The sequence below is a fragment of the Aedes aegypti genome, chromosome 3, assembly GCF_002204515.2.
Source record: "Aedes aegypti strain LVP_AGWG chromosome 3, AaegL5.0 Primary Assembly, whole genome shotgun sequence".
NCBI classification, from domain to species: Eukaryota; Metazoa; Arthropoda; class Insecta; order Diptera; family Culicidae; genus Aedes; species Aedes aegypti.
In genome coordinates this window covers 388,107,274-388,251,452 of record NC_035109.1, presented here as the reverse complement: position 1 = coordinate 388,251,452, position 144,179 = coordinate 388,107,274, and the positions used below count along the sequence as shown (strand labels likewise).

The following is a 144,179-nucleotide window of genomic DNA, read 5'->3' as shown; positions in this document are numbered from 1 at the left end:
CACTGTTTGTGCTCAACTAGTTCGAACATAACAAAATGTGTGTTGGTCCAATCCGGACTTTTTGATATGGTTCAATATAGATCTCTTGATTTTCAACGTGTACTCAGTCTATTCTAAGAGCTCCACCCCGTGAAAGTCTTCCCAACTTGGTAGAAAATCACAGCAGTTGTTATATTGATGAATGGTGTTTGTTTCTGTTGCGGTCATGAAAATGACTGCGATAAAAATCTAAGAAATACGGTAGATCACCAAAAACTAAAGGAATCAATAAACCAGCTACTTGAAAACCATCTCCATCAATACCATAACCAAGCAGTATCCAAAATAGTTTGGCAATACGATATAAACAACGTTTACAAGTGCTAAGAACAATAAAGTCTACTTTGCCTTACCTGATATGCTGTGTTTCTGTTCACAAGCTTGATAGAATGCGCAGTCCCTTCAATATAGTGTACTTTGACCTCTATATCTAAGTCCATACTTCTCCAACTTGATGTCCTGAGACTCCATGGTGTCTGTTTCAGTGCCCTATACAAGTTGACCTGTCTTACCCGATTAATGCAAAGTTTCAATGTGTTGTATTTTTACTACATTCAACGTTAAAATGACCTTTTCGATTGAATTTGTCAATATAACAAAATGCTCCAAAGTGTAAAAATATGTGTTCTTTATCTCAATATCTCCCATACACTATTGTCCGTTCATAATCGAGTTAGGGAGAGTTAACTGTACCTAGTTTTGAACCAGCTTCACCAGCGGATTGCACTTATGTTCTTTATTAATTCAAATTCAAACTTGAGCTAGTTCTGACTCGTATTAAAATGTAATTCGTCACGCATTGAGTTTATTTTTTATGTTTGCGCTTACAGAAGAAGTTCAATAAGCTTTGATACCAAACAATTCAGAGTTATATTTGAATACTTCCATAGCAAAAAACGATAATATAAAGAGTGGTCCCAATTAGAACATGGGGGGTCCGAATTGGAACAGGGTTGGTCCAATTCGGACCCTCTGGAGTCTTTTTTTCAAACATGTCTGGGTAGGAGATATCACAAAACTCTATAAGCAAAAAATGTGCGCGCTGAATCAGGCTTTCACGAAACCATAATACTTTTCATGTAGTTCATGTAGTTCATCTTAATTTGACCTAATTCTATATCAATCAGGTGCATGATAACGCCCTGTAGGATATCAATTGATAATTTTAAGCTGTGTCAACGCCCTGGAGTAATTTTACGTTTTACTTTGTACATATATTTGTTGCATCTTAACGCCCTGTAGGACATAAATTGAGAATTACAAGCTGTATCAATGCCTTGACATGATTTGACCTTGTCTCATGTAAATTAGGTACAACTTAGCGCCCCGTGGGGCATCAAAATAGATACGAAAGATTTACAAACGCCCTACACTAATTTGACAGTATCGTATATAGATCAAGTGCCCCTCAATGCCCCGTATCGATTAAAAATTTCAAGCTGTATGGACGCCCTGGAGCAACTTGACCTTGTCTCACTTTGGCAATGAAAACTCTCAGCTAATAACTGTGGAAGTGCTCATAACAACACTCAGCTGAGAAGCAGGCTCTGTCCCAGTGAGGACGTTAATGCCAAGAAGAAGAAGAATCAGGTGTATCTTAATGCCCTGTAAGACATCCATAAAAATCCAAGCTATATCAACGCCCTGGAGTAATATGACCTAATCCAAAGTCGATCATGGGCATATTCCCGTCCAGTAGGACATCAGTTGTAAATTCCAAGCTGTTTCAACACCCTGAAGGAAATGGACCTCATTTTATGTAGATCAGATACATCTCAACGTCATGTAGGACATCAATCAAAATTTCCAAGCCAATTAAGCAACGCTCTGGAGTGATTTGGCCTTATTTTACGTAGTTCAAAGATACCTTAACTTTTTTCATATCTTAAATCGATCAAACTTTTTTTAACTTTCTGAAGTAATTTGACTTTTTCCCACATTGATCATTATGAGATTTTTAGCGTATTTACGTTCTTAATCGAAATTTCCTAGCTGTATTAACGTCCTGCAGTAAATAAACTTTATCCTATTTAATCAAGTTATCTTAAGGCTTTGTACGACATCAACAGCAATTATCAAGATGCTTTAATATCCTGGAGTAATGTGACATCACCTCACGTAGATCAGCTGCATCTTAACGTCCTATTCGTCATCAATGAAATATTCCCAGCTGTATCTACGCCCTGGAGCATATTGACCTTATGTAGATTATGTGCATCTTGATGCCCTGTATGATATCAATCGAAATTGTCAAGATGTATTGACGTCATGGAGTAATTTCACCTTGTCTACGTAGAGCAGGTGTATCTTAGCACCATGGGTATCAATTGGTAATTCGAAGCTTTAACAACCCCTTGGATTAATTTGACCTTATCCTATGTCGATCAGGAGCAGCTCAACGCCCTGTAGGGTATGAATCGAAAATTCCAATTAATGGAGTAATTTCATGTCATTCTACATTGATCAGGCAAAATCTTAACGCCCTGTATGACATCAATCGTAAATGTCAAGCTGTATAAACGCCCTGAAGTATTTGATCTCATGTTGATCATCTTAACGCCTCGTAGAACATAAATTGCACATTCGGAGTAATATCAACGCCCTGTAGTAATTTGATCTTATCCCATGTATATCAAGTACATCTCAACACCATGTTAATTAAAAATTCCAAGCTTTATCAACACCCTACCGTAATTTAACCTTAGGCTACATAAATGAAGTAGATCTTAACGCCCTGTAAAAATCATTGAAAAGTAATTTAATAATGGAGTAATTTAACCGTGCTTCGCGTAGATTAAGTACATATTAACTGTAGAAAACCAATTTGTTTTTACGTTATGACATTACCCAATGTAATTGAAATGATGAGTGGTGTTTGGTCCTTTAATTTTGTCGTCTACTCTTGCGGGAATGAGCGATGCAATCTTGATCAATTGTGATTAGCATATTATTTATTCCAATCAATATATTTATTATAATGGTGAATAAGTTCCGTTTGAAGTGTATCGGATGAATTCGTTTTTGAGCATAACAGACTGATAGTCATAATCTAGAATATTTATGGTAGAATTTATATCATTTTAGACCATTTTTCTAGCCATGTTTCTCCTGGATCGGCACGTTTTGGCAGCCATACTTAGTATACTTTGTTTTTTAAAGACATCGACACGTTAATGCTTCCAGTTGACGATTTGTCCTTTGAAAGATGCACCACATTAGCATGCAACGCCCAGTGACACAGTTGAAATACACTTCTGACGAAAAGCTTTCCGGAATAAAGCGGAAATTGAACCCACACTTCTTGACTCGATGCGGCTAAATGCTTGTTAACACAAACCGCACGGCCACGGAGCTTATTGCTTCATTATATCAGCTAAAGCTTCATGGCAATAGAATAATTGGGTCTCACAGGGCACACAAATTCAATCATTTTTTGACAAGCTTGATATTTTGACCCTAAATGGTTTGTTGACATTTTGTATGCTAATAGTGCAATCAATAAACCTGTTGTTCTACTATTTCTCAAATCCTAAAACTAAATAACTATGAGAAAGTATTACATATTGCATAGGATAACATAGTGGTTTTGGGTTTTTTTTTCAATTAGAGAGTATATATATATATATACTCTCTAATTGAAAAAAAACCCAAAACCCCAATATATATATATATATATATATATATATATATATATATATATATATATATATATATATATATATATATATATATATATATATATATATATATATATATATATATATATATATATATATATATATATATATATATATATATATATTATATATATATATATATATATATATATATATATATATATATATATATATATATATATATATATATATATATATATATATATATATATATATATATATATATATATATATATATATATATATATATATATATATATATATATATATATATATATATATATATATATATATATATATATATATATATATATATATATATATATATATATATATATATATATATATTTTACTCTCTATTATTAATTATTTGTTCTGATATTTTCCACGCATGCATGTTCATGTAAATAACATGGAACCGCTAAAACGTCAACGGAAGAATTGGTTCATTGTGACCGAAGTCAAAGTGTTATAAAGGTGCTGTTGATTTTGACGTTTATATGCGGAATATTCTAAGTTTTTCGATTGTCGAACAAAAGTTTAGTTTCGAAATATCGAACAAAAGTTTAAAAAAAATGTGCCGATAATAATTTAAAACAATAACCCGATCATTTTATTGCATTGCACCAAAAAATAAATACATGATCATGTTTTTGACTTTTCATGAGCTTTATACGGGCACAATATACTTCCATAAATGCATTGTGTTAAAAGCGAAATGACGAACATAAGATACATTTTGTAATTTGAAATATTTAGAGGGTTATGACTACGCGTTAATCAAATAAATTTTGAAATATCTCTGGAACAAGAAGATCAATGTTTAAAATTGACAAATATTCTAAAAATAAAAGAGATTTTTGAGAACTTTCAGAAAGTGGTACAAAAATATCGAAAAAAAATGTTATCACAATTTAAACAACTTATTGTGATAAAAAATTATGCTGCAGATAGGGGATTTATTTTAAATAAGTTTGATTTTAATATAAATCTATAAACAAACCACGGTAAGAAAAAAATCCAGTCGCTCATCATATTTTAATTATGCTTGAAAATGATGAAGTCACAAAACCTTAAATGGTATGATATCGTAATGATATTTGAATTAAAATTTAGAAATGTAAATTAACGCACTGTTTTGGTACCGTAAAATCGGGTGTAATTGATGAGAAGGGTGAAATTGATAATCGTATCACACGATTTTATGTATGCGTAGTGGAGCACAAATATCAATGTAGGCTGCAGTAAATGAACATTGTTTGTCGTAACTATTGTCGAATTGTGTGTTGTGAAGTTTTTTGCGTTGAAGAATGTTTATTACTATGAAAATAATGTAAAATTTCAAAATCATGCACGATACAGTATTGACAAACACCTATAAACTTCTATTTCTAAACAAGGATTTAAACACAGTATAAACCTGAAAGTTTGTGAGGATGCTTGAGATATATCCCCAAACCAGATTTCATCACCAAAACTCGTACCAATAAGCTCAAATGGTTGAAATAATCGAATTTCTGTTAGATATCATTGATTTCCTCAGGAAATTGCATACATTTAGGCATTTTCTGCGTAATTCTTGAAATTTAACTATTCGTTATTTATATAAATACTACATTGTTAAGATTTTGACAAGCATATTCGGATTCAGGGATCTTAAATTTATCATGTAGAGTTGTTTCGAAAACTAACAATAATGGCATTGACAAGTGATCAATTTCACCCCGAAATGAGATCCCCTGATTTTTTTATTTTAGAGATATTTGTTAACACTAAAATGATATTTGTTAGAAAATTTCGGTACATGAGTCGATGAGGCTCACCTTCGTACTTGTTTTCCTGCATTTAGTTGTTTGACATTGTCAACATTATAGAAAATAGACTAGAAAACCCGTGAAAAATGATCAATTTCACCCGAAATTACGGTACCATGTTTTGTTTGTGATTTAGATTTAGATTCATACAAATCGATTCCTGAATTTTAGAGAAAGTATAAAAATAAGAATTATGTTATTATAAGTTCAAGTTATGTATAAGGTGAAGATGAATCGAAGCCAAACCTCAAATTTTCAAGAGCACGAATCTGGAGAACCGAACATCCGTTCAAGCTGAAAACTTAATCGATTGATCACCAATCGAATAAGTTTTCAGCTCAAATAGGTGTTCGATTCTCCAGATCCGTGCTCTTGAAAATTTGATGTTTGGCTTCGATTTATCTTCACCTTAACAAAAGCAGCGACTGCAATATCAGTTAACACCTGTCATGTAGCAGCCTTTTTTTAAAGTTTACAAATTTAAAGCCATGCAATCGATTGAATTTTTGGTTTAAAAAATAGCGTTTTACAATTATTTCTGTGAAATTACAAGATAAAATCTTGACTCTGTCTTTGTCCTTGTAGGAAAGTTACACCAAAAGATAAAATATCGTGCAGGCTTTTTAATTTTGTCTGTGTGATGAATCTAAACAATTGTGAATAAATCCAATCTCAGTAAACATTACAGTATACAGTGAACTACCGAGACGGCAACACGGAACTGCAACGCTTTGTAAACTGAATTTGGGGCAGAACAAGGCCCTTAATTCAGTTTACAAAGCGTTGCAGTTCCATGTTATTTATTGAACCACTTACCTGGGGAACGATTCTATAATTTATACTAAATTCAATTGATTAATAAACTGAAATGAGAATGGGAAATTTACAGACTAAATTCATATTGGTTGTCGTTTGTTTGGAATATACATTAAAGTACTTGTAATATTTGTGTTTTTTATACATTCAAAAATATTTGATATTTATCGTAAGACGACATCATTAACGCATGGGAGTAGAAGCGCCCTCTGGACTATTGCAACGCCCTCCTCTCAAGAAGGGACGACTAAGAAGCTCAAATTTAACGACGACAGGGCTGGCCAAAAAACTGTTACTAGGTCCGCATTGGACCATGTTCCCCTTCTTCTTCTTCTTTCTGGCGTTACGTCCCAACTGGGACAAAGCCTGCTTCTCAGATTAGTGTTCTTATGAGCACTTCCACAGTTATTAACTGAGAGCTTTCTTTGCCGATTGACCATTTTTGCATGTGTATATCGTGTGGCCAGTACGAAGATACTCTATGCCCTGGGAATCGAGACAATTTCCTTTACGAAAAGATCCACGACCAGCGGGATTCGAACCCACGACCCTCAGCATGGTCATGCTGAATAGCTGCGCGTTTACCGCTACGGCTATCTGGGCCCCACCCCCTATACAATTTTATTTTATCTTTTGAATGCCGTCAAAACATATTTTTATGTTTGCCCCAATCAGAGATATTCACAATCAAAGTAGGCATGTTTGTGTGAGAAAAACAACGATTACTTCCAAACGGAAGGAGTTAACGAGTTTCTTCACTCACCAATTTACGAATTTTTCAAAGCTCTAAAAGTGTTTCATAGACTACTTTGATGAGATATTTGAATTGAAAACGCTAGAGCCAGAAAACTTGTTTTGTTCGGACCACCCTATGTCACCGTAGGAAAAAAGCTCTAAATCGATCAATTTAAGAAATACTAATTTTTTTTTGGCAAATTGAGTGGACTACAACTTTGCTGAAACATGTATAATTCTATAAATAAGAAAGTTAGTTACACAATTTCTATAAAAAGGTGATCCACCCTAATTTTCAATAACACCAAATAAAGGGCTTGACTAATACAAACATCTTTGTAGAAGACCGTTTTCGTCCAATGTTTCATTCTAAAGTTCTAAACGCATCTTTCCGCGTGATACTGATTTCTGGATTACTGTGCAATGTTACCCCATATCAGCTAAATAAAAATAAAACACTTAAAACATTTATTTAAACATGCTTTGAACTTTCCCAAAACAAAATACAATATTTAGACCCAAGCTATGGGTTCCAGTACTTCTTTCTAAAATATAAAAAACGCATGTGTATTTTGAAATGAAATTTTTAAGAAATAATCGAAAAAATATCAATGTTACCCCTGATTACGGTATTATTAACCTTCGGGCTGTGCTATTATTTTGCAACAAAGATATCTATCGACACCAAATCAAAATGTATTCCTCAAGAACCTTCTTAAGAACAATACTCATCAGTTTTTATTTACAGTATGGCCCTTTATAATGCGGTAAAATCAACAAATGTGCATGGAAGTCGTATAATAATGAATGCACTATATACGGTTCGAGTAAACCATAGTTTGAAATCGGTATATCTCAAAATCCAGATAATATAGAAACTTGGGGTCTTTAGTAAAGTTGTTCTGGAGGTGAAGCGCTATCTGATGGCACCTCGGAATTTGACCGCTAGGTGACGCTAGTGAGCATGGAAGTTTTACTTTTGTTTTGCAGATATGTCAGGATCTTGACCATTTAGAAGGATGGCGTCTTCGGCAAAGTTGTTTAGTAAGTTAAGGACTATCGTTGTTCGAGCAAGATGATTCAAGATTTTGTCACTAGGCGGCGCTTGTGAGCATGAAACTTTGGTTTGCAGATATCTCAGGAGCCTGACCACTTAGAAAGATAGTGTCTTCGACTAAGTAGTTCAATAGCTCAAGGGCTATCGTTATTTGAGCCACGAAATAGGATATTTTGCCGACAGGTGGCGCTATTGTGCATGAAATTTTTGTTGTGCGGATACTGCAGGATCTTGACTTTTTAGACAGGCCTCTTCGGCAAAGTTGTTCAGAAGCTCAGGGACTATCATTATTTAACAATATCTCGAACTTTAAGGATTAAACAAAGAAAGATTTTGAGCTACTGAACAACACTGCCCAAGACGCCATCTTTCTAAGTGGTCAGGATCCTGAGATATTTGCCCACTAGCGCCGCCTGGTGGCAAAATTTTGAATCAACTACACAGTACGAATGAAACCTGTAAAATTATAGCGAGTCGAATGTCGTCCTGTCACGCTAGTACAGCTTCGACTGTACTCGTTTAGTTACGAAACTACAGGCTGTCAGAGTAAGGATCTCTAAAGGGATTTTTTTCTGGCTGATTTTTGCCAGCTGTTTGAATTTCCGGGTCGAAAACGACCTTTAATCATAATTTGTAACTTTTTATTAGGAACCAAGGAAGATTAAGCGTTGCTAAAACCAATAAGCCGCTGATGAAAATTTTGGTTACCCTTCGGGAACAGTTACAACAGACTTGATGCTCATAACCTGCTGCATGATTCGGGTGTGAGCATTACTTTTGGCCTTGATAAACTTATGCAGTTTGTTGATCCTCCTCTCACGTATTCTCACGGTTATTCGTAGTGCTTACGTAAGCTCAGATGTACTTACATGAGGGTATTCGAAAGTATTTCTAGCTATTTTCTCTCACCTAAGCAAAGATTGCATAATGGTGAACTCATAACATTTTGCCCATTTGAAAATATTAAGGAGTCCTTCAGATTCTGAGGAGACGTCAGATTTGAATACGGTCTTCGGCAAAGTTGTAGTTGGCGAATGTATCTAACAGTACCGATTGAATGAATTGCTCACTTTTCCTATAGTAATTCCCATACAGACTTTGTTGGGCTTGTGCAGTCTCAGTTATCATCCAAATGAGCTCAAATTATGGGAGGACACTCAGAATTTGATCTAGAATCGAATAAGCGGTGTGGAGCAAAAACGATTTTTTTGAACCACCTTAGTAGTCGTGCTCAGAATTGATACCATTTCCAGTACCACATTTGTTCCCTTGATATTACACTCGGTACCCAAGTTTAACAGATCAACAGATGTTGTACTCTTTTCACAACATTCTGGATTTTGATCTATTACCTCATGTGCCATAAAAAATTGGGCAACTGTAAGGAACATAAAGGTTTTTATTTCAACTCAGATCAAACACTAATTTTTGGTACTCCAAACACAGAGAGAAAAATCCATGTTAATTTCAGCGTAAAATCGTGCACATAAAGCAATTACATGAACATCATGTAAATTTATGCCAATTGTCGCGTAATCGATTAGAGTCCATGCTAGATGACACGATATATAGCAGAAACTTACATGATGTTATTGTAATTCTTCACGATGTGATGTGTAAATTTGCAACATTTCTGGCATTCCCTTCATGTGCATGATTTTACGCTGAAATTTACATGGATTTTTCTTTCTGTGAAATTATTATCTTTATAGGTCGGGCTTTCGCCCTTCGCTGTTTCATCACTAAGCTACAGTAAAAGTTATCCATCATGACATCCATTTTGTATGGAGAGTACTGCAAGTGATCATAATTTCACATCAAACCGATTCTTCAACTCTTTATCGGCTAAAAATCACTCCTTATATTAGAAAAGAACATAAAAACATAGAAACATTAAACACATATTAAAGTAAGAAGATTTTAATAAATCTTGGAATTTTCTATTCAACTGAAAAAATATTTGAGAAATAAGTGAAATGTTTCACTAACTAATAAATTACTTTTGTGCAAAACCCTCCACCGAACATTCCGCAGTTAAAGTAGCCAAACCATCGTCGAGCGATTGCAATCCGTTTTGGAGAGGAAACTATGGAAATGACTTTTGCTCATCCTGTTCCATTTATCAGCGCTGTCGACCGCATCGCAGTTCCCTGCCAGGAGTAAGCAGCAGCAACAGCAGGATTAGCAGGACGCTTGGTTTTTCGCTACATCATCTATCCCAGCTGTCCTAGAGATTGGAGCTGGAGAAGGTGATGGAAAGCTCGAAAGAAATTGCGGCTACAAAGTTGAACGGATGGGCACGACCGGCTATCCCACAAAAAGAGGTAGATACAGGAACGGATGAAGACGCCTTGCTCTGGATGGAAGATTGCTTGGTGCAGAAAAGCCATTTCATCAAGCGACGCTGTCGACGACGAAGTGGTAGATGTATCCGACCATGGACGGACAAGCCGAACGTTTCCCCTTATCCAGCAGGATGTAATTAGTTTACTTTAACGCAATCATGAGTCGTGGATTGTGCTTATTCTAGATTTTACCTCCTTCGCAGGTCTAACGCGGAGGCGGGATAAAAGAGGTGTGAACTGAGATGTCTACAGATGATCTCCGGAGCTGATTTCTAGGCTGGATATCCTGTAGCGCACACTGATTCAGAACCTGCAAAACGTGAGATTTTAGTTCTCGACATCTGAACGTGATTTTGAAATGGTGGGTGGGTTAGAGGGTACATAGACTAGGACGGTTCCAAATTCAAAAATGTTCAAAAGTACAATCCATTATCTTCTTGAGTAGTGTCCTGTGAAATTTTTAGCTCTTTTGGTGGTGATTTGAATTTGCCCTAAAGATAATGTAGGAAATTACTATGAAGAAATTTTGAAAAATGTTAATAACACTGATAACACACACATTGTTAATTTTACAATCAAGCCTTCATGCCAAACACTGTTGAATGCTTTTTCTATGTCTAGAAGAACAAGATCAGTAGAATAGCCTTCAAAATTGTTGGAACGAATCAAATTTATTACACGTAAAAGTTGATGCGTGATTGAATGTTAATGTTTGTCATTTTGTTAAAAATTACTTTTCAAAGAGTTTACTGATGAAGGAAAGCAAACTGATAGGACGATAGCTAGAATCTCTTCCAAGAACATTTGTTACATATATCAACCATCAATGATAAGTTTTTCTCTAGTAGTTTCTTAACGAGGATTTAACAAATTCCATCGTGATAATATATCTTCGAGCTGTTTAGTAGAATACCTATAAGTAGATGAAGAAACAGAATTTAGTACTATACCATTTAATTCCACTAGAGTTTGTATCCTTTGACAGATACGCGTATTTCGACCTCAACTGTAAGGCCGTCTTCAGTGTCGAGTCTAGTACACGACACTGAAGACGGCCTTACAGTTGAGGTCGAAATACGCGTATCTGTCAAAGGATTCAAACTCTAGTGGAATTAAATGGTATAGTACTAAATTCGGTTTTTTCATCTACTTAAATTCCATCACTTGGGGCTAAACTTTTTTTTTAAATTTTTGATTATAGTTTACAATAATTCCAAATAAGTCCCACAGGATTTTTATAAAACGTTCTCTTGATTGAGAATGATTTCGAAATCCCGAGTATTTTTTTTTTTTTTTTACCAATTCATTTATTTAAGGCTCTATCGCGTTTAACGCTTTACGGAGCCGAGATTCATTTTTGTACTTTTTTACAATTGTTTAACTTCTTAAGTACCAAGTTTAGTCCGGGTTGGAGCCAGGGTACTCGTGGCAACTCGAGGTTAGTGGTCACAAATATTTTTAGGAAGGGCTAGGTTGGGATTGGGTTACAGGGTTCTTTGCAGCTCATCCGGGAGGTATTTCATGGTTGCTCGTTTGTCGTATCATGGCGTATACCAACTTCATGTGGGTTTTCGATTGCCGGATGGCCAGGAACATCAATCCAACACAAATGGGACATAACACAGAGAGAAAAAAAAAAACTGGGGAAGAGAACACAAGAGAATTAAACTTTTATACAACACAAGCGAAGATAATCGTAAATCGACAACATGTAGACGAGATCGCGGGAGCCCAGCACATCTCTAACTGAAACATAGGGTTGTCTACCTCGGGCCGCAAGGGTATCCATAAGTTGTGCTCTGGAGGCGTCCATATCCGGGCACTGCCAAACTACGTGATCGATGTCATCATAACCGGAACCACACCTATTACATATATTGCTCAGCGCGAGGTTGATCCTGTGCAAATGTGCGTCTAGCGAGTAATGGTTGGACATAAGTCTTGACATCACGCGAATGAAATCTCGACTTACATCCCAACCTTTCCACCACGCTCGCAAGGAAACTCTAGGGATTATGGAATGTAACCACCGTCCCAGTTGGTCATTTAGCCAGTCGCTTTGCCAACCGTGAAGAGAACTTTGACGTACTAAATGAAACAATTCATCGTGTGAAATTCTTCTATCATATATCTCACCTTCCTCAGCGCCCACCTTTGCGAGAGAGTCCGCCTTCTCATTGCCATAAATTAAGCAATGTGAGGGGACCCATACAAAGGTAATCTTATATGATCTTTCGACCAGTGCACACATCTGCTCTCTTATTTTTGTAAGAAAGTAAGATGCATGCTTTACAGGTTTCATCGATCGGAGTGCCTCAATAGAACTGAGACTATCCGAGAAGATGAAGAAGTGGTCTGCGGGCATGTTAGAGATCATCCCCAAAGCGAAGTTGATTGCTGCCAGCTCAGCAACATAAACCGTGCAAGGATCCTGAAGTTTTCGGAAGGCGGAAGAGTTTTCATTGAAGACACCGAAGCCAGTGGATCCATTTATACGGGACCCGTCAGTGAAATATCTCCTGTAGGAATCGACATTCTGGTACTTTGCGTTAAAAATACGTGGGATAGTAATACATCGAAGTTGATCTGGAATTCCATGAATAGCTTGTTTCATGGACAGATCATATTCAACAGAGGAACTGTCATTGGTGAAGCGTACACGTGGAGGGTTATAACATGGAAGGCTAATATCAGATGACATGTAGTAGAGATAAACTCTCATGAATTTTGACTGAGTGTTCAGTTTGAGCAATTCTTCGAAGTTTTCGATGACGAGTGTGTTGCTCACTCCACACTTAATAAGTATTCTTAGCGAGAGCTCCCAGAATCGGTTTTGTAGCGGTAAAACCCCTGCCAGAACCTCTAGGCTCGCATTATGTGTCGAGTGCATACACCCTAAGGCGATACGCAAACAACGATATTGAATTCGTTCCAATTTAATCAAGTGGCAGTTTGCTGCTGAGAGAAAACAGAAAGAGCCATACTCTAGAACAGAGAGAATGGTTGTTTTATAGAGTTTTATGAGGTCTTCCGGGTGAGCACCCCACCATGTTCCGGTAATTGTTCGTAGAAAATTGATCCTTTGTTGGCATTTTTCCGTTAAATACCTAATATGAGTTCGCCAAGTGCCTTTTGAATCAAACCAGACCCCAAGGTATTTTGAAGTCAAAGACTGGTCGATGTCTGTTCCCAAAAGCTTAAGCTTTAGTTGGGCAGGATTCCGCTTCCTTGAAAATACGACCAGTTGAGTTTTTTGCGGAGCAAACTCGATCCCTAAATTTCTAGCCCAAGTGGATAGATTATCAAGGGAATTTTGCAATGGTCTTTGCAAGATTTCCGCTCGTGGGCCCTTCATAGAAACCACAGCATCATCTGCAAGTTGTCTTAGCGTGCATGGTTCTTCCAAACAGTTGTCAATATCTTTAACATAAAAATTATAAAGCAAGGGACTCAGACATGAGCCTTGGGGAAGGCCCATATAGCTAATTCTGGAAGTTGTCAGTTGACCGAGAGTGAAGCTCATGTGTTTTTCTGACAACAGATTGTACAAGAAATTATTCAATATTCCAGGTAATCCACTATTGTGCAGGCTTTCTGACAATATTTCTATGGAAACTGAATCAAAAGCGCCCTTAATATCCAAGAAAACCGAAGCCAATTGCTCCTTGTCCGCAAAGGCTAGTTGAATATCTGATGAAAGCAACGCTAGACAATCGTTTGTTCCTTTGCCCTTGCGAAAGCCAAATTGTGTACTGGAAAGCATGTTGTTTGATTCGACCCAGTGATCAAGTCGGGATAGGATCATTTTTTCTAACAATTTCCTTAAACATGATAACATAGCGATCGGGCGGTACGAATTATGATCAGACGCTGGTTTCCCAGGCTTTTGAATAGCTATTACTTTGACCTGTCTCCATTCAGGTGGAACAATGTTGTGCTTCATGAATAAGTTGAACAGGTCAAGCAACCGTCTTTTAGCGATATCAGGGAGATTTTTAAGAAGATTGAACTTGATCATATCGCGTCCCGGAGAGGAGTTGTTTGATGAAAGAAGCGCCATAGAAAATTCCAGCATAGTGAATGGTCTGTCCAACGCATCGTCTCTCTGGGTTTCCCAGAATGGCGGTTGAGCTGGAACTGAGTCTGGACAGACCTTTTTTGCGAAATTGAATATCCAACGATTGGAGTATTCGTCACTCTCATTTGAGGATGAGCGGTTTCGCATGTTGCGAGCCACTCTCCAAAGCGTCGTCATTGAAGTTTCTCGTGAGAGGCCATCGATGAAACGTCGCCAATAGCTACGCTTCTTCGCTTTAATAAGATTCTTCAGTCTTTTTTCGAGCTTCGAGTACTCTAAATAAAGTTCTGAGGTACCATATCTACGAAAAGCTTTAAAGGCATTGGATTTTTCTCGATACAACTGAGTGCATTCATCATCCCAACCAGGTGTGGCTGGTCGTCTTTTGAAGGATGCACTTGGAACTCGTTGCTTTTGGGATTCTAATGCACTTTTATAAATCAATTCTGTTAGGAATCGATACTCATCCAACGGTGGGAGAGTGTTGAATGATTCGATACCAAAGGTTACCGCTGATGCAAATTTTTGCCAATCGATATTCCTAGTGAGGTCAAAAGGAACCTGAATTGACTGTTCTGACCTTTCAAAATTATTTCTGATAGAAGTTATTATGGGCAAGTGATCACTACCATGGGGGTCATCGATCACCTTCCACATGCAATCGAATGATAGTGAACTTGATCCCAAAGACAGGTCAAGGCGGCTTTCTTTGCCGTCGGATGAAATACGTGTCACTTCACCTGTGTTCAAAATGTTCAAGTTGAAATCGTCGCATAAGTCATAGAAAATAGCCGCTCTATAATCGTCATAAGATTCGCCCCATCCAGTACCATGTGAGTTCATATCACCCAGTATTAAAACTGGAGATGAGAGCATGGAGACTGCATTCCAGAGATGACGGCGGTTTATTGAAACTCTTGGAGGAATATAAACAGAAGCTACGCAAAGGTCTTTACCCTTTACGCTTATTTGGCAAGCAACGATTTCTATGCCTGGATGAGTCGGGATGGGGATTCTGTAGAATGAATGGCACTTTTTGATCCCTAAAAGCACTCCCCCGTAATTATCATCTCGATCCTGGCGTATAATGTTAAAATCGTAGAAGTTAAGATCATCTTCAGAAGAAAGCCATGTTTCACAGAGTGCAAATATATCACAATCGGAGTTGTGAAGCAAAAACTTAAATGTGTCTAATTTAGGTTTTAGACTATGACAGTTCCACTGTAGCACAGTGATCATATCTTGTACCTCACTCGATGAATTATCCATCGAAAGATATGATCGAAGCAAGGAGGGGCCACGAAATAGTCAATTCCCTGAGATACTCTTCTATTGCGGGGAGAAAAAGGTCGAGTATGCCTCTGAATGAGTCTGAAACTCCGAGGGCATTGCATATGCGATCCACAAGGGCCGTAAAAGTTATCAGTCCTCGCTTGGCCCCGGGGGTTTTCGAGGAAGAGCGAGGGACTTCAGTAGCTTTTTTCTTGCTATCTTGTCTAGAGCTTCTTTTTGAAGTATATTTAATCGGTGGAGGCGGGGGCGGCAGATCTTTGCTGCAACACGGAACGGAAGCATCAAAGACCTGTTTCTTCGGCAATTTCAAATTTGCCCCACCTCCTTTTGAATTAGGCAAACTTTTGAGGGAAGATTTCATTACCTTTCGGCGCAGTCCCGGAGAAGATTGAGACTTTCGTTTACCGGGTGCGTGTACCTCCGAAGAATCTCCCCCATCGGTTTCGTCGTCGTTCGCTTCATCGGAAGACAACTCTTGAAAAGAGTTACCAACTGGGATGGCTGATGAAGACTCTTTTGCGGACGGATTTAAAGATTTTACCATTTCCGCGTATGTCTTCTTGGAGCGCTTCACAATTGAGCGACTCTCATTTCGAATGCGTCTTTTATAAGCCGGGCATTTCTGCAGGTCATGAAGTTCCTCGCGACAGTAGCTACATTTTTCGGCTTCCTGTGTGCAAGCATCTTCCAAGTGAGCTTGGTTGCATTTGCCACAACGGGGCTTGTTGTCGCAATAGCTAGCACTGTGGCCAAGCTGCTTGCAGTTGGTACAATTGAATACCTTCGGCACGTAAAGACGCACTGGGTAAAAAGCACTGTCAATACAAACAAATTTCGGGAGGACGGAACCGGGGAAAGTCACTCGAAACGAGGCTGACGGCGAAAACACTTTCTTATTTCCTTCCATGGAAACTGATTGTAATTGTTTACAATCCAGTATAGCCACATCAGGAATGGACCGGTTCTCAAAGACGCCTTTGCCAGTCTTAATGTCTTCGCATGTTAGACTCGCGTCGATAATTTTCCCTTCCACCTCGACTTCTCGTGCCGGCACATAGACGCAATATTCCACAGTAAAAGCCTCATGCTGAGCAATTTCATTCGCTGCTTTGTAACTAGGTGCAGTTACACGCAGCTTGGATTCTTTCACTTGGTGAATAACGGTCCCAGGATATTTACGCGTCAGCTCCCGAGAAATCGAGAGCACGTTCAAAATCTTCTTTTTGCACCGGAAATAGACAACCCAAGGCCCAGCCGAAGACGGTTGATAGAACCGCGTTCGAGCAACGAGATCTCTAGGAGGCGTATCGCCTCCATCCGATTCATCCATGCGGAAAAAAGCTTAACCGCAACCAAATGAAGAAAAAAAAAAATAATAATAAAAAAAAAACAAAAACAGAAAAAATATGTGTAAAAAAAAAAATTATTAATCAGTGGACTATATTGTACACACCTCCCCTAAATGGGTAAATCAAATTCACAAAAAAAAAAAAAAAAAAAAAAATTAACCAATCAGTGGGCTATTTTGTACCCAACTCCCCTATATGGGCAAAATTGCACCGGGAGAGAGACAGAGGAGGAGCGAAAAACAACCTTGAACTCAACACTGTTGTTCGGAGATGCGAAAGCAATTCAATAGATAATGTATACTTATCCGTTCTACAGCAGGAGAACGTCCACGCGCCGTAGGTAGTAGACCGACCGGGTCGGCCTTCTGCCTTGTTGTTGTTCTCGGTGCGGGAGAAAAATCAATCACCGATAATTGATGATGGGCGATGATTTTATTGCGGTGGAACGATACTAGTTTCACTAGTTCGCTTCCTTCGCAAAGCGCAATCGTCTAAGCACTCACTTTGCACAAAACTGAAACTTGTTTAACTCACTAATTAAACCAAAAACCCACGCGGGCGGTGGGGAAAAAGGCCTAAATGAACTCTGCAAAAAGTGCCGTACGATGAGACCGGGATCCTGTCGACCGACTCGTTCAAGCGCTAAGCAAGGAATCAAATCCCGAGTATCTAAGATCTTAAATCGCACGTTTTATCAATTCTGAATCAGTGTGTAGCGCTGGAAAGATCTCCTCGAGGTGGTCAGTGGAAAATTACACCCGCTTAAGCCACCGGATTGAGAAAGTGTCGACAAACGGTAGAAAACATAAATTAATGGCTCTCTAATGAGATTGTCCCCGTGGAAAGAGAGAACGGCCAAACAGGTTGAGTGGAGGTCAATTGGAAGAAAATTGCCGGTTAGAGCACCGGGGGCAAATCACATTAAGTGCACCGAGTTCAATTATGGTGGACTTGCTGGAATTTGATTAATTGAAAGGCTAAACGTCTTCACTGAAAATCATTCGATGAATGAAGCTTAACTCAATTTGAAAATTTTCCCGGGGTGCACAAGGATCAGCATTGGTTAAAACCGCAGTCTCCATTACATTCAATGTAGCTTCCGAAGTAACAACTGCGTCGTAATCAATCCATCTCAATTATCGTCATTTGTGATGACTTACGAATTTCACGACAAAAAAGGGGAAGGAAACCGCTACCACCAACTCTAAAGACAAGTAATTTGCGTTCATCATTAATCAAGATCGGATTTAATTAAATTAGTACAATATTCAAAAGTTCAGCGAATAGTTCCGACAAAAAGTTTCCGGAGAGAGAATAACCCCTTGCTACGCCCATACCCCGACCCTTCATTCCAGCGGGCATTTACATCAGACGACATTCTTTCGTGGTCGATGACAATGGTGATGAATTGGGATGGGTCTATCCTTCCTTTTGCTCCCTTTCTACTTGATAAAACTGTGGCCGAGCTTTCAGTTCTGGTAAGCCTGGTTTACGGTGTATCCATCGATGTTGTATTTTATCGGTGATAAGACAAAGTTTCCGGCTTTTTGTCTCAATTGACTTCCGGATTCAATTCAATTGTTTTGGCTGCTGTCAGCAATGGTTTAGATTGTGGAGGAGGAAGTTATTGGTGGAGTGTAGTTTTGGAATGGATTTGATGATGCTAAATTTGTTGAGCATAAGTTTATCCCAAAGGAATATCCTGAGCTACCCTCTGCATCAACTTGAAAGAATTACTTCATGTTTGTTTTTTGATGACTTAGTGTGTGATCATTGTATCGTTTGTATTTATGAATGATTGACAAAGGCATTACTTACTGGATATCGAAGAATCTTTCAAAAACTTGTTTTTCTAATCTAATCTAATCTAATCTAACCGCTTGCACAGCCAATATTGAAAAGCATCTTGGAAATACTTAAATTTATTCAGATATTTTCTTGTTAGTATTAATATTTGCAGAATATCAGCGATATGATACAAATATTAAAATGACCAGGCCCACTGTGCAGACTTTGGTGTTAAAGACAATTGAAAAAATCATGACGATTAGGTTATTCACGCATGAATAAACTGATAGGCAAAAAATTTTGAATTTTGAGAAAGAAGAAACGGGGACAACCGTACCAACCCTTTCGATTCAGGGTTATAGGTAATATCGTTGGAAGTGGCGTTGCTAAGAAAGTTAATGCACACTCCATTGTTGTTCTCCTGGGTTGGGACATAGGCATTTCTTCCTCATGTCCTGGTTCAAGAGCCTTGGTTTAAGCGCCTTTGCTCGCTCTTTCAAAAACTAGTTTTTCAATGTCAGAAAGTGATTTTTTGAGGCATTGGAGCAGGGAAAACAGGTACCGTTTTGATTCATATTACGGACACTTAAGGCCTCAGTGAAGTATAACCCAGCTTGGAATATACAAAATAAATCATTCTGTATGATTTTTTAGCGTTATCGAGCGTCGGAAGCCCTTAACTTTCGGATGGTGGGTAAAGAATACGCGTCGGCAACTTGAATAATTTTAAATAAATCAAAACGTGTGGCCTTTTCATGATTCTTATTCCGGACGCTCCCTCACTTTTGCCTCATATTCCGGACGCTTTGATTCGAATTACGGACAGCTCATGATAATCATAAATGGAACAGTCGAATCATCAATCGAAATCGTTCAACCACTTAAGAGACGTCTAAGGTAGTTGGGCATTCTAAATTTGCAATGATATTTATGGAAAAAAAACCTAATAAAACGAGCCTCGAAAATGAGAACTTTTGGACGGCGAAAATTGAAACATTTCGTGTGAAATGTTTCCCATACAAACGAGAGTGTCCGGAATTTGAAGCTGTCCGTAATATGAATCAAAACGGTATGTAATGGTATACCGATAGACTCTATTTCCAAAGCTATGAAGGCGACTTTTATTGTGGAGGACGAAATTCTCGTATTTTTCGAAGGCATGTGTTTCGGAGCTGGTTCTCCGGACTTGTGGGGGGCACTCGCGGCGAATTTATCGTTCGGACGTGGGTTTAACACCAGCTAAAACGCGGCACTTCTCGGTGAACAAAAACGTGGTACACTTGACCGTTGGTACTTGAAACTTTATTCGAAGCGATAGAGCGATGCGCACGGTTCGAGATGCTATCTAACAATGACCTATTGTTCAATATAGAGATGGTTCTGCCTGTGCTACTCTTCTCTGCTTTGTACAACAAAGCAGAGAATGAGTATCCTAACATTGGTGAAGATTAGGGTAGATTCGCTAGCTATAGTCGGGCCCTAACATCCCGCCCACCTTTGAAATCCTAATTTCAATCCTAACTACTATCTATCGTGATTCGTTTTAAAATCTACTTAGAATATAACAAATTCAATTTTTTCATCAATTCAACACTTCAGCTTTCGGTAATTCAGTCTCCTGGACGGTTGTCGGGTTGAACTCAGGGTAACTTGACCAACTGGGAAGGGTGATGCAGTTGGGATTGCACATCTCGATCGTAGGGTAGCCGAAGTCCAGGGTTCCTGCCAATACAGTTGACCTTAGGGCGGAGAAGACAAAAAAGAGCAAAGAAAAACAGATACTTAACTTGAGAGGAAACCATAAGGTCCCCTCCAATCCGACATTGCTTGTGTTGCTGGAACCTCGAACGATTAGCCGGAACTATGGAGCTTCTTGGTTCTCTGGATAATTGTCGGGAATAGGAAGGACACAAATGCGCGTGATTGCCCTCTTATAGATACCGTCCTTGGTACGGATGTTGACGACTCGGATGAGTCCGTCGTTTCCAGGAAAAACTTCGGTCACTCGACCGAAACGCCACTTCTGCGGTGGTAGATTATCTTCGCGGACTAATACCATCGTTCCGACGCGAATGTTATCGCGCTCGTGAGTCCATCGGGTACGCTGCTGTAGGCCCGAAAGATATTCGGACGACCATCGCTTCCAAAGGCGACGAAGATACTCCTGGATTACTTGCCATTGCGAAAGATGATTGCACGGCACCTCTTCGTAGGATGGCTCCGGGATGGCTGTGAGTGGTCGATGCACCAAGAAGTGACCTGGCGTAAGGACGTCCAAGTCTTCAGGGGAATTGCTTAGTTGGGTTAGAGGCCGGGAGTTTAGAAGTGCCTCAATTTGCGTGATTAACGTTTGAAATTGCTCGGTTGAAACCAATGCGTTCGCGAGCGTGCGGCGAAGGTGAGTTTTAAGGGATTTCACCGCAGCTTCCCAGATGCCACCGAAGTGCGGTGATCGCGGTGGAATGAAGGAAAATTGAATTCCCTCGGCAGAGCATTGGCGGGTGACATCCAAGCGGTTCTGCTGGGTGCGAAACAGGTGCAAGAATTCGTTCAGTGTTCGCCGAGCTCCAACAAAGTTTGTTGCATTATCGCAGTAGATGGTCTGCGGAACTCCTCTGCGTGCAGCAAACCGTTTTAGAGATGCAATAAACGAATCCGCAGATAAGTTGGATACCAACTCTAGATGTATTGCCTTGGTTGATAGACACACGGATACAGCAACAAACGATTTCAACGGCGCAGCTCTTCGTGTTGGTGGCCGCAGGTAGAATGGTCCACAGAAATCCACTCCGGTGTTCAGAAACGGTAAAGTTGGCGTTACTCTAACAGGAGGCAAATCGGCCATGATCTGTTCAGCGACGCTGGGTCGACTGCGGAAACAGGTGACGCATTCGTGTGTAACCTTTCGCACAATATCGCGCAACCGAAGAGGCCAGTACTTGGCGCGAACGGTTGCCATCAAAAGAGTTGGTCCAGCGTGGAGATTATTATAGTGGTAATATTGAACTACTAGTAGAGTGAACGGATGCTTGTTATCTAGGATAATTGGATGCTTCTGTGCGTATGGGACAGCTGCGTAATTAAGACGTCCTCTCGTACGTAGCACACCATTCACGAGCACTGGAGATAAGGTCTTCAACCTTGATGTCGACTTCACTTGACCAGTGGTGCGGATAGAATGCAGATCTTCCGCAAAAGATTCTTGCTGGGCCAGTTTGACCAAAGCGATTAATGCTTCTTCCAATTCTGCTGTTGACAACGGTGCTGTTTTTCTGGTTTCTTTGTTAGGATCCTTTGCATTGTTGCAGAATCTTCGCATGTAGGCTATCAGTCTGACAAGACTGAAGAGGGACGATTTCACCGTGAAAATTGTGCTTTGGACGACTGTTGGCAGCGAAACCGTGGGTCTATCCTGGAGTTGTGTAGATCTAAAGAGGTCATCGGAAATCCGAACTAAATCGGGCCAAAAGCGGTTAGGTTGCTGCAACCACTGGGGTCCTTGCCACCACAGCATGTGATCGACAAGCTCCATTGCTGACATGCCACGCGATATTACATCTGCTGGATTGTCGATGCCTGGAACGTGTCTCCAACTTCCAGAAGCAGTAAGTTGCTGGATTTCAGCTACTCTGTTTCCAACAATTTTTTTTCCAGCGAGATGGTGAAGCGGACAGCCAATGTACGACAATTGTTGAATCCGTCCAGAAGAACGGACGAACTTGGTTTTGAAGACTGCTTTCCACCTTCTCGAATAGATGGCTCAGTAGTAACGCTCCACAAAGTTCTAAACGTGGTAGTCGAATACTTGGATCAAGTTTTTCGGTTCCTTTCGGTGCAACCTTTGACTTCGCTGTCAGAAGGTTAACCGAGACGATTCCGTTGGGCGAAATCGTGCGGATATAGATGCATGCCCCGTATGCACTTTCGGAAGCGTCGCTAAACCCATGCAGCTCAAGGTTGGCTGCATCTAGGTGCGGTGCCGCCCACTGTGGCACAGTGAAAGTATCGAGAATTTCAAGATCCCTTCGGAAGGACTTCCAGAATTGTTGTTGGTGGTCGTTCAAAGGAATATCCCAGGAAACCTTGGATTTCCATAACTCTTGCATGAAAAGTTTGGAGCGCAACACGACTGGTCCCAACAGACCTAAGGGGTCGAACAAGCGTGCTGCCTCGGACAATACCAATCGTTTGGTTATAGCGGCATCCTCAGTCCACGTAGGTATTTTAAAGCGAAAAACGTCGTCAACTGGCTGCCAAAGCAGTCCCAATGTTTTCACCGGCGATGTCGAAGAATCTAGTTCCAATAGACTCCGATCTTCCCGAAGTTCTGGAGGAATGTTCTGTAGAATTTTCGGACTATTGGATGCCCATTTATGCAACTTGAATCCAGCTGAACTCAAGAGATCGATCAGTTCCCGGCACAGCGTGATTCCTCCTTCTTCTGATGCCACTCCACCAAGCAAATCATCAATGTAGAAGTCCTTGGACAGCGCCTCTGCTGCTTTGGGGTGAGTCGATTCGCCGTCCGAGGCAAGTTGCTGGAGACAGCGGGTTGCAAGGTACGGAGCCGACGCAGTACCATATGTGACTGTCAGCAATTCGTAGGTTTGGAGCGGTTCCGAAGGAGAAGAACGAAACACTATGCGTTGCAAAGGTCGATCGGCGGGAGATACTAGCACTTGCCGGTACATTTTTTCCAAATCGGCGACAATGACAAAACGAGACATTCTAAAGCGGAGGATGATGCTATACAACTCGTCTTGCACAACTGGACCCACTATTAGCGCATCGTTCAACGAGACACCTGTGTCAGAAGCGCAAGAGGCGTCAAAAACGACACGAAGTTTAGTAGTGACATTCTCCGGACGAACGATGCAATGGTGAGGCATGTAATAAGTTTTCTCTCCAGGATTCAAGATTTCTCTACTGGCGTCGATCGGTTCCATATGACCCAGCTTAACATATTCCTGAATGAAAGCAGCATATGCATCCAAAAGCGAAGGATTCGCATGTAGTCGTCGCTCCAGGGACTGAAAACGACGAACAGCTACAGTTCGTGAATCTCCCAACTTATCAAGAACATCAAGATTCTTCGGCAATGTAACAACAAATCTTCCGGAGGAATTCCGGGTTGTGGTGGCAACGAAATGAGTTTCGCATTTCCGTTCTTCCGGTGAGAGGGTCTCTTTCGAATGACACGATGCAATCTCCCAGAAACGAGTTAGCTGTTTATTCAAATCGGCGTTGCTGCACACAAGCGTAAAGGCAGATCTGTTCACATCCATTTGGTTGATGTTTCCGGAAACTATCCACCCAAAAACTGTTTCCTTCAAGTGGGGTAGCTCTGGCCCGAGGTCAATAAAACCTTCCAGTAGTAGACGGTAATACACTTCTGCTCCGATGATGGCATCGATGCGATTGGGTTCGAAAAAGCATGGGTCTGCAAGCTCAACGAAGGGAGGAATATTCCAAGATGCTATCGACAACTGATTGGACGGTAAGATTGGCTTGAACTCCGGCAGAATATGGAATTTGAGATCAACAGCATAATCCGTACAGCGTGAACGGATGTTAGCCATCGTCGATTGCTTCGATACGGCTGCACTAGGTCCCACACCTTGGAGGGAAAGCGGATCGTTCTGCCGACGTAGGTCCAATTTCTGCGCCAAACGTTCACTCAACAGATTTCTTTCGGAGCAACAATCCAAAAGCGCTCTGGCGAACTGGACATTCCCGTTGTAGTCAGCTATCTTCACAACAGCCGTTGAGAGGAGCACCACACTACTATCGGCGGTTGCACTAGCAGGGAGAGCTACTGGCTGGGACGTTGAGGGACCGGCCATGGGCGCGGTGGCGAGAGTTTGCGATTGCGAAGATGCGGAATTGTTCGAAGGTGCGATTGCAGGTTTGCTTTGAGGAATAGTGGGCTTAGTGGGTTGCGATTGCGATGGCTCTTGTCCTTGGCTGGAACTGTTGCTTATTGGGCGCAAGTGCAGCATCGTATGGTGCTTTTGGCCACAAACACGACAAGCTGAGCTAGGGCAGGCCCGTACCAAATGGGAAGAGGAAAGGCAGTTAAGACATAAACCAGCTTTTTTGACTGATTCAAGTCTTTGGGAAGGACTCATGTGGTTGAAGGATTCGCACTTGAAAGGAGAGTGTGAGGATTTTTGACAGTGTGGACAAACTTTTTTGGGAGTCGTGGTTGTTGTGAGCGTGGACCCAATTTTAGATTTGCTCCCATTTTTTCCAGGGTCTTGACGAGATTCCAACCCTCGCAGCTTCGAGAACGACAGAGGTTGCAGCGTTGCAAGGTGGTCCCGCAGAAATTTCACTAGCTCCTCGTACTTTGGGGCTTCACGGGAGTTGTGAGCATGCTCCCAATGCCTTTGAGTTTCGGCATCGAGACGGGAATAGAGAAGATGAGCTAACAGGTGAGACCAACCCTTGGTATCCAATCCAATTTTCCGCAGTTGCATGAGGTTGCGTTCGTAAGTATCGATGAGAGTAACGAGTGCTTCATACGATTCCCGCTTGATGGGTTCAGCATTCAGAAAGCTGTCCATCAGTGTCCGAGCGAGTATCTTTTTGTTCTCGAACCGTTGCTCGAGCATTTGCCACGCAACCTCGAAGTTTGCCGCAGTTAGTTCAATAGACTCCACTAACGTTCTGGCTTCTTTGGTGAGCACAGACAACAGATAATTGAACTTATCGATCGGTGAAAGTGAAGAATCTTTGCCGATCATGCTTTGGAAAGCATCACGAAAACTCAACCAATCTCTCACACTACCGTCAAAAGGAGGAATTTTGAAAACAGGGAGTTGAACTCGGGAAGCGATAGTTTGGTAGGGCGGAGAGGAAGAAGAAGAAGAAGCTGCAGCTATCGGATTGGCTCGGTGTGATGTGAGAAAGTCTTTCACATCAAAGTACCGGTTTTCAAAGTCCAAACGAGTCTGTCTATTGGCAGATTCGACGTCTTTCTTGAGTTGCTCCTCCTTACCCTCAGCATCAGCGGACAGTTTCAAATCCTGTTCCTGTCTCGCCTCAACTTTTGCACGATTATCTCGAAATTCCTTGAACAGACGTTCCAAATGCTCCAAACGGGAAGCAACCTTCGCTTTGTCTCGCTGAGCATTGAAATTTTCAACAAAGGCCTCCACATTAGCCATGGAGTCCAAGTATCCACGCTCGATCTTACACAATTCGCGCAATCACGCCATTTTGTTTATTGCCAGATATTAATTCAAGTCGCAAACCCACTCAAATTCCAAAAGACGTAGCTTAGTCGATTGCCCAATAAATCGTTGAAATCGCAAACAAATTCCTTATTTACTATAGTGAAAGTCGCATGCAAACTATATTTCTTTTTAGAAATAATCGTACCTTGGTTGTAGGTGTACTCACGCTGCCCTCTAGTATGAACTGTCCCAAGTCACACCAGGTTTGCCAGATACAGGAGGAAGGGGTCGGAATGCGCCGTGGAAACGCCAAAAAGCTCCGTGTTTCTGGGATGATCCGTGGCTTGGAAACCGGTTCGTAGAATCACTCCAATACTGCTAACGGATCCGCTAGCACCGATACAGCATACGAAGCCAACGCCACCGACGAAAGGCAGCACAAAAGACACCACGCTAATTGTGGTATTATCACCACACACAATAGATAAATTTCTTCGCCGACCTTGGGCCACTAAACCGCACGAATCCGGCTCCTCGAAGGACCATAAATGTTTCGGAGCTGGTTCTCCGGACTTGTGGGGGGCACTCGCGGCGAATTTATCGTTCGGACGTGGGTTTAACACCAGCTAAAACGCGGCACTTCTCGGTGAACAAAAACGTGGTACACTTGACCGTTGGTACTTGAAACTTTATTCGAAGCGATAGAGCGATGCGCACGGTTCGAGATGCTATCTAACAATGACCTATTGTTCAATATAGAGATGGTTCTGCCTGTGCTACTCTTCTCTGCTTTGTACAACAAAGCAGAGAATGAGTATCCTAACATTGGTGAAGATAAGGGTAGATTCGCTAGCTATAGTCGGGCCCTAACAGCATGCTACACCCGTTTATTTTAAAGGCACTTCTTCTACAGAACTCAGTTATATTATTGAATATATTTGAAAAGCAGAGTGCTCTGCGATCGGTTCAGTAATTTAAACGAGAGCTGGGATGTCCTTTACATATTTAAGGACTTATCAGAAAGTGCCTTGTTATTTTGTAACGAGTAGTACAAGTATTTATTTGCGGTTGTTCTTCTCTCGTCTAAGCATAAACGTAGCAATTTATAACAAAAAGAACTATTCCTATACAATCAATAAGCCTTTTCATATGATAGATCCGTATTTGTATTTGTTCACATCAGGGAAGGATCGATACACTTAGAAAAACTGTCAACAAGCTTCCTAATCAGCTGATTTAAAACGTCTCGTGAATAGACCTCGATCGCTTCGAGTAAGCAGTTAGCACACTACCAAATGTAATAATTCATCACTGTTTTGCTGTACGATGAAACAAATCCAAATGTTATGTTTATTTGTCTAAGGTAATATGACATATTCAAGTTGGAACTAGATATTGCAGTAGGTATTGAATTCAAATTACTTTCACAGATAACGCTGATTTTTTTTCCTTTCGGAATGAACCACTGCAACCATTTTTCTTTGATCTTTTCTGGTATTTCCGTGTCCTTTGTTTCATTTCATTTATTTAGTTAACATCTAGACAGATAACACTGAATCAACAATTTCACGCTACAATACTCGGTTCTGCCCCACGCTCGCCAAATCGCGACGCACTTGATCCGCTCCCTAGCTCGCTGCTCTCCACGCCTTCTTGTACCAACCGGGCGCGAACACTATCTTTGCAGGGTTGCTGTCCGGCATTCTTGCAACATGCCCTGCCCATCGTATCCTTCCAGCTTTGGCCACCTTCTGGATACTGGGTTCCCAAGCAGCACAGTTTGTTTCAACTCAAGAATAAAATTATCTCTTGAATCTAATCAGAGTTGACAATTGTTGAAAAAATGCCTTACAATTGTACCGAATAGGAACTCAAAAAGCGCAAGAGGCGGAGTCTCACAATCACACGACGCGACGCGAGACAGGACACAACACTTATGGTTCTTACAAACGTTAAAAGGACATATAAATTACCTTTTTTAACGACCGGTTTCGGGCTTGATGCTGCCCATCATCAGGACGATGTCCACGTTTCATGCCCGTAGAGGACTACCGGCCTTATGAGCGTTTTCTACATGATACATTTGGTGCGGGTGTGAATCTTTTTTGACCGCAGCTTCTTGTGGAGGGCATGATAGGCCCGACTTCCACTGATGATGCGCCTCCGTATTTCACGGCTAACGTTATTGTCAGCTGTTAGCAAGGATCCAAGGTAGACGAACTCGTCGACCACCTCGAACGTATCCCCGTTTATTGTAACACTGCTACCTAGGCGAGCACTGTCGCGCTCGGCCCTACCAGCTAGCTTGTACATAGTCTTGGACGCATTCACCACCAGTCCAACCTTTGCTGCCTCGCGTTTCAGGCGGGTGCACACTGTGCCACCTTTTCAAATGTCCGGCCGACAATGTCCATATCATCCGCGAAGCAAACAAATTGGCTGGATCTCATAAAAATTGTACCCCGGCTGTTGAGCCCGGCTCTCCGCATAACACCTTCTAGCGCAATATTAAACAACAGGCACGAAAGTCCATCACCTCGTCGTAGTCCCCGGCGGGATCCAAACGAACCGGAATGTTCGCCTAAAACCTTCACACAATTTTGCACACCTTCCATCATCGCTCTTATCAGTCTCGTGAGCTTTCGGAAAAAGCTGTTCTCGTCCATGATTTTCCATAGCTCTACGCGGTCGATACTACCGTATGCCGCCTTGAAATCGATGAAAAGATGATGCGTTGGGACTGAATACCAGGACATTTTTGGAGGATTTGTAGTACAGTAAAGATCTGGTCCGTTGTCGATCGGCCGTTAACGAAGCTGGCTTGATAACTTCCCATGAACTCGCTTACTATAGGTGAAAGACGACGGAAGATGATCTGATATAATTTCTTGTAGATGGAGCATATTACCCCTTCCTTCCACTCCTCCGGTAGCTGTTCTGTTCCCAGATTGTGCCTATCAGCCGGTGCAGACAAGTAGTAAGCCTCTCCGGGCCCATCTTTATAAGTTCAGCTCCGATACCATCCTTGCCAATAGATTTATTGTTCTTGAGCTGGTGAATGGCATCTCTAATCTCCCTCAAAGTTGGAGCTGGTTGATTTCCATCCTCCACAGTACCGACGAAGGCATTTTCTCCGTTGTCCCGATCTTCATTGCCTGTGCTCACACATCTCCGGTCGCGACACGAAGCCGTTGCGGGATGCGTTGAGCTTCTGATAGAACTTGCATGGTGCTTGAGACCGGCACAGCTGTTCCATCTCCTCACACTCCGTCTCCTCCAGGCGGCGTTTTTTCTACCGAAAGAGGCAGGTCTGCTGTTGCCGGTTCCGTCTATAACGCTCCACGTTCTGCCGGGTCCCTTGCAGCAGTGTGACCGCCTGCGCTGCGTTCTTCTCCTCCAGAATCTGCCTACATTCCTCGTCGAACCAATCGTTCCGTCAACTCCGTCCCACGTACCCAACGTTGCTCTCAGCTGCATTGTTGATGGCTGCCTTCACTGTTCTCCAGCAGTCCTCAAGAGGGGCTTCATCCAGCTCACCCTCTTCCGGTAATGCAGCCTCAAGGTGCTGCGCGTATGCCGCTGCGACATCCGGTTGCTTGAACCGCTCTAGGTCATACCGGGGTGGCCGTCGGTACCGTACGTTGTTAACGACGGAGAGTTTTGGGCGCAGTTCAACCATCACCAGATAGTGGTCAGAGTCGATGTTAGTGCCACGATAGGTCCTGACGTCGATAATGTCAGAGAAGAGCCGTCAAAAGTTCAACCAATTGGACGCAGTGGCTTAACCTCCCAAAAAAAACATTTTCGTTCGTCAGCTGGTGGGCGCTGAACTTTCCAATCGTCGGTTTGAACTCCCCCTCCTGGCCAACTTGAGCGTTTAAATCTCCTATGATGATTTTGACGTCATGGCTTGGGCAGCTGTCGTACTCGCGTTCGAGCTGCGCGTAAAAAGCGTCTTTATCATCATCAGTGCTTCCAGATTGAGGGCTGTGCACGTTTATTATGCTGAAGTTGAATTACCGGCATTTGAGCCTCGACTTGCACATTATCTCTTGGGTTTTTTTTATTATCGGACAATTTGGGCCTGAAGTTCTCCGATTTACATGAAATTTTCACCAGAGGCAGAGCTCGTGGATACATGACCAAAAGTGAAATTCAAAAAAATTATAATGGCCTATTTTCCCGGAAAACTCTAGATGAATTGTCACGATTTTTCTATATACCTCAAACTTTGAAAATTCATATCTCCTGAACTATGCATCGTAGAACAAAAGTGTTGTAGTGAAATCGAAAGGACATTTTCTCAGCAATCTATTAAAAATATAAAAAGAAAAATATTTCTCGGGAAATTTTTCACCATGGAGAAAATTGTCGGAAAAAAAATGCGAAAAAACTATCGTTTGTATCATGAACAATTTTCAAAAAAATATTTTTTGTTTCATCAATCCATACTCTAACTTTCGTCCATAGACGCCAAAGTGGTATCTTTTACCGTTTAGGCGACAGAACTGAAAAACCGATGACCACCCGCACGCTTCTCATAGAAAAATGTGTTCTATTGTGGGCCTCATAACCGTGCGCTAACGGCGGCAGTAATTTACACGCATTGTAAGTGTAACGCAGTAAACCATCCTTTCCTTTCCAGTCAGAAGAAACTTTTCACCAATCGGAGCACTCTCCTTTGGTCTGTTGGGTGTTTTGTATGTCCTTTATTCGTAACCTTTACTATTGAGACCAACAGTCTTTAATTGAAAACGATCCTAACATTTAATAATATAGGTAATAGGCAAGCATGGGAAAATTCACTCACTCACCCGAACGCCACCGATGAAAAATAGCAAAAAATCTGCTGCTATCGATCATTCAGTGATAGCTGAACCGTCCTAGGCGGAGTGTAGCATGAAAGCGTCGAAACCGATCGTGTAAAAGCGACAATCGGAAGGAACGCGAAGAGAAGTAAATACCAATACACTTGTATCTGCGAGGCACGAGTTAATGCACTTCCATTCGCCGAATGCATTGAACTGACTGAGAGGATTCCTACTCACTGAATCATTTCGTGGTGTGGACTGCCAGTCAGTGAACGCTCATTAGCTCTCAAACCCGAATGCCATTCGAACGGAATCAGAATGTAAACAATCATTCCAGGACAAACATTTCAAAAGGGCACATCTACATTGGTAAACATTGGCTTTGCAAGCCGCTGTTGAACCCAATCCAACTCGATCACGCTCACCAATACCACTATCAGGAAGAGCTAACACCAATCTTTCTGATAGTGGGGTTAGTTTGCGTGGGCGGCCTAAAAAGGCTCAACAGCAACGTTTCTGAAAAAAAGGCTCAAGACTTCTTGGGCCCTTTTCAAATGTTTGTCCTTTGTCCGAATTTTGGTATTGCATTCGACTGATCAGATGCCGTGTTTTGTTTCGCTTAGTGCTCGCCGAAGAAGCAGAATGGGCACTCGAAATTGAAACGTTCGGCTTGGTTAAGAAAACGGCTTTCTCGCTCCCGACTGTGCGTGGAAGCGAGTGAGGGAAACACAATAACTGAGTGAGTGTTTCCCAAGCTTGACCCTCAGTATCATATAGTTGCCAAGCAAAAAGGATATTTATGCATACATAAAGTGCTATTTGTAATTTTCTTGCTTTTTTCAAATTTTGTTCAATTTATCAAATGATTAGATAATTAACTAAAAACGCGCGAATAAATTTTCAGTTTTATTTTCTATACAAAGTGATATATTTGATATAAATTCTGATTGTTCCTTGGAAGAATATAGTATAGTATTTGCATGTATATAATATCAATCAACTGTATAACACTCAGGAACGCTATCTATTGTTCCATTGATGGCTGCTGTGGAATATTACACTGCCAGTCAGCGTGCAGCCTCTACAGTTGGTGCCAACCCAACAGCGCGCCAAACTGTATTGAGAAGCGTACGCGCGTAATGAATAATTATTGTATGTTTTGTCTGGCCGTATCGTGCTCCTATATAAGGCGCACCCATTGAATTTGTAAGAATGTAGTTTCTTTCGTTTCTTCACCGAGTAGGCACACTGCCTCTCAGTGGTAATAAATCTGTTAAAGTGAAGCCGTTCGCTTGATTTGCCGTCCGTTGTATCGTAAAAGACACAACGTAGGAAAGACGTCCTGGCCGAAACAACATATTAACAATATATTCATAAGTTTTCGAAGAAAGTGGATCTTGAGATTTGATCCTTCAAACGTTACCATAATGATTGATTTAACAAGAACTTCCCGTGCGGCTTTCAAAGAGGCTGTTAGCTTTAATACTAAATAACGTTGCTGATGAAGGGCACACAAAACACCCAACTGCCCAATGAAGAGTGGTCCGATTGACGAAAAGCTTCTTCTGACTGGAAAGGAAAGGATGGTTTACTGTGTTACACTTACAATGCGTGTAAATTACTGCCGCCGTTAGCGCACGGTTATGAGGCCCACAATAGAACACATTTTCCTATGGGAAGCGTGCGGGTGGTTATCGATTTTTCAGTTCTGTCGCCTAAACGGTAAAAGATACCAATTTAGCGTCTATGGACAAAAGTTAGATTGATGAAACAAAAAATTTTTTTTTGAAAATTTTTGATGATACAGACGATAGTTTTTTCGCTATTTTTCCGACAATTTTCTCCATGGTGAAAATTTTTTCGAGAAATGTTTTTCTTTTTATATTTTTAATAGATTGCTGAGAAAATTTCCTTTCAATTTCACTACAACACTTTTGTTCTACGATGCATAGTTCAGGAGATATGAATTTTCAAAGTTTGAGGTATATAGAGAAATCGTGAAAATTCATTTAGAGTTTTCCGGGAAAATAGGCAACTATATATTTTTTGAATTTCACTTTTGGTCATATATCCACGAGCTCTACCTCTGGTGAAAATTTCATGCAAATCGGAGAACCTCCGTCCCAAACCCGTCCGATAATTTAAAAAAATGCCCTTGATCGGCCACCACCCGATCACGCGCTTCTGCATATCACCCATCGCTAGCTGTTCCCAGCTCGTGTGTGTTGCCGCAGCTCTTTCCAACACACTTCCTGCAACGCTACGATGCCGAATCCACGGTCCTTCAGCACGTCGGTGAGTATGCTAGTACTTCATACCATGGAATCAATGAAGGTCGACGTTTACGGACTATTCAGCCGAACTGCGGTACAGTTTTTTTTTTCTTCACACATATATATTGAATATTTTCCAAGTTTCGAAATTATGAAAGAGTCGCAAGCATATTCAGAGTCGTGTACAACAAATTAAGCATGTAGATTTTATGTAGCATACGATCATCATTTCAACGGGATATAGATTTTACACAAAAATGATATTATTCGTTTTTTTAATTTTAAAGAAGATGTTAAGCATTCAATACTATTTAATGAGACTCAACGCTGTACTTATTTGATGGCATTTAGTTTGTTGAAAATGATAATAGGATGAAGTCAGGCATGAAAATCTGTGAAAAATGAATATGCAGAATTTACAGAATTTACAGAAATTGACATTTTCTAGATATAATGCGGGGTATAATTCATCAGTTCTTTTTATGTTTAATAAAAATTTCATTTACAGGGTGTTCGTAAATTATCCGAACAACAAAATATGGAAAAGATGATCTCACATTTAAAACGATAAAAAATCAATGACTGTGTACCTTTTTTATGCATCCATATGTTGACACAAAATAGAATTTCAAATAATTTTGAAATTATTGCATTTTTCTGAGATAGGCAAATTTTAATTTTTCGGAGACGTTATTCCTGAGGGCCACTAGTCATTTTAGAGATGTTTTCTTCCCAAAATCTGAAATAGATTAATCCAAATTTTCTATTACTGTTTGAAGTAACCTACAGGTCTTTGACTTCAAGTTAGGCTGGAAACAGATTAATTTTCAGTTCAAATCCTGTGAGTTCTATGGACTTTTAGCTTCCGTCAAAAAGCTCGAAAAACGGCTCTCTCTAAGACCTTTCAACACTTTTAGCATGGTTTTACAAATATTTGAAATCGAAAATGTGTGAAACTTACTGCTAAAGAATGTATTATATCATGCAAGAGTACTGAAATTATTCCGCTTAATTGCATAGAACCATGCCTTCAAAATTTGTACGGATAATTTGCGGACACCCTGTAATAGGCAAATATTGCAGGTTTCATTTGTTAAAAGAAGTACTGTTTTTCAAAGCTCGTAATTATGTATTGTAGGGTAGGTGTACCAGTTACGGACATAATGGTTCCCTATTTTGCCATACGTGATAATTTGATTATCTTAAACTTTTAATCATTCATGTGTTTAAGTAGTTTGATATCAAATATATCTTGTTGTTAAAACATTCAAAAATATTCAAAATGTGAAAGTTTTCAAGATAACACATATGGCCAAATAGGGAATCACTATAGCCATAACTGGTACACTTTCCCTATTTTGTTTTCTCAAATTGTTTTATTGAATATGCTTTAAGCTAGGCAATTTTTAAAAGGCAACAGAAATTTTGTTGATTATATCATTTGCGTAACTCATCTGAGGCTTAAATCTTCAGTCAGATGATTCATAATCACGTAAAAAATAAGTTTATTTTTCGCACAAACAAACCTAAATTTTTGCAAGAAATAGTATTTTTACATAAAAACATTTTCTTGGGAAGCTCTTTCAATGTCTTATGCAAACGTTTTTTTACAATTAACGAGAAGGTTAATAATGATTAATTTAATCCCATTGGTTTCATTTCACCGTTTCACGGTAGAAGCCATTTCGTTTTGTTATGCGATTCAATCTCAATTTAAGGACAGTTCTTTTCAATAAAAGAAATTCTGCTGCAGCTGAGATTACCGAAGATTGGCGTTTATTTGTACGATGAAGTGCAAAAGCTAAATCGGATGAATTTCACTGAACAAATTATAACAGAATACTCGACGAGCTCCCTCACCTTGATGATGCATTAAAATTCATGCGCTGATATCAACAGAAACAGCTTGGCGATGTTCGATCCGAACGGTTGCCCATTGTTGAACACTGTCATGCTCAGCTCCAGCTCGATATCTTGCGGTCCCTCTATGCTTTTGACCAGATTCAACAGCACTTCGTTGGACAGTTTGTTCAAGCTGTCAAAGGTAAAGGGAAAGAGAAAAAAATGGCAATAAGAATTAAGTGCTTCGCCCACGGGGTGTCTCAACGTTTTTTTTTTATCGAAAAATATGACCATAAATTTGAACCCACCATTCGAGAAACATTCTTCTTTCTGGTGCTACGCCCCTACTGGGATAGAGCCTGCTTCTTAGCTCAGGATCAGGATTTCAGAAACAAATGTCAAACCTAAAAAAGTAGTTTTCTCCTTGCCTGCGTTTCAATTTGTCAATTTTTAAAGAGAAAACTGCTTTTTCTGTTTTGACATTTGCTCCATTTTTCTTGGGCATTAACTGAGAACTTTCTTTGTCAATTGACCATTTTTGCTTATGTATATCCTGTGGTAAGCACGAAGATACTCTATGCCCTGAGAAGTCGAGCCAACCGGAAGGATCCTCGGCCGGTGGGATTCGAACCTACATCCCTCAGCTTTAGCTTGCTGAATAGCTTAGTCATTACTTAAAAGCTCACTACCCCGAGTGCCATTAATCCGAATATCATAACTCGGGGTTCCATAACACCGAGTTACATTAGACCGAGGAAATGTGATTCAATTCGTTTGCTTTCAGAGTAACAACATTCAGTGTTATGGAATTCGGGGTAATGGTATATTCGGGGTCATTGCATTCAGGGTAATGTGGTCGCACTCTAGAAATTCTACCCCATTACCTCGAATTCTGTTACCCTTAATTCCATATTCCCGAAAGATCAATAACCCCGAATTCCATTTTCGCGATGCTATGCCATTCGAAGTAATTGTACATTCAGGGTAACAGCATTCGGGGTCATAGAATTCGGGGATATATGTTACATTTGGGTAGAATCGTTTCAAGTGTACCATCCTTAGAGTAGAATTTATGGCCATTTTTTCGTTAATAACTGTTTTAAATACACCTTGCGCCACTTTCGATCCCGAGGCGCTGTATTCTGGCGATATGATAGGTAATAGTACATACCTGAAAAAGCGTTCATCTGCCGGCTGAACGTTGCCCGGTGCATCGACGTGGATCAGCTTCATATCAAAGTCGATGGACTCGTACCAGGTGGGTCCCCGTAAATTGAACAACGCCCGTCCCGATGGAGGCACCGGCATGTTCGACGTCAAGGTTATGAAGTTGTACGAGTACGAGGATGGCTTCCTCAGACATTCGATGTCGTCCGGTTGGCAGAATCGGGTCGTTCGACGGCAGCGACTGATTAGGAGGACAATTTCGACGAAATCAGCATTATTAAATTAATTTCGCAACCCTCGGCAAAAAGCATGCATTGAAAGTGAAATATTTGGCCAGTTATGAGACAGAGATTTTTCCTTCGTTTAATTTCAATATCAAAAATTTCACCATTCTAGAAATCCTCCATCTATGGCACTTGTACATTACATAGCCAAAATATAAAAAACCCATAACTTACTTGGTCCTATCCGGATCGATTTCATATTCGTAAGGACAATCGATACGAGTGCATCGGAAGCTTCCTCGAATATTGGTACAAATTTCATTCCGAGCATTGCAAACGTCTCTCGTTTCGCACTCATCGATATCTGTAACGAACAGCAGAATAGTCCCTATTATTGCGAAACAAGAATAATTTCCACATTAAACATCAAAAGTTCTATTTTCCATGGATTTAATTGATAACGATGAATGCTTAGAATGTTCCCAAGCTGAACCAATTTCTCACAGCATATTACCTGTTTTTCATCACGCCAATTTGTCATGAAGCGGTCTACTTTCCTGCACTGAAATGTGCAATTCGGTAATAGTCATTACGCAGCTGAAATCAGTTGCGTAATCAATATTACGCAACGCCTTTTCATTACGTAACCGTTTTGAGTTGCGTAATGAATCATTACACAAAAATCTTCAGAAATCGTAAAATAGTAATGAATGCATCTCGATATGATTTCTCCTCAAGTGATCTTCCACGAAATTGCAACAAAATGTTGTACGCAACTCGTTGCAGAACTTGATTTTTACAGCACTCGTCGTAATTATCCAAGTAGCTTGGATAAATTTGTATTACTCGAACAGTGCAATTTTTTGTTTAGTTTTGTTTAACTTGACAGGCATACTGTGTGACTTATTAAAATGAAAGCTAACAAATTAATTCTCAGTATGTGTAGGATTCAAATTTGTTTATGGTGGGCCATATGAACAATTTACGATTTTTTGGGAAAGTTACACAAAATACAGAATTAATAATGGTTCTATCACATTGCAGCTTTTGTATTTCAAACATATATAATACCGCAATAATAGGAACGCATACTCGTCCACAATACGGTGAATACCCTACTACTTCCTAGTCCGTTACATACCGATACAACTCCGCCCGTCGTGTCCCAAACGGTACCCCTGCGGACAACTGCATCCATAGGAGCCGGGGCTGTTTTCGCATATGCCCACGCATAAATTGTTCGATTTGTACTCGACACACTCGTCCACGTCCTCACAGGTGCGGTTGTTGGCCATTAGTTTGTAACCCGGTTCACATCCACATCGATACGACCCGTAATAATTGATACACCGCTGATGGCACAGACCAGGAATCTCACTGCACTCGTCCTGATCCGTACAGACCATGTCCTCGGGGTGGTTCTTCTTGAAACCGGCCTTACAGTCACACCTGTACGAGCCCAGCGTATTGATGCACTCGGAATTGTGAGGACAAACCATGCCTTTGTGCATCTCGCACTCGTTGATGTCCTCGCACCGTTGGTGCTTCCCGATTATGAACCCGGCCGGACAGTGACAAACGTAACTGCCGCGTTTGTTTTTACATATCTGGTCTGGGCCGCATTTTGCCTTGCCGGTGCTGCACTCGTCTACGTCTGGTGGGATGTTGTGGAAAAGAAATTAAAATGATGATTAGAGCTAGTTTGTATTTTCTAGAAAGGGTTTCGCTTAGCATGCTCATGGGAAAATGTATATTAGCAAGGATAACATCATTTGCTGCACTACAGAGGAATTGACTATACCGAACCAGTTAACTAGTCTGAACTAGCTATAGGACCTAAGATTGTATACTAAAAACTAGGAGTGCTACATTTTTCAATGATGACACAAAGCTACAAACAGGAACTCTTTTCACTCAAACTGTAGCAGATTGTAGAGAGAAAATCCAAAGCAATCTAATTTTTGTTTCTAACACGATATGTTCCACTTTAGACAGAGACTAGTTTTCAGCTAGTTTCCATACCTAACTGAGAGCTTTCTTTGACAATAGAACAGCAGTCAAAACTGAATTGGCAACAGTGGCTCTTTTTAAGTGTTTGTAAGTTCGAAAATTTGAAGCAAAGAAAGCTCTACGGAATGTTACCTACCTATGATATAAAATGTTGCCACCTGGCGTCGCTGGTGAGTATGAATCTTTTGCTCTGCGGATATTTCTAGAGCCCGACTACTTAGAAAGATGGCGTCATATGAAACCATATTTACTCGACAAATGATAAGCATCGGAACTTGGAAGCCTTTCTGGTAATTTTTAATGTAGCTAACTTTTTATGATTGAAAAAGACCGATTTTTATACATTAATGAATGTTTGACCTTTACTGGCATATACCAGATTTGCTAGTATGTCTGAAACAAAATTTGGGAACTTGTAATCAGAAGACACAGTGTGTTTGTTTGACCAATTGAGACATGAATTTGGGAAAAAACACGTTCTAGTAAGACTCGAACTTATGACGTTAGGCCGAATGTCGTTAGGCCGAATGTCATTAGGCCGAAAGGGTCGTTAGGCCGAAATGGTCATTAGGCCGAAAATGGCATATAGTCCTAATGGGTCGTTGGGCAGAATGGGTTGTTGGGCCGAATAGGCCATTGGGTCGGAAAGGTGAATGAATTGATAGTACAATTAGGCTTCAAGTCAAGCCAAGTGAATTATCATTGAGTATTTCACTGAGATTGGTTTCACTATGTCTGAGCGGTTTAGAACATTGCTAAAAAAAACGATGCGTGTGCGCTAACCAAGCTACCACATCAACGATGATAATAGTGAATAATTTAGTACATAAAAGCAACTGCTGTTTGTGGCTATGGATACAGATTAGGAGGAAGAGAAAATGAACTTCTCATAGCTGTGGAGATAAGTGATTAAAAAATTTTCGCTTTGTTTTGTTTACGGATAATTTCGCAAGGCAGCTTTCCGTTGAAAATTGTAGTTAGGGAGAATTCAGAACCTTTTGAAGGTTCTTGTCCTCTCAGAATTCTCAACAGAATCATCACGGAATACTGGTTAGAATTCTCTTAGAAATGGAATCAGAAATCTTCCCAGGATTCTCATTAGAATCCTTTCCAAGTTCTTTCCTTCCAGGATTTTATCCGCATCAATGCATAATTCTCATCAGAATCGTTTCAGGAATCTAATCAGAAACGTTCCAGAATTCTCATCTCACCTTTCAAAATCTTTCTTCAAAATACCTCTTCCAGTATACCTTCCTTCAAGATTCTCCAGGATTCTCCACTGAATGCTTACAGGATTCAAAACAGATTCCATTCAAAATTTCGAACAGAATCCTTCCAAGATACTAATCAGAATTCTCTTCAAAATCGTTCAAATATTCGCAGAAGAATCCGCAACAGAATCCTTCGAGGATTCTTATCGACATCTTTCCTGGATTCTAACCCAAATCCTTCCAAAGGTTGTTTACCGAAATCCTTCCAGTGTTTTGTTTAAAATTCTTCCTGGATTTCAATCAGAATTATTTCTGGATTTTCAACAGAATCTTTCTTGCATTTTTATCAAAAATCTTTCCACGATCCTCATCCATACTTCCTAAGATTGTCATCAGAAAGATTGCAAAGATCTTATCTGAAATCAAGATTTTCATCGCAATTCTTCCGGGGTTTTCAAAGAGATTCCTTAAAGGTTTTGATTAGAAAATTTTCAGGATTTTCTTCAGAATACTACCAGGATTTTCACCAGAATCCTTCCAAAATTGCACCAAGCACTATTTTCAATCAGAATCCTTCAGGGAGTTTATCGGAAGCCTTCAAAGGATATCATCAGAATCATTTCAGCGAATTCATCAGAAACCTTATTGGAATAGAAGGCTTCCATTCAGGATTCTCATTAGCTTTTTCAGGATAATCGTAGAGCTCATTAGTACTATACCACCCAAGTAACAAATTCACAGCAATTTGGCATTCGAGTGAATTTATTAATGTTTTAAGACAGTTACGTGAATGCTATGATAGCTAGAGGCGACATTTAACGTTGCTAGAAGATGATATTTTGTAAGTCAGCTCTTGGTTGTTTTCAAAACCTTTTAGAGACAAACTATAAAGTTAAAATTTTGTGGCTACAAAAACAGCTTTATTGCAGAATAGAATTCCTCATTTAAACTGGTAGTGGTGGCTTAGTGACACTTATTTGTGACGGCTATGATAAAAGCTTGATATAATACACCTTGTTGCCATAACAGCTGCTTTTAAACTGATTGACTTGCACTTTAATCTTGATAACTTACCTTATTTATACCTCTCAAATCGATATTTGGGCTCTTCAGATGCATTACGAATGTATTGCAATGCATTGCGAACACTTATTCCCGACGAAATAACGACGAACTAATGCCCGCTTTCATTTTTTTGCGTATATTCTTCATAATAGCGTACGCAAACTGCAAACTTTGTTGAATGCTGCTTGGTTGCCATAAAAAGCGAAAAAAAGCTGAATCATCTTCAATCAGCATTTGTTGAAGCAATTTTACATCTGCAAATGCCGAATCATAACAGTGTGCCCTTATTTGTGTATTTATGATGACAAAACAGCATTTGTTGATGACACTCTATCAATTATGGTTCCGCCATATTAATTTCACTCAGGTTGCCACAATTTCACTTTTTCAAATAATATTATCTCCATGAATTCACTTATCAGATGCTATGGTGTGATGATTAAACTAATTGAATATAATTTAAAGCACAATTACTGCCCAATCAAACCAAGAAACGTTCAATTCTTCACCTAGCGGTTTATTTTACACTCTTAAAAAAATGAAATTTACATGCGACTTAATCCAATCTGCACTGATTTAATTTGTGACGCAAATGCATTTACAACACAATTTAATGTTTCTTATGATTTAAAGTTCAAAACCGTAAAGCAAAATAAGATTTCTAATCTAATCTAATCTAATCTAATCTAATCTAAGCGATTGCACAGCCAATATTGAAGAGCATCCTGGAAATACTGGAATTTATCCTAGTATTTTCTTGTCAGCATTAATATTTGCAGCAAATCGGTGATATGACACAAATATTAAAGCAAAATAAGATTTCCAATAAAACTAGATTGAAAATCACGTTCACTAATTTAACTTTCCAAGCACATGTAATGTTTGCGTCAATTTTCTAATCGCACATGTTGCATGCCGTAGAATATAATTATAAGACTGGAATTTCAGTTTTAAAAACCCTATATTTACATGATCTTTGACTTTGTGCCGGCAGCATACCAGTCATTGAGTTTGTTTTCAACAAACATGGCCGGTGTAATACGTCGCGACTTTTCTCTGGAGTGTTTATGTGCGAATAAATTGAAAATTTATTATTCAGAACTCGATATTTGCAAATATCATTTTGCAGTGAAACTGTTAATAGTTATCTTCAATCGGAAAAGTGTGGTTGTGCGGTAGTTAGTGCATTATTAAGAGTGACGTTCCGCAGGTGTGAAAATTTGGCTCGCAACGGCTGATTGCGACCTATAATTTGTAAGAAGAGATTTACACCGGTTCCAGTAGTGTTCCGTTAAATTATTAAAGCAGTGTAATCTGATGAAAGCATCATTACTTGTTATACGTTGAAAATTTTTCGTCTCATAATAAAGTGCGTGTTTGCTGAAAAAGAAGCAATTAAACCTGCATTCTTATTCTCACTCCCGCGAGAATAGAGGAATCTACGAAAACGTATGCAGCAGACAACGCGTTGCAACGATTGCTCTTCCAAGTTTTTACCAGTCCTATGTGTATTAATAGTTTATAGTAGCAAAAGGTAAGAGTTTTGAAGTTTTTTCAAAATATTTCCGTTTTAGCGCATGAGAATTGGTCATCGTATTCTTGAGGAGACGACAACAAGATAAGCACACAACAAGATAATTACACGTCGTGATGTAAAAGTCAGTTGTTATGGCTTTTACGTCCCGGCGTGTAATTTTTTTTTTGGTTTTTTGTTGTCATGTAATTTTAAGAATAGATGTAAATTTATGTCAAATGGTTCACTTCTTTTATGTGCATCAAAGAAGACGTAAATTTACCTGAATATTTGTAAGAGTGTATCAAATACTAAATAACTAGAAATATGCCACTTTCAGAGGGGGCACAGGCAAATTTACTTCTTTCTCATCACATTTTATAGTAAATCTCACTCGGCACTAAAGATTTGGGCACTATATTCAAATAATCACTTCAAATAATTAGCACTAAGAAATAAACTATCACAGCCATGTTTTCAATCCTATTTTCTTTTGTTTATGTTGGAAAAATAAACCGGCAAGCTCAACGTTATGATAAAATCATTTTCAAGATGAAGCGACATTCATCTAGAACAGGTGAAAAGTGCTAGTTATGTAGGAAACTTCACCGCAAAGAACCTGGATTACATTGAAATACACGAATATTCCAGCCTCTCACTGGGGGTACAGATTGTACTAGCAATCACTAGCAAATTTTAGAAAAATCTCTCAGATTCCAGTTATCAACCAGCAATTCCTTCGAAGATTAGTCAAGGAGTTCTGGAATCTCTGGAAAATTTGATCAGAAATTTCACTAACGACACTTCCAGGCGTCGTTCTGAGCAAATATTCCCTAAGAATCATTTTTCAAATATTGATTCTTAAATTTCCCTGAGGGCTTTGTAATAAAATCCCCAAGAAATCTTAACAGAAACTTTAGGAATTTACAACAGTTGCTACGTGAAATAATCTGGCAATTTCACAATGCTTGATCTTCTGAGCTATTTCTCCAAGTATTATGAATTAATTCTCAACTGAGACGGAAATAAAGTTTCACCTAAACTTGTTGCAATAAATTCTAAAGGAATTAATCCAGAGATTTAAGCGGTTGTGAGCATTGTTTATGGCTACTCCATTAATTGAATCAGGATTTTTCTAGATTTACAGCAGAAATGATGACATCCATTCTCCATATTTAATTCACGTATTACTGTGAAAAATTAGCTAAGACAGCATAAATCATATATTATCTTATTAGAAGATTTCTTGGGCACATCTTCGGAAGAGTTTATGAAAGAATTTCTGGACTGAATCTAAAAAAAAAATGAAGAGTAACACATCGATCATTAGAGCTCCTTGAAAGCATTCTATAGAGAAACTCCAGAGAAACTGAAAGGATTGAGAATTGCAGGGACATGACTGTTCAAAACTCTAATACAGTAAACTCTCCCTTACTCGAAATTGGAGGAACCATTGATTTAGGGTGGCTTCAAGATACTGAACACATTTTTAAAATTTTTAGTTTTTCTATGAAGTTTTTTTTTTCTTTTTTTAATGTAGTCGAATCCTCTGAGCAGAATCTGTTCATCTTTGACAGATACGCGTATTTCGACTATCACTTGCAGTCTTCTTCAGTGTCAGTTACACGTATCCACTGGAAGTTTTTTTATTAGACAAAATACATTCTAAACAATAGTTTTGATGTAAAAATTATGTGAATATTCATCACATTGTCGTACGTAACACTTTTTAGGCATACTCTAAGAAAAAAATCGTTTTTTTACCCAAAAATTAGTTGGCAACCTTCATTTAACTATCTGTTTAATCGTACATTCATTAAATTTAGGTAGGTGAAATATCGAAACAAAGAATATCAAGTAAGGGAGAGTAGATTGTATTATTAATGAGATGAATTCAATAAAAAAAAACAGAACAAAATATTTTTTTGGAAATTAGATTTCTTTTGCAAAAGAAACCTGATTTCACTACAACAAAAATTGACTAAATGCATTCAACAAATATGATCGGTGTTAAGACAGACTGAATGATATTTTGGAATTCTACGTTAAGAACTTCATCAATTCTGATTTTTCGATACCATTTTGATACAGATGTATCATCAAATATATATGTTCCATTAGTACAGCAAATAAGGGAAATATGTTGATATTCCGAATGCTTGAAGTACGTTTTCCTGAAACCATTGAAAACACTTGATCCAGTCTGTTTGATCACCGACCATATATCTTAATGAATTTCATGACAATTCCTCTAAGTAATCCCTCGTCGTACACTGAACTCACCTAAACACTCCGTTGCGTCACTGTTCGCCACAAAACCACTCGGGCACACCAGAAGATCGTAACATCGGTAGGATCCGTTGCTGTTGACACATCTTTGGTTCGATCGACAAGTGTTCCCGTTCAAGCATTCATCGACATCTAATGATTTTAGTGGAATCAACAAAATAAATTAAAAAGTTAAATATGAGAGATGCATTTTCATATTAAGGATTGATAGCTATACGTTATTCCGGGAGGCATATCAGATAAAGAAGATTAGTTTGTTAATAGTTGTAAGTAGTATATAGTTAGAAGGTAAAACAAAATACTCACCGACACAAGCCCCAAGGGCATTCCTCTCAAAGCCAATGCCGCATGACCCCTGGTACCGGTTATACTCGACCTGTTGATTATTTGGTTGGTACACCGGTCGGTACTGTGGGTCATTCCTGGTTGTATGCGTGTAATAGACAGGACGAGCGGTTGTAGTCGTAGTAGTAGTGGATGTACTGGTACTAGTGCTAGTAGAAGTACCAGTAACTCTACTTACGGCCTGAGGAGCATACCTTGACCTCTGCCGACAGCGGAAGGAACCTTTCGTGTTGAAACATTCGTACGGTGGCACGCAATTGTGCCTACCGAGGGCACATTCATCATCATCTGGTTGACCGGTTGAAGAGGAATCGATTAATTTAAACGGTTTTTTTTGTTCACTGCTATTCCGTCCAACAAAAACCAATCACTCACCGTCACAGTTTCCGGTTTCGGCATTCAGGGTGTAGCCCGTTCCGCAACTCTGCAACCGGATGCACGTGTAGGACCCAATCGTGTTATCGCACCGCTGGCTCTCCAGGCACTCGTGGGCATTTATTTGACACTCGTTGATATCTGCAATATTCTCGTTCGGAAGTCAAGCATAAATTGATTCACATGAATTGATTTTCTAATTAGCTTGAATTATAATTAAAAAATGCATAAAAGAACTTCTGAGTGTACTCTGTTTTGTAAGGATTTATCCAATATTGACAGACAAACAGACGCAATACATGTGCGCACAATGCTAAAATCGGTGTGTTGGCTAAACGGTCAGCAGATGGCGGTAGATGCGAGCACTGGGACGATGGATTTATTCATGTGGAAACCGTTCAAAAGGCGCTCGATAGACAACCATGTAAACGTGACGTCTGTTTGTCTGTAGAATACTCTTATCTTCCTGGTTGCTACTCACCCACACACGCGTTAGTGACCTGATCGAGTGTGAAGCCAATTTTGCAGTCGCACCGAAAACCGCCGATTTCGTTCGTACACACCTGGTTGCTATCGCAGGCATACTTATCGACGGCACATTCATCAATATCTGCGAAAACCGGGTGCACACAGATGAACAGAACATAAGGCAATCAATTAGAACGGAATTCGGACCGGAAATCACTTTAAAGGTTGATGAACTATTGATTGGATAAATTTTCATTATTCTGGGATCATACGCTATCACCCGCGGAGCGATTTCGTATATACGGATTCTCCAGGGCATTTTTTTAAATTATCGGACAGGTTTGGGCCGGAGGTTCTCCGATTTGTATAAAATTTTCACCAGAGGTAGAGCTCGTGGATATATGACCAAAAGTGAAATTCAAAAAAATTATAGTGGCCTATTTTCTCGGAAAACTCTAGATGAATTTTCACGATTTCCCTATATACCTCAAACTTTAAAAATTTATATCTCCTAAACTACGCATTGTAGAACAAAAATCTTTTAGTGAAATCGAAAGGAAATTTTCTCAGCAATCCACTAAAAATTTAAAAAGAAAAACATTACCCAGAAAATTTTTCACCATGGAGAAAATTGTCGGAAAAATAGCGAAAAAACTATCGTCTATATCATGAAAAATTTTCAAAAAAATATTTTTTGTTTCATTAATCCATATTCTAACTTTCGTCCATAAACGCCAAAGTGGTATCTTTTACCGTTTAGGCGCCAGAACTGAAAAACCGATGACCACCCGCACGCTTCCCATAGGAAAATGTATTCTATTGTGGGCATCATAACCGTGCGCTGAAGGCGGCAGTAATTTACACGCATTGTAAGTGTAATGCAATAAATCATCCTTCCATTTACAGTCAGAAGAAGCTTTTCGTCAATTGGAGCACTCTCCATTGGTCTGTTGGGTGTTTTATGAATCCTTTATCAACAATGTTATTTGGTATTAAAGCTAATAACCTCTATGGGAACCGCACGGGAAGTTCTTGCAAAAATCAATCATTATGTTAACGTTTGAAGAATCAAATCTCAAGATCCACTTTCTTTGAAAACTTATCAATATTTTTTAAGTATGTTGTTTCGGCCAGGACGTTTTTCCTACGTTCTGTCTTTTACGATTCAACGGACGACAAATCAAACGAACGACTTTCACTTTAACTGATTTACTACCACTAGAGGCAGCATACCTACAAGAGAAACTACATTCTTACAAGTTAAATGGGTGCGTTTTATATAGGCGCACAATACAGACAGACAAAACATACAATAATTATTCATTACGCGCGTTCGCTTCTCAATACAGTTTGGCACGCTGTTGTGCTGGCGCCAACTGTAGAGGATGCACGCTGACTGGCAGTGTATTATTCCACAGCAGCCATCAATGGAACAATAGATATCGTCCCTGAGTGTTATACAGTTGATTGGTATTATTTACATGCAAATACTATACTGTATTCTTCTAAGCTACAATTAAAATTTATATCAGATATGTTTGCTTTGTATAGGAAACAAAACAGAAAATTTATGCTTGCGCTTTTAGTTCATTATCTAATCATTTGATAAATTGACCAAAATTGAAAAAAGCAAGTGAATTACAATTAGCACTTTATGAATGCATAAACATCCTTTTTGCTTGGCAACTACTTGATACTGAGGGTCAGTACCTATTACCAATATTATTTAATATAAGCATTTCTTTCAATTAAAGACCATTAGTCTCAATGGTAAAGGTACGAACAAAGGACAAACAACAAACAAAGGAGAGTGCTCCGATTTACGAAAAGCTTCTTCTGACTGGAAAGGGAAGGATGGGTTACTGCGTTACACTTACAATGTGTGTAAATTACTGCCGTCGTTAGCGCACGGTTATGAGGCCCACATTAGAACACATTTTCCTATGGGAAGCGCGCGGGTGGTCATCGGTTTTTCAGTTCTGGCGCCTAAACGGTAATAGATACCACTTTGGCGTCTATGGACGAAAGTTAGAGTATGGAGAGCTTCAAAAGTTGATTAAACAAAAGTGACTTTCTAAAACCGACCTTGTTTTAATTATTGAGCTTTTTTAGAGCAATAATTTATTTTTTTGAATTTCTTTTTACGTGCTGTGTGAAGTAAACATATTTTCCGATAGAATAAGCTTTTCATCCTATTTTGTTTGATATACATTTTGTTCAGGCCAGTGTTTTGGAAAGCCCAAACAAGACGCTTCATTTTCGGGACGCCGGGTGTTTGGTTTTCTGTTTCGCGTGTTGTGCTGGGCAGTGTTTTGGAAAGTCCAAACAAGACGCTTCGTTTTCGGGATGCCGGGATCTTGGTTTTTGTTTCGCGGGTTTTGCTGGGCAGTGTTTTGGAAAGCCCAAACAAGACGCTTCGTTTTTGGGACGCTGGGATCTTGATTTTTGTTTCGCGGGTTTTGCTGGGCAGTGTTTTGGAAAGCCCAAACAAGACGCTTCGTTTTCGGGACGCCGGGAGTTTGGTTTTCGTTTCGCGGGTTTGGCTGGGCAGTGTTTTGGAAAGCCCAAGCAAGACGCTTCGTTTTCGGGACGCCGGGATCTTAGTTTTCGTTTCGCGGGTTTTGCTGGGCAGTGTTTTGGCAAGCCCAAACAAGACGCTTCATTTTCGGGACGCCGGGAGTTTGGTTTTCTGTTTCGCGTGTTGTGCTGGGCAGTGTTTTGAAAAGCCCAAACAAGACGCTTCGTTTTCGGGACGCCGGGAGTTTGGTTTTCGTTTCGCGGGTTTGGCTGGGCAGTGTTTTGGAAAGCCCAAGCAAGACGCTTCGTTTTCGGGACGCCGGGATCTTAGTTTTCGTTTCGCGGGTTTTGCTGGGCAGTGTTTTGGCAAGCCCAAACAAGACGCTTCATTTTCGGGACGCCGGGAGTTTGGTTTTCTGTTTCGCGTGTTGTGCTGGGCAGTGTTTTGGAAAGCCCAAACAAGACGCTTCGTTTTCGGGATGCCGGGATCTTGGTTTTTGTTTCGCGGGTTTTGCTGGGCAGTGTTTTGGAAAGCCCAAACAAGACGCTTCGTTTTCGGAACGCCGGGAGTTTGGTTTTCTGTTTCGCGTGTTGTTGGGCAGTGTTTTTCAAAGCCCAAACAAGACGCTTCGTTTTCGAGACGTCAGGATCTTGGTTTTTGTTTCGCGGGTTTTGCTGGCCAGTGTTTTGGAAAGCTCAAGCAAGACGCTTCGTTTTCGGGACGCCGGGAGTTTGGTTTTCGTTTCGCGGGTTTTGCTGGGCAGTGTTTTGGAAAGCCCAAGCAAGACGCTTCGTTTTCGGAACGCCGGGAGTTTGGTTTTCTGTTTCGCGTGTTGTTGGGCAGTGTTTTTCAAAGCCCAAACAAGACGCTTCGTTTTCGAGACGTCGGGATCTTGGTTTTTGTTTCGCGGGTTTTGCTGGCCAGTGTTTTGGAAAGCTCAAGCAAGACGCTTCGTTTTCGGGACGCCGGGAGTTTGGTTTTCGTTTCGCGGGTTTTGCTGGCCAGTGTTTTGGAAAGCCCAAGCAAGACGCTTCGTTTTCGGGACGCCGGGAGTTTGGTTTTCGTTTCGCGGGTTTTGCTGGGCAGTGTTTTGGAAAACCCAAACAAGACGCTTCATTTTCGGGACGCCGGGAGTTTGGTTTTCTGTTTCGCGTGTTGTGCTGGGCAGTGTTTTGGAAAGCCCAAACAAGACGCTTCGTTTTCGGGATGCCGGGATCTTGGTTTTTGTTTCGCGGGTGTTGCTGGCCAGTGTTTTGGAAAGCCCAAGCACGACGCTTCGTTTTCGGGACGCCGGGAGTTTGGTTTTTGTTTCGCGGGTTTTGCTGGGCAGTGTTTTGGAGAGCAAGACGCTTCGTTTTCGGGATGCCGGGATCTTGATTTTTGTTTCGCGGGTTTTGCTGGGCAGTGTTTTGGAAAGCCCAAACAAGACGCTTCGTTTTCGGAACGCCGGGAGTTTGGTTTTCTGTTTCGCGTGTTGTTGGGCAGTGTTTTTCAAAGCCCAAACAAGACGCTTCGTTTTCGAGACGTCAGGATCTTGGTTTTTGTTTCGCGGGTTTTGCTGGCCAGTGTTTTGGAAAGCTCAAGCAAGACGCTTCGTTTTCGGGACGCCGGGAGTTTGGTTTTCGTTTCGCGGGTTTTGCTGGCCAGTGTTTTGGAAAGCCCAAGCAAGACGCTTCGTTTTCGGGACGCCGGGAGTTTGGTTTTCGTTTCGCGGGTTTTGCTGGGCAGTGTTTTGGAAAACCCAAGCACGACGCTTCGTTTTCGGGACGCCGGGATCTTAGTTTTCGTTTCGCGGGTTTTGCTGGGCAGTGTTTTGGAAAGCCCAAACAAGACGCTTCATTTTCGGGACGCCGGGAGTTTGGTTTTCTGTTTCGCGTGTTGTGCTGGGCAGTGTTTTGGAAAGCCCAAACAAGACGCTTCGTTTTCGGGATGCCGGGATCTTGGTTTTTGTTTCGCGGGTGTTGCTGGCCAGTGTTTTGGAAAGCCCAAGCACGACGCTTCGTTTTCGGGACGCCGGGAGTTTGGTTTTTGTTTCGCGGGTTTTGCTGGGCAGTGTTTTGGAGAGCAAGACGCTTCGTTTTCGGGATGCCGGGATCTTGATTTTTGTTTCGCGGGTTTTGCTGGGCAGTGTTTTGGAAAGCCCAAACAAGACGCTTCGTTTTCGGAACGCCGGGAGTTTGGTTTTCTGTTTCGCGTGTTGTTGGGCAGTGTTTTTCAAAGCCCAAACAAGACGCTTCGTTTTCGAGACGTCAGGATCTTGGTTTTTGTTTCGCGGGTTTTGCTGGCCAGTGTTTTGGTAAGCTCAAGCAAGACGCTTCGTTTTCGGGACGCCGGGAGTTTGGTTTTCGTTTCGCGGGTTTTGCTGGGCAGTGTTTTGGAAAGCCCAAGCAAGACGCTTCGTTTTCGGAACGCCGGGAGTTTGGTTTTCTGTTTCGCGTGTTGTTGGGCAGTGTTTTTCAAAGCCCAAACAAGACGCTTCGTTTTCGAGACGTCGGGATCTTGGTTTTTGTTTCGCGGGTTTTGCTGGCCAGTGTTTTGGAAAGCTCAAGCAAGACGCTTCGTTTTCGGGACGCCGGGAGTTTGGTTTTCGTTTCGCGGGTTTTGCTGGGCAGTGTTTTGGAAAGCCCAAGCAAGACGCTTCGTTTTCGGAACGCCGGGAGTTTGGTTTTCTGTTTCGCGTGTTGTTGGGCAGTGTTTTTCAAAGCCCAAACAAGACGCTTCGTTTTCGAGACGTCGGGATCTTGGTTTTTGTTTCGCGGGTTTTGCTGGCCAGTGTTTTGGAAAGCCCAAGCAAGACGCTTCGTTTTCGGGACGCCGGGAGTTTGGTTTTCGTTTCGCGGGTTTTGCTGGGCAGTGTTTTGGAAAACCCAAGCAAGACGCTTCGTTTTCGGGACGCCGGGATCTTAGTTTTCGTTTCGCGGGTTTTGCTGGGCAGTGTTTTGGAAAGCCCAAACAAGACGCTTCATTTTCGGGACGCCGGGAGTTTGGTTTTCTGTTTCGCGTGTTGTGCTGGGCAGTGTTTTGGAAAGCCCAAACAAGACGCTTCGTTTTCGGGATGCCGGGATCTTGGTTTTTGTTTCGCGGGTGTTGCTGGCCAGTGTTTTGGAAAGCCCAAGCACGACGCTTCGTTTTCGGGACGCCGGGAGTTTGGTTTTCGTTTCGCGGGTTTTGCTGGGCAGTGTTTTGGAAAGCCCAAGCAAGACGCTTCGTTTTCGGGACGCCGGGATCTTAGTTTTCGTTTCGCGGGTTTTGCTGGGCAGTGTTTTGGAAAGCCCAAACAAGACGCTTCGTTTTCGGAACGCCGGGAGTTTGGTTTTCTGTTTCGCGTGTTGTGCTGGGCAGTGTTTTGGAAAGCCCAAACAAGACGCTTCGTTTTCGAGACGTCGGGATCTTGGTTTTTGTTTCGCGGGTTTTGCTGGCCAGTGTTTTGGAAAGCCCAAGCAAGACGCTTCATTTTCGGGACGCCGGGAGTTTGGTTTTCGTTTCGCGGGTTTTGCTGGGCAGTGTTTTGGAAAGCCCAAGCAAGACGCTTCGTTTTCGGGACGCTGGGAGTTTGGTTTTCGTTTCGCGGGTTTTGCTGGCCAGTGTTTTGGAAAGCCCAAACAAGACGCTTCGTTTTCGGGACGCCGGGAGTTTGGTTTTTTGTTTTGCGTGTTGTGCTGGACAGTGTTTTGGAAAGCCCAAGCAAGACGGTTTGTTTTCGGGCCGCCGAGAAGTTTTGCTGTTCGCGCTGTGTGAGTGCGAAAAGATATTCATGTTCAGTCGAGGATGGATTACCAACTGGTGAGCTCGTTTCATGCTTATGATAACACATTTTTTCATGAAAGCGTTACTTTTTTGTAATATTCAATTAAACTTTGTATGATTCGTCACTACAAGTGTCGGCATTATGCCTGTTTTATACAATTCTAATATACAGTCAACCCTCCATGAGTCGATATTGAAGGGACCATGGAAATATCGAGTCATGGAACAGCAATGCTATGGAAAGGCGTTTGAGGGGGCCATCGTAGTAACCATGAAATTTGATTTTTAGTATGGTTCCATGAGTCGATATCGAGTGAAGGAACATCGACTCATGGAGGTTTAACTGTACATATAAAATTGTTGACATTACTTAAAATATTTTTTGAATTGTTCGACATTATGAATGTCGACGTTTATTTTAAAACTTCTACCAAAGACTTTTATTCTTGAGGCATAAATGTTCAATAATACTTCTATGTAATTTTCAAACAAACTGTGTATGGTTCGTCACTACAAGTGTTGGCATTATTCCTGTTTCATATAATTTAAAATAAACGCATATATTTTTCTCTTTTCGCCATTAATAAAAACTTCTTTTGAATGGTTCGACATTATAGATGTTGACGTTTATTTTAAATCTTCTACCAAAAATTTTTGAGACAAAACTAACAACTAGCTTAAAGTATAAATCGTTTTTTTCCTCCTTATCCATGGATCGCATCACCGACCAAAGGTGACTCCCAGATCTTTTCCTTTTCCACTAATAAACACCCTTCCCGTGGTGATTGTGGAGATGCAGAGGTATTCTCGGTCTCTAGAAGCAACAATCATTACACCCTAACATTCCTTTCCTATCCCAACTGACTGTAAGGACTTGGCCGGCGCCGTTATTGATCAATAATATTAGATCTGCTAAAATTGCACTCCGAGAATAAGCGGAAACTCCCATCCCTTATTCATTTGGATCGCAGTGCAATTATTACCAGTTCCGATCAATCACGGAGTAGCAACCATTGACATGTACAGTCAGTCTATGCTATGCTATGCTATGCTATGGACGAAAGTTAGAGTATGGATTAATGAAACAAAAAATATTTTTTGAAAATTTTTCATGATACAGACGATAGTTTTTTTGCTATTTTTCCGACAATTTTCTGCATGGTGAAAAATTTTCCGGGAAATGTTTTTCTTTTTATATTTTTAATAGATTGCTGAGAAAATTTCCTTTCGATTTCACTAAAAAACTTTTGTTCTACGATGCATAGTTCAGGAGATATGAATTTTTAAAGTTTGAGGTATATAGGAAAATCGTGAAAATTCATCTAGATTTTTCCGGAAAAATAGGCCAATATGATTTTTTTTTTAATTTCACTTTTGATCATATATCCACGAGCTCTACCTCTGGTGAAAATTTCATACAAATCGGAGAACCTCCGGCCCAAATTTTCCGATAATTAAAAAAAATCCCCTCCATTTCCATACCAAACAAAAAACAGTTGCACAATAATTATTAATACAGCTATCCCCCGATGAAAGACGGTAGTTGGTACCGCTAAGAAGCTTATGCAAAACGTTGTTATGCTGAACGTCTTTGTGCGAAATGTCCCATATCGCATTGTTACAAAAACAGTACTTTTCAATGTTATACCCATTTGTGCACTAAACCGAATAGCGTCTTTCGCTTTTTTACTAGCGCTGCCTTCTCTGTACGTTAGTGTACGTTACGGAAGTAGTGCGCAGTATAGATCATTAGATGATTTTTACAGCGCATTACTTCCGACATTAGGTTAACCGTACAGCGCTAGTAGAAAAGCGGAAGACGCTATTAGGTTTAGTGCTAGAAACTATAAATTCCTTTTCGATCCTTGTTTGGACTCGTGCCTTCGATTTTACGTTGGCCCCGTTAGCGAAAGCTACCAGAGGTAATCCTTTGATTTGCGGAGGTCCTTCTCACGCTAAGGACGTCTGTCCTGTGAAAGATGATACTACAAAATTTGTATGCGCAAAATGCGGTGGGGGGCCTTACTTGCCTTATTTTGGGGGGCATCATAAGTCAAACTTATGGGATTGTACGCGTGCCAGTCATGTTTTTCGTTTCCAGAATTCCCCTGGTAGAGTATCGAACAATGCTCATTTTTTAGTTAACGATCGCTTGATTTAAAAATCATACCAATCAGGTAAGTTATGATCATGCTCATTCACAAACTAATTTTATTCCGTCGGGTAAACGTTCGAATATTTTGATTTCGAATGGATTTACCCAAGGAAAATCCTATGCCGATATCGTAGCAGGTAATTTAAATTCCTACCTTTTTCATACTACGAGTAACCGTTTTAATTGTTTCAAATCAAATAAAAATCAACCCTGCCATCACAGCAAACTTCTATTCCGCCTCTTCGTCTACAGAAAATACTAACGGAAAATCATCAGATAATGTACCTGCTTCATGTTACATGTCTCCCTTCGATTTTAAATTTCTAACTGAACAATTGAATCAAATGATTGATACAATGTTCAAAACCACTACTATGACTGAAGCAGTCCAAGTTGGTGTAAAATTTACTAAATTGTTACAGTCGACTCTCCACATCTCGATGTTCTATATCTCGATATCTCTCCCTATGTCGATGATTTCTGAAGTCCCTTCATTCTGCATACAATTTCTCTCTCAATATCTCGATATCCTCCTTATCTCGATGTGTTCCTGTTGATTTTTCGTTCCCAATTTTCTCTCTGTCTGAGATTTGACCAATATCAAAGGTTACTAGACGGAATTTTTGGAGTTCCAAGTGAATAAGGAACGTGCAATGACGTCTGATTGTTTATTATTTTCTTGGTAACGGAGTGTTTTTCAATCTAGTATTCAATAAAAAATTGTTCTCGATCTCTCCCTATCTCGATGGTCCCTTCGATAATTAGATGTGGAGAGGTGATTGTATTGTTTTTCTAATGGATCCAAATAATAATTTAAATATTTTAAATTGGAATGCTCGTTCTTTGAATGGTAAAGAGGACGAGCTATTTAATTTTATAATTGCTAATAACATACATATAGCAATTATTACTGAAACTGAAACCTGGATCCGGACTCAAAAGAGAGCCAAACTTTTTTGTTTATAGTATTTCTGTTGAAAAACATTTATGTTGATACACTACTTTGCCTATTTGCCTTTTCAATGCACTGGTCAGCAAGTTGATGCCAATCATCGCTCATGGAATAATTCGCAAAGTAATCCCAACGGCAGAATTTTATTTGACGAGTGCTCTTCAGGATATTTCTAAATTCAATTTTTCCTCCTCCGGAAACCCTTCTGTAGTGACACTCTCCTTGTTTGTAGCTTACCCTCTAAAAGGCCCTTTTTTGCTTATTCTCTCTGAGGACTCTCTTCTTTTGTACCTTACCCTCTCAGGGGAGTCGAATTTACTAATTTACTCACTCAGGGGACTCACTTTGTGCTAGCTATTTTCTTTTTTAATCTTTTTTTTGTTTTTCACCCTCTCAGGGGACTTTTTTTTTGTACCATACACTCAACATAAACTGGTAATATGATACATGTGTCGATCCACATGGATTTGTGCAATGGGTTTGTACTTGGAAAGTATGAGTCAGAGGGAATCAATAGAAATTTAAAAATGAATGTCATCTTAAGAAATCTTTGGTTTCATACTCATTATGCAAAATGACTCAATGCCAAACGGCTTTATACCAAACGACATTATGCCAAATGACCTACCACCGAATGATAAAATGAACAACATATATTCAACTGCACCAGAATTTAAAGGTACCTTTTCTTAAGTGTACCCTAGGGCGATTCAAAATTAAAAAATGTTTGAAAATCCAATCTCCCATATCTTCCTTACCATCCCAACCATAAAAATAGCGCTCTGTGAATTTTTCAGCATTCTCAGTGGTGATTTAAAGGTGGCCCAAAGACGATGTAGGTTTGTATAGAAATGACTATGGAAATTTTTTTGAAAAACGTTGCTAACACGTTGGTAGTGTTATGTAACTACAAACTTATTATCCCATAGTGGAAACTCATTCTTAAAATCCTAATTAAAGATGTAGCTGAAGAAACGAATCTTTTTTGAGCTAATTTTATTTGAGATTTTTGTAGATTTTTGCAGGGCCAAAAAACTATATGAAGCTAAACAATAGCATTCATCAGATTGTATTGCTCTCTTTAGCAAAGTTCTTTATTATGGTTTGAAGTTTTTACTATGGGATGTTAAATTTATACTAATATTCCAGTACTAACGTGTTTGGAACAATTTTCAAAATTTCTCCATAGTAATTCCCATATAAACCTACATCGTCCTTGGGCCACCTTTAAATCACCACCGAGAAAGTTGAAATTTTCATAGAACGCTATTTTTATGGTAAGGATAGTAAGGACGATATGGGAGAATGGGTTTTTAAACCTTTCTTTAAATTTTGAACCGCCGTAGTATACTCCCTCAAGGATTCTTTTGTAGCTTACCCTCTCGGGGGAATCGCTTTGTTATAGTTACCCTCTCAGGGGACTTGCTTCTTTTGTAACTTACCCTCTCAGGGGACTTGCTTTGTCATAGCTACCCTCTCAGGGGACTTTCTCCTTCTGTAACTTACCCTCTAAGGGGACTGGCTTTTTGTAGCTTACCCACTCGGGGGACTTGCTTTGTTATAGCTACTCTCTCAGGGGCCTTTCTTCTTTTGTAACTTACCCTCTCAGGGGACTCTTCTGCTTCTTTTGTAGTTTACCTTCGTATAGGACTCATTTTATTTCAGTTACCCTTTTATACGACTCATTTATGTTTGTATTGCTTTCTTTTTGGAGTTGAACAAATTCAATCATACTGTATAAAAAAAACATGAATAAAATTAGCAATTCAATCATACTGTATAAAAAAACATGAATAAAATTAGCATATACAGTTAACTCTCCCTTACTCGATATTGAAGGGACCATCGAGTTAGGGAGATATCGAGATACAGAACACATATTTTTCAAATTTTGAACTTCTTTTTATTTTGACAAAAAACATTCCGAATAGTTATTTTTACGTGAAAAACAATACAATTTTACTACATTTACCTGTGTGACACTTTTTTACCGATCAGCAAAAATTAAAAATTTTTGCACCCAGAAATTGGCAGTAAACTTTAATTTTACTATCAATTAAATCATAATAATCAAATTCATTAAATTTATTAACGTTTGGAGGACATTTGGAACTTTTCAAGAAAATATCGAGTGAGAAAGGTAAACTTACTTGGGAAACTGAAACAGATAGCATCGAGTTAGGGAACATCGAGTTAGAGAGTTATCGACTTATAGAGGTATCAAAGCATGCTAGATTGAAGGGACCGCGCATTCCATCGATTTAGGGGAATTATCGAGATACAGAATATCGAGTAAGGGAGAGATGACTGTAGTATCCATTGATTTTTCAACTATGTCTCAATATAAGTAATCAAAATATTATTTTTTCCATTATTAACAAAAATCATAGCCTTCAATTACTTTTTAGTCAGATAAATGTTTGGTTTCGTTAACACTTAAATGTTTTCCATTCAAATAAATCATTCAATTTATGCATTGGATAGTTATGTTTATTGCAAAAATGTTTCGATAAAAAAATGATTTTTTTACCTTGAAAATAATAATTATTTCTAGGAAATTTCTTCTCAGTCTTCGAGAAATGCAACTGAAAATTATCGTGTTATTGTCCCCATCACATAATTACGAGCTGTGGCAGCTCATCACTGTTCATCAATACAGCACTGCATTTAACCCGAAAAATGGCAGGACGGACCTTATATCACAAAATTGCTTCGATCTCAGTCAATAGTCATCCAAATCCAATTCTTTAAAAAGTTATGGAAAGGGGATTAGTGTACCTACATTTTGAGGGGTGACCCATCCCTTCACACCCCTTCCCGCTTTTATCTGACTCGAAAAACCTTGGCTTTTTAGTGTTTTTCTATTGCAGTTTTACTCAGCATCATGAAAACAAAAAGGCCATGCATATTTTCGTTCCCCAAACTGGTCAAAATGATGAACTTTGTCCAACGTAGGTAGGCATTTTGGACCATTATGGTCCTCCCGGAAGAGGACACCGGTGAATCCGGATTTATATAGGAGTGTTCATATGAAAATGGCTGTATCTCAGTCATATACGAATCAAATCGAATTCTGTGGCCAGCATTCGGCAGCAAACCCTTAGGTTTATGTTTTTGGTGACGCGGGAAGTGGGCGCACTCCCCTGACCCATCCCCCTTGATGTTAAGTTTGAAATGGAATTTTGCTTACCACCGCAGAGAGGGTGTTTTCAAAGCAGTTTATATCTTCCACATACATCACAATGATGAAAGAATCCCTTCCTGGCTTACAATGACCTACCTGGTTCTTCTCGAACTGATCTGGGCAGCAACAGGTACGAAGTTTTTAGAAGGGGTTTTCTATTGGTCATAAGTCATCTGAGTTAATTTATCCAAAAAGCGAAGTAAGTATGCTTTCGGAAGCGCGCATCCGTTGGGAAATTTGTGATTCCAAATGAGTGGGGATCCTGAGATTTTGCAGAGATTACCAAGAATATGGTAAAAGCTTTTAAGGGTTCTATACGAATTTCTATAAATCAGTGTAAATTCTTGGAATCAGAAATACTGCGATTTCAGTAGGAATACTTCTTGGATGCATGTAGATATTCCAGGGTATTTTTCTGGTAATTCTGGTAATAATGTTCTGGTAGTTCTGGTTCTATTGCTGGTATTCTAAGATTTAGGCTTGGCTGCCTAAGATTTACAGAGTTGTCTTGTATTCCAGTAGAAATACTGAAATACCTATGGGAACTCAGTAATTCAAATGAACCCTAAGAAATATTGAAGCAATCTACGATTCCGGAAGAAATTGTTGAGTTCCAGTTGAAATCCATGATTTCAATGACAAATCCCCTGGAATTTCATGTAAGGTTTCTTGGGACTTTTGTGATTTTGGTGGGAATTCATGAACCCTGAAAGAAATTCTGAGATTTCTATGGCTAGCAATTTTGAGATTTTGCAAGGATTCTGGAAGGATTTCTGCAAATCATGTAGGAACTCTCGGGATTCCCATATGAATTCTAGGTTTTCGATGAAAGTTCTGGGTTTCTAGTAAGAAATTCGGGATTTATTGGAAACTACCGAAAGCGTGCAGGGTTTATGGAGGGTGTTAAAAATTTTTGGTTCGAATGCTGGATATCAATTGGTTATTAGAAATTCCAGCGCGAGTTCTAGACTTGGAATCCTTGGATTCCTGTAAAAAATCTAAGATTTTGATGAGAGATCTGGGATTACAGTAGTTCTGGTTTTATGGGGAATATTCTAGGATTTAGGGAAGATTGCTGGTGTTTTGGAGAACTCTTAGATTCCGGTAAGATGTCAGGTGTTATGTTGTAAGAATTCTGGAGTTTCGAAGAGAGAAAATTAGAGAGAATCTTAAACCTTGAAAATCTTCAAAGAGTCTTGAAATTTTTGAAGCAATGATGGGATTTGGAACAAATTTTTAGTTTGCTGAAGTATAGGTATTTCGACAGAAATTTATAGATGCCGATTAGAAATTCCACGATTTCATTAGCATTTATTCAGCGTGATCAATAATATCGGTAATACTGGAATAATTTATAAAGATTTTTTTTATTTTAGAAGAATTCTGGGATTTCAATACGAACGTTCGGAATCCGGAAGGAAAACTTAAGAATTTTGATTGATTCTCGAATTCCACTGGACTACGAAAGTAATCCTGGTGTACCGTGGGAAATTTTAGTTTTATGGTATAGTTTGTGTACATGAAGGAAAACTAGAATTTTGTCGGGTATTTTATGATTCTGATCAGAATCCTGGTAATTTGGAGGGAGTCCGATGATTTGAAAGAGAAACCTGCCATTTCAATAGGAATCCTGGAATTACGAGAGAAATCCTAGATTTTCAATGTGCGATTGCAATTTGCGATTTCAATGAAAATTCAAAACTATCTGGGGTTATGGTACGATTCCTAGAATTTTGATAGTGATAGAAATTCCACGTTACTACAGGGAGAATTATAGTTGTAAGATTTCGATGAGAATGCGATTGGAATTTTGCATTGGAAGTTCAGGTTTTGTACTATGTATACAAAAATTCAGAAATTTAGAGATACTAGAAAAAAACTCGTCGATTAAATTTTTGTATTGCCAACGATAACGATTATTTGAGAATTCAAACGGCATCCACTTGAGATTTTGGTGCACATTCGTGGACTCCTTCTTGGAATTGGAACATTGGAGAGAATCTTGTTATTCTGAAGGGAATCCTGTCTTGAAATTTTGGAAAGAATGATGGGTTTTGGAATAAAATCTTTCGATTTCTGAAGTATTGGTACTTCAACGGAAATTATTAGATTTCGATTATAAAATCCAAGATTTCAGTAGCATATTTCCAGGAAGTTCGGTACAATTTATTGCAATTTATGATTGAACTCCTGGGAGTCCTTATTTACTAGGAAGTAGGAATTATAGGGATTCAGTTGACTGCACTGAAAGTTTGGGGTTTAGGGTGCGCTTCCAATAATTTCGGTGAGACTGCCATAATTTCTACAGTATATTTAAAATTTGAGAAGAACCATGAGTTTTCAATATGAATTCTCAGAATTCTTCAGAGCAAAAATTTTGGTATAGTTTCTGTATAAATGGCAATTTGGAATTCTGTAGAGTATTTATGATCCTCATCTTTAGGGGAGGATTACTAAGATTCCAAAGAGAATCATGCCATTTCAACATGATTCCTGGAATTATGGGAGAATTCCTGGGTTTTCAATGTGTGATTTCAATTTTTGGTTTTGGTGGAAATTCACCAAGTATTTTTACGGATATTGAGACATTTGTTGGAATGCTGGAATTCCGATTTTAACTGGAATTTTGATATAACATTAAGGATTGTAGAAGGAATACTCTGTCGGTATGAAAACAATCCATAAGCGTGCGTGTGCAGGAAAGAGAAAGGTAATAAAACATCAGATTGCCTTATGATCACTTACACAAATTAGCGCATTTTTTCAATAACGTCATCTACCTCAGAGAAATTGAGTAGTGAATACGGTTGCTGTGCATATTTCATACTTTTTTTTATTTATTTCCACAAGTTAGCTTCTTCATAAACCGTTAATCGCAACGGAGACCTTCCGTAGACACTTATTTCTAAAAGTCTGCACAAACGAGGGCGGAACATTTGATCAACCATGTTGTTTTTTTCTTTCTTCTTTTGGAGCTGTTACGCCCTCCCTACCAACTGCGCCATGTAGTGACCAGCCTTTCTACACAGCCGATCTTATATCTAGATCAGTCACATTTTCTCGATCACTCTTTTCTTAGATTTTCCAAAATACACCAACATACTCATTTCTTTTTTCCTTTTGAAAAGCTGTGCCTACTATAATTTAAATTGGAATCATTATCGTACTTCGTTAGCTCAAGAACATATTTCAACTATGTCCCTGTTAATTATCAGAACTCCGTCTGAAAGACTTCCTTCAAAGCATATAACACAATATTTCCACATCTGACTTACCTGAGTTACCTCAGGAATGTAGAAAATCTATGTTTGTGGATGACACAGGCCTCTCCGCCAAAGTACGAGGCCTGTTTGTCATCTGTAGTGGATTGCAAAAAAGTTTGGAATGTTTTTTCTTGAAGAATTCTCCTAATGCTTCCAAAACTCTAGTCATAATATTCCCACATCAACAAAAACTTCTTTGATACTTTCAAGTAGACATGATTTGACAATTTAACAATTAATTGAAGTTAAATATCTAAAGCTTATGCTAGATGAAATCATGCATTCATGCCTACAAACATTTAAAATATTGCTATTCACTCATTAACAGAAAATTATATCTTTGTCCTAAGAACAATCTTTTGAACTACGGCAAATGAAATGTAGCATGTTTTTAACAAAGCTTAATTTAGTTTTTCCAAATGTGGATGATTAGGGGTGTCGGTCTATACGGGGAAATTGATTTCGAGGTCTTGGTGTTCGGAATATTACTGTGAATAAACTTTGTCAAAGGCATGGAACGGCAACCATTTGAACGATCCAAGTGACTTGACTTGACAGCAATCGAAATCTCATGAGTTGCAAGTTTTCATCTACGTGGTTCCGTCCTACATGGAATCCTAAGAAACCTTCCTACAAGGACATCGCATAGATGAAGTACGTTTTACATCGGGGGATAGCTGTAACGTTTTCCACATATCTGATTACCCCACAAAATTTGATTGTACTTGATCAATCTCCAGCAGGGTGTACATCAAATGGTTGACCGCATTTTTACTGCTTCATAGCAGGCATCGTTAGCTCCATACAATCACTCACCTATGCATTGTTCGTTATGACGGCGAAAGCCCGGCGAGCATGATTCGACCATTTTCTTTTTTGTACTGAAATGGTTCACAAAACCTCATCAATTAAATTGCCACAGTTGATCGCCTTCGATATCAGTGCATCAGGCATACATGTTACTTACACTGGATAGTTTTTCGCAAAGGGAATACAGTCGTACGAGCCTTTTATGTTGACGCATACGAAGCCCTCGTCACAAGCAGCTTGGTCCTCGCACTCATCGATATCTGTGTTTCAAAGGACGAAACAAAGGTAAAGTGTGATGAAAGTGTTTTTCCTACCTCTGGGAAACCAAACGTCCCATTGGAGTGCACTTAAAAGCCAACAGGTCCAGAAAGAGGAAAAATCGGAACGATGATTAGATAGAGCGAGGAGTGTGGTTGGCTCGTCACTGTAGTGTGGAAAAAAAGCAATGTTCAAACCTTCACATGCCTTGCTGGCACTATCGTAGATGAACCCTGGCGAACACGTTTCCACCGCCTTGTTCTGGCAGGTGTAATTTCCGCGCCCGTTCAAGCAGTGTTGAGTTTCCCTATTGCAAGCATCAGTTCCCTCTAAGCATTCGTTTATATCTAAACGAGAGAGTGGCAAGAGATAGATAGTGTGTAGCTTTTCTGCACTGCAAAAACACACTGGGCCAGGAGTAACAGAACTGAGCCAGACAAAACCTGTAGCGCTTTGGAGATGCATTTTTTCGGATTGGATTTGATTAATCTTTAATTTGATGGCACAAGTAAGTTGGATTTTTTGCTGTGTAGATTGTGTAGCGATGCACACTTTTTCATTTCGCGTCCTAGACCTCAATCAGTCACATTCGATGATTTAGATTTGTTGTTAAGTAAACTTTGAGTTTTTGTATGTTTTTACAATTATTAAAAAAAATCATTGGTTTTAATATCAAACAGCTAAAATGACTTATTTTTCATAGGCTCAAGTGCTATGAGGCATTGCGGAGCCAGTTTAAGCATGAACCAAATTATTTTGTAGTACAATATTCTGAATAGTTTCATGAATCTATGTACTTACGATTATAGGTTATTTGGTTCTAAAACATTGCCCAAGGCACAAAAGCTCTAGATTGTGAAGAAAAAAGTTTGCATTGCAGTACCATACATGCGGCGAAATTTCCAAATAACTGTTATCATCAAATAAACGAGTAATTAAATCCATGCTAAGTCTCCAAAGACACCAACCCGAAAAAAATCACTCCCGAAGCGTTTTGTCCGGATAAATTCTGCTCCTGACCCAGTGTGCAAAGGGGAAATGAGTTACAAATAGTTATGAAAAGAAAGCGTCAATATGAATTCTGTGGTCGTTTGCGATAGCGAGTGCTGCATAGTATTTGATAATGATGTCACGCCATTATGCACATACCTTCACATTTTCCTGCTTTGCGATCGTACCGGTAACCAGCGTCACATTTAACATCCTGAATGTCCAAACACCGGTAGGAGCCTTCAAGATTCATACAAACCTGATTGTTGATATCGCAAGTAGCTTCGCCGGTTTCACACTCGTCCACGTCGACGCACTCACCTGTCCGTTGGTCTTTTTCGAAGCCAAGTCGACAACTGATGCGGTGATGAGGAACATTTGATCATTATAATAAAGCAGACAAAAAAATCTACAAAACTTAACTGAAATACTTACTCGGAGCTTTCCATTTCATCGGTGGAAATTTCATTTTCATCCTCGGAGGTAATCTGGACGCAGGTTTTCCTATCATCAAGCAGTGTGTAGCCAGGATGGCAGCGACACATGTACGAGCCAGCTTCCGTGTTTTCGCAAATTTGTGAGCAAAGATTTTCAAAGCGACCGCAAAGATTATCTGCAGGAAATCAAACAAAGAGTGCGAAAGCGATAAAGTGATAAAACAAAAATAAATGTTAGGAACATGGCACCGAAAAAAAATGCGAAGACAATAAAAATCGCGTTTTTATAGTACGATTGATGTATTCTTATAGCAAGGTCAATTGAGTCCTGCAAAATCCATGGATTATTTCAATCAAATCACCGCCCTTCTTCACGCAATCATATCAAACGTAATTCACTGGGAACACACAAATTACATAAAAAATAGGGTCATTTCATATGAACATTCTGTAAGATTTGGCACTGACTGTAGAACGCCTATAGCAGATAGGAGCAATTCTCGCTGAAACCAGGCCGTCATCGGGGCACACCTCGTTAGAATTCCAATTTTATGACACTAATCGCTAGCATATGCTAAAACTAGAGTTGTGGTGGTTAAGCCACTGCGTCCAATGGGCGTCATTAAATTAAACATTAATTATTATTACGAGATTGCTTCATGGTGAAATCCAAGCCTGACATGAATTTATGGTTTACTCAGGTACACGTGGCATATGATTAAAATTATATGATCATATTCACACAAAAAAAAGCAAATCATAATCGAGCTTGTGCAGGCCCCACCATCAAACCATACTTACTCTCATCTTCCTCGTTCAAAATAAACGTATCGTCTCCTTGCTTGATGTCCTTGCAGCATCCTTCGTAAACTTCGTCCCACGGGCTCCCGAAGGCAAACGGTTCCACCGAACACTTGCTCGAGCTGGATCCCACAACCAGACCAATTTTGCACGCTTCACAGCAGTCCTACCGGTAGATGCTGTTATCGTTATTGCCAAACCAGAGCAGCACAGTTTCCGCCACTAAACTCTATCCTACTTACCGTGTAGAACTCCGACCCCGAATGGTGACCCTTAAGCGAGCAGCTGAGGCCCTGACGGGCGGCAATTTGACCTTCCGTACATTTGTAGATCTTGTGCTGCTTGGAGCAGCAGATTTCTACGGTGGACAGACAAAGGCCGCGCAGCTCCCCCGGAACTATTTCCAACGTGTTGTTGAAGCTGGAACACAACTTGTGCTGGGTTCCCCATTCTTCGCCTTCCTGACAGCAGAGCGACAGTATCTGTTCGATCGCAATCGCTGGAATAAATACAAAAATCAAATGTTAGATATGTAAAACTAAAATAAAATTACTATTAGAACACATTTTATTCTTAACGACTTAGAATTCACCAAAGGGTAGAAAAATACCATGAATTCAACACTCAACAGCATTGCGTTGGTAGAAGGGTTTAATTCGGAAACACCATTTCTCAGCACAATGGGTAATTTATGCAGTGGGACTAAGGATTACAGGCAAAAAATGCTTTGTAACGGATTGTGCACTCACAGGGAAGAACTTTTCAGTCATTCGTCCAATGGCGTGCACTTGCAAAGGGGATTCGAATGTGGTCTTTCGATAGAAGAATTGATATAGTGGTGTTATGGTGTCGCCTTATATGACATTTGAGAGACAGTATTTCTAAAACTAACTAAGCAATTTGGATTTCATTACAACATTTTTCAAAATATTCATTAAAGTAAAGTTGGGTAAAAATTCGGGTGGAGCAAGAGTTTCTTTTTAAGATTCTTAGCTCAAGATGACAATGCATCGAAGCCAAACCTCGAGCTTTGTAGTGCACAAATCAAGAGAACCAATCGATCGAATTTTAATCTTCGGGCTGTCATGCTGTTGTACATTGTACAACAGTTGTAATTTATATGCTATGATTTTGTAACCAGAGTTGCTTGCTGTCACCATCAACGCTTAAAATTTGCTGATTTGTACAGGCCGACTGCGATAAAATTCGGATCATTCCATATCACATCAACATCATGCTCTCTACTCCATCACCAGTGCATTGATGGCGATAGATTATGGATATCACTGATGGCTTAAGTTTAGTCTTAAATTAAGCAAATAAAATGGCAATTTATCAGTACGATATCCTTGATAGTGCTTGCAGGCGGATTGAAACTGTGTGTTGGTCACTGAAAAACATTAATAGCGTGGGTAATTACCACGTGATCACTCATTCTGCAGTGATTGTGATCTAGAGTGCGATGTCGCATCACAGCTGTTGGTTGTCAGATTCAAGTGATATTGATAGTTCGCAACTGATATTGATAGTTTTAGTCCATCAGCCATCAGCTGATATGACCGATATTGTGCAACTCTGTTTGTAACAAAGATATCTATCGACATCAAGCCAAAATGTATTCCTCAAGAATTTTCTTAAGAATACTACTCAATAGTTTTTGTTGGGTGTAACAAAAATGTAGAATAAAGATTGACCTCTGACTGACACAATGTTGAGTGTTAGGATTTGAACACCTTTCAAAAAGTTCACCTGGTTGAGATTTTTCTTTTCATTTGGTGATTTTAAATATATTCCATCGAAAATATTTATGGTAATCTTACTTTCAATAGATCCTTGATGAGCTTTCTCTTTTACAGTGAAGTTGAATTCAATTATAATGATCTTGAATAAAAAAAATACATATTTCCATTTTCTGTGAAGGAAGCTTTTAATTTCAATCGTTATATCCAGGGTAGAAAATCGTCGCAGTCAATTGGAAACTAAAAAACGGCGACTAAACTAAAAGAAGCATTGTCAACGTCACTCAACCAGCGTCGAAAGACGATTTATCGCAGAGATCCAGTCACATAGGCTCGGCGTCATGACGAACAAACTTCCAATCAGTAAGATCTGCTCATTCCATTCATAAACAATGTTTTCTCAGTGAATTCATGTTCTGGTGTTGTTTTTCGAGCACAAATAGATGAATTTCAGTAATTTATCGCTCCCAAGAACATGGCGCGAAGAAAATTAAAGTGTCACAAGTATCGCATCAGATTTTTGAATTGTTACGGTGAGTAGAAATACCATGATAAGTGAATTTTAGAACGGGCTCCGAAAGCCAGCAATCAAGAACACGGTGCGTGAAGAAGAAGTGGTTTGGTAGTGAGTGGTATTTTACAATTCAAATCACAGCTAACTACGTGTTTGCAATCAAAAACTAAAAAAAAATTGAATTACACATTATGGAATACTTTCAGTTAAAAAACGCCCCTCTACGATAAGTTAAGTACCGTTTTGATTCATATCACGGACAGCTTTTAATTCCGGACAATCTTCTTTGTATGGGAACATTTCACACGAAATATTCCCATTTTTGCCGTTTAAAAGTTCGCATTTTCGAAGCTTGGTTAATAAGCATTTTTCATAAATATTTATGAAAATTTACAATGCTCAACTGCCTTAGACGTCTGTTTAGTGGATTGGTGATTTCAATCGATAATTCGACTTCTCTAATTATGATTTTCATGCGCTGTCCGGAATTGGAATCAAGGCAAAAGTAAGGAAGCGTCCGGAATAAGAATAATAAGAAGTCCACACATTTTCATTTATTTAAAATTATTCATGTTGCGGAATCCAAATCTTCACGCACCATTCGAAAGCTAAGGGTTTTCAAGGCTCGATGACGCGGAGGAATCATACAAATCGATTTATTTTATACCATACACCCCCGTTAATTTGAACGGTACCTCATGCAAACCATCGGGGTTCATTTTTAATTTGAACATCTAGTCACCCTAGAAACGTGTTTCTGGTTACCTCTTTCACTGTTTTGTTTTGATTCTGCATTTCGTTCCACAGCGTTCCATTCCACTTTACTCCGTTCCATGAGCTAAATGACGTTTGAACCATTATTAATCTGAACGATGTGCAAATTAGCGGGGTACAAATTAAAAAGTGTTCAGATTAAATGTGGTCAAACCAACGGGGGGTACCCGGTATTCTTTTCGATGAGTAACACTTCACTGAGGCCTTAAATGTCCATAATATGATTAAAACGGTATTGCTGTGCGCATTTGAAATGCAAATATCAAATGTGGGTACACTAAACGCGGTAAGATTTTCCACAAGCAACCCGATGTCAAAGATAGCTTTTCTTTGCTAGGTTGACGGTGATATGAGTAATCGTTGTTAGGTGTACTTTGATTGTTTTGTCTTACCGCATTTGGAGCTCATTTAGTCAAGATTTGCACCTCAAATGCAAACAACAATAACTCCAAACAATCATTTTTTGTGATAGCTCTCGAAAACACTGTGAGAAGTGTGGGAGGAGGAAGTGCAAAGGGGGAAGTAAGGTGCCATATTAAAGGCCATATTGGTACTCAAGCAAATATGTCCTTAACCACGAATAAAAAAAAACACTACTTGAGTCGATTTACCGTTATGATTCATATTACGGACACTTAAGGACTCAGTGAAGTATAAACCAACATAGAGCATACAAAATAAATCATTCTTTTTGCTTCCTCAGCGCTATCGAGCGTAGGAAGCCCTTATCTTTCGAATGGTGGGTAAAGAATACGCTTCCGTAACTTGAATAATTTTAAATAAATCAAAATGTGTGGCCTTTTCATGATTCTTATTCCGGACGCTTCCTCACTTTTGTCTCATATTCCGGACATTTTGAATCAAATTCCGGACAGCTCATGATAATCATTAATGGAACAGTCAAATCATCAATTGATATCGTCAAACCACTAAAGAGACATCTAAGGTAGTTGGGCATTATAAGTTTTCGTAGATTTTTATGGAAAAAGCTTACTAAAAAGAGCCTCGAAATTGAGAACTTTTGAACGGCAAAAATTGAAACATTTCGTGTGAAATGTTTCCCATACAAAGTAGAGTGTCCGGAATTTGAAGCTGTCCGTAATATGAATCAAAACGGTACACTGGTACAAAAACGTCGCAGGTACCTGCATAATACGTCTTATCATTTTGTAATAAAATTGTTGTGGGAAATAACAGAAACATCCTAGTTTTTGAATGCAAACTGATTGTATGCAAAATTTAAGCGATATACATGGCGAAAATATGATAGAAAGTGGGTTAATTTTGAAACAGTTTTAGAAGGTAGTAGGTTGTGATTCTTCTTAATTAATTTTCTCAAAACCGTAGTACAGTGACTTACGTCAATTTGAAAAAGTAATCTAGAATTCTCAAGAGAATTTGCACGCAAATTTAAGAATTAAGAACTGCACCTACGATTTTGAGCCGACTACAAAAATCTGTTAAGTTTACTATAATCTGGTAAAAAGCACTGAGCGCAGTGCAGTTAATGTGACTATGTCCATAGTAGCATCCACTACAAAGCATTGTATTTCAATCCATGACACCCACCGTACAACACAGTGTGGTCAAAAGTATAATGCCAAATCTAGAATGTTTCTTGTCATAAATACTACAACTCTGGTTAAATAAACAGAATATACTTTCTTGTGCAGTGACGTTGACTATGTTTTGGTAGAGTTAAGGTGAAGATGGATCAAAGCCAAAACTCAAATTTTAAAGAGCACAAATTTGAAGACCTGGACATCCGTTTGAGCTGAAAACTTAATCGATTGGTCACCACCAGCTAGATTCGTGCTCTTGAAATTTTTAGGTTTGGCTTCGATTCATCTTCACCTAAAATGAAAGCTATTGTCATGGCAGATACACGACATATTTCAATGCAGGAGTTAAGGAGCAAAGATAATAGGTAACATTAATGATTATATTTTAATATATTTTTAATTATATGAATTCAATACGTTCCTATGTCGATTTTTTTTTCTGAAAATAGATGAAAAAACCGAATTTAGTACTATACCATTTAACTGCCCATAACTGCATATTCGTAACATTCGACAAAAGTAGGCATTGAGTAAATGTAATACTTAGTGTGTATTTTATGGCAGTATGGGAGGAAATTAAAATTTCTAAAAATTACCAGGAACTCAAAAATGCTTATTTGAGGCTGGTATTTTGTACAACTCATATCGCATACTATGTGAATTGTCAGAAAATAAATCTGAGAGAAATTTCATTACTATCACATTACGAGGCTCATTTATAATCTCTATGTGACTGTTATGCGGTTACTATTACCAATGTGACAAAACAACATATTTTTTCGAATTTTCTAAAACAATCACACAGATTTCAGTAAGTTGATCGAAAGTATTTATCATTTGATGACTCTCCCCGGTATTAACTCCAATTTTTCAAAAATGTTGAATGTGACTGTTTTGCAGTTATGGGCAGTTAATTCCACTAGAGTTTGTATCCTTTGACAGATACGCGTATTTCGACCTCAACTGTGGGCTTCGTAGCCGTGCGGTTAGTGTCACCAAGGCATTTAGCCGCATCGTTCTAAGGAGTGTGGGTTCGATTTCCGCCTCAGCTTAGCTTAGCTTAGACTGACTACACATATCAATGGTTTCTATTCCGTGATTGACCGAAGTCAGTGAAAATGCACAAAGAATCAACTAGAAGTTCGGCTGGGATTGGCCATAATCTTCTTCAATGTGCATAATTCAGTGCCTCTATTTATACAGGGTCAATAACGGCGCCGGCCACGTCCTTGCAGTCAGGTGGGATTGGGGGAAGGAATGTTAGTGTGTAACCTTTGCTATTTGGAGACTGTGTTTGCCTCTGCATCTCCATAAAGGCTACTGGGAGGGATGTTTGTTAATGGGAAGGATCGTTGGGTCACAGGATTCACTTTGATAAGCGATTAGACCATGATAAATAATGATTTGTGAGATATATACATGCTTATTTGTAAATATAATATTTTCATTTGAAATGAACAATTTCTATGTAGTGGAAAATTATGCCGACACTTGATGTGACGAACCATTCAAAGTTTGTTGAACAAATACCTAAATGTAACATTCCTACAGCTGTCAGGACGAAAGCATGTGTTATTATATTTTACTTATTTGAAAAGAAACAAAAAACTCGATTGGTTGGAACATCATAGAACACTCTTATTCTTATGCCGACACTTACAGTGGCGAACCATCCAAAGTTCGTTGAATAAAGTGAACCTTTCGCAAGTCTACACTTGTAGTGTCGAACCATTCAAAGTTTTTTTTAATTACAAAAATAAAGGTAAAAAGGGGTGTTCTGTTCTGAAACGAGCTCACCAATTGATCCTTCATCATTCACTGTGCAGCCACAATCCACTCTCAGCCTCACTCGTTTGCTCGGCTATATAAAAGCACTCAGAAAAAATAGGCGCGCGACCCGGAAGGAAAAAAAACTTGGCTTTCTTGACGCACTGCCCAGCAGCAAGCGTCAAGGTCAAAGGATCAAAAACCAATAACCGATCACGCCACTTTTTCACTTACTAGACCGACGCGCGACATGTTTGATCCTGCCCTCGTCGCTGGCCCCCGTAGGAGCAAGCGTCAAGGTCGAAAGATCAAACAGAACTCTGTGGGTTCAATTCCCGCCTCAGGCCGAAAAACTTTTCGACAGGAATGTTTTCCGACTGTGCCACTGGGCGTTGCATGCTAGTCCGTTGTCTAGTGTGGTGCTTCCTTCAAAGGGCAAATAACCCACTGGAAGCATTAACGTGTAGTGTCTTTTAAAACTGTTAGACCGTCTTCAGTGTCGTGTACTCAACTTCAATTCAGTTTTTTCTGGTTTTCAGCTTCATTGTGCATTTTGAAGTGAACGGGCCGTCCATGAGCAGGTGCAGAATCTTGCTCGAAAGTTCAATGCTAACTAGGTTCTCATGCAAAATTAGAACGCGTTCAGTTCACTTTTGGCTTTCGTTTAGTTTAAAATGCATCACTGGTGTTGATAAAACTCTAATGGGTGTTCAATAAGAGATTTTATTCAGTCACATGGTTAAAAACATTTTTTTCAACGGATTCAGTATTTTTTATTAAAAACATAATGTTTATTCATCAAAAATAACGTCAATGAACATTTGAGAAAGGGCCCTGGTCAGCCATACGACGCAACTTAGTCTCGATGCTCTGACAAGAGCGCTGGACGGCACTGACGTCCTTCTGCCGAATACAACTCCAGATCCTCGTGGTCAATCCTTGACCACCCAAATTATTTTTGTACACTAGGGCACTCAAGAGACCGGAAAAGATCCTCAATGGGACGGCAGTGGGCAAATTGGTCGGGTACCTTTTTTCACCACGACCATGCGTTTTGTTAAACCGTACAACACGCTCGCCGAGTGCTCGATGTTTCGATTGAACTGACAGCACCCGAGCGAAAAGAAACATGCCACCCATTTTTAGGGAGTCCAGAGAACAATTCTCTTGGAGAAAAAAAATACGCTCTTTACCCTAAATACAGAAAGGTATTGAAATCATTCTCATTTTCCATTGAACATCCGTTATCACCAAGGTGGGGTCTATGGAAGACGATATGTATGACCGAAATATAGTGTTTATTTTTTAGCGTTAGCGTTAGCGTTAGCGTTAGCGTAGTTACGGTATACTTCGTAGATTGGATACTAACAATATTCATGTTATTATTTTGATAATCTCATCTAGATTGCTTTCAGGAACAAGGCTTGGGAGTTAACCTTTATCCAATCATAAACAAGAGTACCAAAACCATGAATACTGCTATTCCCGGCCACGCCCATCTTTACCGTAACTTGGGATAGGGAAAGGAAATGTTGATGTAGCACTTACTTAACGAGAGGCCACCGACTCAGCGACGCCCTCATAAGTGCTACGGAGCTGGGGGTTGGGAGGGGTATTAGGTCATTATTCGCTTGAAAAGCTAGCGATGGACACAGAGCATTTGTTGTTTAATTGTTTTTAATTTAATCTCTTGAAACCCGGCAATCAAAAGAGAAGCAATATTTTATTTACAGTATGAAGAATGTTGTTTCGCGTAAAATAATTGAAAATAATTACCGAAAAGCTAAACATTACATATAATTTGCAATTGGATTAGATGGACAAATTGATGTGAAGATTTGCGAAAAAGTTACACGTCTTCTCAGTGAGAATCGAACTCACGACTCCCCGATCTCTAGTTGGGGCGCGTTAACCACTACGCCATGAGAGGACTCATGAACGCAGAAGTTAACCTGAATTCGATTTCAGCTCAATAATCACGTGGTCCTCTTTCGCAAAGTGCACCTCTTTCGGAAGAATTAGATGCCCATCCAAACACAACGCTTTCTATATATATCCAATGCCTAGCCCGAGAGCGCATTGTTTTTTAGATATAAGAATAGCACACTACACTAGCCAGCAACTGCGCTGGCTGAGGTTTCTATTGTGTGGGCTTCCAATGGGTCGCGACGTTCTCAAACGACCGGTTACGGAACATGAGTCCGTTGCTCGATAAATACTTGTTTTAATTATGAATCGTGGTTTACGGCCAACCAGCCGAGTGGAAGTTTAACAACTACCGAAAAGCTAAACATTACATATAATTTGCAATTGGATTAGATGGACAAATTTATGTGAAGATTTGCGAAAAAGTTACACGTCTTCTCAGTGAGAATCGAACTCACGACTCCCCGATCTCTAGTTGGGGCGCGTTAACCACTACGCCATGAGAGGACTCATGAACGCAGAAGTTAACCTGAATTCGATTTCAGCTCAATAATCACGTGGTCCTCTTTCGCAAAGTGCACCTCTTTCGGAAGAATTAGATGCCCATCCAAACACAACGCTTTCTATATATATCCAATGCCTAGCCCGAGAGCGCATTGTTTTTTAGATATAAGAATAGCACACTACACTAGCCAGCAACTGCGCTGGCTGAGGTTTCTATTGTGTGGGCTTCCAATGGGTCGCGACGTTCTCAAACGACCGGTTACGGAACATGAGTCCGTTGCTCGATAAATACTTGTTTTAATTATGAATCGTGGTTTACGGCCAACCAGCCGAGTGGAAGTTTAACAACTACCGAAAAGCTAAACATTATATATAATTTGCAATTGGATTAGATGGACAAATTGATGTGAAGATTTGCGAAAAAGTTACACGTCTTCTCAGTGAGAATCGAACTCACGACTCCCCGATCTCTAGTTGGGGCGCGTTAACCACTACGCCATGAGAGGACTCATGAACGCAGAAGTTAACCTGAATTCGATTTCAGCTCAATAATCACGTGGTCCTCTTTCGCAAAGTGCACCTCTTTCGGAAGAACCTCAGCCAGCGCAGTTGCTGGCTAGTGTAGTGTGCTATTCTTATATCTAAAAAACAATGCGCTCTCGGGCTAGGCATTGGATATATATAGAAAGCGTTGTGTTTGGATGGGCATCTAATTCTTCCGAAAGAGGTGCACTTTGCGAAAGAGGACCACGTGATTATTGAGCTGAAATCGAATTCAGGTTAACCTCTGCGTTCATGAGTCCTCTCATGGCGTAGTGGTTAACGCGCCCCAACTAGAGATCGGGGAGTCGTGAGTTCGATTCTCACTGAGAAGACGTGTAACTTTTTCGCAAATCTTCACATCAATTTGTCCATCTAATCCAATTGCAAATTATATGTAATGTTTAGCCTTTCGGTAGTTGTTAAACTTCCACTCGGCTGGTTGGCCGTAAACCACGATTCATAATTAAAACAAGTAGTGAAAATAATTGATTACGGTAATTGTTAACCAGTAAAAAGCAGATTCGATCCCTCCAGGGTCATCGAAATGTAAAAAAAAGGTCGAAATTAAAGGAAAGTTTAGCTATGACAACCGACCGATCGAAATGTGCAAACCGAGATAAAAGCCTCAATCCGAAAAAAAAAAATATTGCGTTTACTGCTCTTGTTGGTAATTACCTACAATGTTTTTTTTATATTAACCTAATCGGCGCTGATTCTACCTACGAACTCCGAAATCGTCAATATTACCGCGTACGAGCAATGCAATGCAATGAACTAACGATCCCAGACTGAACAAACTCAATTCACCAATGGACAAGTCATTTTCTAATTTATAACCCCACCCGTCATAAACTGATTTACTTGCTTAAAGAATTTATTCGAGTTGAGCTTGGATTACATTCAAACGTTCGAGCCCTCAGGTCCAATGCCAGATCGGCACAGCACCTACCAAAAATGAATTCCATCGATCGAATCCATTCCCATCAGACGCGACTAACGATCATGGGATTATCCATCGGTGAACCGAGTCAAATCGGTCCGATAATCCAGAATCACTAACAGGACTCGAACCCCCGGAGAGCATTCAGAAGCGTGCCCGCTCAAGCTTCAAAACTCCCGCACCGAGCGAACTCAATTCCATGGTGGATAAGTCAATACCCGTAAAACACTCATAAAACACAAAGACGCATGCTACACAAGCTATAATGCTGCACAGCTTCCAATCAAACATGCGACGCATCTCCCACACAAAGTAAAAAAAAATACACACTCGTGTGAGCGTCGCGTAGTGATCGAAAATTTCTGTGCTCCCCCCGCACATCCTACTTCGCGTGATGAATGCAGCATTCATCGAAGCAAGCAGCACACATACCTACATATTCTTATGTGCACGCACGTATGGTAGCATCACAGCACGGAAAAAATGAGAGAATTATTCTCTCGTCAGTAAGCACCATACACACTCACTCAGCCTTACTGGCGTTCATCCATCCGACACACATACACAGTGGTAAAAAGAAAAATACTTCCTTGCGATTAATCCAACGAGCGCAGCAGCCATTTTCGAAGCAGCTCAATTTCTATCACCATCTATTTCACTTATTTCACTAACCAACACTTGACGATTCACGATTTCACTTTCAAACGAAGCCTATTACTATTATTGAGCAATTGCAAGATGGCAACACATTTTAAACACGCAAATTCTGACCGAATTTTATATAAATTTGAGAGCTAGCGATTTGTTGTTTACACTGGGCTAATGTTGCCGTTCTTCCCCGAAATATAGTGTTTATTTTTTTCTGAATTACTTGCCATCACACCTTGATCACGATAAATAACTTATTGCACGTGTCTAAAGATGAAAAAGTCATGAGTGCAATTATGGAAAAAAATCTACATGCTCAGGTACATGCATAGTAATCTAGTGATCGTGATAAAATCCATCACTTCTTTGGAAAAAACAATTGCAACCTTTTGTCCTTTCTTGTTTTCCATCTTTAGTATTTGTTTCTCGAAATGTTGTCTTTTCAGTGTTTTCGACCTTTTATCATAGTTTGTTTCGAAGGAACTAAAATTTTTAATACTAAAGGCAGACAAAAATGATGATCTTGATGATAATGCTGAAAAACAACTTTTCCAAAATAGCCCTTATAGTACCATCTGCGTATGCTTCAGCAAATTTGCAGATGATCCATACGGTAGCCGCATATCTTTCACTTAGAAAATCTAACGCTCCATTTTGACTCCACCAAGCGCAGAACATAAATCCATGCACTACTTTCACTTCTGCACCATTTATCAGACGCAAAGAAAGTCAAGGAAGCGGAAGACCTTAACACTTGGTAGACACTGCCATGCCGGAGGGAAAGCCATGGCTGTTGCTGCCACCTACTAATTCCATTCCAAAGTTACAACGGCACGGTTACTGGCAAGAAAAAGGAATATATCTTTACTATGAATACACGCCCACACTGACTGGCAGCAGCCAGCGCCCACCCAAACACATTTCCGCCACCCATCCTCATTAGCATAATTTTATTTTTCCCTACCAGGGCAACCGCAACGAAACCCTTGAAATGTGCAGCCGCAATCTTTCCGCGCTCCGACTGAAGACAGAAAGAAGCGTCAAAAAGAAGGGGTTGTCTTTGACGGCGAAATGGCGATGCGGCGTACCGCGGCTGGTAAGGAGCATAAAAGTTTTGCTCGAATAGTAGCCAGTAGTGCTGCGTTCGGTGCTTGCGCGTAGATTGACCCTGATAGAATGCTGGCTCTGGTATAGCAGTGGAATGTACAAACAGAAACGACACACAGTGCACAATGGTTCGATCTAGAACAAATGTCGGCCAAACCTCAAACTCTACCATATTGAAGTTTCAAGAATCCATTATTCAACTATCAGCAATCATGAAAAACTAAAAACAATTCTCGCGTTTAGTATCACACAGGAGTATCTGCAATGATCAACGCCTTTTCGTCGATTTTCTCTTTGGATGAATACGAGAAATTCAATCGATTTTCGTAAAAGTTTGCGATGGCAAATGAGTACTTTCGATTGAATCAAAAATAGCGGTCGAACGCAATCGCTTGGCCAAGGAACTAGCTAAAGAAAAAATCGACGAGGAGATATCGATCAAAGTTATTACGCCCTTACGATACTGAATGCTAGATATTTTTTGCTCACATTTTGAAATCCTCATGAAAATCTATCATTTCTATACAAATAGAAACTACATTACAATGTTTGGCATAATATGATATCAGCATTGATCAAATGTTTAGCCATGTTGAACAATTATTGAGGTTTTATCTAACTGTTGTATGGAGTCCACCCACTGTGCGACGGACAAAAGCCATTCCCCGCGCGCCGTCAGAATCATGGACGAAAGCGTAGAGAACTGCGGAACTGTAAGTACCTACTGTAGACCGAAATGGATTCAAGTTTTCCGGCCATTGTCGCGGTTCTGGTAAGAAATGTTACAGAAAGGATTTTACTGTTGCCACTACTGTGCTGTTGCCTTTGCCTGGTCGTCAATTCTATTGAGCGGAGGAATTCGAGCGAATTAAACGGATCGTTGGAGTTGAAAAGGATTGTTTGATTTGATGAATGGAGGAAGTAAACGGTCAAAAAATTGTGCTTGGCATTTTGGAGAAAATGGACAGGTATAACAGATTGCCCATTTCGGATTGGTAACATTTTGGTTTTTATGGTCAACGAAAACTGGGCTTGTGCCGACTGCGCTATGAGACCAATTTAAGGGAAAGATCGAGTAATTAATTCTAATCAATCTTATGCGACTTAATTCATTATCTTCTTCTTCATGGCATTAACGTCCCCACTGGGACAGAGCCTGCTTCTCAGCTTAGTGTTCTTATGAGCTCTTCCACAGTTATTAACTGAGAGCTTTCTTTGCCAAAGCTGCCATTTTCGCATTCGTATATCGTGTGGCAAGTACGATGATACTCTATGCCCAGGGAAGTCAAGGAAATTTCCTTTACGACCGACCGGAAATCGAACCCAGACACCTTCAGCATGGCTTTGCTTTGTAGCCGCGGACTCGGCTAAGGAAGGCCCCTTAATTCATTATATCCAAGCTAATTTGATAGCTACTACGGATTGATTCGACTTTCTTTGTACTTGCGTATGATCGAGATTTTTTTTAAGATTCTTCAGGTCACCTCAACATAATACAAGTTACATCCTCCAACCTGTTAAACTCACCCCACCTAACAGTATTATGTATTCTTTCTTCATTTTCTTTGCTCTTCGTTCTATTCTACTACAATAGAAGCTCGATCAGTGGATTACAATAGAGTTGTAACAGATTTTGTTACTCAGTTCACGCCCTTTTTCAAACAGAATATGTCAGAATTTTGGCTGGTTAGTAGTGCAAATAACAAAAAATATACCACAGGAAATTGTGGCTACGCTAAACAAAACATGTTATAATTTAAACAAAAATGAAACTCATTATTCATTACTTCAGTACAGGTAAGTAGGCCGTTTCATGATAGGTTGGCGTGATAAAAATTAGCCTATTACGGTGAGAAATTGCAAAAAAGGTATTTCGTCAAATACCACCTAAAGGAGTGAAGACATCACTATTTTTGCCCTTAAAGGTCTCAAAATCACTAAAAATAGGGTATAAAACATACTGGAAATTAACAGAGTTCACTAATATAACGCTCGACGCCAGATTTGGGCTTCGGGGGGCTTGGGTCAGATCTCATGAAGGGGCCCCTTAAGGGTAATTAATTTTAGAATTTTCAAGAGCAGTTTTTTGTTCATAATCTAGAAAATTTAAAGGAAAATGTGTTCACTGTATTCGATGCTCCAACCGATAGAGAATGAACACATTTGCATTGAATAATTTTTAATTTTGGACAGATTAAGAATCGGAAAACAATTTGGAAGTATTTTCAAAGTTAAAAATGTGGATAAATAATTTTGAAATATATTAATATTTATTCATTTCTCCTATTCGTAACACCAAACAGAATATTTTATTGTGCTTGGATGTGTGATGATGAATCAACAAAACGATATTTTTCTAATTAAAGCTTGTATCCGAATATTAAAACCACAGACAAACAGATGTAACACCCCAAATATATTCATCATGTGGTAAAATAACGCTCTATTCTAATATTCGATAGTTGGCCGATGGCTCACTCGTATCCCTTTTGTTCAAGTTTGACGTTTCCTTGAACAAAAGGGATACGGTCGGCCAAACACAATATGTTTCGCAGTAGCCGTTAATGTTCGTTTAAATGTGTTTTAAATTGATAATTATTCGTACTGTAACGTATGTTTATCTGTGTTTAAACCATTGAGAAATATTCGAGTTTACAAGCTAAATCTCTAGAAGTTTTGAAGATTTTTTTGTTTTAAATTTTTCAGGCTCAAAAGATTTTTGAAAATTGTTATTAAAAATATACCATGATTGAGAAATTGTCATCCTTTACGAGATTTCGAAGCAAGCTTAAAGCAGACGATTGCTGTAGATGTCAATAATATATTGTATAAAAAATTAACATATGTAATTGCGAAATATTCATTACCCAGGACTTCTTCTTCTTCTTCTTCTTTCTGGCGTTACGTCCCCACTGGGACAAAGCCTGCTTCTCAGCTTAGTGTTCTTATGAGCACTTCCACAGTTATTAACTGAGAGCTTACTATGCCAATGACCATTTTTGCATGCGTATATCGTGTGGCAGGTACGAAGATACTCTATGCCCTGGGAAGTCGAGAAAATTTCCAACCCGAAAAGATCCTCGACCGGTGGGATTCGAACCCACGACCCAGGACTATAAGAACTAATTTTCTAAAATCTAAGAATCACGAAAATAGGATTTACAAAACACTTGTCACTTTCTTTAAGAAATCAATTTAATAAAAAAAAGTGCACTAGAAAGTAAACTGACTGTTTGGTGGACATTTGATGTGGAGACTTTACAGCTTTCAGATGTGCATCAAACTCACAGGTATTTCATGAATTCTCAATGTCAAAAGTTCAACAGAATGAAGCTAGTTCTTTTGTAAACGGAGTTTTTTTTCGGTTTTCGCAATTTGCTGTGCAGTGCGTTTCGAAAACCCAAGAAAGCAAGATCCTTTGTCTTCACCGCCCCGGGTACACAGTTCGAACAAAACGTGTAAATTTCTGAGACATATAATGCACATAATTGGAGCGTGGAATATCATGGATATTTACATGATATGTCATGTAAACTTCAATTATATGTCATGTAATCCCGCAGGATCCTGAGTGATTACATGACATATAACACATTTTTACATTATTTCAGACTTAAATTTACATGATGTCATGTTTACATCGCATGAATGAAGTTTACATGACGTGTAATCCTCATTATTTTTAACTGTGTAGTGTTTTTTTCAGTTTTTGCGTTTTGATGGTGATGAAATTAAAAGTGATTGGCAACTGCCCTATCAACGATGGATTATTAGTTAGTAAGCTCGTTTCATGCTTTTATCTTTAATAATGATATACACAGTTAAAAATTATGAAGATTACGCGTTATGTAAACTTCATTTATGCGATGTAAACATGATGTCATGTAAATTTAAGTCTGAAATCATGTAAAAATGTGTTATATGTCATGTAACCACAGAGGATCCTGCTGGGTTACATCACATATAATTGAAGTTTACATGACATATCATGTAAATATCCATGATACTCCACGCTCCAATTATGTGCATTATATGTCTCAGAAATTTACACGTTTCGTTTGAACTGTGTATGTATACTAGACAGTTTCACAAAAATCAAAATGTCTGGGATTTAACCAGTCACCCCCAAGTCCTAGTTGCAATACTAAAACAAACTACCAGACAAATTTTCATCCAATTTGGAGAAGATTAGGAGGTGCCTCAAGTCAAATTTGTGTTTTTTGGCTATTTTTTACATATAAAAAATTCTAACGAGAATTTGGAAACACGAAAATAAAAATAAATACCACTAGTTGAACGTATTATTAGTAATTTACAACTTTTGAGAACACTGTATGTCGATTAGAGATGGTTTTGACCTCATAAAATTGATTTCTGTCCATTAAAGTACCTGTAAAACATTCATTTCTCTACAGTTTTTGTTCTACGAGATTCTTAACCTCATGCCTAATCATGAAAGTTCAATCGTAGTATTATTCCTTTGTCATTTCTGAACATTATTGTATTACATCATTTTTGTATCCGAATTACAGATAAATTGTAAAAAATCATCGGAAATACGACATTCCTCATTCCCCTGCATTTAGAGCTGCTGCCAAATGGCGCAATTGCTGACATGTTACAAAACTGAACATAGCAGCTTTGCTTTTTCAATGATGGATGATGATTGAAGAAAACAGCTATCAAATGTCGTCAACGCAGTCGTATTTCAAACAACATTTGCATTTGATGCCAAGCAATTACAAATGTGCTATAGTCCCGAGGTCAAGCTTCTCGACTACTGATCTTGAGGATCAGAGTTTGATTACGGGAGTTCATTAAGAGTGTTGTTTTTTGCCGAACAAATGACTTGAGGCCAAAAAATTTAATCACGATTCGTTGTTCAAAAGTACATCTTGTGGCTGAGTCTTAATCAATAGGTCTCACAAAAATCTCCCACTCCTAAGTGAATGAATAGAAATGCTCAAGTAGTGATTTGCACCTTTAGTACTTTTTTGCAATTTCTCATCGTAATAGGCTGTTTTTCATCACGCCGACCCGTCATGGAATGGCCTTCTTTCCCGCATTGTCGTATGAGTCTATTACCTAACTGATAAGCGTTTGGTAATGACTCATTACGCAACGCATTTGAGTTGCGTAATGGTTCATTACACAACGCTTTTCAGTAACGTAATGCAGCACATGTGATTTATATAACTATCGTTCTTATGTAGATAAACGGAGAGGTCTATTAAGTTTTGTTCAGGATTTGTGTAATTATCATGACTAGTACTGGGAGATGTGGAATATTTTCCGCTCCTACCTCTTCTGCTCAGGTGGAAATTCCATCACTTTTCCCTCCGATATTTACACTGGACTCAGAACAGACGATCTTGCAGCCGAGGTACATGGAGGGTGTCTCTTCAGAACAGAAATGTCTACCCCAGAATCTGGCAGTAGAGACGCAGACGATCAACGAGAGCAGTGTTCTGTGTAATCTGCTGGTGACGGTGATAGCTTCAGAAATTTCATATCAGAGTTCTCCGGTAGGAGACCAGACAGGGCCACTTCCGCTGCCGACTCGGAATCGCTCATTGTTTGGAATAATGCGATCTGAACGATGGTTTGAAAAATTGTGACAATTGCTCAGAACAACCTACTATGATCAGATTTTTTTGAACATGGCTACGGACGGCCATCTGCAGATTAACGAAAAATAATTGAAACGTTATTCCTCAAGTAACCTTTCATGAAATTGCAAAAAATGTTGTACGCAACTCGGTGCAGAACTCGATTTTTACAGCACTCGTCGTAATTATCCAACTCGGCAAGCCTCGTTGGATAAACGTACGACTCGTGCTGTAAAAATCTTCATTCTGCACCTTGTTGCGTAAACTACTATTTCTCTGCTGCATTAATAAACATTGGTTACACTCGAAAAAAAAATAATCTTAATTGAACTCCGATCCTCAAGATCGGTAGTCGAGAAGCTTGACCTCGGGACTATAGCACATTTGTAATTGCTTGGCATCAAATGCAAATGTTGTTTGAAACACGACTGCGTTGACGAAATTTGATAGCTGTTTTCTTCAATCATCATCCATCATTGAAAAAGCAAAGCTACTATGTTCAGTTTTGTAACATGTCAGCAATTGCGCCATTTGGCAGCAGCTCTAAATGCAGGGGAATGAGGAATGTCGTATTTCCGATGATTTTTTACAATTTATCTGTAATTCGGATACAAAAATGATGTACTACAATAATGTTCAGAAATGACAAAGGAATAATACTACGATTGAACTTTCATGATTAGGCATGAGGTTAAGAATCTCGTAGAACAAAAACTGTAGAGAAATGTATGTTTTACAGGTACTTTAATGGACAGAAATCAATTTTATGAGGTCAAAACCATCTCTAATCGACATACAGTGTTCTCAAAAGTTGTAAAGTACTAATAATACGTTCAACTAGTGGTATTTATTTTGATTTTCGTGTTTCCAAATTCTCGTTAGAATTTTTTATATGTAAAAAATAGCCAAAAAACACAAATTTGACTTGAGGCACCTCCTAATCTTCTCCAAATTGGATGAAAATTTGTCTGGTAGTTTGTTTTAGTATTGCAACTAGGACTTGGGGGTGACTGGTTAAATCCCAGACATTTTGATTTTTGTGAAACTGTCTAATGTATACACAGATATTTTTGTGACAACGGTTCTCATGTTACAGATTTGCACATTGGTCCCAAAGCCATATCTAGGAAGACAAAAATGATTGCACCTAAGCCGTCAGTTTGAGATATATGGTGTCATCGGCCAAGTTTCTCCATATTTTTTTAGATTTTTTTTTTTCAGGAATGTTAAATTAGGGTGGCCCACATGGGTAACGAGTTAAGAATACAAACTTCTTTTCTGACCATTAGAAAGATAATGTCTTTCTCTGTTTATGATGAAAAAACTGTGAACATTTTTTGTTTGAAGAGATCGAGATAGCTCTTCGGTGGCTTCAGCAGACATGTGCAAAATTGAATGTTCTAAGGGTGTTTGATACAAAGAAATTCAACGCTTTAAGAATTTCAACGCTTTAAGATATATTCACCATAAACCAAAATGTATATGCTAGAACAACAGAAATAATTGTATTTAAATCATTTAAAATTAAAAAATACATGTATTAGATCGATCACAGTAAGCGGAATCTAAAGAGTTGAAGGTAGGAAAATTAGTCAAGGTACACTTCACACTAACATTCCTTCCCTTCCTCGATGTCCGTAAGGACGTGGCCTGCACCGTTATTGACTTTGTATTGTAATGGTGGCGCCGTTATAGACTTTGTAATTGTAATGTTTGGAATTCTTGGAAACTTGTGTACTGAAGATGGTAAGCTACTCCCAAGCCCCGTCTATTGGTTCCTTGTGCAATTACGATTGTTCTGGTCAATCATGGAGTAGCAACTACGAATTATACTGTCATCTATGCTCATGCTCATGGGGAGCGATTCCAAAAATTTTAAGTCTGAAGGGGGCGATAGTCCGAAAAAGTTTTGGAAACACTGGTGTACAAAGTACGACAGCTCAAACACTGAATATGACCAAAAAAAAAGAAGAATCGTTCGTAGGTTATCGATATATTGAGCAAAGTTGTTTGTGTTGGTAAGGAGCATACATTTGTGGAAAAAAAAGTCATGTTGAAATAATATGTGCATAATGGTTGTTTTTTACAAAGTTTTTTGCTTAACACTACAAAAAATAAGAAAATGAAACTAGAAATAAAACATCTTTCAAAAGTTATATTTTAATGCTTATACTAGTTGTGTAGGCCTTAAATAATTTATAACTGTATCGTTAAACGACAACACTGTTGCAACAGGATCAACTAAATGAAAATAGCAAATTAAAGCAACAAAAACTAATCGAAGTTTTTAAACATTTTGTTTTTAACAAGATAACATGCTATTTAAGTAAGTATAAGCTCAGTTTAATTCCAATTAAGTTCAACATATCATACCCACGAAAATAAAGTAAGAATAATACTGCTTTTGATTGTTTTGTCCTATATTGAAACTCCCCTATACAAGTAATGCATTCATTTAAGATTTTTTTTCACGAGATTCGAAATAAGTGAAATAATGAAATTAAAAGAATTAAATAAATTACTTCTCTACACCTTCTCTAAAATAAGCTCCTTGCCTACGGATCAAATCACTTCACTTTCTCCCAGACCCTTCTTTCTCTTTTTGGTGTTCACGGTGCTCCTCTGACCGTTATTTTCTGGAGAAAAAATCCCTATCAAATATGTGCTCATCAGACGTTTTCTATAGTCAAGCTTAAAAAAAAATCGTCGGGCCCGTTTTGGAGCGGAACTCTAAAACGGGCCCGACGATTTTTTTTTAAGCTTGACTATAGAAAACGTCTGATAAGCACAGTTTGATTGTAGAAGTTTACAAATTCAAAGAAAATCTGATATATTTAGATGGGAATTGGTCGTGATTATCAAAAGAAATATACCATGAACATTTATATCAAAGTTTTTAATTTCCTTATATTTGTTTGAAAGGCACCTAGTGCTCGTGGCCACAACTGTGCCGGTAACATTTCAGCTGTAGCTACTCTATCGATACAGATCTATTTTTAACTAATCTATACTTACATCTACTTTCACTCTCTTCTACTCTTTTACTCTCACACCGAGCAGGTAGGAGAGTGCTCTGCTGTTAGTCCAATCAATTTCCATATAAGTCATAGTCCATTGCTCTTGCGGTGGTACATTTTGCCGTGTTCCTGAGTCGTCTGAGGCTAGCTGCCATCGAAGAGGATCTGTTTGTCTCAGTCACCATCTGATACCGACAGAGTCTCCCCACAGCTCCCCAAAGCACGGTTCTCTGTGCGGCGTCTTCTGGTGGCTGGACGGTTTTTTATGTGGAGGGGCTGAGAATCAAACCCATGACCATCCGCTTATGAAGCGAAAGCGTAACCTCAAAGCTACGGACCCCCTTTGATTCAAAGTTAGTTTGTTTAGTTATTTGTAATTTCCGTGCTAAGTTTTGAATGAGAAAACAAACAAAATATGATGTTACGCCTTTTTTGAGGTATAACCATTAAAGCAATAGATCAATTAGGCATACCAGTACCGTTACGCATGTTCAAATGTTTTCAATGACACATTGCTTTTACATGCCATAAAAGTCTTTCACAATTAACTGATTTTTCATAGGCTCAAGCGCTATAAGGCATTACGGAGCCAATTTTATCATGTAACCTGCAACTATTGTTATATATCGAAGTGAAAATGTCATAGAATATTTTTTTGGAATGAAATGAAGTTAACGTAGAAAGTAGCGATACAAAATGAAAGAAAACAATGCAAAATGTAGAACATCCGTTATTACTATTTTTATTAATTTAAAAATCGCAGCACTTACAGAGCTTAATTTTGTATGTTTGTCTTCGTCAGCTTGTAAAAGTTTGTCTAGCTCCCAAATCATGACTTTTTGTTTCGTTTGTCTTCACTGGTTGTTAAGACTTAACTTCACAGGCCCTGCTTGCGGCCGGAAAAAAATAATTTTACATAGAAATCTATGGTTTATAAATAAATGCTTTAATGGTTACGCCTCAAAAAGGGCGTAACTTCTAAATTTGTATATTTTCTCATTCATAAATCAGCCCAGAGTTACAAATAACTAAACAAATCAACTTTGAACCTAATGTTGATGGTCTTTACTTATAATCACCCCGCTTGAATATGTCAGATTTCCATTGAATTTGTGGATTTTTGAAATCAGAAAGGCGTATCTTCATAACGGACCCTACGATTTTTTTTTTAATTTTACCCAGATATGCAGATTAGCTATAAAAAACGTCGGCGGAGCACAGATTTGAAGGACGTTTTTGTCCAATAATAACGGTCAGGGAGGCACCGTGGTGTTATAAATCTCTCTACTAGCAGCATAATTTTTACCCCAAAAAATCAAATGGTGATAACTTTTTTTTGTTTCTCGATATTTCTACACCATTTTTTCGCAAGATAGCAAAATAGACGGATTTCACGCCAACTCGACACGCGATTGGCAGCACCCCTTCAGAATTCAATGAAACTTTCTGGATATCAAAAGCATGTGAAACTAAGATACTTTGCATATTTTGTTATTTTTTCAAAATCGATCTAGACTAACATTTGGAAAGGGTCAAAGTTTTTTTTAACTTTTTTAATAAACCCGTATAACTCGAAAACTGTAAGACCTACAAAAAAGTGTTGTATGGGGGATTGTCGTGGAATTTCCTGAAATTTTAGATAAAAATATTAAAAAAATAAAAAAAATCTACATTGAAAAAAAAGATTCAAAAAACGGCCATTTCAGATTTTGTTCATCCTTAAGCAAAAAGTTTCGTAATTATATTAACTAAAAGTCGTCCATACATTGCAAATTGGGCATATTTTAGGGAAAAAAGTTTTGCTATCATCGAATTTCTTAAGTCCAAAATGAATTTTTTTTATTTTATTTTTATTTCGCTTTAAATAGTCTAGTATGACCATATTTTCAAGCGATAAATGAGTTTTAATCACAAAATAGATAATATTTGTTTTATTGGGAGTAGTTAAAAGAAATAAAACGGAATTATACAGATTTTTTTTTTAATTATATAAATTGATCTCGTACCAAACAGTTAATGAGAATATCAACTCCGTCTAACAATCCGATGGGTTTTTTATGGTTGGAAAGATATCACAATAATATTTCATTTCTAATCTAGTCAAAGTCAATACTAACAGGTTTCTGGAAAGGGTCAATATTATGCTTATGAAAATAAGTAGTGGTTTGTTTTTATCATGCATTATTATTTTTATAATTGCTATATATCCTACAACGTAGTACCTGCACATGAATATTTACAATATTTTTGGGCTTTACTGAATAAATTGAATATTTTTGGTTCATCCTCTCAATTGGTATACCATTAGGCTGAAATTTGTGTATCACTAATAGGCATAAAACAATGATATTTTTGGGTACCAGGGACAGTTTTAATGTTATCAAACAATTCCACCAATTCCTCTGACATTTTAACATATTGTTCATTAGATATATATGTAACAGTTTGTTTCACTGTCCAGTCGAATAGTTCTCTCGTGGCAAAAAAAGTGCCACTATATAAGCTGGCAATTTTGTTTTTTTATTTTTATAATGAGCTGTAGCTCCATCTGACATAAAAATAAGAACATGAACAGAAAGCGAGATTAGTTCTCCTGTAATATTTTCTTTGGAATTACAATTTTCACATTCTCGAAAAAAAAACAATCAGTCGTTCTTACTAAAACATCGCATAACAGTTTTTCACTTATTTCTGCCTGAGAGACAATTCCTAAACTGTTAAGCATTAATTTTACATTTTCGTGGTATGTGCACACACAAACATTGTGAATTCATGTGCTATCGAGAAGCCTACAATGTTTAGGCCTCAACATAGTAAACATCTTTCTTCAAAAATTATGTACGCCTCTTTAAGAGGAAAATAACCATCATCGTTTGACAAATTTTCAAAACCAGTTTTTTTGCTCAAAGTTGATGCAATGCAATGCAATGCAATGATAGATTTTCATAAGAATTTCTTCAAATTTGAACGAAAAAACTGGTTTTTATTTTTTGATGATTGCTGATAATTGAATGATGGATTCTTGAGCCTTAAGAGACATCATCAATAGACGCTTTTGAGCCTTGTTCTTTACAACCATTTTGGTACTCAGAAACGAAGTCATTGGCTCCTGGCATAGGCCTACTTATATCATCACTATCAAAGAAATCAATAACAACCTGTTTTTCTGTTTTTTATTTTTAATTCCATGCCCACTTCGAGCTCTTGCTTATAATATTTTCATCTGGTCATTTCTGTCAACACCAGGTGAGTTGAATTGTTAAACGGAGTTGATTTTCTCATAGGCAGAGGCGAAGTCCATTGATTGCCTTCATTTTAAAAACTTAATCACTGTATAATTGCGTTTATTGTCGAGTTATACGGGTTTAAAAAAAAAGGAAAAAAATACTTTGACCCTTTCCAAATGTTAGTCTAGATCGATTTTGAAAAAAACAAAGTATGTAAGGGGTCGTTCTAAAATGACGTCCATCATTTGGAGGAGGGTGGGGTCTACGAAAGTGTGACAGTACGTGTGTAAGGTATTGGATAAAGCGTTGCAGAGGGGGGAGGGGGGTCTAGAAATCCCGATAAACGATAGTCTTCACCCCCATTGAATTCTGAAGGAGTGCTGCCAATCCCTTTTTCGAGTTGGCGTGAAATCCATTCTCATTTATATTAAGAGTTATTTCAAGTGAAGATGAATCGAAGCCACACTTCAAATTTTCAAGAGCACGGTTCTGGAGAACCAAACATCCGTTTAAGCAGAAAACTCAATCGATTGGTTACTAGCGGGTGGTGAACAATCGATTGGTTACTAGCTAGCTACTAGCTCAAACGGGTATTTGGTTCTCAGGATCTGTGCTCTTGAAAATTTGAAGTTTGGCTTCGATTCATCTTCACCTTCAAAATCCATTGGGTTACCGACACGTAGCCATAAGCTCCAATAATGGTGTCAAACTGTTAGGACGACGAATTAATTTTATTCATGTGGTGAAATTGAACTTTGAAAGTAAAATTCATATTATTTATGGCTATGAGAAATTCGCTGGCGTACAAAATGGCTGAAATCACTTCCATCAAAAAATCACATTAAAATGCCGTTATTTATTCAGCCTTCATCACAACCCTCCAAATATTACAACAATCTCTGCTCTTCGTCGTTTTCGAAGAGTTTTCCACCAAAATTCAATTGCGCCCTCAATTTATCGATCACATGCCTGGTGCACCATCTGTCACCGTGAAGCCATCGAAAAGTGTGTTAATTGGCTGGATAAAACTGAGCTTGGCCGCGCGCCGAATTTGCATTCTTAGTGTGACAAAACTGTCTATCATGCGGTGGAAAGTGTGGCTACTTTTTGCCCCTGTTTGTCCGATAACGGGCAGCAAAAAAGGAATCTGCGTGAATTAATTAGTTTTTGCAGGATTGGTGCGGTGTTCCAATCCCTGTCATCATCTGTCGTCCTCATGTAGAAGGCTTGCACTATGGGCAATTGGGTACTTGTTTTGTTAGGGTTTTCTTGTTCGTCATTCTATAATAAATATTCTTAGAATATCAGGGCAAATGAATAGACAATCCAGCACGTCACAATTTCATGATGCAGTTCGTCAAAATTGCATGAAATAATATTTTTTACCTTTAAACTCAATTCAAGAGACAAGACGACAAAAATAGTTTTGGCCACCAGTCTTCTTGGAAACTGCTCATAGTGGCTTGCAGGCATCCAGCACTTTGTGCACCATGCATGTTGCACTTTCCGCGTTCGGTTCTTGTTGCCAATAAATTTTACATCAACAATTTGCCCATTCACGGCACACCAAGCGGCCCCAGCCAATTAATTCTTCATCCGATATGGTAATTTTGGCATGTTGGCGGCAGTCAATCGGATTACGCGTGAAGCAGGGTGAATTATGCAAGGATCGGGTTATCGTCGACACATGATCCACACTTATGTATGTGTTTGGTGGTAGTTTTATATCCCTTCACATTAGTATCAATTATCGCCCCTATCGTCACATAATTCGGTTCATATTTATTCATCAGCAGTAAGTACTTTGAGAACGTGGTGATTTTATTCTCATCAAAAAGACTTTGATAAGTACTACTGACACCACCATCGGTGTAAAATATGGTTATACATTAAATCGTAAAAGCTGTTTAAGGGTTTATGATGCTCATACTTTGGCACCATCCAGAAGAAAATTTCCATTTTTATGTCTACATCCATTCCCGGAGTCGTAATACATTTTATCGCCTTCCAATTTGCTGTGGAATAAGTACTGTTGAAGCCCCTTATGATCTTCACACTGTTGTGAAACAGGGAGTGCAGCAATACATTCTCTGTCAATAAAATTGATGCCCCAATGACTTTCTTCGCTCTTCAAAATCGAATCGGGAGGAAAAGCTTACTCAGGTCACTCCTGCTCTCCAGATCGGATGAGGTAGCACAAAAGAACAACTGTTTTATTACAATCCAATTTCCACTCTACGCCATCTATGGGTTGGGTGCATTTGTTGGTGCGATGGAACCGGTGATGCAATGATAGGAGTGTCTTGAAGCATGTTACTTACTTCTCTGTTTCCGTATTTTCTCTATTCATGCAACGAACCATTAGGTACCTAGCAGTGTCAAGGTGTAAAATTTTCAATATACGGTAATTGAGTTACAAGATTACGTATTACTTGGAAGCTCATCGTTCAGCGTCGTGTCAAATTGTCAGTAAAACTGTGAAACCAGATAAGAGTCGAGTATAACACAATAATCGATTTTTCAAGCTGTAGCATCTGAATGTCTCGTGAAATTGTCCGTAACAAATAATGTGGAAGTGTGACAAATAATCATGCTTTTCCAGTTTTGTAAATATCGAGTCTAAGCTTTCCGTTTTTTTTAATTGTTTATTAGTATCATTCCATACATTACATTCTTTTCTTATATCTAGGTGTTCTGTGTTAGAAAACACTATCATCCTAATTTGTAAAAAACTCAATTAAGCATTTATTAACATTGTGTTAACATCATACTACATTTCATTTACCGTAGCAGATCAGAATTTATAAGCCTGCTTATAAGAGAAAAAACGCTTTCAATCACTTAAGCTAACTTAACCTAGAACTATATCACATTTGTCATGGCAAAAGTAAAATGCAACGATTTATGTCTTAAATTATTAATTACTTTATTCGTCATTTGTTCCGATGTTTAAATATTGGGTATTCTATGCAACGCATTACTACAATACCCGGGAGGGAGCTTCAGCATCATTTTCAAAATGTTATTTTGAATCACCTGCAGAGCTCTTTTTTTGGTATTGCATGAGCTAGTCCATATTGGTACAGCATACAACATATCTGGCCTGAAAATGTGTTTGAAGATCGAAAGCTTGTTTTTAAGACAAAATTCCGATTTTCTGTTAATAAGTGGATTAAGATATATCATATATGTGTTACATTTGGCTCGAGTGCCCTCAAAGTGGTTTTTGAAAGTTAAAATGTTATCCAGCATGAGCTCTAAATACTTAACTTCATCTGACCAATTTATTGAAATCCCTCTCATCGTGACAACATGTCTACTTGAAGGTTTCAAATAATGAGCTTTAGGTTTATGTGGGAATATTATTTGGAAGCATTAGGAGAAATATTCCATTTTTGAAAGTACCGTAATTTCTTTTAAAATTGATCATTTTTTCACGGTTTTTAGGACTGCTTTACAATTTACAAGGACATCCGCAAGGCAAAGAGTTTGGTTCACAATTTTGTCGCTAGGTGGCGCTAGTGAGCACATGAGATATAAATTTCGAGTCTTCGACAAAGTTGTTCAACAGGTCAAGGACATTCGAGAAGCTAACAGTTTGGTTCATAATTTTGCCGATAGGTGGTGATAAACTAGTTCTCTCTTGTGATCCACAAGAGATAGAAAGCTCAAGTCTTAGGGAAAGTTGTTCAGAGTGTCATGGATATCGGGAAAGCAGCAAAAATCCGGTTAGTGCCACTAGTAACCAAATAAAATTAAGGATTTCAAGCTAGTTATATCTTCTAATCCAGATAATATAGAAAATTGGAGTCTTTATCATCCAATGATTTATACCCAAACCACTAGGAAATGAATTCGATCGGAACCGAATCACTAGAATATGAAGTGAATCAGACCTGAAATTATTGAATATGTCATAGGTACCTGAATATTATGAGAATCTGACATGATTTGTTAAAAATTAAGAAGACCAATGCAGGACCTCTTGAAAATGGAGTGAATCAGTCTTAAATTTGAATAATTTGAACTTGACATTAACCCCTCTACGGGCAGCTTCATTTTTTTACCACCAAATAAATATTCAAATCGCGATAACTTTTTTGTTTTTCAATATTTTTGCACCATTTTTTCACAAGTTCTCAAACAACTCTTCTAGTTTAGGAATCCGTGTCGATATTAATCATTGGTGATCTGGTTTTGAAGATATTCCGATGTTCCTTGGAGGACCGACATTTTCCATATAAAATGTCTTTGGCGGCCATTTTGTTTTTGGTCAATTTATCAAAAAAATAAAATGTGGGCTATATAATGCCAGTTAATAAAGAGCTACTCTGAAAAAATCATACAAATCAATTAAGAATTCTTGGAGATATCTGAATATTATGGTGTGATGTTTTTTGAAGTTTTTATGATCTTTATTTGGCCAGCGCGGTGCCAGAAACCTAAATGCTCATTACTTAAAGACGGCTGCACCAAATTGCTTCATTTTTTCACTACATACTCGCATTACTGTATCATTCCGAGGAGTGAATATCCGAATAAGATTAAAATTCTGTAGTCGGAGATATTTACGTGGGTTATGACTACACGTCGGTTCCCAAGAAATTTTGGAATATCTTCAAAACAAAATGACCAATGATCAATATCGACACAGATCCTTAAACTACAGTGAAACCTCCATGAGTCGATATTGAAGGGACCATCGACTCATAGAAATATCGAGTCATGGAACAGCAATCCTTTGGAAGGCTGCTTCTAGGGACCATCATAGTAACCATGAAATTATGTTTTTAGTATGGTTCCATGAGTCGATATCGAGTCATGGAACATCGACTCATGGAGGTATCACTGTAGAAGAGTTTTATGATAAGTTGTGAAAAAATGGTGCAAAAATATTGAAAAACAAAAAAAATTATAACAATTTGAATATTCATTTTGCGATATAAAATGAAGCTGCCGGTAGAGGGGTTAAGTCCTATAAAGTGAATCAGATCTAATGCACTTGAATACGCAATGAATCCGGCACGAATCACTTGGATGTAGAGTGAATCTATTACGAATCACTTGTCTATGAAGTGAATCAGTCTCGAATCACTTGAATATGAAATATGGCAGATAGCGTTGGGCGATTTCGAATCGATGTTCCGAAAATCGATGTTTTCATTCCGATTAATCGATTTTTTGAATCGATGTTTGGGGCATCTTAAATTGAGTGAATCGATTTTCTTCATTCGATTTTTTGATTCGATTCAGTGTGTTGAAATTGATACATATTGCTTGATGAGTGCATGAAACTGAAACGAAATTTTGAACTTGCCTTGAAGTATTAAATTTGTTTTATTGTATTTCAGAACTTATTTAATTTTGAGATGATAAAATCGAATGCAAATGCATTAGGCCTCATTTCGAATCTCATAAATTTCAATTTTATTTCGATTCGAATCGATTCAAAGGATTCGATTAAATCGGTGAATCGATTTGGCAGCTCAAATGTGAATCGATTCAGTAACATCGATGTTATAGAAAAATTTGCCCAACACTAATGGCAGACCTGTTGAATATAACGAATCAGTCTCAATTATGAAAAGATTTCAAAAATAAGAATTTGAAAAATTAAAACATTGAAACATAAGTAGATGAAAAAACCGAATTTAGTACTATACCATTTAATTCCACTAGAGTTTGTATCCTTTGACAGATACCGTAATCCGGGGTAACATTGATCAGCGGGGTAACATTGATCGAAATGACTAATCTCGAAAAAGGTCCAAATAAAGATTTATTGATGAAACATTTTCGAATCATGAATGGTGCCTCCCTTTCTTATATTCATAAGCTAATGAAAATTAAGGTTTTTGCCAAAACTGCGTTTACTTCATGCGTAAATTTGTCAACTTTTTGAAACAATGATTTCTAGCACTTTCACTGACACTACCGAAAATTCATGTCTCACATGAGTTCTGCAGACGATGTGATGAACAAAAATGCGATTGTTACTAAATATGACATCGCCGAAAACGATTCCGTTGTCAAATCTTTTATAAGTTTATTTAATTAGGCAACATTAACTAATTACAATTAAGAATGTAGAATTTCCTTAGGAAATTGCCTACTTTTAGGCGTAATCCGCCTTTCAAGGTGTTTTTAATTTTGAAATAACTCAAAAAGTAAATGACTTATAAGAGTTCGGTCTTCATATTCGGCTTCAGGGGCCATGATTTGAGTAAATAACGACATTTCTAATATTACCGAACGTTGTTTACTTGGGAGATCAATGTTACCCCATATCAGCTGAATCAAAAAATCACTTAAAACATTTATTAAAACATGTTTAAATCTTTCGAAAAAACAAAATTCAGTATATAGTTAGGAGCCGTGGGTGCCAGTACTTGTTTTAAAAATATAAAACTTGTAACAATTGTATTGTGAAATGAAAAATTTAAGAAAAACTCAAAAAATGATCAATGTTACCCCGGATTACGGTACGCGTATTTCGACCTCAACTGTAAGGCCGTCTTCAGTGTCGTGTACTAGACTCGACTCGACTCGAAGAGTCTAGTACACGACACTGAAGACGGCCTTACAGTTGAGGTCGAAATACGCGTATCTGTCAAAGGATACAAACTCTAGTGGAATTAAATGGTACAGTACAAAATTCGGGTTTTTCATCTACTTATAGGTATTCTATTAAACAGCTCGAAGATTTATTATCATTGAAACATAACATAACTACTTAAAATTAATTAAATCAAACCTGAATCTCCTGAAAATAAAGTAAATCAGACCTGAATTCCTTAAATATGAACAAATCGGACCCGAATATCTACAATATAAATTAAATCAAACTTTAAACACTTGGGTAGAAAATAAATCAGACTTGAATCACTTGTAAATGAATGAATCAGACCTGAATCATTCAAAGATGGAGTGAATCAGGAATGATGTCGTCAAATATGATATAAATCAGCCCTTCAATCTCTAGAAAATGTAGTCAATCGAAACTGAAACACTTGAATATAAAGTGAATCAGGCATGATTCACTTGAAAATGGAATGAATAAGCCGTAAACTGCTTGAACATGAATTGAATCATACCTGATCAACTGGAAAATGTAGTAAAACAAAACTAAATGACCTAAGTTTTAGGTGAATTAGACCTTAACATTGAATATCTAGTATTTCATACTTGAAACAGGTGATATGAAGTAATTCAGATCTGCATCACTTGAATATCAAGTGCATCAGATCTGAACGACTTGAATATCCAGTGAATCCGACATCCTTCACTGAAATATGGAGTGAATCGATCCTAAATCACTTGAATATGAAGTGAGTCAGGAACATAAAGAACAAGCTTGAAACACTTATAAATGAAGTGAAACAGGCATGAACATGAATATGAAGTGAATCAGGTATGAACCACTTGCATACGGAACGAATTGAATCATTTGAATGTGAAGTGAATCAATCCTGAATCACTTTAAAATTAAGTGAATCTGACGTGAATCACTTGGGTATGAAGCGAACCAAACCTGAATCACTTGAACATGGAGTGAATCTGACATGATTGATTCAAAATGGAGATAATCAAACCTGAATCACTTGATTATAAAGTGAATCAAACCTGAAGCACATGAATATAAAGAGGATATTAATCACTAGGGTATGGAGTGAATCAACATATATCAATGCAGAATCACTGGCATATGAAGAGTCTCTGACTTGAATAATTTGAATATTATATGCGTCAAGCATGAATCACTCGCACATGAAGTAAAACATACCCGAATCCTTAAAAGATGCATCAAGATCTGAAACACTTATATATGCAATGGATAAGACCTGAATCACTTGAATATGGTATGATTCTGATATTATTCACTTCCACTTCCAAATGCCAAAGGCTATCTGAACAACATTATGGACATTCTATTCTATTAATCCATGGATTTAATACCAGTCAACCCTCCATAACTTGATGTTCCATCTCTCGACAAAGTGTTGAAGAACCAGAGTAAAAGTTGGTTATCTTGGTAAACTCGGAACTCAGTAACGTCAGTGACGTCCAGATTTCTTTGGCTGTCTGAACAGCTTTGTCGAAGACTCAAACTTACTATTTCATTAATTTCACAAACTAGCTTAAAATTCTTCATTCAACATGTTCACAACCGCCACCTGGTGATAAAATTACGAACCTTACCACCATCTAAAAACTTTGCCAAAAACTTGAACATGCTTCCTTATCAAAATTATGAGAAAGCACTTGTATGAAGTTAAAAACATGTAAATCAATCTGTTGCCAAAAGTTCGAGCTTTTACTTTCATCTGGTTCCAAAGATAGAATCTGTTCGATTAAATATGCTTACTTGTGCTACTTAACGGCAAAATTAAGGACCAACCGGTTTGCTTTTCGGATTTCCTTGACTATCTGAACAACTTTTCCGAAGACTCGATCCTTCTACCTTATTTGGATCAAAAGATAAAACTAGTTAAGAATGCTCACTAGCGCCACCTAGCAGAAAAAATAAAACCAAACTGTTCGAAATTCGGATGTCTTTGAACTTATAATCAACTTTATCGGAGACTCAAACTTTCTATCTACCTGCACACTAGCGCTACCTAGCGGAAAAATTGCGAATAAAACTAATAGCTTCCCGAATGTCCTTGATCTGCTGAACAACTTTGCTGAAGAACGCACCATCACACACTCTTAAAAATAATGAAAATCACTTCGGACGTACCGTTAAGTCACCAGTCACCGTGCGGCCTCCATTCATCGTGCACATATACAAATTCCTGCAGAGAATTCATACAATTTTCAAAAATTATTATTGTTATTATAATGAAATGAAGTAGTTCTTGTCATTTTGAAAAACCTAATATATGTGGTCAAAATCATATGAATTCTGTTTAATAATAGGATTGTCTAATACTCTTAGTAGAAACGCCAAAAAATCACATTTTTCATTTTAACGTAAGAGTATAATTTTTTTCATAATTTCAACAAGATTTTACTGTAGATACTTATAGTAAGATGTATTTTATCGTATGAACCATGAGATTTCATGCAAATAAGATTTTTTTATTTTGTTTCAGTCGAAACACAAATGCACGATAAATGGATCCTTGTAAATATTTATGGTTCTTATTACCGTGCATTAGTGTAAAAAGCTTGAAATTATTGGGTAATATTGGATTTATTGTTATGTCGTAATTTTACTACTTCATATTTAGTTTTTGAGCATTCATATTTGCTTGGTTTGGACAATACAGTCAAACTTTTTATAACGATTTTGTTGAAAAAATAATAATTTAGCCATTTTTTCAAATATCAATGGTTTTTACTGTTGAATAAAATTTGAATATCCTTAAAAATGAATGCGCACACTACTAGCAACATATTTGTTCCACCAACAACGTTTCTTCAAGATACAAAATTAAATCATGTCGAATACTATTCGAACAGTAAATGGTGCACCATAGTGCACGGTGAATGGTGACAAAGAACGGTACGAGGCGACCTTAACATGATATTTGTAAACATAATTTTTGAGTGTTTTTTGTTATGCATCACTGATTTTATTTTTTTTCCCTGAATTATGGCATAATTGCACGCTTCGTAGTTGTATTCTAGTTCACTTCAAATGAATTGAAAAAATAATATAATTTTTTAAAGTGCAGATTTTTTTGCATTGGGTGAATGGTAGCTTGACGGTAATTCACATTATGACTGAATGACACATGATGTAAGTGATAAAATGACGTAAAAATGGGTTCTGAATGATGTATTAAAAGAAAAGTGTAATTTTACATGATGAAGGACATGAAAACGATGCCGCTGTGATTGCCATTTCCCGAATCAGACACCATCGTTTTTAAAATGTGACATAAATTCACGTCATTTGGCTCGCTTCTTTTATGTGCATCCAAAAGACGTAAAATCGCATGATTTTTTTCGGAGTGTGTAGATCATCAGCATCTTGAGAAATAGCATTATTAATGTTCCTGTTTCTCAGGGTGATTCAATATTCAGCTGAGTGTTGCAATACTTTTTCAAGCGAGTCCGTATTTATGACGGGTAATGTATATAAAACATATTCTTCTTTCTGGCGTAACGTCCCCACTGGGACAGAGCCTGCTTCTCAGCTTAGTATTCTTATGAGCACTTCCACAGTTATTAACTGAGAGCTTACTATGCCAATGACCATTTTTGCATGTGTATATCGTGTGGCAGGTACGAAGATACTCTATGCCCTGGGAAGTCGATAAAATTTCTAACCCGAAAAGATCCTCGACGGGTGGGATTCGAACCCACAACCCTCAGCTTGGTTTTGTTGAATAGCTGCGCGTTCATCGCTACGGCTATCTGGGCTCCATAAAACATATATCGATAGTAATCTTGATGTTAACATTTCTCTACAAACAAAACTTGATATTGATAATGCTTTGAAACTTCAACAAATTCCATTGTTGAAGTCAGGGGCAATGCAATATCAAAATGAAAATACTATAACGCTGATCTTGAACTCTTGATTCGTCTTAAAACGTGAGAAGAAAGCGATTTCAACACACTCGCGATGCAGCTATGAATATTATATGGCAGGATCTGCAGAAAGAAATTAAAAATCACACAATTAAAGAATAAAAAAATTTGAAAATAAAATTTCTCAATTGGACCCTAGCTCTAAGCCCTTTTGGAAATCATCCAAAATTTTGAAAAAACCTCAGAAGCCAATACCGGCATTGAAAGAGGAAAACAAATTATAACTAACTAATTGCGAAAAAGCCTAAAAACTTGCTTAGCAGTTTGAGAGCGCGCACAGTTTCAATTTAGGACTTACTAGTCCAATAAAAATCATGTTATTCAGGACTTTGAAAGCATTCTCAATCAAGTGAACATTTTCAAAAATTCTCGGGAGATTGATTTGGAAGAAGTGAGAACTATTATTCAAAAAATCAATAATATGAAAGCCCCTGGCGATGATGGATTTTTCTACAGAAAGTAGCTGCTTATCATTTTAAGTTGATATATTTAACAAATGTTTTCAATTGGCATATTTTCCAGACAGATGGAAAAATGCTAAGGTTGTACAAATTTTAAAACTACACAAAAATCTTGCAGTAACTTCTATTTATCGTCCAATCAGTTCCTTTCCTCCATCAGTAAACTTTTTGAAAAGATCATTTTGAACAAAATGGTGGTCCACATCAATGAAAATTCATTTTTTGCCAATGAACAGTTCGGATTTCGCCATGGACATTCGACCACTCATCAACTTTTACGTGTAACAAATTTGATTCGTCCAACAAATCTGAAGGCTATTCTACTGGTCTTGCTCTTCTAGTCATAGAAAATGCATTCGACAGTGTTTGGCATGAAGGTTTAATTTTAAGTTTTCAACATACATTGATAGAATACACTTCAGGTTAATTATTATACAATATTTTCATATCTGACTTACCTGAGTAAGCTCAGGGATGTCAAAAATCTTAGTTTGCGGATGACACAGGCCTCTCTGCCAAAGGACGAAGCCTGCGTGTCATCTGTAGTAGATTGCAAAAAAGTTTGGATATTTTTTCTTCATACTTGCCAAAATGGAAGATTTCTCATAATGTGTCCGAAACTCAACTAAAAATATCACCCCATACACAGCTCTTTATTTAAAACCTTCAAGTAGACATGACATGGAGAGTTTCGTCCTTTGGCCGAGAAGCCTGTGTCATCCGCAAACAAAGATTTTTGACATCCCTGAGGTAACCAATAATATCATAATATCACTTTCATGAGGCCTTACACTATTTAAAAATTTTCTGAACAGCGATTGCTAACAGTTAACCCCTACTACTTATCAGATCCGCGATTGCCAATCGCACAAATTGTATGCCCCTCAGAACTCAGAACAACTAATTATTCGTAACAAAAATAATTAATTTCATAAATTCCGTCGCACCAGCTCATAAACAAATAAAACTTCGACATGTTTGTGCACGGCTTCCGACGGGTGGACTATTTGACCAAATATTGAACCACGAGCCTTGCCACGAACTGTCGTCCGAAAAGTAACCTCACGGACCGCGACGGCAGCACAATACACCGATTTTGCACTCGATTAGTTTATTGGCTGCGTATTTCACACACACCAAAAACCGAACCCTGTTTAATTATCCTCCGCTCCGAAATCTCTGTCAGCTTCCGCCTGTCCTGTCGTTTTCATGCGAATCCAAAGTGAAATCCAAACAGCTGTGCCCGAGAAGAGTGACATAAATTAAAGGGCAACAGTGTGCAAAACTTGGATGCGGAATACAAAACTTCTAAAATGCCACCCGGAGAAGGTTCACCACGATTAGGCAGATTGGGGTATTTCCCCATGGCATTTGGGGTGACGATATGTCCACATGAGGTTGACATAGCAATCTGAGGGTGAGTCACATTGGAGTGTGATTTGGTTGTTGGTTGAATGGCGAAAAATCACTGCGGTGAATTTGGTTGAAATGAGCCTTACAAAACAATAGGCCGAATAGAACCGACTAAATGAGCAAAACGAACATTAGATAACAGTCACATCGATGACATTCAGAGCAGATCGTTTAATCTTTTAGCATCCTAAAACGACAATCGTATCAATCGAATTTCAAACCTTAACTGAACATACTAAAAAAGCAGTATTAGTCCCACCCTAAACATTATTGTATAACGACGGACTTTGCTGTGGCCAGTCAGCATCATACAAAAGCCGTGATGTTCATGAATAATTGAAACGGTCTCATTAATAATAGCTAAATGTGTGTAAATTTTAGGGAAATTAAAACTCATTCTATGCTTGCGGACCATCGTATTGCTGATTCGTTGCATATTGCGGCATGGTACATAGATTACGTAACGCCGAATAAATCCATTTTTAATCTTCTCTCTACGAATCACTTTTTGTTTTAGGAAATTTCAAGCGTTCAATCCAGTATTTGTGAGGGTTATGACACTCACCTACTCTAAAAATTTGGGGTGGGTAATGTCTATTACATTACCGCGGGGTTGACGTAGAACTACGATGATTAATAATTTGATTTGTCAAGTGTATGAATTTGTAAGTGTACTAGTTTTGTGTTGTTATTGATCGGATGAAGTTTTCAGAAGTTAACTCTTTTTGGACTTATTTTGGTAGTCCTGAAAAGAACCATTTGTCGTTCTGTGGTTCCGAGAACCAGTGTTTGGTGTTCCAGGAATAATGCCAGATGATTGAATTTGTTTGTTTGGTCGTTGCTTCCTTGTGTTGCTTGGTTGGGTGATCGGTTTCTGGCCGGTTTCGCCAAACTCCTCCAGTAGATTAGATGTTTGATAGCTCGGGTGCTTCGATCGTGATAATCGATAGAATCGGTCCAGTGCTTTGGTCTGTAGCAATATCCATTGCATGAGCATTTAGGCTCTGTACATTGATACTCATCAATATGCAGGCTTGGCCGCTATGATCCAGTATTTCACGCAGTTCGTCTCAAAGCGTCACTAATCGATGATTGCCTAAGCGCTGCAGCTCATTCCTCAAGTCAACCCTCTTGGTAAAATTGCTGCCTTTGGCGTGATTGAACTTAAAAAGTAAGAGGTTGTTTCCGAGATACGACCGCCAAAGTGACGTTGGATAACATTAGCATCTTCTATTTCCTGGCTTGAGACCGTCACGAACTTATGAAAGATTTCTGAGAGAACAGCACCAATTTTCGACCCAACACTAACTTTCGACCGATTTTCGATACGGTTTTGGCCTACTTTGTATGAAAATCCGAAAATTGGCCCAGGATTCTTGTATGTCGGAAATAAGTGCTCTTCTAATCAATTTTCACACTATTTGTTGCATGCCATTGTTGACCTATTATGAACATTTTGTGTTATTATTTGGTTGGTTCGATTAACTCTTCAACCGGTCGATGGAAGAAGAAGCATGAGCGATAACTTTTGCTCAACAAACAAATATTCCGCTTGAAGGTCCACGCATGATCCACTAAGATTGATTGCTTAAGTGGGTTCCGAAGCCTTTCGATACTCGTCGTATCCGTGGCGAACGTGCTGAAATTGCATTGAAGCACAATTTCAAACAACTGCCCTTTTCAGGGCCACAATTGATTCAATAATTTATTTAGTTATCAATTATAGTTTCGGATGATTAGTTTTCAACGGAGATAAATGGCAAACAAAATTTAACATAGGTTCCCGTCGTTCGGGTCGGGCGGCGGTAGCAGTCTTTTCTGTGTGCGTATTTCCATTCGTTCGACAATGTCTTACCAAATCGAAACGTCAACAAAGCGGTTGCTTATTAGTTTTAGCTCTGTGTTCGACGAGTTGATACCGTTTTGTCTCAAATTCCGAACAGACTCAAATTCCGAACACCTTGTCGTAATTGTTATATTTATAATGGATAAAGTATACTTATATTAAGACATTTTGCATTGGGGTAATTTCTATACAGTAAGAATGATTGTAACGAGATTTTTATGCATTTACAGCGCCTACTTTTAAAATAGTAAGCATTTGCAAAAAAGTGACAGCGCACAAGTTATGAAAAAGTGCACCTGCTAGCAATTTATGCTCAAACCGGCTTCGTTACTATTTCAGTTATTCCAGTGTTGTTTCGCGATTTTATTTGATTTGTTTCGTACTACAAGATAACTTAAGGTAAGAATAATTGATTGTTGAACAACTTAGTGCCAATTTTGGGCAAAAATCATACAAAAATCAATAAAATATGTAGTGATCGTAATATGAATCATGTTCTGAAGCTTGATTCAAATGTCGAACATAGTGTAAGAATCTTTATTTCAGGTGCTTGCATCGTGTGAAATGGAAGCTAAAAAAGAAAACATTCAACGAGCGTTGGAATCTGTAGCTGGCGGTACATCTCTCCGAGCGGCAGCTAAGATGTTCAACATCCGTGTAACAACGCTGTATGATCGGAAAAAAGCAGTCAATCGTAGAGATGCCGCTGGAAAACCCACTGTATTATCACCAAGTGAAGAGTTGGAGATTGTTGGCTGGTTGGAGGACATGGCCGCAGCAGGTCATCCGATATGCGAAGAGATCCTCAAAATCAATGTGGCCCAGTACGCTAAGCAGTTGGGAAAATCGGAAGCATTCCGATCTGGAATACCCTCACGTGGCTGGGTTTTGCGCTTTCTAAAAAGGCATCCAACGATTTCGAAGCGAACTGCAAATCCCATTTCGAAAAGGCGGATTGTCACGCCGGATGAAGTTCGTTTATGTTTTAAGGAAGTTGAGCGATATCTCGCAAAGCACGATTACCTGGACATTCTGAACCATCCTGACCGCATTTTCAATATGGATGAAAGTGCTTTCGAAATGGCCAAAAAACCTCGCAAGAAGAAAGTTTTTGCTAAGCGGGGTATACGTATTGTTATATAATATATTATTCACCGGCTATTTAACATCTCTTTCTCTTTGTTGCAGGTGGACTCTACCTTCAAGGAAATTCCAATCGTGAGTCATACACGGTACTGATGACTGGATCTGCTTCTGGAGTACTTGTGGCCCCTTTAATTCTATTTCCGTACAAAGAAAGGCTGCCGCGAGATGTTTCCCAGAGTATCCCAAAAGGATGGGGTGTCGGGCGCACTGAGAGTGGTTGGATGAAGTCCATCCTTGGTTGCTCAAAAATAATGTGAAGCTTCCCATCATTGTATTTGTCGATGGTTACCGTTCACATGCGACCTACGATACAGTTAATTTTTGTAAAAGTCATGGTATCATTTTGATCTGTTTGCCTCCGAATTCTACCCATTTCATCCAACCACTTGGCGTTTCATTTTTTAAACCAATGAAAGCTGCTTGGGACACTTTTCAGTTGACAACGGAGGAGCAATGATTTCAGAGCCGGACTTTGCTCCTCTTTTGAAACAAGCTATTGATTCGATGAACGGCATTGAACAAACATTAATCAATGGATTCAGAAAATGTGGCCTGCATCCGTAGAACTCCGAGGCCATTGATTATGCATCTTTTCCTGCAGTTCATCAAAGCAAACAGCCAAACAATATTGTATCTACGACCTCTACGGAACCATTAAACCAGAGCATACCTTCAACAATGTTCCTTCGTGAACTAAATCGTCGGCTTTCACCTGAAGTTTTGGAAACTTTCGAAGACCAGCGGCGTAATCTCATGTGGACTGGGGAGCTTGAAGCATCGCATCTCTTTAATTTATGGAGAACCATCAAATATGAAGTAGACGGGCCACCGGAGTACTTTGAAATAGATCCAGCATTAGTTGGCCTCGATATTACCCTTGATGGAGAAGGAAGCGCTGTTTTGAATGAATGTGCTCCTAATGATGTTGATTGTAAGAAAGACGGGAGTGGTTATCTGTTAATTTTTGTAGTAAGGAAATCAAATTGATATTTTCAGATCAAAATGAAAATGCGAACTTTTTTGAGCATGAACGCCAAACCTGTGAAGTTATACAATTGGAGAATAACGAACATATGTTTGAGGAGTTGAATTTTGAGCGTTATTGAAAGAAATTAAAATTAAATATTTTTGTTTTTAATGTAAACAATACTTTAATTAAAGGTGATCGCTCTGATACGGTAGAGAACATTTCTCTATTACTGGGCTGTTCCGCAGAAAAAGACAAAGCTGTAGAGCGTAACTCAGAAGCTCAATCTTCTATCAAGAAAATAAAACGATGCGCACCAGCAGTTACGACAAGTGAGGCTTGGGAAGAGTTTTATAAAGAAGAACAAGAAATAAAAAAAACAAATTCAACTTGCAAAACAAAAACGACAAGAAGAACGGAAACAAAAATCATCGGAAAAGGAAGAACAGAAGAAAATAAAAGCCGCGTTGAGGGTACTGAAGCAGCATGAAAGAGATGAACTGAAAGAACAGAAGAAGAAAAAAAAGATGCAGAAGGAATTGAAAAAGCTTAAAAACGCCTGGAGAAAATGAAGAACAAAATGAAGAAACAAGCAAAAACTATAAATTAAGACAATGCAAAAACTATAGACAATTTAAACTTTACTGTAATTTCATCTCCACGATAACTGTTTTATTATTATTTCATTTACTATTGTAGTTATAATTCGACTTAATAAATATATGTATGAGACACTGAGCGCAAAATCAACATATTTTTCTTCAATGCACTCTCCATGTAAAACATTTTAAAGCCATTTTTGAGTGAAGGGTTTGATTTCACTTATTGTATTGCTGGTCACCTCGATAGTTGAGCAAAAAAAAAAAATTGTCGGTGATTGTAGCACAGTCCTTTGCTACATGTTTTAGCATGCGCCATCTTATTGGATCTCTAAATAGTCGAGCCAATTTTGCTGAGTAATGGTGCGTCTGGTTGTTGGAATCCCGGCATAATAAAATTCAGTCTGCAACATAATTAAAAATTAAATCTAATTTTTTTCCTGTTCAACAACCTGGAACACTCAAACAAACTTTTCCTTTTCCATTTGAAAATATGTGAGTGAGAAACAGCCATATTGAAAGAAGCAAAAGGATTTTTCCAAGAACAAGCCTATAATATTCGATTGATTTTCAACGACTCGTTTAAATAAGTTATTTTTCAAATGTTAATCGCATCAATGATTTAAATTGTACAGCATAAAATCAATAGTGCAAATTATTATATTATTTAATATATTCTGTAGTTTGTAGCTCAAATGAGCAAAATTATGCGTCATTCGATCACAATTAAAACAAAAATAATGAAACAAATTTATTCAATTCACTATGTTCGGAATTTGAGACAAAAGTGTTCGGAATTTGAGTCAGTAGCATAATTGGTGTTCGGAATTTGAATCAAAACTGACTGATATAGTTTTCAATTTTAAGCCTTAATTGTTTGTTTTTAAAAATTTTTTTCAATGGTAACGTGAAAAATACACAAAAAGTCATCAATGAAGTGAATAACAGCCACACAAAATTGTGAAATTAGTTAATACAGTAACACTTAATATGCAAAAGTGCTTAAGTGTTCGGAATTTGAGACAAAACGTACTGATCGCTCTAGTATTATTTAGGTAGCGACGGCGACAACGGCATTATGCGATCATCTCTAAATGCGAAACAAACCGGGAGGAATTCTTCATTCAAGTGCCGTTCGCAATTTATCCGACTCATGCACACACTGTCGAGGATCGCCCCGCGCGCGCACAATGGGAAATTTATTTCCCATTTATGGTTGCGTGCAAATGACTGACCAAAATCTGAATCAATCACATTCAATCATCAGTAATGTCGCTCTTCACGGTGGAAAATTCTCACAACTCTTTTAAAATGAAATTGTCGTCCTGAAAAGGACGGTTGGTGGTAGTCACCGTCGATCAAACTGGGTTTTCATTCCATTGTTAGACAGAAACACACCAAAAGATCACCGAAAACGATTAAATTAAAATGCGGTCGGTAATTTTGTGCTCTCTTGTCCATTCTTGTATTCGATGGTTTGCTCACTCCTCCGACGGTAATTATCAAGGTTTCTGGACGCATTCTCTACGAATTCGATGGGCTAGCTGGATGCCAAGGGCCATGATGAGCGATTACACGGAACCCGCAGCTTTTAGCTTGGGAATAAACAGCAGCAGCAGCGACGAACGTGTAAATTTTATTCCGATATGAGTCCTTCTCCGGTTGCTGGTCAACGATTGACTGATGCGCGCGTGAAGTCGAGTTTGGTTGGCTTCGACTGAACACGAGATAATAAAGAGAAGTAAGAAGAAGACCGAAAGGGGCGTTTCCCTTTGAATGACGAAAGTGGCTAAGATATCGCGCAATGATGTCTGTGTCAGGAATACACAAGAAAAATGTGCTTTTCTATGAAAAATAAGACATGCTTCGATATTTCCCAATTTTTCAATAGTTTAGTCATGAGTATCAATAGTTTTCATTGTTGGAGTAGATTCGAAAGATTTCCAATCGATTGGTGCAAGAATCTTGAAAATCTATCCGGGCGTTAGTAAGTTATTAACAGTCAAAATCTAACAACTTTTCGTGACGCGAGCGATTTTTCGTTTTTCGAAATTGTACCCCAGTATGTTGCCGTAAGACGTTATCCAACGTCAAAAAATTGGAAGAGTTTGTCAAAAATAGTACTTGCAGTGAAGTAACCCGCGACAAACCAACATATACCAATTGCTGATCCTGGCTTTTGTCATAGTCGTACACGACCTCGGGGAAAGTTCCACCTTGCGACTTATGAACAATAAAAGCACAGGCACTAACCATCGGGAACTGATAAGGGACGAATGACCTTCGGGTTAAAGTCCCTCTCAAACAACAACAACAACAATCGGGAACTGAATGCGTTTGCATTTGATTATGCCGCACAGTTTGAAAGTAAAATAAAAATTCTCTATACAGGAGTGAAATTGGAGTTTCAAAACCAAGAGCCTTACGTTGGCATGAAATATTTTGAACTCTTATAACTGTTTTCTGGTTTAACGAAATTCCTTGAATGGCACCTCAATTGAAAGACAAGACATCAAAGCTTCATGTCGTTTACTTACTGAATCCCACAGAACTGTCTAAATAGTTTAATAACTGTTTTAGAAGAGAACGTTGATTTCAAGCAAATCTATAAATAGGGGTGGCTAGAGAAAATTTGACGTCATTTGCTTTCCATTCTCCGCTTGGATCGCATCTCAGCAGGCAACAGATCGTCTTGCTCTGATCGGGCGTGCTTCTCAGGCACAGACTTCGATAGCGAAGGACTTCCCCGTTTGTCTTGATTTGCTCAAATCAAACTGTCGAGCGAGCGAGAGAAGATGCCGTCCGAAGCCAAAGTCATCACCGCTGCCGCCGCCAAGAAGAAGAAGAAGAAGAGGAAGCAGTCCACAGGAAAATTTGCGGTCGAACTGTGAACACGGTCGGGCAAGTCATTCTGGCTTTGTGCTTCACCGCTTGTTTGCGTTCACCCAGCCATCGTCATCGCCGCCATCATCAGATTTCAACTTAAGCCCGGTGATCCACTACCTGTTATTGTTGTGCGTCATCCACGCCACGAATCTTTCGGTTCGTCGTATAAGCAAATTACTTGCTCAAATTTATACATTTGAGTTGAGGATTCCCCGTTTGACCATAGCAATCAACTGATAACATCCCGCAGTGTTATTTATCTGTAAGAGCATCAAAGCTAACAAAGCCATCGGCCCTTTTCAGGGCCATCAAATTGGTGGAAAAGAGTTAAAAGAGAAATATTTCCGACTTTATATATGACTTCTTATATTCCTAAATCAATTTCACAGCTTCATACAAAATTTCATTTGTCATGAATAATTTATGACTAAACATTTTGAGACTGTAATCGCGGACGCTGCTGCAGTGCCGTCGGGGTGAGTGCTCAACATTCCACAACAATTGTAAAATAGAGTGGCATTTCCAACAGCGTCTTTGATGTTCCATATTTTGTGGGAACACTTTGATTAGCAAAATTATCCCATGTAACAAAATTGCGACATTTTAAGAATGCATTTGAATAGACATTCTCATTGAACAATTGTAATAACTTTGGCACCCATGGATCAGAAATTTACCGTCATAATAAAGAAAACTATTAAATATCATGCGTGATTTTAATTTATTGTAAGCTATTAAAATAATGTTGATATTTTTACTGTCCATACGAACGCGCATGTGAATTTTCCAAGATATGTAAATCCCTAACCAAGACATCAACTTCATGTACCTTATCCTAGATTGGTCAATCAGAAGAAGGCGAAGAATACGAAAGGGAGGAGCATCGTCTGCAATTCAAATTATGTAAAACATACTGTCTTTGACAGATTCGGTTCATTTAAGGGACGAATGACCTTCGGATTAAAATCCCTCTGTAACAACAACAGGATTCGGTTAATTTCATTTACACTTTCGAGCTAGTAAGAACTTCTCGTGATAATATAGCTAGTAATATTTCTTAATGTGCTTACCAAAAACTTGCTATAATCTCTAAATTCATTTCGTAGCATCATACAATATCTGATTTATCACGAATAATCGACAATACGACAATTTGAGGATGTTCCAAGAACGCTGCTGCAGTGCCGTCGGGATGCAATAACAGCATAATGCTCATCTTGTACATCAGTTGCCAAGAAATCAATTTCATATAGCCTATTTCTCAGATTAACGCAATAGACAACATGTAGAAAAATCAATTCAGATCAATAGTTGCTCATTACAATTGGTCAAGAAACAATTTATTGATTTTAATGTCGCAATTTTAATACATTTTCCAATTTCCGTACTCGAGAATTTTGGAAGCGGGGGCCGTGATGCTCTGGATGGATTGTCCTCCATGACTGGTCCCCACGAAATATTCGTGGGGAGAAACTCGACCCTTTACTGCAGGAATTTCATTAACAACTCTTTGGTAAAGCAGAAATTTTCCGAGGAAAATTCTGATAAAAGTGAACTTTTTCAAAACAACTCTTATTGATTGGAATATTGATCAACAACTCTTTGTTAAGTAAAATCATCCTTAATAAATCTTTGCTTCATCACCAAACCAAACCATTTCATTGAATTCATCATGTACAAGAATATGAATGGTAAGGAGAGGCAGATGGTGTATATTTTGCTGGCGTTACTTTCCAACAGGTCGCCGGTTGGCGCTGACTACTAATCCGTCCACTGAATGATTTTCAGTTGTTGCTTTCGATCTCTGGTTCCGTTCGCTACTCGCACACTGCTGTGGCTTTCACGCACTCTTCTTTGCTGCTCCGCTGCTTGATCCGTTCGATTTGTGAATGAGCTGGGAGCAGAACAACCAGTGGTTTTATTTGCTCGAGCTCCGTTCACCGATGGCGAGTGGTGGGGTTCTCGCTTGGTTGTTTCGTCACTCCGTTTGTTACTCGCACGCGATTGGTTATTGCTTTCGCGCTATTTTCGTTGATGGTGTAATTCTTCGCTGAGAAAAAAAAGGCAACTCTATTGATTTTTCATGCAAAATAACCAACTTTGATAAACCATATCTTTATGGTTATTTATGAACCGATTTGAATGAAATTTTTACAGAATATCAGACATAACTTAAATTTTAACATATGTTTTTGAGTGAGTTTTCCAATCACATGTTGAATAGCAGTTACGGTTTGACTAAAGTGAATATTTTGACGATTTTTTATGATTGACATAACTAAACATATTGAAGGAATAGCTTCATGGTATCTTCAGCAAAGTTGTAGACTTTGACGAGATGAATAAGTTTGCTGAAGACAGTTTTTGTGTAAGGCTATGAAATTTTAAGATAAAAAGTTTTGAATTTTTCGTCGAAAATTACAGTTTAGTCAAACCGTTATTACTTATATACTTGTGATTGGAAAAATTATTCAAAAATATATGTTAAAATTCAAGTTACATCTGATGTTCTGTGAAAGTTTCATTCGAAAATATTTCCATAATAACTGAGATCTAACTTACCAAAGTTGGTCATTTTGTATGGAAAATCGAAAAAGTTGCAAATGCATGCGAATAAGTTGGGACCTTCCTTAGCCGAGTGGTTAGTGTCCGCGGCTACAAAGCAAAGCCATGCTGAAGGTGTCTTGGTTCGATTCCCGGTCGGTTCAGGATCTTTTCGGAATGGAAATTTTCTTGACTTCCCTTGGCATAGAGTATAATCGTACCTGTCACACGATATACGAATGCAAAAATGGAAACTTTGGCAAAGAAAGCTCTCAGTTAATAACTGTGTAAGTGTCATAAGAACACTAAGCTGAGAAGCAGGCTCTGTTCCAGTGAGGACGTTATGCCAAGAAGAAGAAGATGTGAATAAGTTCTCTATTTATTCAACAAACCAGCTGAATAATTCATGGGTGCACAACAGAAACAGGGTAGCGGATCACAGGGATTTAGTTGAAATCTGGAAACGTAGCTCAATCTTGAAATCTTGAGCGATTTCACAAACCAGATTCTGGATTAACAGCTCAGCAAGCTTCTAGCAGCGAGGTACTTCTCGCTAAGCAAGTTCGGAGGAGCTCTTACCAGCTCGAAAGCGGAAATGGAATGAAACTGAATCCAACGAAGGCAGCATGTTTTATAACCTTGGAATAGCAGATGATGCTCCTCCCTTTTGTGCTCTTCGCTTTCTGAACGACCAATCTGGGAAATGGGTATGTGCCAATAATGTGTTGTGCTTGGAATTACTTGAAAATTGCGGGGAATACTATTATGTGAGAAATTGGTCGAACATGAATTGTTGGAATGATTGGCATTCCCTAAATACTCAATACGAGCTATTGATAATTAATAGTTTTCTTTATTATGACGGTAAATTTCTGATCCATGGGTGCCAAATTTTTACAATTGTTCAATGAGAATGTCTTTTCAAAAGCATTCTAAAAATGTCGCAATTTTGTCACATGGGATAATTTTCCTAATCAAAGTGTTCCCATAAAATATGGAACATAAAAGGCGCTGTTGGAAAAGCCACTCTATTTTGCAATCGTTGTGAAATGTTGAGCACTCACCCCGACGGCACTGCAGCAGCGTCCGCGAGTACAATCTCAAATGGTTGAGTCATAAATTATTCGTGACAAATGAAATTTTGTATGAAGCTGTGAAATTGATTTAGGAATATTAGAAGTTATAAATAAAGACCGAAATATTTCTCTTTCAACTCTTTTCCACAAATTTGATGGCTCTGAAAAGAACCGATGGCTTTGTTAGCTTCGATGTTGTTACGGATAACTAACACTGCTCGGACCAGCAAAACTCAGGGGGCTTCTGGTATTTGCTCCTAACGGGATTGCTTCTTGACCACCAATGATGATTTCATCACGAGTCGAAATTTTGAAGCGCGGGTCAACAGCTTCTCGACCGATGAAATTTGCGGCGGCGATGACGATGGCTGGGTGAACGCAAACAAGCGGTGAACCACAAAGCGAGAATGACTCGCCCGACCGTGTTCACAGTTCGACCGCAATTTCTCCTGTGGACTGCTTCCTCTTCTTCTTCTAGGCGGCGGCAGCGGTGATGGCTTTAGCTTCGGACGGCATCTTCTCTCGCTCGCTCGACAGTTTGATTTGAGCGAAGCAAGACAAACGGGGGCGTCCTTCGCTATCGATGTCTGTGCCTGAAAAGCACGTCCGGTCAGAGCAAGTCGATCTGTCGCCTGCTGAGATGCGAGCCAATCGGAGAGTGAAAAGCAAATGACGTCAAATTTTCTCTAGCCACCCCTATTTATAGATTTGCTTGAAATCAACGATCTCTTTTAAAACAGTTATTAAACTATTTAGACAGGTATGTGGGATTCAGTAAGTAAACGACATGAAGCTTTGATGTCTTGGCTTTCAATTGAGGTGCTAATCAAGAAATTTCGTTAAGCCAGTGCAAAGTTATAAACGTTTAAAATATTTCATGCCAACGTAACGCTCCTGGTTTTGAAATTCCAATTTCACTCCTGTATAGAGAAGAAAGACGTACTTCTACGTCAAAACGTTACGTGATTTATGTGCCATCGCTATGGCACTAAAAATTTTGTTCAATGTGCATCATTCGTTCGTACATATGCATGATGCATATGGTTGTTTATCCAAGGATTAGTTGGTGTTCGCAATGTTTTACTCTTTAAATCGGATTTCAATTGGAATCACGATTGCGATTAAAGTGCATTGTCCGGTGAAAATCTAGATTTCCAATAAGACCGACACGGAAAATTTGCAACAACTACGAAACGCTTTAACTTTTCGTTTATAAGGAGTTCAGAAGCTTTCAGAATGATCAGTAGAAAGTTTCAGAATGTAGCAAAGAATGAAGATTTTGTAAAAAAAACATTAAAATAATCTTTAGAGGAAATAGTACTATATGACACATAAAAATCTTTGAGTAGCATAAAAATTGACTATTCTACTGAACAATTGCTTATATTTTCATTTCTATTTTGTTTCAAAAGATTTATTACAACAAAAAATAAGTGGTTTCATCTATTTTAATACATATGTAAGTATGTAATGGATCTTCCTTAGCCGGATGGTTAGAGTCCGTGACAACAAAGCAAAGCCATGGTGAAGGTGCCTGGGTTCGATTCCCGGTCGGTCCAGGATATTTTTTGTGATGGAAACTTTGCAGGGTATAGAGTATCATCGTTCCTCCACACCATATACGAATGCGAAAATGTCAACTTTGGGAAAGAAAGCTCTCAGTTAAAAAATGTGGAAATGCTGCTCATTGAACACTAAGCTAAGAAGCAGGCTCTGTCGCAGTCTGCCTGTAATGCTGTAATGCCAAGAAATAAGCAGAAGAAAATGCTACGAGTTAAGAGATAATTATCAAATTAAAATAATAAATACATCACGATCAGTTCTGTAATGCACAACAACCTTTCAATCAGCGCTTGTTTAAAAAAAGTTCGATGTGAAAAACATGTTGGGTGATAATTCAATTAATGATAAAACTCTTAATTAAAACTCTATGAATTTTACTCACCTTCCGATTTGGCACATCCCACGAAGCACACCAACAGTAAAAATCCCCTTATCTTCGTATCCATGATGGCTGTCATTCACTGGCTTACTGTTTCCAGTTAACCCTGATCAGATTAAATCCTTTTGTCACAATCACTTTCACCTCAACCGAAAATCTATTTTTGTTCACACGCCACAAAAGCGCTCTTTATCGCGATTATTTTTAACCTCCACTTTTCGTCACACAAAAGCTCGGAAAACCATTATCTGGACCCCGTGATCGGCAGCACGAAAAACCGCTTTTTGTCTCAAAACTCACTCATTTTTGCACTATTATGTAACGCTTTCAAATTTTCCACCACAGCATCGCTTCTCTTGGCTTCCTCGAATTCGCAGTCTCCAGGATTCAATTTACGATAATCCAATAAGCAGTCCCGAAATGGAATCCCATTTAGTTCGCTGTCACTGTCCCCTGGAAAAGCATCGCACAAATTTATTTTATCCTTTCGCAAGCGCGTATTTCCCCGCAGCGAGTGATTCCTTCCAAAAGTTTTAAAAATTCAATCGAATCACCACCCACGGTCAAAATCAGGTCCTTAGTCGTCCATTAGTAACCACTTTCTAAAGCGGTCCCACCAGGGGGGCCATTTCCACACATGCTGCTGCAACATACTTTGCACTTTTGCCATCGCGAAAATCGCGTGTTCTTCGCCGTTTGAACGAAGCGATATTTATTCTCAAGACCATTTGTCGTAAACTTGGTCAAGGTTAGGAAGTAAAAGGCTCACGAATCCCTTGCTCATGCATTCTTATGAAAAATCAATGCATCGATAGGGTGTGTATATTATTAAAAACAAAATATTCACATGCCATAAATTTTAAAAATATATTTGTTGTTGATGAACATTTACTGATTTTGAAGTAAGTGCCAAAAATATCTTCATTATATCCATCATTTTTGGTATTCCTCATTTTTTCGTATAGATTAGGCAAATCGTATGGAAAACTGAGGAGACTCGATCTCCTTTTCTTAACTGTAACTGTAACTCTGTAGGTAAATCATCATTTGACAAGATTCTTCACGCGTTGCGTGTACTTCGCAAAGTTATTAAATTGTTTGCTAGCCATTTAAAAGATCTTCGTTGACATGTATTTAAGCTAATGCAAACAAATTGCTGTTTTAATATTATTATATATTATGCTATCTTAAAAATCCAACCTTTAAATTGTTTTGCTTTGAGACGAAGTATTACACAAAATAACTTGAAATAAAATTGTTTAAGATTCTGAAAAAATAGGGTAATATCAAGTCTACCCAGTCTCCCCTATGTTTTGGCTGAGCAAATTGTTTTAAAAAAGGTTAAAACTTACAAATTTAATCCTTGTTAAACGACACACCATGACTTTCCACCCTTATGCATCAATATCGTTAGACGAACCACTTGGGTAAAGCTTTTTACCTTTTATGTGCTAGACAAGTTGTAGCGATTCCGTATAGTGAATCGGACGGAAGCAAGGCACACGGTCAGTGAAATGGTGAAAAATAGCAAAGTTGCACTTGGCCTGTAATAGATTTATGGGTTCCTTACTTTCAAACAGGAACTAGTTTCGCTTGAGTTGGAAAGTAATGTATCAGATGGGGTTGACTAAATTCATTTACTTGATGCTATCAACCAAGTACCAATTGAATTCTGGGGGCATTATAGAGAAAAATCAAGCAAGCAACCAAAGACAAAAGATCATTATTTTGATAACTTTAATGCTCTAATGCTTCGCTTGCATTGGTTGGTATAAGACAAAAAATTGAATATTTATCAAAATAATATCACTGTAATGCTCAATGCGTAGCATAACGACAATCAAAGAAAAACAAGCTAATTTTTAAAAAGTACACACTGTACACAGATTCTCGCTAAGTCCGGCCCAGTATTGGTACCTGGTCGTTCACATGTTCAAATTTATTAAGCTCATACCGAGTAAATACAGTACTGGACAGAAAAAAGGACGCATTGGCGGTTTTTCCATATAAAATGGTCAAGTTTAAGGATCTGAATCTCAGCTTCTAGTGATTCGATTGATCTGCAATCTTCACCACAGCCTAGATATGGCATAGATTTTACTCAAACGAAATATCATTATATTTGAAACACAATCTTTTGAATTATTGAAAATCTCTCATTTTGCAAAAAATGGCATAATTTTATTATGAAAATATTTTGAAAACAATCAGTTTTACAGAAAAATTATATTTTGCAAACTTGTGTGTCTTATCAAATTGCAATTTTTTGCAGAAGGGCATATTGCTCTAAATATTTTCATTGAAAAATTATTTCTATTTCAAAATTTTGTCATTTTTATCAAAATTTGAGATTTGCGATAACATAAAAGTTTGTTAATGAAAAACTATGAATTTCTAGCCTAGTAAATTTGAGGTTACTTTCAAGCTGCGGTGAAAATTTCAGGTCAATCGGACATCTACGAACCGAGATATAAGCCTCCAAATTTGACCATTTTGTATGGAAAACCGGCCAATGCGTACTTTATTCTGTCCAGTACTGTAAATAAAACTACATTCAGATGGAACCGCTGAAAAGATTTTGAGAAAGCTGATTTATTCTTAAAATTGCTCTATTCCAAAATGCTTTCTAAGTTGTTTATTTTCATTCCAGGGTTGAGCACTATGACTTTTTGAACAGGTTTTTTTTCAAAGACACATTTATTGTCTTTTTTACAGTAGTACCTTGACGAAAATTTCTTAAACTTCAAACAATATATTTTATTTTTCATTTTTTATTTGAAAGAGAAGAGTTGACTTTCTTAAAACAATTTACCAGAGTCGTGAGTTCGATTCTCACTGAGAAGACGTGTAACTTTTTCGCAAAACTTCACATCAATTTGTCCATTGACTCCGATTGCAAAGTATATGTAATGTTTAGTTTTTCGGTAGTTGTCAAACTTCCACTCGGCTGGTTAGCCGTAGACCACGAATCATAATTAATTAAAAACAAGAATTTACCAGAGTTTTGCTATACTATTTGTTTCTATAACATGCACTTGGGTCGTAGTTGTCGTCAATTCGAATAAGATAGATTGCAGCACATAGTATCCTAATGTACAACCCTAATATCTTTTAAATAGCATATCAAGAATGTTTCCGTAGCAAAATCAAAGCTTAGTTTTATGCTTGATTTATTCCTCCAGGTTTATTAATTTTTCTCTGTACTTCTCTCAAAATTAATTGCAGAAATTCTTCAAAAAAATTAGATTTTACTCTACAAATTGAAAGAATTTAAAATCTTTTTAAGTATCTTTAGCAATTCTTCTATGGAATTCTTCTCTTTTATAACGGCTTCTGCAGAATACTCCGATGGTTACTACATACTTATATATTCTTTGTTTTTCCAGGTATTCCTTCAAAAATACAAAAGGAAATAATTCCAACCATTTTATAGAAATGGCTCCAGGGATTCTCTAAAAGATGCTTCCAGGAAATCCTTCCTCCTAAATATTCTTCCAGAAATTCAACAATAGCATCATTTTCAGAAGCACTGACAGTGAAATACGCTTCTCATATGTAAAATTCAAATACCAGAATTAGGTATTAACTGTTGTCGAATAAATATAAGAAGCATACTTTTATTTGTGCTCAACAAAGAGCGATTAATGTTTGGAGAAATATTATTCTGAAACTCATGGTGGCGGTAATGGTCGTGGTTATGAATAAACAAGTAACAAATCCCCGAATTTACTAACTTTGGTTTCAACAGATTGAAAATCGCTTCAATTCATATTTCCTTAAATCATGTTTTCTGGCCACTCTATCCTTGAGATGGCTACCCTAACGGCAAAATAAAATATTGGTCCTAAATAAATCAAAAACTTGCAGGCAAACTAAAAATAACGAGATTCTTACCATCTGTAGACTTTGTTAATGTGGAAAGAAACTTATTCTAAGCAAGCATGCAGCAAAAAAATAAATGATAAAAAATGATAAACTTTCAAAGTTGCAATTTGTTGCAAGATTTATCTGCGGGACATATTTTTAGAAGTTTCAAGCTTGATTTCTACCTAAACAGAAGTGTGGGGAAATGCGAGGAAAAATGTCTTGACTATCAAAGTTCAAATTTGGCATTATTTTCTAAAATTTTCAATTTATTTCATGTTAATATTTGTTCTATTAGTAATATGATATTATTTTAATAGCACAGCAGAGAGCTTATGTAAAAAACCTTTATGGGAACGTATTTAGATAAAGGCCATTAATGAAAAACGTAATTGTTTGATGATCTTGAAAGAATAAGCTTTTTTCGCCGGAAACTGTAAATTTTGCATCCATTTTTGACTTTGATATTTTATATCTCAGAAACTAAAGCAAGTAACATCTTCAAATTTTGGATTTTTCTTAATAATATTGTTAGTAATAAGTATAAAATAATCAAAAATGATTTAGGAAACATTTTTTTTCGATTTATGACCCATAATGGGATGATGAGGTCACACGATGGTCCTACGATTTTCTGATCGGAGTGGCCTCGTACCATTACTCAAAAGAGATTTTGGAGAGGTAAAAGGGTACACGGAAAAAATCCGTTGCCGGATTCATGAACAAAAAGTCATGAAATCGTGACTATTATGCCAGAATTGGTATGGCGTTACACAAATCTAGCTGTCACTTTCATCACCTTCGTCAACGTGTCTCATTGATGTCTTTATTTTTGAAAAAGTTTAAATTAAAATCATACTTTTACTTTAACACAATTAATGTGCCGGAGCTGTTAGATGTTCCAAAATGAACTTCAATTCCATATCCGCAGAGTCGTTGAAGAGTGTTCCATCACTCATGCAATCCACCAGACAACATTAGACAATATTTTGCGTACAAACCTTACTACCGAATGTTTGCGTTCCTGCTAAAGATGATGCACTCGTTAGGTTAACATTTGTGGAATATTTTCACGGTTTATTACGAAACTACCGGTACAAAAGCCGTAACAATTTCAATCTTTATTTTATCTGAGAGAGACTCGCGAGGAGAAAAAATATCAACGTCATATGCAGCCCAGATCCCGCTGTCACGAAACGTCAAATGTAGCCCATCGTTTTTATGGCTGAAAAAGTGAAAAGTATTGTATTCAAAATAAACTACTATTTAAAACCTCAGTCAGCGGAGCAGATTTTCCATAGATGCTGATGAATCTAGACACAAGACTAGTTATTTATAATATCTGTTACGTTTGCTGGCATGAAATTTCACTCAAAATGCCGTTTATGCTTCGGTGTGATGCAAGCGCAATACATTTTTGCTGAGATGGTCATGTGAAAATTTGAACGGCTTGCGCAAGATTGATATAAACACTGATTGGAATTAGAAAAAACTCAGCAATCGCAGAAAAAGAAGACCGTATCCACGAGTCTCGTCTCAGCATTTTATTTGTTTACCAATGCTAAATATAAACTGGGATCCTAATTGACGTATAGTGTGTGTTTTCATGAAATGAGTTCATGATTCAGGGATCTTGCTTCATGATTTCATGACTCAAGTTGCCACTTTTCAGTACCAAAGTCTGAATTATATATGACAGGCATCTAAATACATGAAAAGTGCATATGTATATGACAGATGACTAAATTCATGAATAGTGCTTATGTTTCCATGAATTTTATTCATGGTTCCAGCATACATGCTTCATGATTTGAAGATTTCATTTTGCGCTAAAAATTGAAAACGTAACGTACAGCTGGCGTTACGGTACAATGCTTCATGATTTCATGATTTTTGGTCATTGTGTATTTTCATTACATGAAAACACACCTTCCTCCCGAAATCATGAATCTTTCTCCTCTTTTAGAGTGCCGCATTTTTACCCGTGTAAGGAGCTTAATTTCATGTCGAAGCATCTCAACCACCCGAAAGCACCGGAATTGCGGCCAATTGAAAGCATCCTAAGGAAGTGGAATCGGAGGAAGATATGAAGAAAAACTAAACCGCCACGCAAAAAAAAGCTGGTCCAACATAGTTGGTTGAACGTGCGAGTTTTGCCAAATATTTGTGTGTGTCGCAATTTGCTTCCGTACACCCTCTAATCCGATTGCCATAAATTTTTGAATTACCTTCAAACCCCAAGTCTGCACTGTTGCCTGGTAACTTTATTATTTCAATTCAATCATTGATATGCTGCAAATATTGATGATAACAAGAAAATACCGAAATATTGTTATTTCCAGGGTGCTTTCCAGTATTGGCTGTGTAAGCGCTTAGAATAGAAGAATTTCTTCAAAAAATTATACGATGACATTCTTGCGGGAATTCTAGACAAAAATTCCTTTTTGCATAAAAATAGTAAGAAGTTTATATTGACTGTTTCAATAACAACAAAACGCGCCGTCAAGCAAATTGTCGCCAGCAAATAAGTTAAGAGTGATCATTCACTTTTTTAGTGAGACCCACCGATCAAAACGTCGAATTCCCAGCGGCTGGTTGGCAATTCACCAGCGACTATAACAAATCGTCGAGTCCAAAATGGTATTAAATATACAATAAAATCTCTTGAAAAAATGCCAGGTGTTGATTTAACTCACTAAGTAAGTAAAGAGCAGCTTGGTCCAAGCTACATGTATCCACTAAACATTCAAAGGTTCTCGTTTGATGCACATTATAGATAGTGTTTGATCGAGAAGATATTCTAGATCAAAAAGAGACGAAAAACGTTAAAATCAACAAATATTTGGCCACAAATATTAAGGAACATTTGAATAAAGAAATAATGGTTCAAAACATTGTCCCAAGCAGTAACAAATTTCCAAAATTTGACTTACAATATAGGATGGTTTTCTGAAAAATTTGAAAATTTATCTTAAGTTGAATCAAATAATCTTATTTCAAATACTTTTTGTAAAAAAAATATCAAAACCAACATTTATATTTTTTATATATTTATTTTCAACAATTACACCAAGTATCTCACATTCCAGTAGGAAACAAAATGGAATTTTGTTATTACAAAACTGAATATTTCAGCTCAATTGCTTCTTAGAGAACACTACCAGACCATGTCAAAGTTCACAATTTTGTTTGAAAATTTATACATATGTGCTGTTATTGTCCAAACAGCACTGAACACTAATTTTGAATCCAATCGACTTTCGTATCTTTTGTAAAATTCACGAACCCATTTCTCCGAATGCACTAAAGGATTCGTACATTGTGTTTCGATGTTCATTCTCAAAACGAAATAAACAAATAAACGATTGCAAAATACTTATTAAAACATATGAATGTTTTTAAACTTGGTGATTGAATTTTATAACGCAGCTGGTAACATGCTTGCTCTAAATGAGGAACGATTTCGTCATACAAAAAAAAAAACAGTGTGCTGTATGCAGTGCAAACTGTTTAAGCTAGATGATTAATTCCATTTTCATTTGCTCTTATCCTATTTCGACTTTCGTTCGAGTGGAAATAAATCTGATCCCTTGATAAAGAGCCTGAGAAAATCATCAATGTTGTAGCTACCATTAACCCATTATATTTCTGCATAGTAAATAAGTCCTGGTCAGTTTTAAGACTATCAATCATCAGCATGTGTGTAAATTTGTTAATTGCAAGTAGCACAAACAGTCTATCACTAGCAAATCATTCATTGAGAGCGGTTTATGCTTCCACAAGTCTTATAGGTGCACAATTTGTTATTTCAGATTTTCTTCTTTCAACCTAATCTAGGTAAGAACACACTTATTTTCTCCGGCTAACACACTTTCCTAAAAACCAGCAGAACACTCCAATTCCAAAACTAGGATTCAACGATCCTCGATCAGCACAGCACTGTCAACGCGACGGACGATCCTCAAGCACTGAACGCACTCTGGTAAGCCACTGGCACTAGATTTAGCCCGCGAGGGCCAATATATAGCCGATATTTGCTTTATGATAATTAGAACCCGTCTCCATGCAGCAGATAACTCTCTCAAATATGTACATACATTTTTTTTCGTTCTTCGTCTGCCCTACATGAAAGAACGGCTGCGAGTTGCGGTGAGCTAACGCACTTATTCCGCCTTAGAAAAGTAGTGTAGAATCTTTTCTTAGCCGTTTCCCGTGAACTGGGCGCACAGAGAGAACCCAGGTGGAGACGCCATACAGCAATGGTTCCCAACCTTTTTAAAGCTCCATTGTCGTTCTACATACATCCAACAGGCCCTTGCACTGCCTACGTTCGCATGGTCGACGTGACTACCAGCACTATAACTGTTGGGATTTTTTTTTTGTGTTTTCGGCTGCATTCTTGCCTCTGTTAATAAACTCAATTAAATAAATTGTGCATTTGCCAAAGAATGAAATTCAAAAGTTGGCATTTTGATCATATTGTCGTTAACACGGGCAGAGTAAACTGACTTTCTTGAGTCAATGATTATGGAATACTACCGAACACTTGAGCCCGAATCTACAAATATGATTGGCCATGATTCAAAGAACTTCTAGAGGATATTACTAGGAAGCCGGAGAGATCTACCAAGGATTACTCTGACAACCAGAATGAACATATAACGAAATCACCTTTTGCGCTGCGGTTCTTATATGCGCAAAGTTTAACGTGCAAATGATGTCATACACACCCCTATTCTTGTAATTCGTAAAAAGTGGAGGCGATATGCATCAATGTACCTATTGCCTATATGATGAAATTGGCAAACTAGTGCAACTGTGAAGATTTTACTGCGAACTAATCTGTTAATTGAGCGACTAAATTTATAGTTATAGAGTAAATTTAACGGTTTATGCGAGTGAAATTATTATTCAACCGATTTCTGCCCGTGTAGTGCGGAAGTAACGCAACTTGTATAATTAAACAAACTTTTACGTTAACTCTTATGCGACTTCTGGTTGTCTGATTAGGAAACCCTGCTCTAAAGGATCCATCGCAATATCGCTTCGAAAAGGTAAACCAAGAAATGTGTTGTGCAGTCAGTTATTCGTTTCAAGAGTAATCGTCTTTGGTATAGCTACAAACTTGAACCCGCTTTAAGGCTTACGAGTAGGAATACAATGAAATACTTTCAACCGAAAAAGGCCAAGTTTTACGCGGGAAAAGGTTTACCGGATGAAAGGGTAGGGAAATATATCAACTGGCAGGAAATACGAAACGTGCCAACATATTCCTCGTGATATTTTTAGTTTACTTTTTTATGCGGGGAAAGCTCAAGGCAGTGGTAAGCGTCGTAGAATCAATGCCAAGTTTGTCGGAAAGTTATCACTTACTGTAGGAGCGTTTTGGGGTTTCTCCGGTGATTGGTGGCATTCGGAGTGGAACTGAATGAAAATGGCTTTATTGCAAAGTTACACTCTTGCGACATATACCTCTACAAGTAGTTCAAAAAGTGAACTAGAGCACAACAATGGCTGAAGGCCCGGCTACTGTCGTCTGGTCCGTTCAGAAAAAAAAACAACGAATACATCTCCATATGCGCATATTTTCAGAACGGTTCGAGCATCCGAAGATTTACTCTGAGTGCCGTGATTCCGAGGCCAGAGCGAAGATGATGACGACAAACGTCTAAGCAAACCCTAAATAATGTATCCAGCCGGATTGGCACTCTGTGTGTCTGGCAGGATAACAAAAGCGTTGCATGAATAATTCGTTCTGATACATGAAAATGATGATCAGTTTATTCGAAGTGGGTAAAAAGAAATAAGCCATTGACACCGTCATGGTCAAAGGAACGATAAACTGTGCTGACTTTACAATGAGCGGAAATCGTTGGCATTCGAAGAGATGATAATTACATAAGCTGAAAATACTGAAGTTTGACCTGCTACTTGTCAGTAACACTGTAGGTACCAATCATTACTTAATTTATATTTGATCAACCTTGACTTTTAACTTTGTAATCAAATCGAGTGAGACATGTTTAAACTATAATATAGTAATACATTTTCTTGGTCAACCCTAAGCTCCAGAAACTCCAGAGAATTCGTTCTTCATGAAATCTTTTGGGGATTCTACTGGAATTTCTAGAAGAGTTACATCCGACAGATTCCAGCAGATTCGTCTAAAATTTCTTCAAAAGTAACCTTCAAAATTTTCCAAAGACTTTATCAGAAAATACAAGCGGGATTCTTCCAAAAGCTGCATTAAGAATTTTTAAAATTGTTTCTTCTGGAATCTTTCAAAGAGTTCATTCTTAAGGTGAAGATGAATCGAAGCCAAAGCTTAAATTTTCAAGAGCACGGATCTGGAGAGCCAAACACCCGTTTGAGCTGAAAACCTAATCGATTGGTCACCACCAGCTAGGGACCAATCGATTAAGTTTTCAGCTTAAACGAATGTTCGGTTCTCCAGATCGGTGCTCTTGAAAATTTGAACTTTGGCTTCGATTCATCTTCACCTTAAGCACCTCACGTAGTTCCTTATTAGTACTCCAATATTTCTACAAAAATAACTTCTGCAATTTCTACAGTTCCTTCTGAACTATTAAAACTTTCTGTTACTTTTCTTCAGTAGTTTGTTTTCGATTTTTTCAAGTATGGAATTACTCAAAAATTTCTTGATTGAATTCTTTATGAGGAATTCTTAACAATATATCTCATAGGATTTTTGGATATTTCTTCACGGTTTACCGCAAGAATTTTTCAGGGATTACTCCAGGAAGTCTTTCAGTCATTCCGCAAGAATTCTATTAGGTATCTTCACGAAATTACCAAAAACAGGGATGATAACCGAAACTCTTCATAAAATTTGTCTGCAAAAAAACCAGGAGTTCTACGAAAAAATAATTGTTCAGGAATTATCTAGTGATTACCGCTGAAATTCTGGCCGATGATTTCACAGAGAGTCCTTTAACAGTGAATCCTTCCAACATTTTCTACACTCATTCCAGCAGGGAATTAAAAGTATTAATCAGAGATGTATTCGCGAATGTATAGAATTATTCATATAGGAAATTTAAAAAAAAAACGCTTCAAAGACCACTTTGAAATTTGAAAAAAAGTTTGAAAGTAGGTGAAAAAAAGTAGGTGGGATACCACATCCTAAAAGGATTTTTTTTTTTCAGAAACGTATCTTAAGGCTTTTATTTCAGAAATTCCTTCCGATTTTTAAGAATTTGTTTTACGCTATTTTAAAAATAATTCTTCAACAAATTTCTTTGGATCCTGGATTTTTTTTAATTTTTCTTTTTAAAATTTCCTTTTGAAATTCCACCAGGAACGAGTCCTATAAATGTTTTGGATTGCTACAAAAATTTTCCAATGAAAAGCTTCACAGATCTCTTTGAAGGTTTGCCTAAAATCCTTGATGGGTTCTTTTAAAAACCCATCATGATTTTTTCTAGATATTCTTTCACAGATTCCTAAAAAGATTTCATCAGAAATTTTTCGTATGATTTTTAAACATTCTTAAGAGATTTTTTCTTTCTAGAGTTCTTGAAGAAATTCATAAACGAATCTTTGGAGAAAATCCTGGAGCAAACCCATGAAGTATCCACGGAGATTTATTTAGAGAAATCCTTACAAAGATTTCTAGAGCAATCTCTGGTGGAATTTCTGAAGATTTGTTAGAAAAGTTATTTGACGAAAATCTGGAAGAAATCCTGGAAAAATATTCATGAGAAGCTCCCGCTACAAACTCTGAAGGGACTCTTCAGGGAATCATTACAAAAGTCGCTGGAGCAATCACCGCGGGTGTTGTGTCCTGAAGGAATCTCTGAAGGTATTTTTGAGAAGGAATTCGTAGAGAAACTCCAGGAACAATTCCAAGAATAATCCCTGAATAAGTTTCTATATATATCACTGCAAAACTAGTAGAGAAACCCTGAAGACCCTAGCGAAAAACAACGAAAGAGCTCTTGGAGGTATCTCAAGCTAAATTGGTAGAGGAGTTTCCGAAGGAACTTTTGGCGGATTATTGAAGAATCCCTTGAAATATTATTGGAGGCATTTCTGATAGAACTTCGGAGGGATACCTAGAAGAATCTTTGAAGATATTCATGGAGAAACGTCTGATGTCTTCCTTGGAAAAGCTAATTAAAATAATCACCATAAGCATCTTGACGGACGGACGTGAAGTGATTGAAAGGTGGAAGCAGCACTTCGATGAAGCTATGATGAAGCATCATCAGTGGAAGTCGCGGCTACTATGGGCTTCAGAAGAAGCTGCGGTCGAGAAAGATTTACGCCCGAACCAAATGTACCATGTATAAAACACTAATAAGACCGGTGGTCCTCTATGGACATGAAGCATGGACCATGCTGGAAGAGGACCTGCAAGCACTTGGAGTGTTCAATCGAAGGGTGCATGGGACGATCTTGGGGCCTTCCTTAGCCGAGTGGTTAGAGTCCGTGGCTACAAGGCAAAGCCATGCTGAATGTGTCTGGGTTCGATTCCCGGTCGGTCCAGGATCTTTTCGTAATGGAAATTTCCTTAACTTCCCTGGGCATAGAGTATCATCGTACCTGCCACACGATATACGAATGCGAAAAAGGCCATTTAGGCAAAGAAAGCTCTCAGTTAATAACTGTGGAAGTGCTCTTAGAACACTACGCTGAGTAGCCGGCTCTGTCCCAGTGGGGACGTTAATGCTAAGAAGAAGAAGAAGAATAGGACGATCTTCTGAGGAGAACGGTGTGTGGCGGCGGAGAATGAACCACGAGTTCGCTAGGCTCTACGGCGAAAGCCGGAAGAGTGCGTTGGGCAGGGTATGTTGCAAGACTACCGGAAAACAACCCAGCGAGGATGGTGTTCGCGTCGAATTCGGTTGGTACAAGAAGGCGGAGAGCAGAGCGAGCGAGATGGCTTGATCAGGTGCAACAAGGTTTTATCAAACTAATTGAACTAATATTGACCTAGTAAATAAATAATAAAAAATAAATAAATAAATAAATAACACCATAAGAGTTCATAAAGAATTTCATTAAATATATAGAAGAATTCCTGGAGAACTTCTGGATCTCCTTGGGTAGCTCATAGAGGAAACCTAGGAAGGGTTTCAAAAGAAATTGTTGCTTGAAACTCAAAAGGAATTTCTGGAAAACTCCTTGGAGGAATGTCTTGAGGAATTACTGGAAGAATTAACAAAACAAAAATCAGAATAAATCTTTCGAGGAATCCTAGGACCTATTTCTGATGGAATTCATGGAGGTTTTCCTGTAGCAATTCATGGAGTAATTTTTGACGCATTCCTCTTCAATTACCTGGAGTATTTCTGGAGAAAGACCTCGATGTATTCCTGCGAAAAAACTAAAGTTGTTTCTAAAGATTCCCTGAAGATATTCTTAGAAGAATTTCTAGAGTTATTCCTGGTGTGATCCCTGGAGGATATCATGCAGTTATTCCTAGAAAAATCCATGGAAGAATCCCTTGAAGTATTTTGGATAGAAATTCTGGAAGAGTACCTAAGGGTATCTCTAGAGGAATTACTGGAAGAATCTATGAAGGTATTTCTGGAGGTATTCCTGGGGGTATTTCTGGAAAAGTTCGTCAAAAAATATCTTGAGATACTCCTGGGGTGTTCATGTAGGTATTCCTTGAAAAATCTCTGCAGATATTCCTGAAAGAACCTTAGGATTAATTTGTGTAAGAACACCTGGGAGAATTCTTGAAAGAATGCCTGGTGACATTCTCATGAGAATTGCTAGAAGGAATTCCTACAGAAATTCTTGGAGGTTTTCCTGAAAAGAGCACTCTAAAAATCCTATAAGGAGTTCCTGAATGTATTCCAGGAGGAAATTCTTAGAAAATTCTAGAAGGAATCCTTGTGAGGTTTTCTTAAGGTATTCCTGGAAATATTCATGGAATAATCCCTGGCGGTATGTAGGACTTTTTTCTCGTTGAACCTTTCTACCATACTAAAGACTGGACTCGGAAAAAATGAAACACACAAAAATGATCACCAAAAATTCATTTGAAATCGGATGCCTCTCAAATTTTCAGGGATTAAATAACTATATATTTGCTATGTTTTAACATAATTTATTTATTGAATTTCCTCCCCCAAGCTGAATGCTCGTACATTTCTCTTAAGACTGCTCTTGACATCTTGAGCGAGGCTTTGCCCATCTTTCTTAAACAATTTCTCCTAGTTTTTTTTTTTTTTTTCAAAGCATAATCGGTTTTGAAATTTGATTTTCTTTTCTTCAACTTTTTCTTAATTATCGCCCAAAACTTTTCGATCAGATGATCAGATCAGAAAATCAATCAAAATCCCTTTAAATGCCCTTATCGTAACTCAACCAAAGATAGCTATAAAAAGGACGCAAATACTCTGGAATATCTTCCATGAATTAGTCCTGAGATTCTTTCAGATGTTCTTTTAAAATATTATTATTTCTCCGAAATTCTTCCATGAGTTTTACTTTCAATTTTTTTTTTCGTTTGAGTTCCGGGAGAAGTCCCAGATGGATAAATGATTCTAGATTTATTAGGTATTTCCTCAAGATTTCATTTAAAATTATTTCATTAAAATATCCTTTTGGAATTCTCACTGGAATAACTCCAAGGAACCCAACGAAATTTTCACCAGAGATTTCACCAAAATTTAGGCCAGCTGTTGCAGAACAAAACTATCTTAAAATTCCTCAAACGGATTCTTCAGAAATATTACCAGGAATTCATGTGGAGATTACTCCAGGACTTCTTATAGAAAATGGTTCAGCAACTCTTTCAGATTCTTTTAAGACACAAATTGTTACAAAAACTACTAAGTGAAATGATACAAAGATTTCTTTTAAAAATAATGGAGCAATCATGCAGGGATTCTTCTTGTAAATTCTATATGCAAGAATCCTTAAAAAAAATCATGTCATTTTGTTAGGAATCTTCAAACCACTTCCAAAATTGATTTAGGAGGAGACATATAACAGTCTTAAGGGCCCAGATAGCCGTAGCGGTAAACGCGCAGCTATTCAGCATGACCATGCTGAGGGTCGTGGGTTCGAATCCCGCTGGTCGAGCATCTTTTCGTAAAGGAAATTTTCTCGATTCCCAGGGTATAGAGTATCTTCGTACCTGCCACACGATATACACATGTCAATCGGCAAAGAAAGCTCTCAGTTAATAACTGTGGAAGTGCTCATAAGAACACTAATCTGAGAATCAGGCTTTGTCCCAGCTGGGACGTAACTCCAGAAAGAAGAAGAAGAAGTAACAATGGTTGTTTAACTAACATTCCTTCCCTATCCTGATGATGAAGAACCTACAAATCAACCAACGAACTAGGTAACTCAACTAAATTGTTTTTTTTTTTTTTTTTTAATAACAACGTGTCAATATGTAAGCTATTTCAAATCCCAAACTAACTATTTCAATGGAACCTGCCAAACTTTCCAACTAATCCTTCGCTGTTCGGACTTCATCACCACAAGCCGCATCTTCCGACAACCGATGAGATATTTCAAATAGATTACAACCTCTGTACAGTGCAAAAGCCTGTCAACTTTTGCATGAGGAAAACCATATCCAAAACTTGCTCTGCTAGCAGCTCAAGTACGATTTTCTCACTTTCAATTTGTTGAAAGCCCTACCCGGCTCGACTGTCATTGGTTCGCATCTGTCGGATTAAACCAAGGAACATTCTCCTACCGGCACATAACTTTATGTGAAAGAGCATTAGGTGCATATGTTCTGAAATTTTTTATTTGTTTTTATCTTATTCCATTCGACAGAGCGACTTGAGGGAACACTACTGGCCCACCTGAAGTCAAAGTTTGTCTGGGTGAAAAAAGTTAAAACTTTCACATCGGAAACCGGCAGAAATTCTAGCAAACCGGGTACAATGAACGCTCCGAAAGGTGAAAAGAAGCCAATTTAGGTGCTGACTTTGCCGAGAGCAGAAAAGCTGATTTCTCGTTTTCAACTTTATCTATTGCTCCGGTAGGAATTAACCTCATGCCTCACTCGTGGTAGATTCGAAAAGAGAAAACGCGCTGTTACAAGAACTTGAAGTGCTGGTAAACATCTTAATTTGATGTTCCATGCCAGCAAGAACATGTAAAAGGTAGCTTCGATGATAGCGACGGTGGAGAGCAATAAAAAGAACAATCAAGATACATGTCAAGATATGAGAAAGTTGTAAGGTAAGCGATATTCGAGCAACTTTTTCGAAGTTTCTCAACGACGCAAAATAGCCGCTAAATATCATGTAATTAACATCTGGCAATTAGTTTTCTATTTCAGATTTCATAGTGTCTAGCAATTTTGGGCCTTCCTTAGCGGAGTGGTTAGAGTCCGCGGCTACAAAGCAAAGCCATGCTAAAGGTGTCTAGGTTCAATTCCCGGTCGGTCCAGGATCTTTTCGTGATGGAAATTTCATTGACTTTCCTGGGCATATACAGTATCATCGTACCTGCCACCGATATACGAATGCGAAAATGGCAACTTCTGCAAAGAAAGTTCTCAGTTAATAACCGTGGAAGTGCTCATTGAACACTAAGGTAGGAAGCAGGCTCTGTCCCAGGGAGAACGTAATGCCAAGAAGAAGAGGAAGTGTTTAGCAAAGTTCGAAATTTCTCCTTTTTTCCATTATGCTTTCGTACGCACTCGCAACAATGTCTTCCAAAATTTTCTCGAAAGCGAAACAATCTGATCGCAAAACACCTTACCCACATCGATTTTAGTTGCTTGCGCTGAGAATGCTGCACAAACAGAACGTGCACATTTAATCGTTCCAGCACTTGGAGTATCGTCTACATTATGCTCCGGGTGCTAAAACCTTATTCTCTTCCGCTTTCGAACTGTCTAATATTAGCCACATCGTCGTTATCCTTAGTGCTGGAAGGCAATCATTGGATAAAGTAATGCTTCGAAAAGTGCGACCATCTTTCTGAGTTCCTTAGTTGTATAAGACTGTTGGGTTATATAAGGATTTCATACTGTTCCTAAAAGTATTCTAAAAGAAACATTTCAGTAGCAGAAATAACTCAAAAAGTTCTTCAGGCATTACTGAAAGAACTGTTCGGAGCGTACATCCATAGAGTTTCTAAAAGAATGGCCCTCGGGAATCCTGAAGAGATTCCATAAATTTCCGGGTACTTGGCACTATTTTGAGAGTTCTGCCAGTCTATTGAAGTTATCGCTTTGAAAATTTCTCAATGATTTTTTGAAGAAATTCACTAATTATTTTTCTAAGAGTCTCTCAAATTACACATCCAGATATTTCTGAGCAGATGCCTTGAATACATCTGCTTAAATTCCTTCCTGATTTACACTAGGAATTGTTTTGTTCATGGAATCAACACATGACTTTTTTGAAAGACTTCCATTCAAGATTTATTCAATTTTTTTCTTAAGATATCCTCGAATGTATCATTTTTGGAAATACTAGCTGATTTCTTCTTACTCTAAAAATTCTTAAATTTATTAAATGAACCTTCTATTAAGGCTTCATCAGGGATTGAATCCTGAGAAAATTGAGAGAATCGCTCACGTATCGCTCTCTGTAACTATCATAACATGCTGTACATTATGAGAGAATGTTTATCGTATACTGCTACAACTTTGATCAGATTGGAGGGATAGTAGTGTATGATAAAACCCCTCTAAACATGCTCCAAGCCTGGGGGACACTATTGCTATTGGAAGTTCGTGGATTGTTTATCGTGCCAGTAAAGAAAAATATCTATCCCCAACGGTAAACAAGCGAGTAAAATGGGTTTTATCATCGCTCTCTCTTTGGGGCTCTCGCTCGCTGCTTCCATTTATCAGACTTGTTACACCTTGCGATACAATGACGATCGTGGACCGCAACAGATGGGATGTTTTTCTTTGCGTGCTTTGATCGTGCTTCATACTCAAATGAAGGCGAATTCTGCAAAGCCTGGGCTTCATGCATAATTTCATGTTCTGATCCACATTATACAGGAAAGTACTGTACCACAGAAGCTAATAATAATACCTTACCTTTATCCAACTAAACATAAAAGGCATTCGTTCACAAACGGCCAACAACTCCATCTTTTCCACCATGCTTGAATTTTTGATAAGCTGCCTCCCGCAGGAAACCATTGTCGTAACGATCCTTCCATCCCGTCAACCAGTCTAGTCTATTACTATGTCCAACGTTTTTTTATTCAATTTGTCGCACTTCTGCCGCCTGGAAACTAGCAACGTGCTCCACCTCCAGAGGGCGTGCAAAAGATGGGCACGTTTTTGGTACAATTAATTTCTTTTAAAATGACCACGATTATGCCCTGGCAAACACAGCTACCGCTTCCACTTACTCCCTGTTGAACAGTATCATCCACTCGTAACTACGAAGAATAAACAATTTTCCTTTTGCGATATGTATACCCCAGAAATAGCGGGCACGTTTCATCTGAGCTAAACTTTAGCCAAGGAAGAGACGGCAACGAATAAGTAAACTGCCGTTATCTGATGTAAATTAAAGCCCATTCAATTTAAATCTTCCGATCTTTGGAGGCGGAAGCAAAAAAGGGTGGTCAGCAGCGTGAGGCGCCTGGCTGTTTGATGCTGGTGGCTAAACAAATGTTTGATTTTTGGATGGTTTCTTAAGCAAATATTTAGTTGGAGATCTGATAGGGAATGTGACCTATGTGAAACTGCCGATTTTAAACGGTGCAATAAAACTATAAACCAAAGTATGATTTCAGACACTCTCAGGACACTAAGGGTATGCGATATGGATTTTTTCCATGTCGATACGAAACGAAACGATACGCGGAATATCTTGCGCTGATAATGACGAAACGAAACGAAATTTAAAAATGTTTCGTGTAACTCGATACGAAATCAAATATCCCACGGAATTTTTCGAAACGAAACGAAATTTTTGAATTTTTTTCGCGGAATACACGTTTAAATTTTTTGTTTTTCTTGTCAAAAGCTGGAAATTTGACAATAGGCATAAAAACGTCTTTTTATATCCTCTACCATATGGAAACCTTAGCGTTGCTCAGCGAATATCTTTCATTTCATTACACTTGTTATATGTAATACGATGATAGATTTTCATGAGGATATCTTGAAATTTGAACGTAAAAACTGTTTTATTTTTATGATAGCTGATGATTGAATGATGGATTCTTGAGCCTTAATTTAAATGTAACAACTAAGAAGTGGGTCGAAAAGCAGTTACAAAAATTCAAAACAATCTTAAAAATATTGAGAGGAGTCCAAAATTAATTTGATTTTTGGAAACGCCTTACAATTTTTTTAATCATGTGGATATGCTAAAATATACCATAACACATGGAATAATGGTATTCATTTTTTTTTGCTGTACTTTATGCTTTGTGGCTTGAATGAATGTGATTGGGGACACAAGTCGATAAGTGATCATGAAAACACTAAACTGAGAAGCAGACTCTTCCCCAGTCTGAACACAACGCAAGAAAGAAGAAGAGAAATAAGTAGAACAGAGGAATCACTGGAATATTTGCTTTAGTATTTGCTGGAGTATTGAATTAAAGTAAATTTTAAAAAATCCATCAACACATACCTAAGAAATCAATCAAGATAAATTTAAAAGAACTGCAAAAGCAATAAACTTCAAGAGATATTGCGACAGCAACATAACCAGGATTGCCTGTTGGGGTAATTTAGAAGTTCCTAATAAATTTTCTGGAGAAACGTTGCATAAACTGTAAATTAATTCTTGGAGGGATCAAATCGTGATGAATGCAAACTTTAAGAGTAAACCTTGTAGAAAATACTGAAGGTATTTCTATTATTTTGTAGAGCAAATACTGGAGAAATGATCCTATTCCAAAATCTGTCAATGAATTTCTGGACGATTTCTGGAAGAAATAAAGATTGTTGATATTATCTCATTTTCAGATTCTTTGGTTAAAACTGACTACAAAATCACATTTTCACTGAATTTTAAGCCTCGAGAGTATTTTAAAAATATTTGAAAATTTCGAAAAAAAAAGTTTTGAACCTAGACTACATAGCATAGAGGAACCGCAAATAAGATTGACAATTTCACCATTGTTCGTTCAGACAATCCGTTTTTCAATGAGCTAAATTTAATGTTTGGCTTATTTTTTTTGTTCTCGAGATACAGATGTGCGAAAATTTGAAAAAAATTGTTGCGCTTTTCTATTGTGAAATACCCTAGGTATACCACCAAACTTGAATCCAATTTTGATGGTGCTTGCAATGCATGAATCAAATTTATAACTGATTTGTGATTTTTACTAAAACAAATCATCAAAATCGATCGAAAGATGGCGAAACTAGAGAATTTTGAAACTTGATGTCGGTATTGAAAAGCTTAAGACCTTTGCCTTGCGGCATTTGGCTTCCAATACTTGTAATGATAGATTATCAATATTCGCATTTTTTTTTTAAATTGGGGGTCGTGAGGAAATTATGTCACGTTATAGGAGGAGAGAGGAGTTGGTGGTGTGGTACAGCGTGCATAAACCTAGATTAATTTTCGATATAAAATAATGTATGCATCTTCCTTGTTTAAGGTGAATATAAATCGAAGGCATACCTCAGAATTTCAAGAGCACAAATCTAACGAACCCGATAGCGGTTCAAGCTGAACACTTGGCCATCGAGTAACCAATCGATAGATTTTTCAGCTTGAATGGACGTCTGGTTCTTTAGATTTGTGCTCTTGAAGATTTGAGGTGTGGCTTTGGATCACCCAAATCAACGCGATTTTTTACGGCGACAGCGACAAACAATCGCTGCGATTTCGCTGCTACATGTAGAGTTTTATGACACAACAACGAAATCGCGGAGAGCCTTAACTCATTGATGCGTGCTATTAGTTTTCTCTTCTATTCTCCCGCTGTTAAAAGTGAGTTAAAAGTGACGTCATAGCGGGCAAGCAAGAGAGAGAACAAATGCGCGCATCAATAATCTGCACCACCTGAGTAAATCCATTACTGACTCACGCTCCGCAGCTTTTTTTGACATTTGTGTACAAACAATTTTTGCGATATATTAACGCATTTGCTCAAATGGACACGCGATGTTCCCCGGAGGAAACTGTGGTTTTGCTCTCTTCATTCTTATGGAAGATAACATTGCGGTAGTTCATCAAACGCAGTTGTTCATTTCCTGGGCTATTCGCCGCGAGGAATTTAGGGCAAATGGGCGTTTTTGGAAACTTTACAACGGCAGTGCAGTTTATCATATCTTGCGGACCAGTCAATACTACAGTCATCCCACAGTTATGGATAGCACACAGATATGGATCGAAGTTGGATTAAACGGAGAATATCTCATCAAATAGAGTAGCAAATACGCAGAACCCATTTTACCTACGCGAACCATAAATCTATACAGCATCGCAATCAATAATAACATGCTTAAACACATTTGTTCCATTCGTAGGAAATAAAATGTCATGCATATGCCTAGAAGCGTTGATTCATATTTGTGGGGCATTGAAACCCATACCACAGCTATGAATCGACGGTTCCTAAAGAAACGCCAAAACGTATGCATTCACTAGCACATCATTCGTTTGCCTCGCAGATAATTTGCTTTTATAGTGTTCTGAGGGGCCCAGATAGCCGTAGCGGTAAACGCGCAGCTATTCAGCAAGACCAAGCTGAGGGTCGTGGGTTCGAATCCCACCGGTCGAGGATCTTCTCGGGTTGGAAATTTGCTCGACTTCCCAGGGCATAGAGTATCTTCGTACCTGCCACACGATATACACATGCAAAAATGGTCATTGGCATAGTAAGCTTAAAAACTGTGGAAGTGCTCATAAGAACACTAAGCTGAGAAGCAGGCTCTGTCTCAGTGGGGACGTAACGCCAGAAAGAAGAAGAAGAGTGTTCTGATCCATGATATGAGTCGATTTGATCCATAATACGGACTCATTTTTGACTGTTGCTAGAAGTAGAAGCGAACGCTTTGCTTTTTTGTTCGAAATTAAACTCGAATTTCGCGAAATTCCGTTTTATTCCGTCTGTTTTCAATTTTCCGTGGCAATATTTTAACAATTTGGCGAAACGAAACGAATTAGCAAAATACAAATTTCGCCAGTGCGAGTTCCGTGGAATTCCGCGGAATTTCGTTTCGAAGCGTATTTGACGGAATCATTCGGTATTTCGCATACCCTTACAGGACACCAAGGCGATACCGAAAGTTGTAGGTACGAATCCCGGTGTGGTCTAGGATTTGTTTAGGTTTGAATTACAAGAAAAAAACATTTATAAATACAAAGGCAGCCCAACTAACATTTAGTACATATGTAAACATTCTCGAATTTTCTTTGTACGGCTTTGTGCTGAGTAAATTCGTTGTACATACGAACGAAAGCTTCTATGCGATCCGTTTACCAACAAAGGATCACCGCATCACAACAAAGGCGCCACTGTATATGGGATTTAACATTGTGACAGCATTGCTGTTCTGTCAAACACACAAGACTACGGTGGCGCTATCTATGCTTTCCATGGTGGCCGTTTTGGTTATTTTAATGATCCAATCTGGCAAATCTACCTAGCATTTTTAAGCTGTGTTGGTTTTTCTTGACTGTTATAGGAAAAGTGGCTGTATGGGGAGATCCCCCAGTGCCGGACAGCACCCAATACCGGACAAAGCCGAAACATTGAGAAATCATGGTCCAATCAAGATGGTGTATTAGTAGAAAAGAAAGCTATTATGTAGACCAATGGTTGCGTAGAATAACACATCCTTGAAATATGCAAGCCTTTTTAAAAAAAGTAGAAAAGTTTGAAAATCTTTAAAAAATTGACGTATCTACTTAATTTTGAGCCTATTTAGTAAATATTTTGAATATGAAAAAAAAACTTTGGATCCCGCAAGCATGATCGAACATAATCCTAATTTGATAGTATGAATGTATTTTGTACCTTAATTGAACTAAATATGTACAAATTACAATTTTGGTTTAGCACCTCCTGTCCCTCAGTTTCGGACAGCTTGATTTGTCATATAATATATTTGTAATTATTGCATCAGTGTCTCAGAATACTTTCATTTTTCATGGGTTCCGTCGATCATGGTATCAAATATGCAATAAAATTAAGAATAATGAACATTCAGAACAACATCGTAAACTGTGCTATTTTTCATCATATATGAAAGAGGTTTTTGATAGGCATCTTGCAAACTAAGAAAAACTCAAATTATTCTTGTAAATGTAGCAAATGCATTGAATTGGTAATTATAAACTATTCCTATAGTGTACACATTCGATGATGTTCAAATTTACAGAATTCGAGGCATTTCCAGATCTTGTCCGGTATTGAGTGCCACCTTTCGAGATCGATCAATTTGGTACTAAAACTCATCATCAAAATGCAATATCAAAATTCATATTTATATTTTCAAATTTATTTTTGTACACTATAAAAATGATAATATTTATCATAAATGGGTAACACGAGCCCATAAAATCAATATTTTTCAAATTATGAATTTAGTGGCTTAAGTGTCCGGTACTGGGGGATCTCCCCCTATAATATCTTCCGAAGGCGCTTTTTTTCAACAATTTTACAACTGTTGAATAATTTTGATACAGCTTCCCTGCATTATCCGATCAAATATTATTTTTGCTACTCCGGTGCATATCACCCTACGTTTCATCAAGAGGGTGAACAACATAACGGCCTACTTTTCCTAACAAAAGAAACAGTATCAAAAAGTGCTACTTTTCAGCCTTGTTGACGGTGCTGAAAAGTAGCACTTTTCAGTTCTGTTTTTGGTGTCGTCTTTTAGATATCGGAGTCTCATCATACGCGATTCCTTTAATGTCTACAGGTTTATAATTAACTTACAAGGGAACGATGGTCACGATGGTGTTACACGGGGTTTTCAACCGGACTATTTTTGTTAGATCAACCATCGTGACCTTCCTTTGTTAGTACATCAGATTTAGATTATACTTTCGCTGAGTGATCCGGATCTTACGCAGGTCTTTCTAGAATGGAATCAGCGTTCAGCGGAGGTAAACTCAGCTATGTTACATCCTAACAAGTCTGATGTCTCACGAGACGGTCCGTTTGGCATTTTGGCACATGAAAAGCAACAGTATTTATAATACGATTGAATTTTACTTTTGGCTTCCTACCTGTTCATTCCTCGAATAGCCAAAGCGTTTCAATCAATATGGTATCGACGCAAATGTGAAAATTTGTGACAGTCATACCACTGCTCTGTATCAACGTGGATGGTTTATATGTTTGTACTAATAGAAATAATCCAACTCAATCGGCATTTTCGTAATATCAAAAAATGTTGTATGCAACTCGTTGCAAAACTCGATTTTTTCAGAATTCGTCGTATTTATCCAACGAGGCTTGCCGAGTACGACTCGTGCTGAAAGAATCTTCATTTTGCATCTTGTTGCTTAAATAACTATTTCTAGCTGTTTAGTTAGTATCTGAATGTAATATTTCCCAATGTTACACCATTAAAATATCTGCCATCGCTTAGGAGCGATCTCGCGATCGCGATTTATTGCGGTGCTGAATTACAGCTTAGTAAAAGCAGCAAGAGCAATAACTGACTATATAGTAAGCTATGATTTGTAGCTGCAAAACGTTTGCTGTACAGCTGTATCACACTAATCGTTCTATTTTTGACAGATTTGATTTTTTGCAGCATTCGCTGCCTGACATCAACAACAGAAATCAAATATACTTGGCTTATACCGCTAAAATTATTAATTGGGAGTAAATAGGTAAAGAAAGCTCTCGGTTAAACATTATGGACGGACTAGCTCTCAGTTAATAATATTAAAAATCAAGCAAAGAAGTTAATGCAAGCCTTGGATTATGCTAAAGTCCCGAGCAAAGGTGAATAGCAAAATGATAACAAATCTTGTTACCTGGTTATCATCATTTGATAACTGGTTTTGTTATCACCTTGGCTGAATTAACAGCCAACATAACAAATATGAGAACTCAAATTTGTTTGTCGAATAACAAAGTAATAGTAAATTATGTTACCATTGAGTTCAAGTTGATAACTAAATTTACATCATCATATAATTTTGAATTTGATGGTCATAAATCAGGGAAAAATTTTGAGAGATGAGTGTTTTGGATGAAACTTACGCTCCAAATAATTTTACAGAATTTTGTATGACGAAAAATCAACTTTGTTTAATAACACACGCTTTATAAAAATCTTATAGAAAATATGTTTGATAACATATTTTGTTATCAACCTGTTATCAAAAATGTCTGTCACGGATTCAATGATAACAAATTTTGTCATCATTCGGTTATCATTGATAACACAACATCACAATGATAACAGCGATAATAAAAGTTGTTATCAATTTGATATCATCCAGTTATCCGCCTTTGCTCGGGGTGTGTATCTACTCTAAACAATCCAAGTACCACTAGTACGCTAATTCGCCTTTTTGGGCTTATAGGGCTATAATACGGCTAATAAAGGGCATGTTAGCTGTATAATAGCACTATATTAGCACGCAGGGCGAATTCAAATTTGAAAGTTATATTATAAATATAAATAATCCACTCAAAGGGTTTTTGCTAGGATCAGAATTTCAAGCAAATCAGAATTTCATCTATTTTTACATACATTCTTCCAGGCACAAATCCACACTTTGCTCCAAAATTTATTTGAGTGATTTCTGATAAAATTTAGCAAACTTTTCATCTTTGATTTCTTTCAGGAAACCCATCCGATTTCTCCAGGTATTTTAGGAATTCATCTATGACAGTGATTTACAAGCCTTTTTCATTTCATACACCTCTTTTGATGTTTTTACAAACTTCATTCCTCCACATAAGAACAGAACGTTTTTTTTGACTGTGTTTTTTTAGGGCATCGGCTACCCATAAGCCGTATATTGGGCCCAATCTCCCATATACGGGTTATACAGTGCTACTTAACGGCTAATTGGCATTAGGATGAAAATATCAACATTTTGGCCCAATATTCGGCTTAGTTTTTCACTAAAAACAGTGATTTTTCATTACATGCATTTAATATTGGACCAATGTGTTTTATTATTTGAATATTTTATACTGTTTCCAAAACAAGCGATATAATAGCATAGGGGGCTAAGATATCCGTAGTAGTAAACGCGCAGCTATTCAGCTGGATCTAGCTGAGAATTGTGGATTCGAATCCCGCCTTGTCGAGATTATTCTGTTACCTTTCACACGATATACGAATGCAAACATTATCAATCAACAAAAAAGCACTCGGTTAACAACTATCTAAATGCTCATATAAACACTAAGTTGAGAAGTAGGATTTGTCCTTATAAAGACGTAACACCAGAGAATTAATGAAGGAATTGTTAAAAATTAAATTTGGCAATCAGTATGAAACCAAAGAAATAACTTAGTTGCTCTGAACTTCAAAGGCACTCGTATCTTCTTAATATTCTTTACTATATTGCATATAATGCATCGTCGTATGTAATCAACATTCTCACAACTACTTAAGTACTCGTAATATTAATCGTAAAGATATTTTCACCATACCATCCAGTCACCAGTCGCCGTGCACATATACAGATTCCTAAAGAATATACATACCATTTTCATAAATTATTGTTTTGTTGACAAAAGAAGACAAAACTAATGAAATTAATTACAGTGAGAGGCAAAATAAAGTGCCCACCTTACCAGTTTTCGAATTTCTCTCATTGATTTGGTTCAAATTAAAGTTAACACACCTAAATCTTTTGTGATATTTTATTTTTGATGTTCTTTTAAAGTTGCACTTACGAAATTTTGATAAAAAAAAGAATTTTACTTAAAGAAAAAGAAAATCAATTTGTATTGAAAAAAAAGTAGTGACAAAAATAAGTGCCCACTTCCTTCTTGGCCCCAGAAAAGATGATTTAAGAAAAATAAAAAGCAATTTAATAGTTAATGTGTCCTCCTTTGGCCTTAAGGACTTGCTGGAGGCTCTTCGGCATGCTTTTCACCAGGTTTTGTAGGTGTTGTGGATCTAGTTCTTCCCAGGCGCGCTCCAAGGCTTCAAAATAATTATTTTTGTTGGTAACACCAGTTTTTTCAACCCTGGCATCGAGAATCGCCCACAAATTCTCGATGGGGTTGAGGTCTGGGCTTTGTGGAGGCCATTCCAGCGGTTTAATCCGACAAGACCGGAAAAAAGACTTGGTCTTCTTTCCAGTATGCTTCGGGTCGTTGTTCTAGAGAAATATGAATTTCTCTTCAAGGCCCGTCTGGATCAGCGAAACCTCCAGATTTTCCAGCAAGATGTTAATGTAGGAATCTGCCATCATTATTCCGTCGATTTTCACGAGGTTTTCTACTCCACTCCATGAAAAACACCCCCAGACCATCACATTTCCTCCTCCATGCTTCACCGTTCCTTGGATGTGGTGCTCTGCATCACACACGAGCCCGCCGCTCTCGGTTAGACAGCTCGAGCTTCAGGAGCGCCACATCCAAGGAACGGTGACGCATGGAAGTGTGATGTGATGAAATGTGATGGTCTGGGGGTGTTTTTCATGGAGTGGAGTAGGAAGCGTCGTGAAAATCGACGGAATAATGACGGCAGATTCCTACATTAACATCTTGCTGGAAAATCTGGAGGTTTCGCTGATCCAGACGGGCCTTGAAGAGAAATTCATATTTCTCTAGAACAACGACCCGAAGCATACTGGAAAGAAGACCAAGTCTTTCTTCCGGTCTTGTCGGATTAAACCGCTGGAATGGCCTTCACAAAGCCCAGACCTCAACCCCATCGAGAATTTGTGGGCGATTCTCGATGCTAGGGTTGAAAAAACTGGTGTTACCAACAAAAATAATTATTTTGAAGCCTTGGAGCGCGCCTGGGAAGAACTAGATCCACAACACCTACAAAACCTGGTGAAAAGCATGCCGAAGAGCCTCCAGCAAGTCCTTAAGGCCAAAGGAGGACACATTAACTCTTAAATTGCTTTTTATTTTTCTTAAATCATCTTTTCTGGGGCCAAGAAGGAAGTGGGCACTTATTTTTGTCACTACTTTTTTTTCAATACAAATTGATTTTCTTTTTCTTTAAGTAAAATTCTTTTTTTAATCAAAATTTCGTAAGTGCAACTTTAAAAGAACATCAAAAATAAAATATCACAAAAGATTTAGGTGTGTTAACTTTAATTTGAACCAAATCAATGAGAGAAATTCGAAAACTGGTAAGGTGGGCACTTTATTTTGCCTCTCACTGTAGTTCTTTCATTTTGAAAACAGCATTTATGTAGTCAAAATCAAAAGAATTCTTTTCAATAATGAGATTCTTTAACACTCTTAGTAGAAATGCCAAAAAATCACATTTTCAGTTTAACGTTGGAGAATCAAATTTTTCATAATTTCAACAAATGTTTGCTGCAGATACCACTACTAAAACGTATTACATCGTATGGCCCTGAGATTTTATGCAAATTATATATTTTTACTGTGTTTTAGTCGAAACACGAATGCGCGGTGAATGGACGCTTTTTAATATGTATAGCTTCTATTACCTCTTCCTTTCCTAACTTCTTCATATTTAGTATTTGAGCAAATATTAAATGGTTCGGACAATATAGTTAAGCCTTCTATGACGATTTCAATGAAAAATAATGATTCAGCCTTTTTTCAACTTTCTATGACTTCTATTGTAAATTAAGATTTGAATACTCTTAAAATCAAGTACACACACTACAAGCAACATATTTGCTCCACCAACATCGTTTCTACAAGATATAAAACTAAATTATTACGAAAACTAAAACTTCCATAGCACGGTACATTTGTAATCAAAATTTTTGAATATTTTTTTGTTATGCATCACTAGTTTTAGATATTTTCCTGAACTATGATTTAATTGCACGGTTCGTAGTGGTATTCCAGTTATTAGTTATTTGGCTTTACATCAATTATCTTGATAAAGCCTCACCAACAATATTACGCCAATTCACTCGGTTCATGGCCGCTTCTCTCCATCCTCGATTGTGACCCACCTGGTGCACCTGGTCAATCCACCTAGCTCGCTGCGCCCCACGCCTTCTTGTTCCGACCGGATTCGTAGCGAACACCATCTTTACAGGGTTGTTGTCCGCCATTCTTGCAACATGCCCTGCCCAGCGTATCCTTCCAGCTTTAGCTACCTTCACGATACTGGGTTCGCCGTAGAGTTGAGCGAGCTCGTGGTTCATCCTTCGCCGCCACACGCCATTCTCCTGTACGCCGCCGAAGATCGTCCTTAGCACTCGGCGTTCGAAAACCCCAAGAGCTTGCAAGTCCTCCTCGAGCATAGTCCACGCCTCATGCCCATAGAGGACTACCGGTCTTATGAGCGTTTTGTACATCGTGCATTTGGTGCGGGGGTGAATCTTTCTTGACCGCAGTTTCTTCTGGAGCCCATAGTAGGCACGACTTCCGCTGATGATGCGCCTTCGTATTTCCCGACTAACATTGTTTCCAGCCGTCAACAAGGATCCGAGATAGACGAAATCGTCCACCACCTCGAAGGCATCCCCGTCTATCGAAACACTGCTTCATAGGCGGGTCCTGTCGCGCTCAGTTCCGCCAACCAGCATGTACTTTGTTTTCGACGCATTCACCATTAGCCCGACTCTTGTTGCTTCGCGTTTCAGGTGGGTGAACAAATCTGCCACCGTTTCAAATTTTCTCCCAATAATATCCATGTCGTCCGCAAAGCAAACAAATTGTCCGGATCTCGTGAAAATCGTGCCTCGGCTGTTAAGTCCGGCTCTTCCCATAACACCTTCAAGCGCAATATTGAACAACAGGCACGAAAGTCCGTCGCCCTGTCGTAGTCCCCGTCGAGACTCGAACGAACTGGAGTGTTTGCCCGAGATCTTCACGCGGTTTTGCACACCGTTCATCGTTGCTCTGATTAATCTTGTGAGCCCTCCGGGAAAGCTGTTCTCGTCCATGATTTTCCATAGCTCTACGCGGTCGATACTATCGTATGCCGCCTTGAAATCGATGAACAAATGGTGCGTAGGGACCTGGTATTCACGGAATTTCTGGAGGATTTGCCGCACGGAAAAGATCTGGTCCGTTGTCGAGCGGCCGTCGATGAAACCTGCTTGATAACTTCCCACGAACTCGTTTGCTATAGGTGATAGTAGTAGG

At 38.4% G+C, this 144,179-nt stretch overlaps 1 protein-coding gene across 6 annotated transcripts; it reads right to left on the bottom strand.

Annotated features, from left to right (window-relative positions):
- Positions 1-35,001: 35,001 nt before the first annotated feature.
- On the bottom strand, positions 35,002-122,059 carry LOC5563695 (fibulin-1). Of its 6 annotated transcripts, XM_021853842.1 has the most exons (18): positions 121,890-122,059; positions 114,180-114,629; positions 65,120-65,376; positions 64,878-65,043; positions 64,075-64,252; positions 63,799-63,995; positions 62,847-62,996; positions 62,549-62,651; positions 62,398-62,462; positions 45,776-45,904; positions 45,295-45,435; positions 45,114-45,207; positions 44,881-44,996; positions 44,569-44,706; positions 37,628-38,140; positions 36,721-36,850; positions 36,267-36,503; positions 35,002-35,288 (listed from the first exon to the last, which is right to left on the bottom strand). In XM_021853842.1, the coding sequence occupies exons 2-18, from the start codon at positions 114,253-114,255 to the stop codon at positions 35,126-35,128; spliced, it is 2,853 nt and encodes a 950-aa protein (XP_021709534.1). In that variant the 5' UTR covers positions 114,256-114,629; positions 121,890-122,059; the 3' UTR covers positions 35,002-35,125. The 6 variants fall into 6 exon arrangements, with proteins under 6 accessions (XP_021709534.1, XP_021709532.1, XP_021709533.1 ...); XM_021853840.1 differs by having other exon boundaries at positions 44,881-45,207; XM_021853841.1 differs by having other exon boundaries at positions 44,881-45,207; positions 121,912-122,059.
- Positions 122,060-144,179: the final 22,120 nt, after the last annotated feature.

What these genes read in the sequence shown, in the direction of transcription:
- LOC5563695 (XM_021853840.1), bottom strand. Translation starts at nt 114,255, where the DNA reads ATGACAGCCATCATGGATACGAAGATAAGGGGATTTTTACTGTTGGTG. An exon ending in TTTGCGAAAAACTATCCAGT is followed by an intron (nt 62,463 to 62,548) that starts GTAAGTAACATG and finishes GAACCATTTCAG; the next exon opens with TACAAAAAAGAAAATGGTCG. An exon ending in TCATAACGAACAATGCATAG is followed by an intron (nt 45,905 to 62,397) that starts GTGAGTGATTGT and finishes CGGTTTTCGCAG; the next exon opens with ATATTGATGAATGTGCCGTC.